This window comes from Lepisma saccharinum, chromosome 18 (genome assembly GCF_977018435.1).
Source record: "Lepisma saccharinum chromosome 18, izLepSacc3.1, whole genome shotgun sequence".
Taxonomy (NCBI): domain Eukaryota; kingdom Metazoa; phylum Arthropoda; class Insecta; order Zygentoma; family Lepismatidae; genus Lepisma; species Lepisma saccharinum.
This window is the reverse complement of record NC_139246.1, coordinates 49,520,351-49,664,529: the sequence shown is the minus strand read 5'-3', so window position 1 is coordinate 49,664,529 and position 144,179 is coordinate 49,520,351. Positions and strand designations below refer to the sequence as shown.

The following is a 144,179-nucleotide window of genomic DNA, read 5'->3' as shown; positions in this document are numbered from 1 at the left end:
CTGTGAATGTGTGTGTAACTTTTGTACAAAAAGCAATAGACACACTGGGTATGAACTTCGTCTATGTGGATATCTTTTAAACATCAAACTCGAAAAATCATGCTCTATATGGACGTTCAAGGTGCAGAAAAAGTTAATAAGGTGTAAAAAAAAAGTCTTTGTACAAAAAAAAAACAAATATGAATAAAATACAACTGTGGAGTCCATTGCAATAATTTTCGATGACCATCGACAATCTCTGTGGGTATTTATAGAATTCACAAAAAAACAGACTATTTATGGTTTTTAATTATCACATATTCATAAAAAAGTTTTTTTTAAATTACGAGGTGTACTGGCACAAAGAACATCCATGTCGTGGGTTCAAATCCCGCCTGGGCATGGATGTTCTTTCTGAGTGTCTCTTCATCAATTTCATCATTCATTTCATCTTCAAAAGTAAGATCTGTGATTTTGTGCAAGAAATGTTTCCGTTTCTCACACACACAAACACAGTGTAAATCCTCTCCCGTGTGTCTTAGATGCGGTCAAGCGGCACATGGAATCTGCAATGCCAGTCCTAAATGTACTAATTGCAAGGGAAACCACGTATCTACGGATAAATCTTGTGTAAGATGGAAGCAAGAGAGAGAAATACAAAGGATGATTGCTTATAACAACATCTCTATCAAGATGCAAGGAAACAAGTACCTTTTGGAATTGATCCACGAACTGAAGAGCCAACATATGCGACCTCTGCTAAAGACTTTCCTAAACTGTTGGAGATAAGAAAGGAATCAATAAACAAAGAAACCCCTTGCAGATCAGAATGTCCTAATATGAACAGATTTAATTCTGTTACAGATTGGGAAAATAGAAGAAATGACACATATCTAAGTAACCTCTGTTCATCCTCATCTTCGGGATTTGCCAAAAGTGGCAGAAAAGCGAAGTAAAATACACTACATCAATCAATCATGTATGTGTGGAAATCAGGATAATGTCCAGATCAGGTTCAATTTTAGTGCAGAATATATCCTTGCAAACAATGAAATAAAAACATCCAGGTAACGTCCCGATCACTGATATCCGAAACATGTCCAAAAGTCGTCCATAAAATGTCGATAAATGATCCATAGACTGTACGTACAAAAAATTTTCAAAGAATATCCAAAACAAGATCCACCAAATCTCAAAAACATATCCTTGCTGGATATCCTATGGATGTTCCAGGACATACACATGGATGTCCAATGGATGTCTATGGGACATTCCTGGATATCCAAAAGATATCCATTTCATGTCTCCTAAGGAAACGGCACTGCAATCTAAGAAACTTTTCTATAACCAGTGGGTTACTATTTGCCGAGTATCAAACAAATGTTTTTGACCAATAAATTAATCATAATTCTAACATAATCTCTGTAACAATTACAATGTGCATCTTCTTTTAGAGCAAATATGGTATGAGTTAGACTCTGAGACTCATATATTAGTGAACTACGACTTTCATATAACTTGACAAGTTTAAAAACAAGACGCTGCAATCCATTGTTTGCGCACCTCACATCACATTTCCCCACTCCATTGTCTGCGGCGACGTTCATTCGCAGTGTTGCAAACTGAAGGGAGCTGAATCCTGAGAATTTTCAACGAAATTTGAATGTGAAAGGCATGAATTAGTATCCCGTCACCTACGCTACCTATTGATTACGCTAAATTCTAAATACATTTTGATATTTTCCCTTTAAACCTTAAATGAATTAAGTTATATTAGGGATATTTCTTACCAGCATAAGAAATGTATGAAATAAAACGATAGAAAAATGAAAAATATATAAACGATAGAACTGAGCTCACCTTCTAAATGTTTTCCAGTTCTCCTTCTTCAGTTTCACTCTCCCACTCATCCGAGTCTGTGTCTAACGATGAATCTGTGTCCGTGTCTGAATCGGCTTCACCAAGTCTAATTCAGTTCATCTACACGCTCGTCCATAAGTCCATCTCTTTCAAAGTAAGAATCTTTGCAGCCAAGAGTAAAGAGCATGAACATTTCAATGCTTTAGAAAAGAACACAGGCAAGAGTGTTATCAGATTGCCTTCTCGTGGTGATTGTTGTACGATAAACAAACGAACCACCACCACCCCACTCGTTATTTTTTAAAACAAAAACAAAAAAAACTGGCCACTGTTCGATGTCGCATTCAGAAAATGAAGTCATTCGCCCTGTAGTTTCTCTTCGTTATAAACCTTAACGCACGTGCTTAATACTACAGTTTACGATCGGCGCACCGCACGCATTTTCAAAGGCCGGATTAAATAAAAATGAACCACTGATATAATAGGAGCCTGCATGCACCGTCACGCTAAACAGTGAAAATTGTTTGTCATATTTGTTTTAGCTTAATTTTGCTGAGTTGGCACCACTGGTACTCTCAACGCCAGACCAGTCAGTAGAAGAGTGGTGGGGAGGATGACGTACTACGAAGTGCTCCGCAGCGATCTGCGCATATCGGGACTTAACTTGTCAGGCTATAGTATCCATCACAGTGTAAGTCAAATGGAACCTTATTATTAACATTTTATTTATTTTTCTTGCATATCAATTATGCTGTTGAATTCTCATTAGATTTTCTCGCATATGTAAAAATCTAATGTACTGGAAACTACAGGGGGAAATCTGTGAAACTCAATTTATATAAGGTCTTTTTCAGTGGCGCAGGAACGTTTTTTATTTGGGGGGTACAAACATATGCGACCTCTGCTAAAGACTTTCCTAAACTGTTAGAGATAAGAAAGGAATCAATAAACAAAGAAACCCCTTGCACATCAGAATGTCCTATATAAACAGATTTAATCATGTTACAGATTGGGAAAATGGAAGAAATGACACATATCTAAGTAACCTCTGTTGGAAGAAAGTGTCACCAGAATCTGACCGATCTTACGAAAGTTTTTAAAAACGACACGGGGAAAATTTTAGACTGGATTCTGCTTCACAATTGAGGAAAACAATTGAACCTGTTTTGATGAAGGACAAAAATAAACACAAGGATCCACAAATTGCGTCAACATCATCAGCAGTGGCTAATTCAAGTGAAACTGTGAGCACGTGTTCCTCTAAGGATCAGGATAGAAAATCAGATTCAATTGGACGCCGAACAACAGCAGAGAGTCCTTCTCAGAAAGAATCACTAGTAAATATGGTACATATAATAGCTGAACTTACCACAACAATTTCAGTGAGTGATGATTTATTATATATTAGGAAAATAATCTTAAAATGTAACGAGATTTCTGTACAAATTTTAAAACTAATTCCAGACTTACAAGATTTCGGGGGCACCCCTTAATTTAAAACAACAATGTCTTACCAGCAAAGAAAAATCTTGCCATTAATAATACAATGGAATTTAAGGTCCTTTTCTGCAAGGAAACTTCGATTAATTAAAATAATAGATGAGTGTCACCCGTTAATTATTTACGTTAGTGAGGTATGGGGTTTAAAATCAGAAAATATTCATATTGCTCACTATCATAGTACATGATTATAATGTGGGAATTTTTGTTCATGAAAGTGTACCATTTCAACAAATCCAGTTTAATTCAACATATGATTTATTTTCCAAATATAAGGTAGAAGTGGTCGGTATAAAAATTCAGTTAAACAACTTACTTTATAATATTATTAGGTTGTATATTCCATCTCATTATACTTCGCAACAAATACAGAGCTCTCACCTAAATTCTCTCTTGTCCGGCTTTCAACATCCGTTTATCATGGAGATTTTAATTGTCATAATACATTGTGGGGTGATCATAGATCATGATACTTTGGGAAAGACAGTTGTAGATTGGATGGATTATAATAACTTGACAGTTATAATTGGGTCTCCAACACATGTACCACCAAATGGAAACAATATGTCCTCAATTGATCTAACTTTAATATATGATAATCAGTGTTTTGAATTTGTGTGGGAAATAGACTTTGATTTACGAACTAGTGATCCTTTTCAATTTTTCATCACGCTAACATCATCTGATATTAATAAAACAAAAAACAATTCGTAAGTGGAGCGTAAAGAGGGCAGATTGAATTAAATATAATTCAGTTTTAGACTTACAATTTTCAGCTAAAGAATATCAAAACCAATATACTGTACAATATGAAAAATTTGTGAGCATAATAACTCAAATTATGGATTATGCCTGTCCCCGACTGAAACCGCAATATGATCGAAATTTTCCTAAAATAGATTGGTGGAATGAAGAATGTTTTCAAGCAAAAAGGAAGCGATTACAAGCACTGAAAAAAATTGTAAGTGCTCCTTCACCTCCAACTTTGATAAATTTAAAACGAGCTACTGCAAAATCTAGAAAAATATATATAAAGGCTAAGAGATTTTCATGGCAAAAATATTGCGAAGAAATAAACCCTAACACAAAATTAGACATCATATGGCGCAAGTTCAGATCACTTAGAAAAGCACATGCAAGTCGGACTTTACCTTTGTCCACTGAATGGAAAATCAATTTTATTAATAAAGTAATTCCTACACCTTTTACATCAGCCTGCGAACCTCCTAATATATTCTACACGTTCTCATCTACATCAAAATACTCAAAGGAGTTCACATCCTCTGTCACTGTTAATGAAATTCTTCAAGGGTCTAAAGATTCTGCTCCTGGCATTGATGGAATTACGTATTCTATGGTACGAAATCTTCCACAGAATGCACTAAACATGTTATGTAAAATTTACAATCAAATATTCCTATCGGGTAAAATTTCCGTTGCATGGACCTCTCAAATTATTATGCCAATTCTAAAACCAGGAAAAAAACCTTTGTTGGATCAGTCATATAGCCCAATAGCTCTTACTTTCGCATTTGCAAAAATTTTTGAGAAGATTTTATTAAAAAGATTAGAGTGGTTTATGGAAGGTCAAAAGGTATTTTCTCCCAGGCAAATGGGATTTCGTAAAGGTTATGGAACCCAGGATGCATTAGTAACATTATCGTCTCATATTTATAGCGTTATTAAAAGAAACCAATCAGTACTTTCAGCCTTTATTGATATTCAAAGTGCATATGACAACGTAGATATTACTGTTCTATTGAAACAACTACAATTACTAAAAGTGCCACATTGTATACTCATATTGACATGGAAATTGTTATCAAAAAGACAACTTTATTTGAATTTTGGTTCAGAAATGGTAGGTCCAAAATATATTGGACAAGGACTACCACAGGGAAGTCCCCTGTGCCCATTATTATTTAATGTTTATTTATCAGATATTAAAACAATAATAGATTCCCCATTTCAGTTTCTACAATATGCTGATGAAGTATGTATACACACTCTAAAAAAATAGCATCACTTCATTATTTTTGGTCGTCAGCATTTCGCTCGTGAATTATCAGTTGTTTTATTGATTTAATTCCACTTGTCGATTTGTTTTTCTAACAATTATACAAAACACTATATCTGTACAATATATTTTTATTATTAAGTCATAGTTACGTACATAATGCACTTGACATATTAATAACAAAATTATTGCAAATATAGCTTGTGGAACGTTTTCGCACAAAGACAATTTTTACAAGTAAAAAGATTGAACAAAGGTTTCAAATGCATCATGATATGTAATGATAGTAAGTAAATACATTAACTAGTACTTAGTGTGGCCACCCCTGGCATTCCTAAGTGCTTCCAACCTTCGAGGCATGCCATGAATGAGATTTTTGACAATATTCGACCTCAATTTCATTCCAAGCATGTACAGTGTCTCTCAAAAGTTTTAGGACAACGACATTTTAAACTAGGCAACCCAATTTACACAAGGCGTTGGTGGGTTGCGTGTAGAGTTAGGCTCAATTTCAGGGTTGCCACATGCACAATAGATATTTATAAAATACGCGAAAGAAATAAAAACAAGTAATATTGTATAAAATTATTAAAAATATCACTATTATATCGCAAGTGACAAAATACTTTCTGAAAGAAAAAAATGGTTTTCTAGTATTTCATCGCTGATGAGTCTACAGAAAGGAAAAGAGGTGAGAGAAATCGAAAGGTGACAAAGGAGCGGAGAAAGAGAAAGCGAAAGGAGAAGAGGAAAAGTAGAGGAGAGAAGAAAGAGAGGATAGACGAAGAGAGGAGATGTAGTGAGGAGAATGGAAAAAGATTCTAGGAGAGATGAGGAAAATGGAGCAATGAAGAGAGAAGAGGGGAGTGGTGAGTAAAGTAAAGGAGAGAAAGAGAGAAGAACAAAAAGAAGAGGAGAAGAGTGCAGTGGAGTCGGAAATCTAAGACAGGAGAGGAGATACGAGGAGTGGAGATGAGTGGGATGGAGATAAGATGCGAGAAAAGTAGGGAAGGCGATATGAGATGTAACGTGTAGCAGTTCCACGTTACAAATATGTATATAAACTAAATATTTTTCTTTGTTTCGTACTTAAAATTTTTGTGTGTTAATGGTTAATTACCAAGAAAAGTGGAACACACCTCGTATATAGACTATACATCCTGATGTTAAATATAAGTTCAAAGAGTTTGTTTCTTTCTGCCAGCAAGCTGAGCTGGAATTTCATTATAGGTGACAACAATGCGAGAAAGCAATCGCTATTGTGTAGAAGCCAGGCAGACTCAACTTTATGTAAACGTTGAAACCGGGGAAAAGACGAAAGATTAGGCTGTCTTCCCCACGCTATATCTGTCGTGTCCTTTGGCGGACAATAATTTAACTAATATCATATTAATCCCTGATTCTTTTACTGCAAGACGGTGTAATCAGATTTTAGTTACGTTAAGGTAAACGAAAGTTATGCCTGCGCAAGACAAAATCTGTATTTAAAAAAAAAAAAATTGCTTAACATTTTAACGTTGTAAACTTTCTTTCTTTTCTTTGTTGTCTTTTCGCGTGGCCGTTGCAGGGAGAGAGGGGAGTTGGAAGAAGCCATACTCCCTAGTCAAATTAAATGCTGAGAGTAACAATTAAAATTATATTGCATATTTAATATTCACAAAAGGGTAAAAATAATAATTTCTGTATGTAGCTAATTATGTTCCTCTTTGATATTTTATTAATATGTATTTTATTGTAATGTAAAATTGAGGTAAAGATAAAAGTTAGTAAATCCTTCACGGCACCGAGAAATCCTATATAAGCAACAAAGCTCGGTGGCCCGTGGCCTTTTGTATTCGAACTCCAGATAAATACGGAACTCGTATTACCGTCTTTTCTTTTCACACCCGAATTTCTGCGCTTACTTCCACGTCGCTACTAGGAATTAGTTTATTCTGGATTACCTTAGGACAATTACTTAGCTCTTCTGGTCAGAAGGCTTATGTTCTCTCGGTTCTATGCTCCTGGTCAGGAGATATAATTGAGAGGGTTGTGATTGTTTTAAGATATACCGGAATTCGGGATCGGCCGATAGACTGTTGGTAGTCAACGTTTGTGACCCTGGTTATGGTACACCTTTTCTTATTCTGTGGTCACGGATTAATTTTCGGTTCTCTGGTCAGAGGCTGAAAAGAGAAAAGGAAGTTGGATACTTAACTGAATATCGACAGAACCTAGTGGGAAAAAGGATTGTTGATTGCTTATAGAATCTTGGTCAAGATCTATAAGTACATTGAGAACCTTTGACCTAGAATTACAAGGGACCTTACATCGAGGATTGAAGAAGCCGGAATAACCCGAACCTTGAGCCGAGGAGACTCAAGCCCCGAAGCGATACTGAGTGTGAAGCTGAGGCTCAATAGACCCATCGAACCAAGTACGATCCAGGGCGGACGTTACAAGTGGCGCTGCAACGTTTGGGGCTCGAAGTATATATCCGGTGGTTGTTCAGAAATTACGAAACATCGAGATGGCAACAAGAAAGTCTAAACGCAATTCATTGCCGACGATTGAAGAGGAACACGGAATTTTGCACTTTGATTGTTACTCCGATCAAGATGAAGATAAGGGGGCATTTAGGTGCATTTCCTGCAGCCAGTGGAAGCATTTCGTTTGCGAATTTGAGGCTGAAACCGTGGAAGGGCAAAGTTTAGATGTCGTCCGGTGTAAAGGTTGCCAGGGCAAAGAAGAAGAGAATAAGGAACCTGCTATTGAACTTCCTCCGTGGTTGACAGTTTGGTCCGAAATGGAAAAAAAGGAAAGAAAAAAAGAGAAAGCAGAAGAAGAAAGAAAACGACAAGAAGAAAAAGCAGAAGAAGAAAGAAAACGACAAGAAGAAAAAGCAGAAGAAGAAAGAAAGCGACAAGAAGAGAAAGCAGAAGAAGAAAGAAAACGTCAAATCGAGAAGACTGCAGAGGTGAAAGCTCGGAAGGCGGAAGAGAAAGCTAAAAAAATTGCTGAAGAGAACAGGTGGCAACAGTTCTGGAGTATATTAAGAGAAGAGAAAGCAGAAGAAGAAAGAAAACCTCAAGAAGAGAAAGCAGAAGAAGAAAGAAAGCGACAAGAAGAGAAAGCGGAAGCAGAAAGAAAGCGACATACGGATAGATCGGAAAATGAAGAACGGTGGAAACAGCTGCATGAAACTCTAAGCAAGGAACTGTCCCAAAATAATGAGAAGTGGAAGGTACTCCACACAACGCTTACAGTTGAGCGAGAGCGTGAAATGGAAGGAATTACCCGTTCCATGGACACTCTGGGAGTGAGTGTAACCGAGATTAAGGAACAGATGACTGCTTATCTAGGGAAAAATTAGGAAGTAAGTTCTAAGGTTGCTGAGTGCTTCGAGAGGTTAGAGAATTTTGGTGAAGAACTACGTCAAGGAGAGAGTAAGGTTTCCTCTTTTTGTGAAGAGATAAATACTAGTATTTCCAGCTTCCGTGAAGAAGTAACCCACAATATAACCAGCGTTCGTGAAGAAGTGAATAACATTGCAAAGAATAACACTTGTGTGGCCACCGAGTTCCGTCAGCTGAAATTAAACGTGGAACAAAACATAAACTCCCTGAGAGACAGGCTTCAAGGACTTCACATAGATGCATCTCAGCAGGAAACCGCTGTTAAGTCACCTTATGGCTTTGATAACCATCAGTCAGCTGGAGAGACGTCAGATTACGTTGAGTGTGAGGGTGCACGCGGATCTCCGAGTAAGAGAAAGATCTCGAGGAAGAATAATGTTAGGCCCACAGTGGAAGATCTAATTGTTCGAGGTATGGAAGAAAGAATTAATCACAGTAAAGTTGTGACCTCCATTGGAAACTCTGGTGCTGGTAGGTTTGGAAAAACCTCGAAGACAGGAAAAAATCGGAAGAGACCTTCTTGTGATTCCTCTTCCGAGGACGAAAGACCACCGGCAAGGATTCGTCGGAAGAGGCGGAAACCCGGAAAGAACTCAACTCCATCTTCAGATTCGGAATTGGACAAAAAAATCGGAGGACGATATGTCAAATTACCTCGAATATCTGACTTAAATCAACTCCCTAAGTTCAGTGGTATAACATTGAAGCTCAAAGTGCACAGAAGTATTTGAAGGAACTAAATGTTAACTTTGAGCTTATGCAAGTTCCAGAGAAATATCGTCTCCAGTTACTATCCAGATTGTTTGCCGGACAAGCCGAGCATTGGTTCCAGGCCCATTACGAAGAGTTTAGGGACTACAATGGATTTTGTAAAAAGTTTACTTCTACATTTGCTTCAGAGGAAGCAAAACAAAGACAATTGGACGTCTTGAGAAATAGAAAGTACACTAAAGGCTCCAATCAAACCATGGAAGAGTATGCGTGGGGAATCTATGCTGGGTTTAAGAATCTTTCTCCAGTACTCATAGAAAGTGAGGTCTTGAATTTGATAATTAAACAGATGTCTTATAAAGTCAGACAACTTTGCCTCGTTAACCCACCGAAGACAATGGAAGAGTTAGCGGCATTCCTGAAGAGGTATGAAGTGAATGAGGAGGCCGAAAGCTGGAGAGCAGATTGGTTCAAGAGAAATGAAGCTGGGAACAGTAATAATGGAAGATTTAGAAATCAGCAACCAATGCAGAGAAATACAGCAGTGAGACAAGTCATCCGAGAAAACCACGGACCTGCGGGAAGAAATATTAACAACAACGTCCGTAACCATGAGGACCCAAGGACGGGTAATAATGGTTACCGTCAAACTAGGGAGTTTAGAGGAAGGACGTGGTATAGAAGTCGTCCTAATAGACAAGAACCAAGATCTGATCCCGAGACGAGAACACCAGAAGGAGGTTACGTCGAGAGATGAAGAAACTCAGCATCTCCTCCTCGAAGAAGAGTCTATAATTCCCCTAACCGGCAATTCGTGACTTCAGGATCTCAGACATATGAATCAGAGTTACCGAGGACATTTGAACAACAACAAGCCGTTGATCAGACTCGTCAGTTCTATTGGAGCGCTCCAGTAGTTCCCACTAACCAAGGTTTAAATGGGAATCTTGCTTAAGTTCCGTTCCGCTTGGGCAAGGAAGTAGTAAGGAACGATTAGTATCCAATGGCGAAACTTTTAACAGGGCTTACGAAATCCATTACAGCTACTCCTTAACCAAAATAGAAGAGAAAGCTGTGGAAGAAGGGATTAAGAGGTCTGTTGAATTAACTACTTTCCATAGTATGCCCAAAGTTAAAGCTCAAGTTTCAGACATTCCTGTCGTTTGCTTACTCGACACTGGGAGCGAGGTTTCGTTGTTAAATTTCGACATTTGGATGGAACTACTTGAGAAGTACAGGGGAATGAAACTACAGAAGGACCCAGAAATTCGAATAGTTGGAGTAACCGGTTCGAATCGGATAAGGATTTGTGGGAGAAGGAATATTAGCATTAAATTTAGAGACCAGGAGTTGAACACTGAAGTATTTGTGATAAAGAAGTTAGGTGTTGATGTTTTACTGGGCATGCCGTTTCTTAAGCCCTATGGAGCCAATATCTGTTTGTTGGAGAACGAGTTGACACTGCAAAGTAGCTGCACCCCGCTCACTGTTAACATAGATTACGACGGAGGCAAGGAAGCCAGAGTAAACGTCGCTGTGTTGGATAAGTGGAGTGCCAGTGAAGATAAAATTAGGGAAAAGGTTGAAGAAAGTCCGTTCTCGTCCAAGAGTGAACAGGATAGTTTGTTCCATTTGCTTATGAAATATCACCATGTATTTTCAGAAAGACCTGGCTGTGCTAGAGACGTTCAGTGTGAGATATGGTTGAAGGATTTAGAGCCAGTGTTTAGGAAGCCTTATCCGATCCCTGTTGCCAAGCGTGAAGCTTTAGAAAAGGAACTAAATCTATGGAAGGAATGGGGAGTCATTCAACCTTCGAATTCTGCCTATTTGAATCCTTTAATTGTAGTGGATAAACCTCAAGGACAAATACGCCCGTGTATTGATTTTCGCCAGCTCAACAACAAAATGATAGTTACAAGAAGTTCCGTCGAACCCATCCACGAGTCTTTGCAACGTTTCAGAGGATCCAGGTTCTTTTCCAGCTTGGATCTCGCGTCTGGCTACCTTCAGGTAAAAATACACCCTAGCCACAGAAAATACACCGCTTTTTCTTATCGAGGTCGCTTATATGAATTTACTCGGATGCCTTTTGGACTTTCGAATGCGGTCAGCACTTTTGTCTCAGTCATGTACATATATTTTGGTCCAGAGAGTGAGGAGTATCTTACCGTGTATCTGGATGATTTACTTGTTCACTCCAAGACGCTTCTAGAGCATTTACAGCATTTACAATTGGTCATAGAACGATTGAGAGAATGTGGAATGACCATTAAATTAAGGAAATGTGAATTTGTCAAAAAGGAGATTCGCTTTTTAGGGCATATAGTATCAGGAGAAGAAGTAAAACCTGACCCCGCTGGTAATGAAGCCATTTTGAGATTTCCTCGGCCAGCCTGTAGGAAAGACCTCCGGAAGTTCTTAGGTCTTGCTAATTGGAGAAGAAAATTTTACCCTGGATTAGCACAGGATGTAGAACCCTTAAGTCAGCTCCTAAAGAAGGATGTTAAGTGGAGCTGGGGTGAAGAGGAAGAACAGGCGTTCCAGAAAATTAAGATTACGTTAGTTACTACTGGTGCCTTGTCTCAACCAGACTTTAATTTAAGCTTTTGTCTACAGTGCGACGCCTCTGCTAAAGGGTTAGGTTGCATATTGTTCCAAGAACCAGAGGGTGGCGAGAAAATTGTAAATGTTATCCAATATGCAAGTCGAAAACTGAGGAACGATGACAGACATTATTCCATCCATGAACTGGAGTGTCTGAGTATCATTTTTGGTGTGGAGAAATTTCAGTTTATCTAAAAGGCCAATCATTTAAAATATACTCAGACCACAAGGGACTCGTCTGGTTAAAAAACTCTCAGGATCTTAATAGCAGGTTAACTAGATGGGCTTTGAAACTACAGGCTTACCAATTCCAGATTATTTACGTCAGAGGAAAGGATATTGAGAGAGCTGACACTCTTTCCCGGTATCCTGTGTCCGATTCACCAGAAGGGATATTCCGAAGACACTTTTTAAGGTGAACTATATTTGGCAAGAACGGGAATAAACTGAGGAACTGGAGAAGTGGATTGAAGATCAGAGGGAGGACTTGTTTTGTCAAAGCATCTTGAAGATCTTGGAAGCTCCAGAAGAGACTGATACCATTAATCAAGGTAGAACTAGGAAGAATTATTGTGTACATGGAGGTTTATTGTTCAGAAGAGTTCAGGGTGAATCCATTATTTGGAAGCTTTGTGTGCCGGCAATATTTGTTTCCCAGATACTTAAGGAAAATCACGATAACTTAGGACACTTTGGCATTACAAAAACCAAATCTAAAATAAAATATAGATATTTTTGGCCCAAACTATCCGGAGATGTTACTCGGTATGTTAAGGATTGTGAGATGTGTGCCAAGACGAAAATGGATAAGATAGGAATCCTGAGAGAGAAGCTTTACATTTCACCCAAGGATCCCCATGAGATGCTGTCTATTGATATTATAGGTCAGCTACCAACTTCCCATGGGTTCTCCTACATTTTTACCGCTGTTGACATTGGCACGAAATTCGTTTCGGCCTATCCTCTGAGGAGAGCTACATCTCAGGAGATCGTGAACTTATTGGAGAAAACGTATTTTGCTCACTACCCTCGAGTAAAAGTCATCCTCTCAGACCGAGGTACACAGTTCACTTCGACAACCTGGAGCGAGTATATGAAAAGGAAGGGCATTACTCATGTCTGCACTACAGCCTATCATCCCAGCAGTAATGTGGTAGAGAGAATTAACCAAGAAGTCGTCCGTCTTTTGCGGCTGTTTTGCTACAGAGAGCATACTCGTTGGGCCACCTTCATCAATGATGTGGTTTGGTTACTGAACAATTCGGTCTCCTCTGTTACGGGATATGCCCCTTCTGAACTTTTCTTCAATAGAGCCATCCCGGAGGAACCTCATGAAAGGTTTTATTGGCCTGTACCACAGGATGAGAAGACGACTTGGGCCTTTAAATTATATCAAGCTCAAGGGAGAGAAAAGGCCCAACAGAAGAGGAGAAGAGTGAAGAATCAAGGACAAGCTCTGATCCTGAAGGAAGGAGATCTGGTCCTAGTGAAGAACCGTAAGCTGAGCTCCAGTCGTCTCCAAACCATCTCCAAACTCTTCGAGGTGTACGTCGGACCATACATCGCTACCCAGATGAGGGACAACTCCGCACTTCTCCTGCAGCCGTCTACAAAGGAGCCTGTAGATCGGGTTAACTACCAGAACCTAAAGAAGTTCACCTGTTCCCAGGAACGACGAAGAGAAATACTCGGAGAAAGCCAGATTTCTTGTGACTATACCGCGTTTGGTAGAACCTGTCCCGCTTCCCGCGCTAGGGAGCGCTCAACAGTTTCGGTGTCAATGAGAAACGAGGAAAAAATCGTCTGCTGGGCAGCGAGGAGCGAATGAAAGCCAGAAGAGAGGCGCTTACGTAGACGCTGTTGCGACGTTGCGTATTTTAATTGGCTGCCTGGCTTTGACTTTCCCCAGCACGGAAACTGTTGAGCGCTCCCTAGCGCGGGAAGCGGGACAGGTTCTACCAAACGCGGTATAGTGTGGAACCTCAAGAGTTGTCAGTGAATTGTTATGAACATTAAGTGAAGTTTTGAAAATTTTCACAATTTTTCTGTGAAAGAGAAAATTGTTCAAATTTTCTCGTAGGAAGCGGGGCAATTGTAACTTGTAGCAGTTCCACGTTACAAATATGTATATAAACTAAATATTTTTCTTTGTTTCGTACTTAAAATTTTTGTGTGTTAATGGTTAATTACCAAGAAAAGTGGAACACACCTCGTATATAGACTATACATCCTGATGTTAAATACAAGTTCAAAGAGTTTGTTTCTTTCTGCCAGCAAGCTGAGCTGGAATTTCATTATAGGTGACAACAATGCGAGAAAGCAATCGCTATTGTGTAGAAGCCAGGCAGACTCAACTTTATGTAAACGTTGAAACCGGGGAAAAGACGAAAGATTAGGCTGTCTTCCCCACGCTATATGTGCAATTCTCCATTAAATGTGTTCGCAGAGTCGTACTACCTTCGTTTTCTTTGTTACAAACAAGTATTCTTTGCACATTATATGTAGGAGGAGAGTTGCATCTACATTTTACATTGGTCAGCTCCTTCTACTTACTTTCAGGAGCGAAAGCTTGTAGGGTAGGGTTTACCGTTCAGGACTGTCAATCTGATGGTCGTAGGTTCAAACCCTTCCGGTGGTAGAAAATTTTCGTAAGTTTTAGACCTATCCCATTGTGTTCATTGTCCACGCCGTGTGAAACGGAATGATTCAGTTTTTTAATTAACGATGGGGGAGGGGAAATATTAAATTGCAAAATCTCCATTTCAACGAACCGAGAAGTGGACAAAAATTGGATAATTGTTATAATTATTCAAATTACGTTCATGATTTTAGTGGTATAATCGCAGGTAAAATCAAAGATCTTACATGGAAGATTTTACCTTGCTCTGAACTAAGCCGAAAGACATTTCGAACCGATCTAATACATTCTCTAATACATTTCAAAATGTTATTGAATGTTTCATGTCGACAATTTGACCAATGAATCAATTCTTGACGCTGAGACGATATTTTCTGCAAACTACCTATTCTCTTCAGTCCCTTCTGTTCTTCTCTTCTCCTTCTCCTTCTTCTCTTCCCTCCTTCTGCTCGCTCTGCTCTTATCTCATATCGCCTTCCCTACTTTTCTCGCATCTTATCTCCATCCCACTCATCTCCACTCCTCGTATCTCCTCTCCTGTTTTAGATTTCCGACTCCACTGCACTCTTCTCCTCTTCTTTTTGTTCTTCTTTCTTTCTCTCCTTTACTTTACTCTCCACTCCCCTCTTCTCTCTTCATTGCTCCATTTTCCTCATCTCTCCTAGAATCTTTTTCCATTCTCCTCACTACATCTCCTCTCTTCGTCTATCCTCTCTTTCTTCTCTCCTCTACTTTTCCTCTTCTCCTTTCGCTTTCTCTTTCTCCTCTCCTTTGTCACCTTTCGATTTCTCTCACCTCTTTTCCTTTCTGTAGACTCATCAGCGATGAAATACTAGAAAACCATATTTTTTCTTTCAGAAAGTATTTTGTCACTTGCGATATAATAGTGATAATATTTTTAATAATTTTATACAATATTATTTGTTTTTATTTCTTTCGCGTATTTTATAAATATCTATTGTGCATGTGGCAACCCTGAAATTGAGCCTAACTCTACACGCAACCCACCAACGCCTTGTGTAAATTGGGTTGCCTAGTTTAAAATGTCGTTGTCCTAAAACTTTTGAGAGATACTGTACAATTGCTGCCATAAGTTCCTCTTTTGACCTGTACGTCTAATTACCAAGTTTTTTGCACATCATAGCCCACAGGTTTTCTATAGGATTCATATCTGGAGATTTGGGCGGCCACCAAAGTCTTTCAATATTCATATCATGAAACCAGTTATTCACCACCTTGGCACGGTGACAGGTTGCATTATTGTCTTGAAAAATAAAGTAGTCCAAATTCTGTCCAGAAAAATGATCTGCAGTTTGTAGAACTTTCCGATTCAGGATTTCCAAATATTGATCAGCCTTAACGGTCCCTGTGCAAATATGCATCCTGCCAATCCCTTTTGCAGAGAAACATGCCCAAATCATAACACAGACATAAAATTTTGAGTTTCTAAAATACAAGATTTTGCAAGTTCTTCTCCCTTCCGCATCCACAGTTTAACTGAGCTGTCATTCCCCATCAATTTAAATCGTTTTTCTTCAGAAAATATCACGTGTTCCCAATCTGTATCATTCCATGCGCCACAACTTGTGACAAACTCACGTCTAGCTTTTGCATGTGCGTCAGTTAGTCTGGGTTTTTTACGTGGGACGTGTTTAGAAACACCCTGTTTCTTTAGTCGGGATACTACAGTAGCATGAGTAAGATTAACTCCCACCTCATTTTGAAGTTTATGTGCAATTTGGCGTGAAGTCATTCCTCTGTTCTTCTGTGCCATGTCCTTTATCATACGATCCAGTCGATGTGATGTCTTTTTCTTTCTGCCACAGTGACTTCTCACAGTCAGCGGCTAACTGTGGATTGATGCATTTGAAGTTGTCGACCAATTTCTCTCTGAGAATGACCATCCGTATGCAAAGCAAGAACCATTCCCTGGTTACGTGGTGAAATGTCACACTTTCTGACCATTTTTTTCGAGAAAACACACTCAAATACACTACACATCACCAGAACACTTCACAAATAAACTGCTCGCCATTAAAAATGCAACACCCAGAAGGAGTAATCGGAATCGGACGAAATGTGCACAGTGTGTAGAGGAGAGGTGCAGAAGGAAATGATTAGGTGTTCAAGGCCGTCATGCGTCATGTGCGCCTGCCACGCCATCTGGTAAGTGGTACCTGTAGCAGGTCAGATAGGTGCAGAAGAGCAGTGAAAGTGCATGGTCGTGAGTGTAGTGTGTTAAAATCGGTCAGCAATGCCACGTCGTCGAATACGGCAGATTCCAGCAGGTTTCCCAGTTCGATCGCGGCCGAATTGTTGCATACCGTGAATGCGGATTATCCTACCGTGAGATCGGTGCCCGTGTAGGACGGAATGCATTCACAGTGATCCGTGTATGGAACCAGTGGGTCCAGGAAGGCACTGTAGAGCGACGTAGAGGTTCACAACGTCCGCGTCGGACGACGGAACGAGAGGACAGACGTCTGGTACGCATAGCCCTTACAGACAGAACGGCCGCGTCAACGAGGATTGCGCATGAAGTACGGGATGTTTTACAACGTCCAGTGTCCCCACGAACCGTGCTTCGTCGTTTGGCGAACCGGGGAATTCTTTCCCGGCGCCCACTGTTGCGGATTCCTCTGACGCTAGAGCATAGGCGTTTGCGTCTGAGATGGTGCCAAGATCGTCGTGCATGGATGGCGGAGTGGAATGCTGTAGTGTTCTCTGACGAATCCCGCTTCTGTATACAACATCATGATGGACGTACACGCGTGTGGCGGCACCGTGGCACTTGGCTTCATGACGCCTGCATCATGCATCATCACACAGGTCCTTCATTGGGTAACATGGTATGGGGTGCCATCGCCATAGGTGTTCGTTCGCGTCTCGTACGCATTCAAGGGATATTGAACAGCCAACGGTACATCACACAGGTTCTCACCCCTGTTGCTGTCCCATTAATCCATGCACTGTATAATGTCACTTTTCAACAGGATAACGCGCGCCCCCATGTTGCAAGGAATGTCCTTGCATTTATGGAAGCTAACCACGTGCCCCTGCTTCCTTGGCCGGCACGTTCGCCGGATATGTCGCCAATTGAACATGTCTGGTCCATGGTGGGTCGCCGGCTGGCCCAACTCAGGTTTCCGGCACGTAATGTTGAAGACCTCTGGCACCGTGTGGAAGCCGCTTGGGACGCCATACCGCAAGCAGACATCGATAGACTCATTCTGTCCATGCCTCGCCGTGTTGCAGCAGTTATTGCCGCGCGTGGAGGCTGTACACGCTACTAGCTCCTTGGGATTATGCAACGATGTTCTACGTGTCACATGTCACACCACCGAGCTCTAACTGTAATCATTTTCTTATCTTATTATGAACTACATGTTTGCCAAGTTTCGTGTTTCTATCTCATTTCCTTCTGGGTGTTGCAATTTTAATGGCGAGCAGTATATGATACGTATCCAAACTGTCAATAATGAACTTGTAGTTTGCAAAATAAAACACGTCACAAGTTGCACTACTAACAATCGTTTTACAGATTCCTGACAATTGTTTACAAAGCCTTGCAGCAGTAACTGATTGCAACACCCTCTAGCAGACACTCCAAACACTAAATCAACAACAGAATAACACCACACTATGCAGTGATACCAGACCAATGCTTCAATCAATTGATTTCAAGTTGTGCAGGAAAGATGCATGCATGCGAAACTCAAAATTGTCAACATCCGTAATAAGAATACAGTGATGCTATTTTTTTCTTACAGAGTGTATTTAGTCTCAAACAATCACTTAAAAGATTTGTCAATGTTTGAATATAAATTAATAGAATTTAACGAATGGTTAAAGCAGAAAAAATTATCAATATCTTTAGAAAAGTCCAAAATAGTAGTATTTAAGCATAAGGGTCTTCAAAATAGTTTCAACATTATCCCTAGGAGATTACAAATTCCAATTGTTTCACAAGTAAAATATCTAGGTGTATTTGATGCTTCATTATCATGGCAGTATCAAATTAATATGATGAAAAATAGATCCGATAAAATATTTTATTTATTTAAAGCTATGGTGAATATCATGGGAAGGTCATGCTCTCAGTTTTCTGGGTTTATCGCGGGGCCGTATTCACAGACTACCTTGCGAAGGGTCAGACCATCACTGGCGACTTCTGGACAAGTTGCAAGGTGCTCTGAAAGAAAAACGGCGCGGCATGGTCACGAAAGGCATTCGTCTCCTGGCCGATAATGCACCCTCTCACTCTTCGCAAATTGCGATCGAGAAGGAAAGGCAATGTGGCTATGAAATCTTGCCGCATCCACCCTATTCTCCCGATCTCGCACCAAGTGACTTTTTCTTATTCTCTGAAATGAAAACCCGTTGCGGGCTCGGCGATTTGACACCACAGATGACGTCATTATGGAGGTTGAGCAATGGTTTTCGTCGCAATCCAGGGAGTTCTACAACGAGGGCCTTCGGAAGGTCAAGAAACGATGGGAGAAATGTGTGGCTATGGATGATTACTATGTAGAGAAGTCCTAAGTCCCTCAATATAAAACACCAATTCTAGCTCGTTTAGAACAGGGTGATTGTCAAAACTTTATGATACCCCCTCGTAATCGTCCAGTAACAAAACTTTCTCCACTAGAAGTCCAGCAACCAAAAATTTTAAAAAGATGTTTGGGATTAATGAACAGTACTCCTAGTTAGTGGTATACATGGAGTCAGTAGAATATTCGGTTTCTGTCAGGATAAAGCTAATCGCAATAAAAATGTTATTTAAAATTCAATATTCTCCATGGCATCTTTCAATGATGTTTTATTAAATCTTTTAGAGCTGTATGATTCAGGAATAACAAATGATAAATCAGCTACCCTTTGGGTACAACTATTTAGTAAATATCACCATGAATGTACTCAAGTACTCATAGCCAGTGTACTCGTTAGAATTTCCTACACAACCAATTCAAAATATATATTTCCCGAAATATAATTATTCTGCTGAGTTTAGAGAATCTTTGGAAGACATATGCATCATATCACATATATACAGAGGGGTCTAAAACTGAAAGTGGAGTAGGAGCAGCTCTTTATGATACTGAAAGAAATATATCAAAAATGTTTAGGTTACCAGTGGAGGCATCCATATTTGCAGCTGGAATATATGCGGTATATCAAGCTTTGATTTATATTGGTACAGTTCCTGAACAGAAATTTCTAATACTAGTTGATTCACTGTGATTCAAGTGTTTTACAAGCAATACAATCTAATTATAAAAATTTATTTAAAATATCACCATATGTTATCAATTGTATTCGTGCAACTAATAGCTTAATTAACAAAGGAAAAATTGTTCATTATGTGTGGGTAAAATCACACCTTAATATTTACGGAAATGAACAAGCAGACAGATATGCAAAACAAGCTGCTCAGATGAATAAAACAATCCAGTTACCATTACATTACACAGATTGGGCATTCCGAGGGTTAAGAAGAAAATTTTTTAAGAATGGAACTTATGGTGTAATAATTTATTAGAAAGTGTTGGTGAAACTTATCATCCTTATGTTGATTACACTAGGAAAAAAACCTTGGTTTTATAATTGTAAAGGTTCAAGAAAATTAATTGTTTTAATAAATAGACTAAGAAGTGGTCACGCAAGAACATATCATCATTTATTTAAAATACACATTTTAAAATCTCCAAATTGTGACTGTGATGATTTAAGGGGTGATGCTTAACATATTATTTTGGAATGCCCAATTCACTCAAGAGAAAATAAAGTCTTTATACAAAACATTATTAAAAATTAATGTTCCTTTTCCCATTAATATGACATCTATCTTGTATGATCCAGATGTTAGAATTGGATATGTTATACTTGTGTTTTTGAGAAAAGCTGATATACAATTATAATGTATTTCTGTTACTGAATGAGTTAATGTAGTTATATAAAATTGTATTTAAGAGCGTTTTTAAAATTTGTGTGTAAAATTTATATTAAAAAATGTATCTTATGGACTTATAATGTATGCTGGGCATAAACAGCCACCTGTAAAGCTGTAAGTCCAATAAAAATTTGTTGAGTTGTGTTTATATTTTCAACCTGCTTTTCCTTTCAATAAATGGACCTGCAGCACATTTCTTCGATGCAGAAAAAAATCCAAAACAAATTGGATCAAGTCTAAGCATCACAGTGCCCTTTACAAAGCAACTCGAACCTACAGCAGAGGTCCTGGGTTCGAATCCTGGCCTGGACATGGATGTTTGTGAATGTCCATTCATCAATTTCATCATATCATCTTTTTTCCCAATCTTCGGAAATTAGCCAAAAATGGCACAAAAAGCGAAGTAAAATAAAGCAAATCAAATCAAAACAAAATCAAACCTACAGGAATAGTCCAAGTCAGACGTCTATTCAGATGATTTATATAATTTTCTTATGGTTCGTTTTTACATTTTAACTTGGAAGAATGTTGATTTGTGTTCAATTCAATATCAAAATTAGATTTGTATCAATGAACGTTCAATTATAAACGTACTTACTATGTTTGTGCTTGTTCTCGTCTCTGTCTCTACTCAGAAGTTTGTCAAAAACTTGTTCTAAATTACCTTTATACCCAGATAGACTAATCAGGACTGGAACTACAGTTTAATAGAAATAGAAAAATCTGCAAGTAATATTTCTGATAAAATTGATAATTTGCAATGCATTGGGAAAAATATAAATTCTGCTTATAGTGACGGAATATGAAGTTATAATTTATATATATAATTTCATAGGTAGTAAAAATTTTCACAATTTATTTTGTGAGAATTGTGAAAGCAATTAGTCTAGCCAGGTCTGTAGCCAGAATTGATCTCCAAGGCGGGTTCACGGATTATCAGGGGGCTTTGTAAATCAAGTCCATTTTTCAAAAGTTTAAAAGTGTTAGATGAAGGTAAATTATGTGGTGGGGGAGGGGGCTCATTAAGTTACATAAAGTTTAAAAATATCACATAAATACTACATTTTCGATATCTTTTAAAATATCACTTGAAATGTTAATTGGCTGCTACTGAAATCATCCCTTACTACACACTCCATACTACGTTTGATGATACAGATATTTATTTTACACAAGAAAAATAGACAATATTCAATCATAGTGCCTAACGTACATTCCACTCCCTGGCAAACAATAAAAAAAAACCTTCGTTCCCAAAACTTGGGAGCTGTTAATTTTTGACGCAGATGCGGAGGGAATTTGCATAATGACATCAGTGTCACAGATTTATGTATAAATGGGAGGTCGCAACAGGGGCAACGAAGGTACAGATAAAGAAGCTCCCCTGTAAAGAAGTCTAGAGAAGAGAATCTCCTAAATACTTGCCGCTACTTAAAACTTCTTCTTATAAATAAAATGAATGAATGTAATAGCTGCTGTTCATGCTCCCTGAATTAAACACTCACCAAAGTTGTGAGCAAAATAATATCTGCTGTCCACATTTTCACTGCAAACAAATTACACAAAATAGCTTTACCTAATGTCAAGGGGGCTGACGGTAGTTCCGGGGGGGGGCTCAGCCCCTACTGGCCCCTGCCTGGCTACGAGCCTGAGTCTAGGAAAAAAACTATTTGAAAAATTTGAAAGGAAAGAAAGTCAGTCGTATACTCTTCTGAACCAGATATATATCTTATCAATCAGTAGACTACGTCTTTAGAAAAGTGTATCCCCCCTTTACAATAAGAGGCATTAACCTGCAGCATAATTTCCTGAAACTAAACTTTATCTTATTCCATCTCTCACACTCATTTTAAACAATTTTCATCTCCTCAAAATGATTTCCAAGAGCACAGATGGAGTGAATTATACCACAATATACAAGAATAGATTTACAGTGGTTTGAATTTTTTTTTAAAAGAAGGTAATGTGTGTAAACATTAAACAATATAAACTGTGTGTTGAGCTATTAGAAAATAGGTTCTTTTTACAGATGAATCTTGAGTCTTTCAAATTATTGTACCCCCTTCAAAAATGTAGAGGGTACAATGTACCCCTGTACCCCCCATTTTTAATCCGATCTGGGTTCAAAACTATTGTCACCACTGCTTTTCTGGTGGTGTATGGATTACATTATTGTCATGTAATCAACAGATCTCAGATTCTTTCAGTGGTGGGTTATTTCAATTTCAAATATATCCAGTATCGATTAGCTTATTTATGCTAAACTTTTTATTTATTTATATTCTTTCAAAGATTCTCTTTTATGTTGCTGAGGTTTGCAATATTTATATACGTATATTGTAATGTGACAAGGTTTCTAACGAGATATGACGGATGTCACTAAGGGATGTAGCAGTAAAACAATGTTCAACCGGGTTTTACAGATTGTGGATAGCCTTCCTTGACTCAGTGAAGAGGTAAGGAAGGCAGACGAGAAAAGCATACTCACCTAATCGGGCAGCGATCCCTCTGGCATCTCGGACTCTGGTGACGACCACAGCACCAGCGAGGCAGTCACCCCGGACATGTGTTGGCTGTCAGCACCTGAATGATGGCAAGCATCCCCCCTTCCCCCCCCCCCCCCACACACATATATATAATCAATTTTCATAATACTTAGTTTTAGCCTTTGGAGAGGCACATGCCCCTCCCTCCTAAATTTCCAATGGATGCCATCTGCCATCACTTTGAGCACTACATGAAATAAATATACAGTGACATCGACACTTGGGGTAGCAATCAGTGGCATTCTCAAGGAGGTTGGTTGGGGTCAAACCCCCCTTTAGCAGCAGCATTCCTAAAAGAAGAACGCCAAAGTCAGGAAAAAATTGCAAAATTAGGAGTGGCCATTTTAAAAAAAAGTACATGTAACCCCCACCCGATTTGACTACGAAGCCAGAGACCCTGGCTTGAATCTCGGCCTGGGCATGTGTGTTCTTTGTGTTTGTACAACCCTTCATCAATTTTACCTTATCATCTTCGCAATTAGCCAAAAGTGGCAGAGAAGTGAAGTAAAATAAGATAAATCAATGTTTTTTAAAAGATTTTGCATTGTTTGATTTCCCTAATTCCTACATCTCAGAATCACGTTAATGAAGGATCCGGGCTCGAGCCCTGGCCTGTGCATGAGTGTTTCTTTGTATCGACCCTTCACCTGTTTCATTTAATCAACATTCATCGTCATGGCAGAGATTAGGTAAAGAGATGACAGAGCAATGCTAAATAAAAATACAAATAATTTCTTCCAAGTGCATCTGCAGGGTGCTGTGCATTCAGGAGTCTAGAGTTCTCCGCTTATGATTGTCTCTCATCAATTCCATAAGCTCATTTACTACTTATTATCATAATTAAATCTATAGCTAGAAAAAGAAAAAGTGATGGGAGGTGGCAAAAATTCAATATGGTAAAACTGGTAGCAAGATACACTTTTTTGCACAAATCTTGAATAATATTTAATTGACTTCTCGAGTTCTGGGATATATATTTCATTCCAAATTATTTCAATAGTCACTACAGAGTACAACATATAGGAATAAGAATGCACGCTCATCACGGGTTCGAATCCGAGCCTGGGTGTTCTTTGCGAGCTCCCTTCATCAAATTTAATCCTACCATCACTCATTCTCATCTTCGCGATAACCAAATGTGGCAGAAAAGCAAAGTAAAATGAACCAAACCAACAACCAGACATCAAGAAACTGTGTCAGGCTAAGCATGCACATCCTTCTCAGAAACTCCGAGGGTTCACAATAAAAACTCCAAAATTGTGCTCTACAGATTGTTTACAAACTTATTTTTGTTCTTTACTTTTTTTCAATAACTCTTGAAAAATGTATGAAAATTATTTTTTTTCATATAGCCTACTTCTAAGCAAACATGTGTTCCACATTTTTATTTTTGTAACTAATCATAAAAATTGTAAAGGTAGGAAAACTCAACAAAATAATAAATGCAGGATTCTAATGTTTATTTGTTTACAATCTTTCCACATACAGCCCAAATGCAATTTTGCTCTATTGCAGATACACGCCTCCAACATATCAAAAACGCCCCACAAATCAGGCAGTCAAAAAATTCCTCAAAACGCACTATTCGGAGAAAACCTATGGTGGGGATACATTAGACGCTTAATTACGACTAAAGGGTACAATGAAAAAAGTTTTAAGACCGCTGTTGTACAGCATTCACGTGAATTTTCATGTGGTTTGCTTTTTTTGTTGTCTAGATATTCCAAATTGTTTCGTGATTACGCAAGTCTATTAAACTATTGATAGTATCTAGACTAGACAATAGCAAAAGCAAGCCACATGAAGATTCATGTGAATGCTTTAGAGGAATTTTAAACTGATGTAATTTTTCAGATTTTCGAATATCATGGCTGTTTTTCAAAAAGAGGATAATTCGAAAAAAGCTGCCCAGCCTTCTGTTCTTCTGTGAAGATGCACTCCCAAAAAAGTTAGCATACATTCATTCTGATTTACATCCTTCGTTTTCCATTTTTGAGTTCCCGCGCCTCTACATTTCAGGATACCAGTTGCTTCGTAGTATTCTCCAGTCTCTCTTGTTTTCACACTAAAGTAGAGCTGTAGCGAACGAGAGGATGAGATAGGATGGATTCATTACATAAAATTCTATTAATTTCTTTCCTTGCTACAAGAAAATATAAATCCCAAGACTAACATCTACAACATAGATATCATCTTCATCAACCGATACTTATGATCATCTTGTCAAACTACTTTAGTTATCAATCAGTATTGTTGGATTACAACTTTTGCTTTGATATTCTATCTAAAAACCTAGTATTAAAAATTGATAATTAAATATATTACCTACGAGTCTATGTATAACTGAAATTTGAAGGAACCATAATTTTGTATCAACTGAGAATCATAAGGATGAGAGGAACAAGTTTTTGAACTGAATGTTTAATGAGTATTAAAATCACAAGAACTGAATCCGGAAGTGGAGACGAACCACTTGTTCATTTTGCAACTTTTTCTCTTGCAGACTCCAAAATTGTGCATAAATTCCAAATGATATGAAATATTCCTTATTTTCCAGATGTGTAGCAATCCTGTTAATAATAAACCATGTTCCGCTTAGAGGGATCAAGAAATAATTGATAAGTTGAAGTGTAAATATTGGTATATTAACACAAATTTTTACATACCTTGATGTAGAAACTCCCAAAACCAAGAGTTGAGGAAAATGGTTAATGCAACTCTGTTTGTGTGCACCTTGAGTTGCCCTGCAGATATATGAATGGTTTTAAGGTTCCCGCCAAATGATGTATCTGCGGGGCGACTAGCACAGTTGCATTTTTATTCAATGCATTGTAATGCATGTGCATGCGCAAACACATGTATTCACTATTGGTGTATAAACTCTTTGAGAGTTTCTGTATCTTGTAAAATGAAAATCACATTTTCTTGTTTTTAAAACTACATTTATTTCTCGCCATGCTGTGTAGTGAATTTTGGGCCTGCATAAGAACTGTTATACCATAGAATGCATCTACGAGTACTGATAAACATTTGATTGTAGCTAAATTTGACATGTATGGTGGATGTTACCCTATCAGAATACAAAAACATTAACAGAATACAAGTTACTGTTTTTCAGCTTGTCCATGGTACAGTGTCTCTCAAAAGTTTTAGGACAACGACATTTTAAACTAGGCAACCCAATTTACGCAATCCGTTGGTGGGTTGCGTGCAGAGTTAGGCTCAATTTCAGGGTTGCCACATGCACAATAGATATTTATAAAATACGCGAAAGAAATATAAACAAGTATTATTGTATAAAATTATTAAAAATATCACTATTATATCGCAAATGACAAAATTCTTTCTGAAAGAAAAAAATATGTTTTCTAGTATTTCATCGCTAATGAGCCTACAGTAAGGAAAAGAGGTGAGAGGAAACGAAAGGTTACAATGGAGAGGAGAAAGAAAAAGCGGAAGGAGAAGAGGAAAAGTAGAGAAGAGAAGAAAGAGAGGATAGACGAAGAAAGGAGATGTAGTGAGGAGAATAGAAAAAGATTCGAGGAGAGATGAGGAAAAAAGAACAAAGAAGAGAAAAGAGGAGGAAAACGAGACGAGAGGAGAGGAGGAGACGAGAAGAGGGAAGTGGAGAGTAGAGTAAAGGAGAGAAAAAGAGAAGAACGAAAAAAGAGAGAAAAGTGCAGTGGAGTCGGAAATCTAAGACAGGAAAGGAGATAAGAGGAGTGGAGAAGAGTGGGATGGAGATAAGATGCGAGAAAAGTAGGGAAGGCGATATGAGATAAAAGCAGAACAGAAAGAGGGGAGAGAAGAAGGAGAAGGAACTGGAGAGAAGAGGTAGTTGCAGAAAATATCGTCTGAGCGTCAAGAATGGATGCATTGGTCAAATTATCGACATGAAACATTCAATAACATTTTGAAATGTATTGGAGAATATATTAGATCGGTGCGAAATGCCTTTTGGCTGAGTTCAGAGCAAGATAAAATCTTCCACTTAAGATCTTTGATTTTACCTACGATTACACCACTAAAAAAATGAACGTAATTTTTAATATTTATAAGAATTATTCAATTTTTCTCCACTTCTCGGTTCGTCGAAATGGAGATTTTGTAACTCAATATTTCCCCTCCCCCATAGTTAATTCCAAACTGAATCATTCCGTTTCGCACGGCGTGGACAATGAACACAATGGGATATGTCTAAAACTTACGAAAATTTTCTTCCACCGGAAGGGTTTGAACCTACGACCATCAGATTGACAATCCTGAACGGTAGCCACTACCCTACAAGCTTTCGCTCCTTAAGCCAAGTAGAAGGAGCTGACCAATGTGAAATGTAGATGTAACTCTCCTGCATGTAACGTGCAAACAAGTATTGTTTGTAACAAAGAAAACGAAAGTAGTACGACTCGGCGAAAACATTTAATGGAGAATTGCACGGTGAGAACTTTTCATTCGATATTTGCGGAGGTATCCTTGCATTGAACTCGAGTGGGAAAAGGGGTAAAATTAGCATGTCCTGAATTGCCACACATATAAATAGTTATTTCATTAATATTTGTCAATGTCTTTGAAGCAGTACACAATTATCGTTAGAGTATCATAATTCACGATCTTATATATAAAAATATCCCGTTGAACGTGTGTCAATTCATTTATTTGTTTATTTTTTTTTATAAATTCCATATGCAGAACAATGTAGCCACTATATACTGCTATTACAAATAATGTTACCATGCTTTTGTTTAATGGAAGGGAGTTTTTTTTAAGGAACATCTAGTATGGAGGATCGAACGTCTTGCAAGTCTTGTGTCCAGTACAGTCTTATGAAATATATTTGCTGTTGAGTAAGGTAACACGAAATAATTACACCGTGTGCGAACTACCAAATCTGCGCAACGTTATACGTAAACAGGCGGAAAATTTTATTCATAAAATCATCTCACATTTGACAGTATTAGTCAAGAGAGACTCGTGGGACACTGTGTTAAGGTGCTGGAGTAAATACTTCTTATTTTTCTTCCTCGAAGAACAACAATTTGTAAGGAAAAGCAACAGTTATGCTCTTTCTTATTTCTTTTAAATTCTTACACTTTCCTTTAATTGGGTTAAAAATAAATAAGAATATTGCTTGCATTTCTGTCATTGACGTAGACCAGGCCCGTACGCAGGATTTATTTGAGGGAGAGGCTAGACCCAATTATATTACAAAATAGTTCAAATAGTGCGAGCGCCATTAAAAAGTCATGATAATTCTATGTTTAGAAAATAATATATTTATAAATTAAATGTTGCGTACTAGGAATTATTCATACAATAAAGAACATGTCTAATTGTGAGTTAACAAAAAAACAATAATAAAGAGACATTTTCGCATCACGATTGCAGTTCGAAAAAGTCGGGACAGGGATTGAAAGTAACGCACTGTCCTGACTAAATCGGTGAATCCGACGTCTGGTAGCCTTGCATCAATGATTATAAAACTAAAACCACCGAATATATCAGCTTGAAGACTTTTGCGCAAGAAACAGATTCATTTATGCAAGAGCAAAATTAAAATTTTTACACATTTCAAAAATCGACGATGGTATTTTCGTATTTATTTATTTATTTATAGGTTCACATTTAAATATTTTAGGGTTCGAGGGGGGAGCATGGCCCACATAGCCCCTCCCCTGGGTACTGACCTTACGTAGACAGTGGAAGAGAAATTTTGGAGAACCTTTCTATTAAATTTAGTATTTACATTCACCTTATGCTCAGATAGGTTAAACCGTTTATTGACAATCGTGAACTTTTCGTTTAATAGATAATATTTGGTTTTAAACGACGGGAGAATATTGGTCGAATTTCCTTTCTTGCTCTTTTGAGAGAATATATACTTCTACAATAGCAATCGCGTTCGGAAACCGTGAAACAAATGACTTGGTTTTCAAAGGCAGACAAGCTTGGTAGTCTAGCTTGCTCGCGATCAAAGTGACTCACTCACGCTATTCAAGGCCGCTTCTTATCGCACCCAGCACGTTACAAGTGACCAGAGTCGAATTTTAAACAGAATCTGAAGAATGGTAGATTTCATTAGAGGCGGCTAGGTAGGCACCAGCTCAGCATGCAATAGTTTAAGTGATAATTCCTGACAAACAAAAAACCGTATTGAATAATTATTGGGATAGTAATACGTGTATCCGCTCCTTTTTAACAATGTAAGCTCGAAGACAATCTGTATTCCATTTATTTATATTGGTAACTTGGTCAACCGGAGGTTATTTTATCGCCTTCGATAATCGAATTGTCTGATCGATTATTTTTTGTTTACCCAGGAACATACCCCATAGAAGATTTCCGAGACCGGATTACGCTACACACTCGTAGCTCCCCAATTTCTTCACGATGGTGGGTTGCTACCGGTCCCATACACAGGCCGAGAACCTAGAGAGTGAGCATAGGCGGACTCGAATCCATGCCGTCCTGCAGTAGGAGTCCAAAGCAGAGCTCCTTAGACCGCACGGTCACGGAGGAGGACTTTTCTTATTTTATCTTTGGCTAATCGCGACGATGAGGATGAATAATGAATAGAAAAATAAAGAAGGTAACGCACAAAGTAGAGGACGATCTTCAACCTCTTAGGTGACGAGTTCAAGCCCTAAATATGAAGATTTCAACCTTAGACGATCTGAATTTCAAAATTATAAACAAAATGCCTACTTACACTAAACTTCTCATCAAGGCCAAAATAGTTTGTAACTGTGAAACTACCCCTGAATACAAATTGACATTTTTTTTCCATGTAAGTAAGAATTAAATGTGTGGCATACAGAGATAGATGATACCTTTTGAGAAACAATTAACTGTACCCTGTCCCAGCATCTCTGGAGCAAAGCCGCGCATAGCGGAAGAGAAGTGGAGAGAGGGGAGAGGGGATCGAGTGGACAGAGCGAATCAGTGCACGCTGCTGGGAAGGCTGGTAACCGAAGTGGCTTTCCTCCCTCCAAGCAATTCCGTTCCTCTCACGTGTTCATCGCTGCTCAGATACTTGTTTTCGTTCACCTGCTCCAGAGATAAGTAGGACAGAGTGTAGTTCGCATACATGTAGCAAGTAAAGAAACTTATCCCAGAATGAAAATTCCACATAGTTTTAAAACGTTTGTTTAAGCAATGAATGACTGGAAACGGATCACACATAATTCCCTTGCCAAAATCTAGTGGTCGAAAATTAATTTCAAGACATATCATATCTATTCACCAGATTCCAAGTTATAAGGAACTATTTCGTAGATGTTCATGAAACCGTTATAAAATTACAAATAAAATATTTTCACAAGCTTAGATATACTAATACGAAGAAAGAAATTCAGAGTTAAATTTCAAATGCATGCGTATAAAGTAATTCTAGAAGTACAGAGCTATATCTGAGTATTTAACTTCTTTTTTGCAGATAACGTTTACAATATTGAGGCGACAGAATAATTAGGAACTGTAGCTCCAAGAGAAACAAAGGGCGTAGTGTATTGGTTAGAGTTCATGAAAGCATTACGTTCCCACGTTCGATCCTCCATACTAGATGTTCCTTAAAAAAAACTCCCTTCCATTAAACAAAAGCATGGTAACATTATTTGTAATAGCAGTATATAGTGGCTACATTGTTCTGCATATGGAATTTATAAAAAAAAATAAACAAATAAATGAATTGACACACGTTCAACGGGATATTTTTATATATAAGATCGTGAATTATGATACTCTAACGATAATTGTGTACTGCTTCAAAGACATTGACAAATATTAATGAAATAACTATTTATATGTGTGGCAATTCAGGACATGCTAATTTTACCCCTTTTCCCACTCGAGTTCAATGCAAGGATACCTCCGCAAATATCGAATGAAAAGTTCTCACCGTGCAATTCTCCATTAAATGTTTTCGCCGAGTCGTACTACTTTCGTTTTCTTTGTTACAAACAATACTTGTTTGCACGTTACATGCAGGAGAGTTACATCTACATTTCACATTGGTCAGCTCCTGCGAAAGCTTGTAGGGTAGTGGCTACCGTTCAGGATTGTCAATCTGATGGTCGTAGGTTCAAACCCTTCCGGTGGAAGAAAATTTTCGTAAGTTTTAGACATATCCCATTGTGTTCATTGTCCACGCCGTGCGAAACGGAATGATTCAGTTTGGAATTAACTATGGGGGGAGGGGAAATATTGAGTTACAAAATCTCCATTTCGACGAACCGAGAAGTGGAGAAAAATTGAATAATTCTTATAAATATTAAAAATTACGTTCATTTTTTTAGTGGTGTAATCGTAGGTAAAATCAAAGATCTTAAGTGGAAGATTTTATCTTGCTCTGAACTCAGCCAAAAGGCATTTCGCACCGATCTAATATATTCTCCAATACATTTCAAAATGTTATTGGATGTTTCATGTCGATAATTTGACCAATGCATCCATTCTTGACGCTCAGACGATATTTTCTGCAACTACCTCTTCTCTCCAGTTCCTTCTCCTTCTTCTCTCCCCTCTTTCTGTTCTGCTTTTATCTCATATCGCCTTCCCTACTTTTCTCGCATCTTATCTCCATCCCACTCTTCTCCACTCCTCTTATCTCCTTTCCTGTCTTAGATTTCCGACTCCACTGCACTTTTCTCTCTTTTTTCGTTCTTCTCTTTTTCTCTCCTTTACTCTACTCTCCACTTCCCTCTTCTCGTCTCCTCCTCTCCTCTCGTCTCGTTTTCCTCCTCTTTTCTCTTCTTTGTTCTTTTTTCCTCATCTGTCCTCGAATCTTTTTCTATTCTCCTCACTACACCTCCTTTCTTCGTCTATCCTCTCTTTCTTCTCTCCTCTACTTTTCCTCTTCTCCTTCCGCTTTTTCTTTCTCCTCTCCATTGTAACCTTTCGTTTCCTCTCACCTCTTTTCCTTACTGTAGGCTCATTAGCGATGAAATACTAGAAAACATATTTTTTTCTTTCAGAAAGAATTTTGTCATTTGCGATATAATAGTGATATTTTTAATAATTTTATACAATAATACTTGTTTATATTTCTTTCGCGTATTTTATAAATATCTATTGTGCATGTGGCAACCCTGAAATTGAGCCTAACTCTGCACGCAACCCACCAACGGATTGCGTAAATTGGGTTGCCTATTTTAAAATGTCGTTGTCCTAAAACTTTTGAGAGACACTGTACATATTCCCATCTTAATATACTCACCTTGCCTCCCTCAGTCGTTTTCTATAACCACCACCACCACCAATAATGAACAGAACTGTTATAAATACAATTAAACATACAGCCTTGCGATTCTCATGATTTTTCAATTAATCTGGCATGAAACTTTCAGTGATTACAAAAATGCTTCAATTTCAAATTTTTACACTAACTAACTAACTAACTCCCTAGCCTTCTTAAACCCAAAGGTTCATGGCTGCAGCAACACAGGCCTTCCATGTTTCCCTATCTTGAGCAAGTTCTATATACTCTTTTCCATCCCTACCGATTTCCCTTAGGTCCATCTCAACGTTGTCCCTCCATCTTCGTCTTGGCCTTCCTACAGGTCTCTTACCATCAGGTTTCCCAACATAAACTCCTCTATCCTCTCCCATTCGTGCCACATGGTCTGCCCACCTAAGTCTTCTTGATTTAATTATTCTAATATCATCTCGACATGAATATAAATTATGTACTTCTAAATTATGTAACCTTCTCCACTCACCTGTATCCTCATCCCTTTTAGGTCCAAAGATTTTTCTAAGGATCTTATTTTCAAATACTCTCAATTTATGTTCCTCTTTCAATGTAAGGGACCAAGTTTCACATCCATATAATACTACAGGCAAAATTACTGTTTTGTATATTTTAACTTTCAGTTTCTTAGATATTAAACGAGAAGACAAAAGTTTATGAAGAGAGAAGTAACATGCATTTCCTGAATTAAGCCTACTTTTTATTTCCTCTTCAATATAATTTTCATTTGTTAATATTACTCCTAAGTAATTGAATTGGGAAACTGGTTCAAACGAGTTGTTATCAATAATTAGATTTTGATTATTACCTAACAATTGGTTTCGGCCTGTAAGCATATATTTAGTTTTCTCTTTGTTAACTTCCAAACCTATCTCTTTAGCAGTTTTGAAAAATATTTTAGCATTATTCTTAATTGTATTCACATCATCCCCCAGTAAGTCTACATCATCTGCATATCGTATCGTACCCAAGGTATTGGGTAGGATGTATAAGTCTTAGCATAGCAGGTATCAGAGAAAGGAATGCTGAATAAGTAATCAGGCAAAGGTCGGGTGATTGACTTGGAAGGCGCATGTGGCATGAGTGTTGGAATTGTCAGGAGGTGTGATCAGTTGGCGAGAATAGGAGAGAGAGTAAGGTCTGCGGATTGTGAGAGAGGAGCAAAATGGAGAACGATTATTGGACGATGGTGTGTGATAGATTCGATGTCTGACAGGGAGGTCAGACAAGTGATAGTTGAGAGGACAAGCTAGGAACAATCTCCATATATTTGTAAGGCAAGTAATATCCTTTCATTAACCAATCCATATCGATTCAGTCATGGAGAGTATGAAACCCATATCTAATCTAAGCTAATTTCTATCGCCATTCCTTTAAAAGGTAACCTCTTGCATTTGTCACATTTAGGCCAAGCGAGTGATAACCATCTGAGAGATGAATGAGGAATAGCTACATCACCCAATTAAATCTAGAGGTTCTTGGTTCGATCCCAAACGCAGCATGGGAGTTGCGTTACGTGGTGGAGGCTGCTTAGGGCTTCTCATCCATTTTTTTGCAAATGCGATGCGAAAACACTGCAGTACGTGAAATACTGCGATTTTCATCTATTTCATCCCGAAATATGATGGAAATAATAGAGCCTTCTAGCTTTTCAAATTACGTACGGGAGATATGGCGCCGGAATTTTCACTTGTTAGCGCTTCACGTTGTGTTAATTATCAATTGTTACCAAAGATCAAGAAAAGAAAGCAAAAGGTAGGCCTAGCAATATGCTACGCGGTAAGGCGCAAATAAATAAGAGTAGAGTTTTAACTAGGTTATTCGGCGATTGGCTTGTGAAAAGATGAGAATTAACATTAGGATGTTGCATAAAGGTTGGTTAAATATTTTAAAGATGTGTTCGGTACTGTCGTCACTCTGTTACGCGATTGTTGAACCTAACTTATCAAATTTCCGGGAGAGTAAACAATTGAATTGCTGATAATGTCCTGTCAAAGCCACGGGGGATGAGAAAAGAAAACAAGCAACTTAGTGCTAATTTTAAGCTAATCAAGCATTTTTCCTGCGCATAGGCTAATCATAGAATCATGGCGCAATCTAGATTTATCCACTCCGACATTCTCGAAACTATCCAGTTTCAAGGTAACATTCACGAGGATGTATTAAAATTCATTGACAAATTTGAAAGTTTAGCTATTCTTAATGAGTGGAATGACTTAAAGAAAAGGCAATTGCTACCGGCATTTTTGGCTGATTCAGCATTGGAATGGTTCAATACTTGGAGTCGAACTCAGGAAGCACAGGATATAGATTTTGTAACTTTAAAAACTAAAATTGTGGAAGAATTTACGGAACCGGGGGATACTTTTCAATTAGAAGAACAAATCAGATTACGCTTCCATCAGGAAAATGAACCTGTTTCAAAATATGTGAGAGAAAAACAGTTATTGTTATTAAAATTAGATCCTGCCATGGACATTAGTGAGCAAATTAAGCAAATAAGCGGTGGTTTACAACCTAACTTTATGAAAGAAGTTTATAACAGGGAATATGATTCAGTGCATGAAATGTTACGAGACCTGAAACATGTTGAACAATTCAAATATCTTGTGCAAAAACGTAAAATTCTAGAAACTGAATGTGAGACAATGAAAGCTCTGTCGTGTTCTGAATCGAGTCGAGCCTACATGCCGACTCAGCAAGCTATCACGTTGCAGCGCACGGTCAATGGTCATGTTGACATAAGTTATTCTCAGGCTAATCGGGAGATCGAGGAAAGATTAAATGCACTACAACAAGACCTTGATCAATTACAGTCGAACGCGGGACTCCAGTCTCATGAGTCAGACTTAGTTTTGCAATTTCAGAATCTTGAGGCTAAAGTAAATGCACTTACAGAACATCGGAAAAAACATTCATTCACTGAGTCATCATTCTCATATCCACTTAGAGAAAATGTTCCTAGAAATAGAAACAATAGGAGAACCTATTATCATAATAGTAATCATAGAGCTCAGAATAGAAATACTTGGCATAATAACCACAATAATAATCTCGACACACAGTCGCAAAGCTCGCATAGGGGGCGATGGCGCAATGGCGGTAACCCTCGATTTCAGCGTTCGCATTTTTCATCTTCATCGCCGCGAACATTTTTGGAGCAACAACAGGGGCGCGAAGATCCAAATAACCATACTAATCAGGTTGTAAATACAAATCATTCTACTTTTCGTAAGAACAGAAGCAATTTTAAACGAATAAGACCTGCATATGACGGGGACCTAGGTGTAGGACCTTCGGGAAAAACTCTAACGGTCTCTACTTTTCCTTCTGAAGATCTGATTTACATCAATGTGAAAGTAGATGGGGAAATTCGACAGTTCATCCTGGATAGTGGAAGTCAAATTTCGGTAACTGGAGATAAGAACATACCAGTCAATGCCAAGAGATTTAATATAAATACTGCGATTAGAGGGGTCACCAATAGTCAACTGACGGTTAAGGAAATTGTGTTACTACCATTTTCTATACATAACCAAACATTTGTTCATCCATTTAGAATTGTTAAGGATTTTAATCAAATTACTATAATAGGAAATGATTTCTTGAAGGGACAAAAGGCTAAGTTAGATTTTGAGGAAAATTAGCTTACATTGCATAGATTCGGCACACCTCCTAGAAACCAAATTAAAAATGAGAATAAGAAAGCTTTTGACGTGTCAATCAAAGTTTCCCATTTGTTACAGCATGTTTTGCAACCAGAATTTGTAGCTGCTAAAAAGATAAAAGTGAAACCCAGGACACATTTGTGCATTCCATTGAAATTGGCTAATTCATATGACAAAGATAGGACACTCTTGGAACCGGACCTACAGTTTCAAGAGAAAACGGGATTGATGGTTGCCAGAGCAATTATTAATCCGGATTCGAATCTCATTTGGATCACAAATCCTTTAAATTATAATGTTACAATTAAGAAAGGCACTATTATCGGGAAAGCTGAAACATGGGATAGGCCAATCATGAGTAACAATAATGATGAGAATAAGGATGAAATTGGTGAACAGGCACAGGTTTTCGCGACGGAAGAGTCAGGGAACGTCAGTGACGCACGGGCGGACTCTAGTCGGTTTGATGTGAATCCGAATTTAGAACCCCAGCAAAAGGAGCAACTTTTGGCTGTTTTAATGAAATATCCACATGTTTTTGCGTGGTCAAAGGATGATATAGGTAGAGCCACGAATTATAAACATAGAATTCAACTAAAAGATGACACAGAATTTCACTTAAAATCCTACCCGATTCCAGTTCACCTTCGTGATGAAATTAAAGATCAGATTGAGACTTTATTAAAGCAAGGTGTTATTTCTCCTACAAAATCACCCTTTAACTCTCCAGTTATCATTGTAAAGAAGGCAAAGGGGGGTTATAGATTATGCCAGGATTATCGCAGATTGAATGTTTCGTCTGTATTTGACGCTCTGGGTGTGAATAACATCAATGAAATATTATACAATATGGGGGGCAAGAAATATTACTGTACGGCGGACTTGAAGAGCGGATTCTTTAATATTCCTCTCACCGAGGACAGTAAGAAATATACAGCATTTACAATACCAGGAATGTCACAGTATCAAATGAACGTCGTGCCACAGGGCCACGTCAGTTCATCAAGTGTGATGACTCGTTGCATTCACCTTGCTTGCTCAAATTTGGATCCCAATCACTTTGCCCATTATGTGGACGATTTATTTTGCTTCGGAAATACCTTTGAAGAAATGCTCGTAACTCTGGAGAAAATGTTACAATGTTTACAGGCCGCGGGATTGAAACTTGCAATAGAAAAATGTCACTTCGGATACACTGAGATTATTGCTTTAGGACATAAAATTTCAAAATTTGGCTATCGGATCAATGACAAAATCATTGATTCTATCAAGAAATATAAGACACCGACAACTGTGAAACAAGTTCGCACATTTCTCGGATTAACATCTTATGTCAGGAAGTTTTTAAAATCATATTCCGAGATGGCACTTCCCTTGCAAAAATTGATAGGAAAAAAGAAGAAATTTCTCTGGGGGGAAGAACAGCAAACTGCGTTTGAGAGGTTGAAAGAAGCTTTACTTACAGCTCCTGTATTAATGGCATATGATCCATCCAAAGAAGTAAGGGTATATACGGATGCAAGCAGTAAGGCTATTGGCGCGGTGATTTTACAACCGAATGCGAACGGTGATTTTCATCCTATTTCTTACTGCAGTAGAGTTTTAAAAGACCATGAAACTCGACTTTCAAACATCGAGCAAGAATTGTTGGCAATCATATACGCATTTAAGTCATTCAGATTCTTTTTACTTGGGAGACATTTCGAATTATTTACCGACAACCAAGCAATCACATTCATTCGCTCCTCAACGCGACTTTCAAACAAATTATTTAGATGGTACACGTTGATGGCCGAGTTCGATTTTACGCCAATTCACTGCAAAACTACACAAAATATAGCGGATGCTATCAGCAGAGAAACAGAACATGATCCACAGGGAGAAGACGAGGAGCTTCCAGAACCACGTACATTGTTATTGTTAGATGAGACAATTGATGTTGCTATACACCAACGAGAGGATTCTTTTTTTGGACATATCATCAATATTTTGGAAGGAAAAGAAGACGAGGGGGGCAACAACCCACCCAACCCCTCCCTGCAGAGGCAAGCTTGCTATTATGTTATGGAAAATGGACTTCTTTATAGACAACATAAACTGGGAGCTACGACTAAAAAATTATTATGCATACCGAAGTCACTTCGCAACACTGTTATTGAGACATTACATAGTTTACCAGCTGGAGGAGTTCATTACGGCTTCACTAAAACATACAAAAATGCACTGGATAGGATTTACTTTCCATTTATGAAGAACCATATTTAGAAAATGGTCAAGGAGTGTGTAATTTGTCAGCAGAATAAGCGCATAAAAGGAGCGTCATATGGAGAACTTTTAACGTTCAACTCACAGAAACCATTCGATAGAATCGCTTTAGATTTTAGCGGACCGTATCCACCAAGTGGTTTGCTTCGCCATAAATATATACTAAGTGCAATCGATCATGGTACTCGATTTTTAATTGCTCAATCAGTAGCAGACACTTCAAGTGAGACAGCAGCTAACTTCCTTTTTGAAAATGTAATTTTACGCTACGGATGTCCGTCTCATTTAGATACAGACAGAGGTACTTCATTCACAGCTAGTTTATTTAAAGAACTATCGGAGAAATGTGGAATCCATCTGAAATTCGCTCCAGCAGTTAATCACAATTTAATTGGATTATTGGAACGATCACATGCTATTTTACAGGGACTTATGAAAAACTTCGTGAACTCAAAACACACAGACTGGCTTTTATACTTGCAATCGGCCGTGTGGTCATACAATGTTAATTACCAGGAGAATTTGAAGAACAGTCCATTTTTTCTTCTTCATGGATTTACGCCTAGATTAGTCTGGGAGAGCGGACTACATTTAACGCCCAGTGTGAATGTAAACAACGAGATAAGATTCAAGATTCTCGAAAAAGCACGAGAAGCAGCTTATGAGTCTCTACAGAAACGCCACCGACAAGCAAAAAAGTACTACGATAAACGTCATCAGTCCATTGAATTTACGCCAGGAGAATTGGTCACAGAATTGGTTCTAGTATACGATGGTATAGATCCACCAACTTATTTGAAACCCTGGCCAGAAACAAGTGGCGCTAGTGTCGAATGTTTAGGAGGGCAGCTCGGGAACTCTGGGGCAAGGGAAGGGATGGCAGAAACACGTGTTTTCCCCCTGTGTTGCCAAATCTAGAAGTGGGCGTGTGCCGTGAAAGGTTTGCAAGTAAACAAATATGCAGGTCGAATCTTAAGTTTTGTTTCTAGATGTGGTAATTCAAATAACATAGCATAAGAGAGAGAAGGGAGGGGGACACTAAAGTTAAAAACGCCAGCTGTCTCGCAGAAGGATATCAACAATTTAAACACATAAGATTAATATTCTAAATTATGTAAACTATATATTTAAAAAAAAAAGCAGATTATAAGGTGTCTATGCCGGAGAGGTCCGAATTCGAACTTTCGCTGTCACTGTCGCTATTTACATCGCTACTTTAGGAACCCGATTCCAAGTTTATAATCAACGTTTGAATTTCATCTTCGAGAATTCCATCATTCCTCTGATATTCTTTTTCGAAACGGATGGCATGTTGGCACATACATTCCCATTCCTGCACTGTGACACTGTCAATCGCACTTTCGGTAAGAGCCCTTATTTCCCTCAAATTTGAACTTACGTTTCGTGAGGCAACTCTACGCTTTATGGTGCTCCATATGTACGTACTCGATCGGGTTCAAGTCGCAGTGATATGGTGGAAGTCGAAGGACGTGGTGGCCGTGGGTTTTCAAAATGGTATCAGCTCGATATGCCGGATCAGGAAGATTATTTTTTACTTTCAGCAACAAATCTGGCTTTGTTTGTTCGATATCGAATGTGATGTTATTTTTTAATAGCCATTCTTGAATCTCTAGTTTCTTACTTTTTGTGTTTGGTGCTTTATTGGTTTGAATTGAGTGGTAGGAGGCATTATCCATAACAATGACAGATCTAGGTGGGAGATTCGGAATAAGTTTCTGTTCCAACCACTTCTCGAAGTTCTCGGAATTCATTTCGTTATGGTGATCGCCAGAAGTTGTTTTGGCCTGAAATATATTAAGTGCGTTTGGAACAAACCCCATGGAACCCCCGGCGTGACTTATGATAAGTCTCTGCCCCGGACTGTCGTTTGTGAAGACACCTGACACATCTTCACTCTGCCAACATTTTCTTACTTTGTAATTAGGATGAATCCAAGTTTCATCAGTGTAAACAACAGGCCTCCCTTCGTTGCAGAATCTGTTGATCGCACGAAGATATCTTGCTCTCCAAACCACAATGTTGCTTCGTTCAACCAGAGCTAAGCGAGAGTTTCTACATTTTTTAAATTTAAAGCCTATTTGTCTCATAATTTTCCGTAATGTTTCTTGCCTCCCTCCCCCTGATAATTAATTTCTTTCTTAGAAATAGCTAAAAGTTTCAAAATTGTAGGAACTCCTCTTTTCACTACGTACATTTCATGGATTTTCCTTCGCAGTATACACTTATCCCAGGCACGTATCCAGGAATTCCTTTCGGGGGGGGCTCAACACCATTTTTTTAAGGGGTATAGTAAGAACCTCACAATTGTATGTTTAAGACCAGTGGTGGCAATTGGGTTCCAAAACGATGGGGGGGGGGGGGTGCGGAAGGCGTTGCAAGGAAAGTTTACTTTCCCTTGGTAGCCAAGGCTTAACATTAAGAGGCCATAATGTTGAGTGAGACAAAAAAAATAAAAAATGGGGAGCAACTATCCCTTAAATCGTTGCCACTGTAAGGGTATCATTTTAATCAGAACGTGAAATCGGAACATTTTTTACCACTCGACTCCTCTGTTTCCATGCATTAACATTGTGTGCCGGAACCATCTCAGTATGTGTGTTTGTCCATTTCTTCTCATCAGGCATAAAAACATCTATGGTGTCTTTGACTGTTTTTACGAAGCTGTTACACATGCATGGGATGGACAATCCACTCGACAACGAGAGATTCAAACTGTGGGCTGCGAACTGGACGCAGACAGCTCTCGAATATTTCTCTCTAATTCGAGCCTGAACACCACTAACGTGTCTTGTCCTCCCATGTTTTCAGCTCTTATAAAAGCCGAAACCCACCAAATTGTGCAGATTCAGGAATTAGCACTCACAAGTGTTCAAAAATGCCTGTCACAGCTTCCGCTGTCTTGTCATATATCGGCACGAAACAAAGGAAGTCTTCTCGAATACAGGTGGATCACGAAACAATTAATGCACAGTGAAAACCCTTCCGTTCCCAACACATCTAATGTTTCGTCTCCCAGTATGATCAAATGCTTACTCATTTATCTTCAGTGACGTGCCCAAGGGAGGGTTGGTGAGGTAATAACCCCATTTGACCAAGTATTCCTTTTTTTTAAAAAAAAAGAAAAAGAAAAAAAGAGGAACGTCAAAGTCAGGAAAAAAAAATGGCAAAATCAGGACTGACCACCAAAAATAGTATGCGTAACCCCTCTTCCTTCCGAAAATCCTGGGCACGCTTCTCTTTATCTCCGACACATTTTTTAAAATCAACTCACCAGAAGTTTTTATCATCGTATTGGAGATTGGATATGATCCTTTAGAATGCTGTCGTCTCCATGCCTTCACACCTAACCTTAACAAGGCCCTAATTTTCCATCCTTGTGATTTGGATTTTCAAGACTTAAGGTTTCAAACCGAAGGGACACGTGATACATGTCGATTTGAATGGGCCAATCAACAGCAACGTTTCACACCGTAGCTACACAAAAGGCCGCACAAACCTAATCTTCAGGCGACACGGTGTGAAATCTCCCTTATTAGGCCACTGTCATGGTCACCTCGAAGTAGTAGCTCTTGTTGACCACAGAAAACAATTCTCCTCAACCGGTGATAATGCTCCTCAGTTTTCTTCTCTCTCCTATATTTTGTGTGCTTGTTCACTATACAGGCAACACCTTACGATTTGATATACATATGACATGTACTATGTAGACATTTTATCGAAAAATCTGTTGAAGTCAAGGATGGCTCAGTTGGTAGAGCCCTGATTTGGGTCCTGGTAGAGCCTGCAATTTCCACCTAAAATGTCTACATATGCAACATCTTCTTGCTTTCTCTTCTCGTCATTCATAAAATTTGCGGCAGTCTCTTTATGGTAGTTAAGTGTTTGAATGTGTTTCGAACCCAGTAGGCTTAAACAAAAGTATTTTTTATACCATGAAATTCTCGGACTGCATATACGAAATTTTGTTCTGACAAAACTAAATCATCACTCAAAACTTTGATTTTCAGTTGATATATGCAGTTTATTTCTGTTTTAATAAACCACTCCAATATCCGGTATTGCTGAAATAATCACTTTAGAGAGAGCATTACACTGAGGCCCCGGAAGTTCTGCTGTCGTCAATGTCTTCATTTTCGAATCACTATATCTTATAAACAACCAGAGGACGCTGACTGATCTGATCACCAATCGACTGTATGAATTGTCACACTTACCTCTAAAATCTCATTAACCGATTCTTTGTACAGATCAACCGAAAAATTGAATCCGCATATTTATATCCTCCATTATATTCTAGAACGTTCCGCAGATAAAACGATTCGTTAATATTGCCAGTAGTTGACTCCTTCTCTCATTCAAGAACGTACCCTCTCCCGCCTTCCAGAGATTAGAAATTGAATCGCCCTACATGTGGTGCTATCTTTCTTGTGTAGCTTCCAAATGCTGACAAGTCTCTACATAGTGCTCAAGTGCGCTGCGACAACACCGAAAGCGCAAGAAAAGTTTATGTGCAATATTATCAACAACAGGGTTATAGAACATTCTCCGTCTTGTCTCGATAATTATTTCTCCCAAGTTATCATCACATTATTCAAGAAGCCAAATCCTAATTTTATCTAGTGTAAACAGAAAAAAATCCTGAAGGGGGGGCTCGAGCCTCCTGATTCCCACCTTGGATACATGCTATTGACAATAACAGTGTTATAGAACCACTCTCCGTCTTGTCTCGATAATTATTTCTCTCAGATTTATAAATTTATTATCTTGACATTATTCAAGACGCCAAAAATCTAATTTTATCTAGTGTAAATTGAAAAATTTCCTGAGGGGGGGGCTCGAGGCACCTCATCCCCACCTTGGATACGTGGTATTAACAATAACAAGGGCATAAAACATGCTCCGTCTTGCCTCGATAATTATTTCTCTCTTTACATTATTTTCACATTATTTAAGAAGCCAAAAACCTAATTTTATCTAACGTAAACTGAAAAATTTCCTTGGGAGAGGGTCGAGCCCCCTGTGCCCCATCTTGGATACGTGCTATTATCAATAACAAGGTTACGGAACATTCTCCGTCTTGCCTCGATAATTATTTATCTCCTTAAATGATTGTAACATTATTTTATTTCACACCACAAGAAACCAAAAACCTCATTTTATCTAGTGTAAACCTAAAACTTTCGGGGGGGGGGGCTCGAGCCCCTTAAGCCCCCCCTCTGGATACGTGCCTGACTTATCCATGTCGTCAATGACAATTTTATTCTGTTGAGCACCTCTCCGTTTACCAGGAGTTGACAATTTCTGGTTAGGGGTTTGTAAATATTTTTTCTCTCTTTTCAGTTTTTTAAGCAATGACTCCGACCGTCCCGTTGATCGCGAGGATAATTACACCCGTCTCTCTTCTCTTCTTCACACTTCTCGATGATTCGTAGTAGCAAATTTCGCTCACTGCTGTGCACAACTTTCGACATTTTACACTTACTCAAAAACACGTCTACGCACATCAACAACACTCCTCGAATTCTTGAAGAGAGTAAAATTAGCAACACTGTGTCAGCGGAAGTGGGAAGGTCCTTGCCCGACCAGCGCCAGAGCAAACACCGGGGGTGAAAAAGGGGGTGGGGGAGGCCGGTTAGTTCGCATATTTTCCGAGGTTTCAGAAAGCTTGGTGGATCTATAGTCATTTCTAATCTGTGGTAGTCATCGTGTACACACCGCTAAATGCTTTTCGGGAGTATATAAAGGACCTTGTAAAATTATAGCAAAAGAAAATCCCAATGTTTACAAAGTGGAATATAAGACAAAACGGGGACAGACAGTCGTGGACTCAATTTCGGTCCAGAGATTGAAGAAGTACTACGCTTCGGAACACGGTAGCGGCGATGAGAATGTAAATGGTGATGATGAGACTGAAGAACAGGAACAGTCAGGAGTGAATGTGTGAGAACATACCTTTTACCCTGTACGTAACTTCCTTTTCAGTACTCTGATGCACTAAATAAATTTTACATCTTGCAAATAATTTTTTTAAACTAACAAACACTAAAATTATGTGAAATATTATTGTTTAACCCTTAATAATTGCACGAAAGTGTAAAACTAGTTATTACCACACTAAAATCATTAGTTATAACACGTAGACATCGAGGTTTCATAATAATGAACAACAAGTACAGTAACGCGCAAAAATAATAATAATTAATATTATTGTATTCACGGATAGTGAACAAAGGGAATGGTGATGAATATAAATTGCGCGCAAGGAATTTTCCTCAGATTTTTGTAGGCCTGCAGAGAACTGATGGAAATAATCTTTTGTGAACTACAAAAGATAAATAGTGTAAGTCAATAATAGACTTTAGTATTTTTTTATGAATAAAATGTGTTAAACACATTCGGTAAGGAAAATGAGAATTAAAATTCTCTATGATTTAGCGTGGTTAGTCAAAATAGGGTTTAAACAAGTACATATTTTAATATTTCAATTGTTAAATTTAAGTTAATTACATTTATAATTTTAATAACTAAATAAATGACAGAAATATGAGATTATCAGTTTTATAAGATTTAAATAACGTTAAATAAAGAGAACAGTTATAATAAGAGCTGACTAGGCATACAGCCAGTAAATTATTCAATTAAACAAGTTACAGATCAATAATAACTAAATAAGAATTGCGATAATAAGAATTATAATATAAATAATAATAATAACGAAGAGAATAGTAAACATATTGAGTTCTTTGATATTTACGACAGTTTTGAAGAAGTAAAGAGTCTTTCATTAAACACGTACCTTACATTGATCCATCTAATTTGGGATATTTCATTCCAAATATCACTCTACAATTATTGAATGTTATAATCAAGTTGCTTAGAGTACTTCCTAAGATATTTTCCCGTATTGTAAAATCCCACTACCATAAAATTTCCCTCACATGTATTTCACATTCTGAAAACGATATCGAAAATCAGCTTCGAACGTCTTCATGATAAATTATATGTCGTCAGCAAAAGGATAAAGTTCAACCAGGGTACAACGGAAATGTCCTTCCTCTTTAAGCAATGGGGAAACTTGAGTTACATTCAGAAAGACAGAACAACTGACGAAATATGCAAGTTAGGCATTCTATTCGTTTCTTGCAGCAACGATATATACCTACATCGGCAGGAGCAACATTCTCTCTTGACATGAAGTAACCAACACGTTGCAAATTAAACAGCAGATATCTCACATTCCACATTAGCCGGGGAACTGAATAAACTGCCGGCAGAGCATTCTTTCAACTCAGATTATCAGCTCGAAAGATACGAAAGAACATGCAACCTTATGTCCGTTCAGAACGATATTTCTTCATCTGGCAACATTTGGAATATAAATTGCAATTACGTTTTCATTTTTATGTCATTTAATTTTAGATGATTATATATCTAGTTAAACACCACCAGGGTTGGCAAAATTTGTGTTTTTTTTAAAAAGAACAAAACTGTTTTTTTTTGTTTAAAACATGTTTTTTTGTTTTAAACATAGTTTTGAACATGAGTTAAAAAAAAAACATGTTTTAAACAAAACAAATTCAACCTTTTCCCAGTAAATTATAGTTAAAGTCGTTAAAGAGAAAAAAATACTCATTTTTATGAGTACAGTGGCGACAAGGACAGTTTATTTACCTTTGGAGATAAGGTTTACCATACTCCAGGGTAGGGGTGTGCGGGACAGAATTTTTTGGGTCGGGACGGGAAATTCTTTAAATCCCGACATTCGGGACGGGAAAAATTCTCAATTTCCCGAAAAAGTCGGAAACTTTTCTGGACGGGATGTGTTCGAAATTTAGATGATTTATATTCATCTAAATTTCAAGAAACTAAATATTATAGAATTACTATCCTCGTCCTGTAAAAAATCACGGTGAAATATTTCATGCTGCCTGAACAGTTTATATAGCAGAAAACAACCTGCAGTGTCATAATAGATTCTCCAGATCAATTTATCTTTCAAAGTACAAAATTATGTTACCAAAAGTAAGCATCTGCGCTTCATTCAGTTATACAGACCAATGAATCGTATCGCAAAAGAAAAAAAAATCACGTCATGATCAAAATCAGGCATTGTGTATATAGATATTAGTTTCCATTTCCAGCTTCCACCAGTCTCAAACTTGCAGGACGATACGAAACAAGAAACTGAGAGGTTCCGATTTCTACAGTAAAGCACGGGTCTTTCTTGTCGCACAACAAGTTTGCTACCTTGTGCATACATAGCTAGCCTGCCTAACCTAACAACATAGGCATTTAGCCTAAAATTAAAAAGCTTTCTCCCGTGACGTCAGAACATAAGGTTGCTCAAGTGTTGTGCGATAAGTGAGACCTGTAAAGCCCGGATTAATTGACACAGATTCAATGAAAAATAGGGTTGCCAAACAAAAAATTATCACAGACTACGAAATATATACAACCAAAATGTGTTTTAAACACTTCTAAAAAAAACATGTTTAAAACACATTGTTTTAAACGTTTAAAACATTTGTAAAAAAAACAAAGTCGTGTGTTTTAAACGTTTAAAACAAAGTGTTTTAAACACTTTTGTTTTAAACATGCCAACCCTGAACACCACCAATTGTCAACTTTCATTTTTTTTTCTCTCCATATTTTTTTTGTATACACAATTGTATATTATTTTCCTTGAATATTCTTAGGCTGATTGCAATATCATTAAGGGAGAAAGAGTCTATAATGGACAACGAAATTTCGGATTCTTAGAATATTATCTGATGTATTTCAATTTATATGGACAATATTAGCAAGTGCAAAGGAAATTTTACAATTACTCTTTATTAATGACGATATTTTATCAATATTGATCAACACATTATTTTTTAGTAATATTTAAAGTACTTCATTCAATTCAATTGTTATTTATAAATATTTTCAGACATCAATTATAATTTAAATTTTGCAGTAGTATACAGTACACACTCTCAAGAGTATTTACAGCATTACATTACATTCATATGTAAAGTTCAATTTGCTTTTAGTAATTATTAGTAGTTATATTTATTTATTTTCTCTTCTCCAGATTCTAATTATATTTGGTGTGTAAAGGATGGCATTAATTAGAATTTGGGTAATTTATAGTAAGAGTAAATGTTATGACTGAATCGGTACTCCTTTTCAAATTCCATTTCCTAAAATGTAACAACCCTCAACTACAAGATTTTTCATACTTGTAATATTTACAAGTACTACTTTCTTAAAATAAGGGTGACTTAGAGGCGCCCTTGTCTCAACAAAACCTCTACACATACCGACATATTAAATTCTCTCACAAACAACATTACACTAACGATCAGGAGGAAATGCCTGTTCGGTATATGAAGCAAATTTCCTTTCCAAAACCTACCTGAATTGCCTCACAGATAATTCAAATTTTAACGGTGAAATGAACGTTTTAACAATATTATGAAACCATATTAACAGTCCTCAGTTCAGCGTTTTCACAGATGTCAACGTCTAGAGATGGTCACCAGCTAAAACCTTGGAGAAATAAGAAGTCAATTTACACCTGAAGGATGCAGAGGAATTATTTGTCCTACGATTTTTTTGAGAATTTCTCAAGAGTTTTATTTCTGAGATTTTTCTTTTAATTTTTCGACACGTGGAAACATGAATTACAATTAGACCTTTCATCAATTTTAATTAAGCAGTTCAGCAAAATCAGTTGATAAGCACCAAATCGTTTAACACGGATCTCCTTCATTCTATTCTAATAAACTCCTACTGAAGTCAAGTAGTAGTGAGACCTGACATTCAACGCTGATAATACATACATCGATTTGAAGGAATATTTACATACAACTCAATACTTCACATTCACAATTCGACGATATGCAGTTCTCTACTGTACGTTTTTCATCAATGACAATATTTGTAGCTGCAAAGTTAATGCATCAAAGTGGAAAACATTTTTCACGGCCACAAGGAACTAATATATACATATATACGTGGTTTAGTTCAAGAAGAAACTTCATTGCTATGCGCAAAGACTATTAAGTGATGATAACAAGAGTAAAATTATGGTATTTTACTTGAACTCTTTGTGAGAATCAGAATCACTCAAGCATTATTTTATGGACAAATGTTAGTGCTGTGATTTTATCTATCGAACATTATTATATTCTTATTTTCAAATACATAAATTCATGTACATATATTATTATTCAAGGACAGTTATTGATACAGTGTATATATTTTGATTAACTTCAAATTTTCTAATTAAATATTTATTGTGATAGTTGACATATATTATAAATAAAAACGACAGCGATATTTAAATGATACAATAAAGTAAGAGACGGTGAAATTTACATCGATAATGACATATGTGTCCAAGTGTAACTCGGATGAGTATCACAAACGTTGCTGATTTTGTAAATATTAACTTCCAAATACATAACAGTGTTGTACAGTGTCAGTGCTTGCAGGATCGATTACACTACTTCGCTAGTGTGTCATTGAGACATAAATTTTGACAAGATCCATTCTTGTGGAACAATGCTTTTATAATTTTCTCACGTGGTGTCAGAGTGTTGCATGCTTATGCACGGACTTCGCTACGTCATCATGTAGTATTGGAACTCAGATGTGTAGCGTAAGCCTCTCAATGAATACGCGCACGAGCAGATTGTCAAGTTAGCATAACAAACTCACGTGCCAGTGTTTACCTTTTATATGCTTTACGCAGACATGTATTTTTTTTTCTCTTTTTTTTCTATCGAGACTTGTGATATATCTATATTTTCAGGACCTATATTATTCCATTTACATATATTCTGGGTAATGGTATGTTATTACAATATTTTTAGTACACTATATTTTATAATAAAAAAAAAATCTCTCCATAGAATGGATCGATATGGAATACAACTTTAAATCTTTCATCTTTAGGTGAAAATCAAAAGATTTTCTTTAGGGGGTAGAGGAGCGTATCGTACCCAAGGTATTGGGTAGGATGTATAAGTCTTTGCATAGCAGGTATCAGAGAAAGGAATGCTGAATAAGTAATCAGGCAAAGGTCGGGTGATTGACTTGGAAGGCGCATGTGGCATGAGTGTTGGAATTGTCAGGAGGTGTGATCAGTTGGCGAGAATAGGAGAGAGAGTAAGGTCTGCGGATTGCGAGAGAGGAGCAAAATGGAGAACGATTATTGGACGATGGTGTGTGATAGATTCGATGTCTAACAGGGAGGTCAGACAAGTGATAGTTGAGAGGACAAGCTAGGAACAATCTCCATATATTTGTAAGGCAAGTAATATCCTTTCATTAACCAATCCATATCGATTCAGTCATGGAGAGTATGAAACCCATATCTAATCTAAGCTAATTTCTATCGCCATTCCTTTAAAAGGTAACCTCTTGCATTTGTCACATTTAGGCCAAGCGAGTGATAACCATCTGAGAGATGAATGAGGAATAGCTACATCACCCAATTAAATCTAGAGGTTCTTGGTTCGATCCCAAACGCAGCATGGGAGTTGCGTTACGATATGCTAACAACTGAGTCACACCATTTAATTTTAGTCCTCCTTTAGTTTCTTTTACCTTCCTTACAGCATATTCTAAGGCAAAATTAAAGAGCAATGGAGATAATGCATCTCCTTGTTTTAACTCATCATGAATTGTAAATTTGTCAGACATATTAATACCCACACGAATTTTACTTTGTTTCACTGGTGCATATTTTTATCATACTAACAAGCTTCTTAGGTATTCCAAACTCTACTAATATATTATATAATTTATCTCTTTTGACCGAATCATATGCTTTTTTTAAATCAATGAATAGCTGATGGATATTTTTACACCAAGTACTGAATAGAAATTTATTTACTTAGATTCTATTTTCTTTTGCCTCCCAATGAAGATATAGTTTGAAGGATATGTTAATGGTACAAATATTCTGTAAATGGTGTCAGTCAAGATTGTGTCTTTCAAAATGCAAGATTTCAGTGCTACTTGAAAATAATAATAATAATATTTAGTGATTTCTGCGACACATTCAGCTTTTTATAATAATAGTGGTAATGTTATCGCCTTGTAATCAAGGGGTCCCAGGTTCGATATCCGATGGAGGCACATAGTGGTTCGGATCCCACTTTAAACTGTAGGTCCAGTACCAATTAGCCTTACTGTGCATAAAGTGGACATCAAACCCAAAATCAATCAATCAACATTCAGCTTTTTATTTCTATGTAGGGTGTACATCTGTTGCCACATCATAGCCCCAAATAAAGATCTGATTGTGAACAGAAACGATGCATTATGGAAATCAGTACGCAAACACAATGAGGTCTTATTTCTATTCTCGACACTCAAACTGAGGGTAAAAACTTACTATCTTCCATTAAAATAAACACATTCAAATGCTTACGAAACATGGCATCTCTTTATTTTTTTTGTGCTACACACATTCATCAATAAACTTGCGGATTACTACACAAAAAAAAAAAAAAAACTCTCAGTTCACCATTATTTGGTTTCCAATTTAAATTGTGAATAAATGCACACAGGAGACTATCAAACAGTGAACACATGCTGATTGTATTCAAATTAGGAATGATTATATTAAAAAGAAAAAAAAAGTGAAATAAAAGCTTTGCATCAATGTAAGTGCAACAGTACACACACACACCTGTGCATGCAAAAAAAAAAAAATTATCACATTACATGATTATATATTTAAAGGCACAGTGTTTTGTACATAAAAATTATCACAATCTTTACATTTCTGGATATCTTTTAACAAGAACGTTTGTAACTTAAAAAGGAGTAATTTTCACTCTTAATTTTAAAATTAATGAAATCAAAAACATAATGAATGGAAACTTATTTAACCGTCCTTTTGCTAAATATAAATTATATCATTAAAACATAAAATATTATTATTGAAATCTTGTCAAAAGTTATCCACAAATTTTCAAGGCAATGTAAATGACTGTTTCTCACATCATATTTAACAGATATTGACAATATTGTTACATATAGTTGAGAGTAGGATTATCAGAAATACATTTATGAGAAGTAATTCTCATAGTATTTATCTTTCTTAATGTTTCTACAATTCTTTTAACATGTGAAAAGCCCAATTTTTTTCTTATCTGATTTTAGGAGAAAGGCACTTTTAACTTCTTCAAAAATAAATTTAAAATGTATCATACTCAATACACACCTGAAACATTGATTACACTTGTAGAGAACTGGAAAACTGTAAAGTTACAAGAAACAATTAAACAAGCAATGTCCATGAACAGTGGACATGTGAGCAGGCGATAATTTGCACATTAATGTTCAGAATTGACAGTTAAAAATAACAAGTTTTAGGAAATGCAATTAATGAAGTTCAATACATGGGAAAGAAAAGGAGAAAATATATAATACTCTAAAATATTTTTACAACAGATTAGGTTACATTAGTTATGAACACGGGTTTATTTGAATTTCGGCACATACTTCACAATATTTCAAACTGTATCACACCATATTGGATGATTAAACTATGACATATTTGCACAGGTTTTAATTTTGACATTAGGATTCATTATGTGAATTAAATTTTGACACATCATAAATCATTGACAGTAAACTACTTTTAAATCACCTATTGACAACTGTTTGGTAAGAATTCACTCTGATAAACTTATGATTCATTTCTCCATGTAGTTTTTGTGTGCGATCATTTGCTGTGTGTCTAGTAGGTTTGTGCATAACTGCCAGATATCTTTGGATACAAAGTTTGATAAGAGTTGAAAATTTGTCTAAAATAAAGAAAATATGTGCCAGAATAAAACACATAATAATATAATTATTATGGCACAAAACGTTACCTAGTCATTACATGCATTATTAATATCTGTAAGTGAGAAAGAATCATACAAGGATTAACAAATACCATGAACTAGACATCACAAAGCGTAAGATTAATAGTTTCTTAAAATGTACCTATTCTATAAACTACCTCAAAACAGTGCTGTGAAACACAATATGTGATTAAGTATACTTTTTTTTTCTTGTAGCTGCGCAAGAATTCTACCACTACAAGCACTACAAAATTAACCATACAAAAATCAAATAATGCTTCATTTTAACTTCTAGTCCTATAAAAGTATGCAGTATCTATGAAATACTAAACTCATAAAAGTGTGAACACACATATATGTAAAAAACCTGTACAAAGCAAACATAACATTTCATGGAATAATTTCCTACTATAAACAACACATATTCATTAGGAGAATTCTGCTCAACTTCCTTGAAAAATGTTATTTCTGAAATTAACTGTGCTTTGGTTGATTTCTTTACAATCAATATATGACTTAAAAGTAAGGTATTCTGGTAACTTTAAAATGCACTATTCATTTTTCTTCACTATGCCATACATAATTCAATGTATTCCTAGCTTCGAGTGACAATAAGAGAAGCCATGCAAGTGAATACTGTAAATAATAAATTCATAAGGAGGGGAGGGGGAACCATTCAAAGCTTATTTGAAAATAACAAAGTATATTATTGAATGGGAAAGTACTGAATGCCAGTGCAAATTGAATCACTTGACTAGTCTACAATTCATGTAGAAAAAATAGTGGTGAATTATTCAATGAGATCTATACATTATTATGATAACTCATCGGATAAAGTGATAAAGCATGAAACATCACTATGTTATAGCGTACATTGAATATAATGACTTAAAAAATTTCTTACCAGTTTTAACATAGAATTAAAGATTAAATTAACTCGTGTACCTACATACATATATATATTTTCAGAAAACATTATTTTCTTTCTACCAAATCAGATGATTGGATAAAAAAAAGTATAATTTGAAAAACAAAGCTAATTTTCACTTCATGGTAAATGTTATAGTAGTAACATTTTGAGTTTGTAATTTTCAGTGAGTTAAGCTGCACAAATAAGTGCATAAAAATTAGAAAATGCTGAAAGATAAACATGCTTTCTAGTATGTATTGCAAATTATTCAATGACAATTTTCACTTTCATTTTAATGTACAGCATGAAGAATAAAAATCAGTACCAACATAATTATATATTCCCAACAGTTCTATTTCTAAATAGATATTTCAGGAATATGTTAAAATATTACATGCAATAATTGTAATTGTATGCACTCATTCAATACAGCATGAGCATATTTCAAACATGAAGCAAAGTATATTATATATAGTTTATGAGAGCTATACGTGACATCAACCTCTTTCTAATGTCATGTAAAATATGCAATATAAACACACAGCACAAAAGTGACCTATATTATACACTGTTTCAATTTCAACACACCTTAATAATAATAGTAATAAAATCTGTTTCATCATTTTAACCCACTTCAGGTTTCCTTTGATTCAAGAAGTATAAACACAATATCAATATACTTACTTCTCAAAGAATTACCAAGGCAACAAAATATATCTTACACGCATACATTTATGACAGACAAAAATATAGGCATTTGAAACTTCCTTAATCATTACACAATTAATTCATAATCAATTATTATAATGCATAATGGAACATATAACTAATACTTTCAAATACACAGTGCATGTATATTTTTCATTAAACAAATCAACAGATATCACAAGCACAAAAAGTTTACTGCAATTAGTACAGTAATTATAGAGAAGCAATATCATTTCTGCATGAATTGATCTGATACCCTGTTTACTTTGCTTTCCAACATCACAGGTTTCAAGTTGAATTTCTGCAATGTACTGCAAAATCAACCTACTTCATTTGTGAAAACAAATGAATGTACATGTGTGTTTCTTGGAAAGCATACAATTTCTGTTCAGTTATGACATTTTAGCTTCCACAAAATCCAGCAAATTTTCTGGCCAGCAGACATACAATTCCATATACTCAGATCGGAAATGATGTTTTATTACAGTTACAATTTTATGAGTCAAGTATGGATCATTTTCTGTACCAATTGCTTCAAACCCCATGTATTCATACTTCTTCTTCTTAAGGACAGGTTTCAATTTCTTAAGGCACATGTCTAGATTACGAAATGAAAATTCATCACTTGCATTTTTCTTTACAATGAGAACAAATATTTGTTCTTTTCCCCTTTTGATCTCTACAAATTCTCCAACAGATTTCCTAACCTTCGTATATTCCTCTGCAAATGAGGTTTTAAATTTAGTCATGGCAGAATCTGGTGTTCCATCTTCGCTGCCAAAGAATATGATAGCAGTGTCATAATTAAGCAAATTGTCTGATGTTGAGCCTTGTGTAACAGTTTTAACGAACAATTTATCCTTTCTTGGTGCAGACTCTGCATTATCACCCTCTTCCTCCTGTGAAATATACAAAATGTTCATTACAGTTTATCACAAAAGATGAAAAGAAACTGTCATGTGTCAACAATATTTTAATTAATTAAAAATGTTTATCTTGGTTAATTAAATATAAAGGCTACATCTTTATGTAAATGCAAAATGTTAAGCAGCTCACAAAGCAAATGGGATATTTAAATAATAGGAGTCTCCAGTGACAGTGCGGTCCAAGGTATTATACTTCTGGCTCCGGCAACAAGTCACATAAAAGTTCGAGTATCCTGTGGAAAGAATAACAACTTTGGTCTTGAGATTTCGGTCTGTGTATGGGACCGTTCGCTACCCACCATCGTGAGGAAATCAGGGAGCTATCAATGAGTGGTGTAACCCAGTCATGGAAATCTGCAACAACTGGGGGTTTGTCATGCTGACCACACGTCACCCTGTAACCGGTTGGATGATCTCCCTCCCACCCCTGCAGGGGGTCAAGGCCAACAGTCGGTAGTTAGGCCCTGGCCCTAATGGGTTGTTGCACCATGGGTTATTACGAGGGTCGTTCAAGGATAATTTTTTTTATTATTTTTAGGAAGTATGAGCCCGATAAATGAAATCAAACTAGCAATGTGTTCTTTCGTCTTTCCTCTATATTTACACACAATGCAATGTTCGTGCGGGCTAAAGTGCATGCGCAGCACGTGATTAGCGTGAGTCATGCAATGAGAAACGTGCCCTGGCCATAAGGAGAAGTGAGTCATGGTGGAACAACGTGTTTTGGCAGTGTTGAGTATTGTTCACAGAGTTTTTGAAGAAAGGAGAAACAGTTAATGCTGCATGTTATTGCCAAACACTGGAGAAAATGAAAAAAGCAATTTGCAGCAAACTTCCCGAACTCCTTTCTGCTGGTGTCATTCTTTTGGATGACAATGCTCGTCCCCATTCGGCAGCAATAACACAGGATAAACTTCGAGAAATTACATGGGAAAGGTTAAAACCCCCCCCCCCCAACCTCCTACAGCCCTGACTTGGCCCCAAGTGACTTGTTTCCTTAACTTAAGTCCTAGCTGCAGGGTAAACGTTTTCACATTGATTTGGAGGTTCAGACAGCCGTGAAAAGTGTTCTTTGTTCCCTGGACCCTGAATTTCTTGCAGATGGCTTTCAAAAACTTGTGCAACGATGGGACAAATGCTTGTGCCGCCTTAGAAATTATGTTGAAAAGTGAGAAAGGACCATGCTACTTGGTGCAACTTGATTATTTGCAATATAGGGAAACTTTTTCCTTGAACAACCCTCGTATATATAAAAAATGGGTGTTTTACAGCAGCACCAGTATAGTTCTGTCATTAGACACAGTGCTCGAAGTGATGAGAGAAGGTATCTCCTCAGCTAACATCTGATCAAAATGAGAGAAATATATTGCAGAAAAGCTTAAGATTTTTACTGAAAAATTGATGAAAAAGGCTCGAAATCAGATCAAAAAGAGTGCAAAATTATCATTTAATTACCCCTGTCTATTTTATCGTCATCATGTTTAAACCATATTACAAGGGTTCTCAAACTTCTTCGTTTCACGGCACCGTTAGTGTTTCAAGAATTTTCCATGTCAACTGAACATATGTAATCTCGGGGCTGCACAGTCTACTTCCTTTCATTGTTTATCTGCCACTCAATGAGTTAGGCAGAATACCAAACTGCCACTTATGTTGCAAACATTAGGCAGACATTGACTAACTAACTAACTAACTCCCTAGCCTTCTTAAACCCGAAGGTTCATGGCTGCAGCAACACAGGCCTTCCATCTTTCCCTATCTTGAGCAAGTTCTATATACTCTTTTCCATCCCTACCGATTTCCCTTAGGTCCATCTCAACGTTGTCCCTCCATCTTCGTCTTGGCCTTCCTACAGGTCTCTTACCATCAGGTTTCCCAACAAGAATCCTGTAAACTCCTCTTTCCTCTACCATTCGTGCCACATGGTCTGCCCACCTAAGTCTTCTTGATTTAATTATTCTAATAATATCTGGACATGAATACAAATTATGTAGTTCTAAATTATGTAACCTTCTCCACTCACCTGTATCCTCATCCCTTTTAGATCCAAAGATTTTCCTAAGGATCTTATTTTCAAATACTCTCAATTTATATTCCTCTTTCAATGTAAGGGACCAAGTTTCACATCCATATAATACTACATACAAAATTACTGTTTTGTATATTTTAACTTTCAGTTTCTTAGATATTAAACGAGAAGACAAAAGTTTATGAAGAGAGAAGTAACATGCATTTCCTGAATTAAGCCTACTTTTTATTTCCTCTTTAATATAATTTTTTATTTGTTAATATTACTCCTAAGTATTTGAATTTGGAAACTGGTTCAAACGAGTTGTTATCAATAATTAGATTTTGATTATTACCTAACACTTGGTTTCGGCCTGTAAGCATATATTTAGTTGTCTCTTTGTTAACTTCCAAACCTATCTCTTTAGCAGTTTTGAAAAATATTTTAGCATTATTCTTAATTGTATTCACATCATTCCCCAGTAAGTCTACATCATCTGCATATGCTAACAACTGAGTCACACCATTTAATTTTAGTCCTTCTTTAGTTTCTTTTACCTTCCTTACAGCATATTCTAAGGCAAAATTAAAGAGCAATGGAGATAATGCATCTCCTTGTTTTAACCCATCATGAATTGTAAATTTGTCAGACATATTAATACCCACACAAATTTTACTTTCTGTTTCACTGGTGCATATTTTTATCATATTAACAAGCTTCTTAGGTATTCCAAACTCTACTAATATATTATATAATTTATCTCTTTTCACCGAATCATATGCTTTTTTGAAATCAATGAATAGAAGTGGACATTTTGATTATATTCCCACTTTTTTTCAAGTGTCTGTCTGTGCTGTTTGTTTCAATTTCGTTAATTTTGCTTTTCAAGTAATCTCTTTTTTTACTTCTAAATGTGCGGTTAACTTCTCGCTTTATTCTATTATAATTGTTTAGATTTGTATCATCCGAGGTATTTAACCACCTAAGTCTAGCCTGATTTCTTATTTCTATTAGATTATGACATTCATTATCAAACCATGGCTTATTTTTTCTTGGTTTATGGTATCCTATACTTTCTTTAGCTGCTGATTCTATTGCATTACGTATGTGCTCCCAATTCTTATTTACGTCTGTTTCATTTATATTTTCATCATCATTTAAATCCTGCAAAACATCAAATCTATTTGACAGTTTAATTTGGTAATCTTTCTTAATTCTTTCATCAGTAAACTTTCCTGTATCAAATTTTAGAACTTTTAGATTTTGTTGCTTATGATTTATCACTGAGAGTCTTTCTCTTAATTTAGCAATTACTAAATAATGGTCACTGGCACAGTCAGCACCTCTATGTGTACGAACGTCAATTATACTAGTATGCCTTCTCTTATCAATGAGAATATGATCTATCTGATTATGAGTTTTACCATCTGGAGATGACCAGGTATATTTATGGATATCTTTATGTTTAAAAGTGGTACTTTTCACAATTAAATTCTTTGAGGTTGCAAAAGTAATCAATCTTATACCATTATCATTACTTAATTCATGAAGACTTTCTTTACCAATCGTGGGTTTAAATGTCTCTTCTTTGCCAATCTGTGCATTACAGTCACCTAACAGAATTTTCATATCATACTGAGAAAATTTATCAAAGACCTGTTCTAACTCTGTATAAAAATCATCTTTAGTATTATCATCTTTATCTTCCGTTGGTGCATGTATGTTTATTAAAATAATTTTACACCACCTACCCTGTAAAACTGCATATGATATCCTATCATTAATAAATTCTACTGTTTTAAGAGCCGAGATAATTCTATTATTTATGAAAAATCCTGTTCCAAAATTATGATTTTCAGTACCACCATAGAAAAAAGTATAATTTTTAGTTTTACAATTCCCTTCTCCTGGCCACCTAACTTCCTGGCCAGCTACTACATCTAATTTATACTTAACTATCTCATTAATTGTACACTGAAATGCCCCAGGCCGGTAAAGGCTCAGAACATTCCAGGTGCCTAATTTAATATCTTTATTCCTAACGTAGATCTTATCCTTAGTCCAGGGACCTCCCAAAGGCAGACATTGAACAACTGCAAAATGGTGTTACGTAGGACTCGAGATGTTAAGGCTCGACTGGACGTTTGGCAGGCGAAAGGGCGAATTTCTTTAAATTTTCTTCTCCATTTAAAAAACCTCTTCCATATGAAAAATTACATATGCTTAAAATTCCCTCTAGAGAATTGACGTGAATTTTCATGAAGTTTGCTTTCACTGTTATCTAAATATTATCAATAGTGTAATAGACTTAAGTAATCGCAAAACTTTTGAGAATATCTAGATAACAGCGAAAGAAAACTATTCGAAAACTCACGCCAAGGCTCTAGAAGGAATTCTAAGCGTATGTAATTTTTCATATTTTGGAATATCACAACGGTTTCTCAAATGACGAGGAAAAATTCAAAAAAATCGCCCTTTCGGCTGCCAAAGGTCCCGTCGAGCCTCAAGTGGAGATGGTGCAACCGGCCCTAAATGGGACACGAAACCGCCAGACAAATTTCTCTCTAAATCAATTATTTATTATTGTTTTTGGAATGCAAAATGAGCTTTTGTGAAAATAGAAAATTCATACAAAATTTTGTACTTATTTTAAAGACTTGTTGTAGCAATTATTATTATTATTATTATTTTTGCCGGACACTATAATTGTGCTAGGTAGACTCACAACTTCCCACTAATGCAATGCAGAGAAAAAGATCATTCATTTGAATTTACATAGAATATGTTTTTATTTTTGACTTGAAGACACAAAAGTTATATTAGGTTAGCACAGCTTTCACCATTATTTCCAGATTTCTAGAGCAAATGATACTTTAAAGTATTGTAAAACTGGCATGGGAGAAAAGTTTAGGTAATTTTTGCTACTTTTGGCAATTTAGCTTGTTTGTGAATGCATGCTCTGCTGTTAATGTGGTCAACTTGCCGCTCTGTACCAGACATGAACATGTGTGTGGATGCAACATCCGCACACATGTTCATATTTGGGAGTTCTCTGATTTCTCTATCAGCGGTTGCTCATTACATATATCATGTGTAGTAATTTATCAGTGATTTATCCGAAAATCTCCAGCACCACCTAGCAACCCAAGAAAATTTTATCAACCCTCCCTAAAATAATTTTTTTAACAAAGACCCTACAAAATATTAAATTACACCCCTCCCCTGGTGTAATAAGTTTGAATTTTTGATATGTGAATAATTAACCCAGCAGGATGCTAACTCTCCACTAGGATAAAAGGATGAATTGGGTAAATATTACCCAGAAGAAAAATTAATTCGAAAGTTCCAGAAGAAAAATTAATTCGAAAGTTCCAATTATAATTATTTTAAAGCATTTGAATAACAATACATTTATTGATTAAACTAATTTTAGGCCTATTAATTTTAAATATCTTTATTCTCTTACAAAATTGATAAAATTGAGGAAAAAAAGTACACGTTTAAATACCAAACTGAAAATTATGCGTGTCCGTGTGGGCAAAATTTACACAGGTAGTGTTTCTACCTCCCTGTGAGTGGAACTAACAAGTCTCACAGCTGACTTAGAAGGGTGGCCTCAGGCACTCATTGGAAGAGATTAAAAAATTATGTATTTTAAAATTGTTGTGCGGTTGGCAATACTATGGATTTTCTCAGTGTCTACGATGTAAGCAGCTCGGCGGTTGAGGTAAGACTTGCACGGAAGATTCTGAGCTCGGTTCTCGCGTGGATTTATACATAAAACCTGCTGCAAACTTAGCTTGATGCTTGGCTTAGTGGGCTTTCATGTCTCGGCTTAGTAGGCAGTTTGTATCTGTGAGAGACAGAGTGGCAGGTTTTGTTCGGGTTAATGGTAGCACGGTCTGCTTATAAAATGGACTGTTAGGATCCAGAAAATCGCTGAATTCATTTGTTCTATGCTCTGTAGCAGTGATGGTGAATGCAATGAATATGATACCATCAGTAAAAAGTCTGTCAACGATTGTGATAATGCAGAGGTAAGAGGAGGAAATTCGGAGAAACAACTGCAATGTGATGGTGATTGCAATGAACAGCAGTGTGATGCATATAAATAAATGTTTGTAAGGTGACAATAAATACCATATGTAGTACTAAATACAAGGGTTGAATGCAAAGTAGTGGCAACACTGCTGTCACGTGCAAAGGGTGAGTCACAGCACCACAAGCATTTCGTGGCTGATAAGGGAATGTCAGACAAGGAAGTGTAGTGAGTGGGAACAGCTGTATGTTATTCAGTCAAAAACAGCAGTGCTCTGAAGCAGAGGACGAGAGTGCAAGCACCCTAACAATATGTTTAGGCAAGAAGAACAACGTGCGTGTATCAAAATTGAAGTGGCACGTCGTCGGAGTGCAAAGGAATGTTGGCAGGGACCGCATGAAGAGTGTGGTGATGCAGCATTATCGTATCGTACAGTATCGCGATGGGTGAAAGTGTTTCGGGAAGGCAAGGATTCCGTGCACGACCACCCCCTTTCTGGAAGACCCCCAACTGACACCACCACCATTGAGCTCCTGGCTACCCTGCTGCATGTGGATCGCTGATGGACTGCACGAGAATTAGCCACGGAGATAGGTGTATGTCACAAAACGGTGCTGCACATTCTGCACGACATTCTTGGGTTCCACAAAATCGCATCACGTTGGATACCGCATGAAATCACAGAGGTGCAACAATTGCATCGCTACGCACTTGCACAGGACTTGATGAACCGCTACCAGAGGGAGGGTGAGGACTTCCTGGGAAGGATCTTCACTATGGATGAAACCTGGGCTCGGTCGTACACACCATGCTTGAAGTGGCAGTCCAATGAATGGACACACCCTGGTTCTCCTTACCCAACGAACGTGCCCCCTGAACAAGGTGGTGTGAAAGTGATGTTTATTGTTGCTTACGACAGCCAGGGGGTAATCCTGCACCATTCTGTACCTCCCAGGCAGACGGTCAACGCAGCACCATTCTGTACCTCCCAGGCAGACGGTCAACGCAGCCTACTACTGCACCTTCTTCCACCACCACCTTCGTTCAGCATTAAGGAGGAAGCGACGGCATGTTCTCCCACCATTCTGCATGACAATGCAAAGTGTCACACTGCGAACACTGTGATGGCGCTCCTGCATAACTGGAAGTGCGAGGTAGTGGAACATCTGCCGTATTCACCCAATATGAGTCAATGTGATGATGACCTTTTTGCCGAAATGAAGGAACCACTGCATGGGAAGCACTACAACATGCACGAAGCCATCATACGTGCTATATGGCGGTCACTGCAGGACATCGACAGAGATGGACGCGCTGACGGTGTATGACGCCTTCCATACGTGTCGTAGAGATGGGGGGCGATTACATTGAAGGAATGTAAGATGTGCTCCTCTGCCAATACAGTCAAGAACCAATTATACCAGTGTTGCCATTACTTTTTATCCAACTCTTGTAGATGTTTTTAAGGTGCTAAAAAATCTTATATGTGGGATTAAAATAAGGTGAAAAATCAACATGTTAACTGCCACGTCAGTCATAATAACCGAAACTGGTACATACCAATCACACCATTCATACTATGGGAATGAGAGACACTGTAATAGATAATTCAGGTACTCATGTTTTCCGCGAAGAAAATAACTTAAAACAGCTTCGCAATCATGCAATATTGGTAATTATGAACGAAACATGTGACTTGACTTGTTAGGGTGTCATTGGTCATGAGTATAACAATGATGCGCATAAGCCGTGATAGACAAGGCACGGGAGTCGAATGCACATTAAAAGTTTTTTGACTGTTATATTTTTTACTGGAAAAAAAGATAAATTTTCAAATTTGCGAAATAAAGTCCAATAACACTTGGGCACAGACTGACGAAGGTGAAGTTATTTTCCTTGTATTAAAAAAGTCAATCACTATGCATTTGACTCTCATGCATACAAAACAGTGTACAGGTCTGAGCAACCTTTTAAAGGAGTTTTCAAAACAAGTCATATTTTCCTCATACCAGTATAGAATTGGCTCAAGTAAATAGCAAATTGCAAATGACAAGGGCATTGAAACTGACATCTGTTTAAATTATTTTCGCCACCAAAAAATATTTTTTCACATAAATGCACATAAATAATATACTATGCTTTCAACTATATGCACAATAGATGAATGTCTTATTAATGCATAATTTTCTCAAGAACGTAGAATTCTATTTTTGAAATAATCATTCATATAAAACATGAAATTAAGCTAAATGCCCTTACCACTTGACTATTTCCTAGATTTCTTATGTTTTTTCCTATCATGACTCTTCTTTTTATGAGTCTTCTTTCCATTCTCTCCATGTTTTGTTTCATTTTTTTTTTGTCTTCTTCTTACGTTTGAACAGGACTGTTCACTATAGTGATCCCATTCCTCAACAAATTTATCTTTCTTCTTGAACAAACTTGGTTCGAAATAATAATCTGCATAATCTGCTTTCCTAGGCTTTTTGAAACTAACATATTTTCGGTCAGCAGGGTGATTGGTGTCTCCCTGAAAATGTATTATATTTATTTTAAAAACTGCAACTGCAATGGGTGGAATATTTATATCACTTACTTAATAGAGGATATGAATTAGCAGCATATTATGGAACACAGATGACGGTATAAGCTTTAGCATTTAAATCATTTCCAAGAAGACAGAAGTAGATACCAATTTTAAGTGATGAAATGTATCGATGAGGTTGCACAAGAAGGCAAGTAGCAAAGTCCTTGATCCTAAAATTCACATTTTAGGGGCCTCACGAAGTTTTACGAGAGTCATTCTGAAAGTAACTTCTGTTTGGATATAAATGAAATACCAGGACATTGTGAGAGTTTTTATTATATACAACTGAAAGAGACAACTCTAGGCTATTTTTCTACATAAGCACCGTTTCTGTTGAGACACTTATCATATTGGCGAACAAGGTTTACAATAACAATGTCAAAGAAATCTGCCGCCTGTGCATTCAGCCCTGCAGTAACACTGTCCTTGAGCTCCTGGTCTTTTTGAAGTGCTGTGCCCCTAGCCACCCACACCTTCATTTGTGAAAAGAGGTCATAATCGCTAGGGACCAAATCCCAAATTCCCATTGAAAATGTTAGGGAAGGTCCTTGGTTCGAGCAGCAGTATGCGGGATGAGCGTTCATGCACGAGAACAATGCCAGAACTCAACATGCCACGTTGCATGTTTTGAATTGCTCGTTGCAATTTCTTCAAGCTTTCACAATACACTTGGACATTGATTGTTGTGCCTCCTTCCAGGAACTCCACCAACCCCAGTCAACACACTAACGTTGCCACGTTGTATGAATGTTGTATTTATGATGAATGTTGAATTTATGATGAATGTTGCATGTAGGGGAACAATGTTATGATAACGTTGTCACAACGTTGTATGCTTGTATTTATGATGAATGTTGTATGTAGGGGAACAACGTTGTGATAACATTGCATCAACGTTACAAAAAACATTCCACTGAATACGCTTTAGTTTGGATGATCACCACCATGAGCGCCACAAGCGTCAGATCGGAGTGTTTTGTTTAATCTGAATTTGTGTGTGCACTGACCACCAAACCTTATATTTCCTACAGCATACACTAGATGGCAGTGCGACTCAAATGAAAAACAAACATAACGTTTAGTAACACAAATAAGGATACTTTCGATTGTAATTAGTGAAAAAAAATGTGTTTTATTATCCTTCGAAAGATGTGTGAATATTGAAGTTGTAAGGAAGATCAGAAAATGAAATGTGTTGAATACAAGTGAAACTCCCATGATAAATATTTTTATTCCAGACTATATAATCAGGAGCTAAGTACTGCATAAAGAAACTGATTACCAAGTGTAGTTAGAGATTGGTTAATTCATCAAAATCTCCAGACTAACAATTGCCTATTTTGGTGGAGCAGGAAAAGTTTTTATAATATGTAAAGAGAAACTGTGACGTTACAAACATGAGTTTTTCCTGTTACGCATATGTATTAGCCTATATACAAAAATGGCTTGGCAAGATTGCTAATAGCTTACCATGCGAAATAACCCTATTTTAAATATGCATTGTTATACTCGTAAATTACACAGGCAGCAAGAAAATGTTGCAAAAAAGTTGTGGCAACGTTAACCCCTGACATACCTAACGTTGCTACATAATGTTCAGTATATGTTGTGATAAAGTTGTCAACCAACGTTGCAACGTTGAAAAAAATGACCCTTAAACGTTGACACAACGTTTTCACATATGTTGTTTCACATGTTGTATCAACATACATTCAACGTTGTAACAACGTTAGGTATGTTAGGGGCTAACGTTGGCACAACGTTGTGGTAACATTACCTTGTTGACTGGGACAGTATTCCTTTTCTGCCCCAAAAAACAGGACTCCAGGACATTGTAATTGCATGGCTGAATGCACAGGCAGCAGATTTCTTTGACATGGGTATTGTAAACCTTGTTCGCCGATATGACCAGTGTCTCAACAGAAACGGTGCTTATGTAGAAAAATAGCTTAGAGTTCTCTCTTTCAGTTGTATATAATAAAGACTCTCACAACGTCCTGGTGTTTTTTTATACCCAAATGGAAGTTACTTCTGAATGACCCTCATATAAGGAGAATATAATAAGGAGAGAATAATCTTGATGATTAGATGAAAAATTGGTATTTTTAATTTTTTGCCCGGTGTTATAGTTAATTATTACTAGAGCCCGGAAGTTTGGCAAAATGCCTCTTTGTATCTACTGCATATATTGATAAAATTTTTGCGGATATACATTTTTTATGTTGTTTCGAATGTTTTAGAAGCCTTTTCATTTTGCCTATTTTGCCTATTTGGGACCCCACTGCCTATTTTTAATTATAATGCCCTTCCTTGCCTTTTTCAATGAAATTTGAACATTTTTTTAAAAAAATGTGTAAATAAATTATTTTTCTCCCAAAAAACGTTGTTGGCATTTATTTTTCTTCCGTTTATTATGTGAATAATTTTCGCCTTATTTAAGTAATATTGAACTCACGTATGTTTCAACATTGCTGAAGGAGAAAAGTATGTTAAAAAAAAATAGTATTTCATGCTGAGTTAAGATATTGCCTTTCCGTTAACATGTCTTTGTGAATGATTGACTGCTGAAAACCTGTTGCAGAACACCTGCACAATTACCTCATCACGTCCAGCTTCCGTGTCAGGAGGTTATTGACAAGAAACAGCACTAATGCCCAAGGGCGTTTGCATGGATTCCAAAATCAAGTTCTCTATCTTTAGTTTAGTTCTGCACTTTGGAAGGAAAGGATTGTGTAGTTGTCATCATGCCAAAATTTAGTGTGCTATCAAGTGGTAAGTTACATGGTTACGTGCATGAATTTGGTGAAAGCACATTTTGGACAGATGGTACTATTCTTCTCTGCAAGATATGTGAAAAAACATTCAACCATGAGAAAAAATACTTTATATCTCAGCATGTGTCAACAGCAAAACATAAATCTGCAGTTGCCAAAAAGGTTGGACAGAAGAAGATATCCCTAATTTCAATAGTGGGCACTTCATGCAACAGGCAATCTCAGTTTACTCTTGAACTGTGCAAAGCTTTCATGGAAGCAGGGATACCATTCTGGAAAGTGGAAAACAAGTCACTGAGGAAATTCCTGGAGAAATACACTAAAGAAACGGTGCCATCGGAATCTACGCTGCGGAAAACATATTTAAGCATCTGCTACGAAGAAGCTCTGCAAAGAATTCGTGCTGAAGTTGGTGGAAAGAAGGTTTGGATTTAAACAGATGAAAGTACTGACGCTATGGGACGCTGAATAGCCAACGTCATCATATGAACTATCGAACCAACATGCGGAGAATCCTCGTCATTTCTTCTCACGTCAGAACAACTAGAGAGCCAATGGTTCGTCAATAGCTCAGTTATTCTCAAATTCCCTACTTCTGCTCTGGCCAGATGGTGTACATCATGATGACATGTTACTTTCTATCCGTGATGCAGCTCCCTATATAAAGAAGGCTACCATAGCATTGAAAATTCTCTTCCCGAACATGCTTCATATCACATGTGTAGCCCACGCAATGCACAGAATCGTCGAAAAAGTTAGTGTGTTGCACCCAGAAGTGGACAGGTTGATTTCGAACACAAAGAAGATATTTCTGAAATCTCCCTCTCGAACCCGAACATTTCAGGAAGTTGCACCTGAGCTTAGTTTACCTCCGCAACCTGGATATCAGCAGCTATATGTTATGCTAACAACCTTCAAAAAATCAGTGAGGTGATCGATGCTCTTCCAGAAAATGAAGCGGCTTCAATTCGTGAAGTGAAAAAACTCCTGTGCTATTCAGAACTGAAGAATGAACTGTCGTTCATTTTTGCACATTATGGTGAATTGCCAGAGACAATTACAAAGCTAGAAAAAAGAGGTGAGACTCTTGTAGCATCCATGAAAATCTTCGAGGAATCTATGCAGCAGATGATGGAAGTGTCAGGAGAAAAGGGGTCAGCTGTTGTGGAAAAATGCAAATGGGTAGTGAGTGCAAATGATGACTTGAAACAATTGAAAACAATTTGTGATATTCTAAAAGGTGAAAATGCTGTTATCGAAATGAGTCCAGCTACATTTGCTTCTTTTATGTATGCTTCATTAACATTTTGCCAGAAATTATAGATAAAAGTAAGTGACTTTCAAATGTGCCTTTTTCCCCATTTTTAGTGCCTATTTTCCACATTATAAATGCCTTTTTGCCTGCCTATTTTAACGAAAATAAATGCCTGAATTTCCGGGCTCTAATTATTACGCTGCACGCTACGTGAGTTACATTTGGCTTACAGCATATTTATTGTTTTTTTTTTTTCAAACATTGTTATTGTTTTTTTCTGAGCTGAGTATTTTGTTATTTGTAACATGACTCTGCTGTATTGTATTGTAAAATATCATTCGAGGAGGTAGTCAGCAATAATTCAAGGCCAAATGCACAATCAGAAAACTTTTCTTTTTTTTACTTGTCAGATTTAAGTGAAATTTAAAGGCAAAAACAAATATAAAAGAAGTTAACGTATCATGTTTTTTTTAAAAATTGTTTGTATTAATTGTAGCAATAACAGCATCAGTAAATAAGATTTTCACGAACCATGTGCAAAATTTTGGTGGCACCCTTACAGGAGCTCTCCAAGAAGAACCAGTGAAATGTGTCGTGAGATTTTTGTTAAGTGAAGGCGTGAAACTGATAGAAATTCATCACCGCATGATAGTTCAGTGACAACTGTAGGAGTTAATCACAACTGTACGAGTGGGCTGAGAAATTCAAACAGGGCATAACCAGTGTTCAAGCTTCTCCACAGCCAGGTCGCTCTGTCACTGCATGCTCAATGGAGTGCCACAAAGGTAATGTCAACTTTGTTTTGGCACCACTACCAAAAGGGGCCAATTCTTGAACATTACATGCCCAGAGGTCATAATGAAAACAGTACCACCAACTCCAAACTTTGGCGCGAAACCAGCCATTCTGCAGAGACGACGTGGTCTGGTGTCCACTGGTGTGCTTTTGCTCCATGACAATGCGAAACCACACCCTGCCAATGTCACATTGTCTACCATCGGGAACCTAAAGTTTGAGTGCTTACCACACCCTCTATCCTGACATATTCCACCAATCTCGCACATTCAGATTTCCACACCTTTGGACCACTGAAAGATGAACTACATGGATTGAGGTTTCAGAATGCCAATGAAGTCCAGTCAGCGGTGCATGATTTTCCTGTGGAATCAGTGCCCTTATCAAGCGCTACCATAGGTGCATTGAACTTGAGGTGGGGAGGGGGGGAATATGTTGAAACATAGTACTGTAGTTCTTTCGGTAATTGTAATAAATATTTGTTACAACATATTTCCGGTTATATATTAAATGAGCTTTGTACGTAGCAGTGATACATTCCTATCCCAAAAGTTGCACAAAGTTGCATTGAAAATAGGTTGATAGATATTGGGGGAAATTAATAGCAATGTATAAGAGTGGCAGCGTTGCCAGCTGCTGGAAAAAATTCTGGCCAATCTATCCTGAAACCACTGGATGAACTAATTTGCAGGGAAGCATGACACAAAGAAGACCAATGCCCATGGCACAATTTTGGAGGGGGAAAAAAATTGAAAAACATGCAGATTTTAGGAAATTGTAATTTTCAGTAAATTTTGAAAATTGGACTTTTGTTGCTGGAGTCCTAATTGTAGCACGGTGTGAACACATGTTTTGTTCTCATTATTACATGTAAAATATATATCAGCAAAATGTGGTGGTTATAATAATATTCATAATACTCAGAGGGGAAACAAAATTATATATATATTTGTGATTCGAGTGTGTTATACCTTAATATGTATACAGGGTGTCATATTAATGTTGCCCACAGACCACAGATTCGTATAGAGGACATCAAAATAAACCACTTTTTTCAATAACATTTTTCTTATTGGTGTGTCGTTTCTTCGCTACAGCCGTTCAAAAACCAAATACAACATTTGATCGTATCTGTGACACATGGCAATCTACCAACAACATTATAATCTGTAAAATGAATGGAGGAACACATCCAATAGACCAACCCGGAAATGAACCAACGATAGGAAAAATTTAAAAAAACAATGCATTCAAAAGAAAGTGGTTATATCAGGTTTTGTCTCTCAGCCTACATGTCAAATATTTGCAAATATCATTGTAAGGTTGATATTTACAGGTTACATGTGTACATTTGTCCTGATACACGCATTGTGGTATTGTGGTGCTGATAACGGAAGCTTCCAAGGTTCACGTTGTTACATTACGTCTGAAACACGTACAGTGGGATCCACGAGTATTACTGTGCAAATTGTCCATGACTATTTTCATTAATTTATCTCTTCCATCCTGTGTGTTTAAGTGATGGATTTTTATGTATGCTGCTGCAGAAGTTGTCAACAGCTTGTTTTGAGATTTCTTTTAATCCTTGAAGCTCTTATTGGGTTAAATAAAGTGCACGAACATGGCGATGGACAATTTGCACGGTAATACTGATGGATCCCACTGTACACCCACAGTAACAACGTAATGATGAATCAGAAGCGATTATACTGCCATGTTCATCGGAGAGCTAGTTTTATTACTTCTAACACTGTATTTTGAACCAATTTTGTTGCTTGCCGCATAATGCCCTGAATATTACCTTCGGAATTTTCAGTTCTTTCATTTTAAAATTTTGTCAACTGTTCAGTGTGTCACAGAAAACCAGTATCAGAAGGATAAGTGGTTCAACTAACCTATAGATTTGCAAATAATCAATTTTAAAATCTCCAAATTGTGATTGTTGTAATTCAAGAGCGATGTTCATCACTTAGAGCCCGGAAGTTTGGCAAAATGCCTCTTTTTATCTACTGCATATATTGATAAAATTTTTCCGGATATACATTTTTTATGTTGTTTCGAATGTTTTAGAAGCCTTTTCATTTTGCCTATTTTGCCTATTTGGGACCCCACTGCCTATTTTTAATTATAATGCCTTTTCTTGCCTTTTTCAATGAAATTTGAACATTTTTTTTTTAAAAAAATGTGTAAATAAATTATTTTTCTCCCAAAAAACGTTGTTGGCATTTATTTTTCTTCCGTTTATTATGTGAATAATTTTCGCCTTATTATGTGAATAATTTTCGCCTTATTTAAGTAATATTGAACTCGCGTATGTTTCAACATTGCTGAAGGAGAAAAGTGTGTTTAAAAAAAAAAATAGTATTTCATGCTGAGTTAAGATATTGCCTTTCCGTTAACATGTCTTTGTGAATGATTGACTGCTGAAAACCTGTTGCAGAACACCTGCACAATTACCTCATCACGTCCAGCTTCCGTGTCAGGAGGTTATTGACAAGAAACAGCACTAATGCCCAAAGGCGTTTGCATGGATTCCAAAATCAAGTTCTCTATCTTTAGTTTAGTTCTGCACTTTGGAAGGAAAGGATTGTGTAGTTGTCATCATGCCGAAATTTAGTGTGCTATCAAGTGGTAAGTTACATGGTTACGTGCATGAATTTGGTGAAAGCACATTTTGGACAGATGGTACTATTCTTCTCTGCAAGATATGTGAAAAAACATTCAACCATGAGAAAAAATACTTTATATCTCAGCATGTGTCAACAGCAAAACATAAATCTGCAGTTGCCAAAAAGGTTGGACAGAAGAAGATATCCCTAATTTCAACAGTGGGCACTTCATGCAACAGGCAATCTCAGTTTACTCTTGAACTGTGCAAAGCTTTCATGGAAGCAGGGATACCATTCTGGAAAGTGGAAAACAAGTCACTGAGGAAATTCCTGGAGAAATACACTAAAGAAACGGTGCCATCGGAATCTACGCTGCGGAAAACATATTTAAGCATCTGCTACGAAGAAGCTCTGCAAAGAATTCGTGCTGAAGTTGGTGGAAAGAAGGTTTGGATTTAAACAGATGATAGTACTGACGCTATGGGACGCTACATAGCCAACGTCATCATATGAACTATCGAACCAACATGCGGAGAATCCTTGTCATTTCTTCTCACGTCAGAACAACTAGAGAGAGCCAATGGTTCGTCAATAGCTCAGTTATTCTCAAATTCCCTACTTCTGCTCTGGCCAGATGGTGTACATCATGATGACATGTTACTTTTTATCGTGATGCAGCTCCCTATATAAAGAAGGCTGCCATAGCATTGAAAATTCTCTTCCCGAACATGCATCATATCACATGTGTAGCCCACGCAATGCACAGAATCGCTGAAAAAGTTAGAGTGTTGCACCCAGAAGTGGACAGGTTGATTTCGAACACAAAGAAGATATTTCTGAAATCTCCCTCTCGAACCCGAACATTTCAGGAAGTTGCACCTGAGCTTAGTTTACCTCCGCAACCTGGATATCAGCAGCTATATGTTATGCTAACAACCTTCAAAAAATCAGTGAGGTGATCGATGCTCTTCCAGAAAATGAAGCGGCTTCAATTCGTGAAGTGAAAAAACTCCTGTGCTATTCAGAACTGAAGAATGAACTGTCGTTTATTTTTGCACATTATGGTGCATTGCCAGAGACAATTACAAAGCTAGAAAAAAGAGGTGAGACTCTTGTAGCATCCATGAAAATCTTCGAGGAATCTATGCAGCAGATGATGGAAATGTCAGGAGAAAAGGGGTCAGCTGTTGTGGAAAAGTGCAAATGGGTAGTGAGTGCAAATGATGACTTGAAACAACTGAAAACAATTTGTGATATTCTAAAAGGTGAAAATGCTGTTATCGAAATGAGTCCAGCTACATTTGCTTGTTTTATGTATGCTTCATTAACATTTTGCCAGAAATTATAGATAAAAGTAAGTGACTTTCAAATGTGCCTTTTTTAACATTTTTAGTGCCTATTTTCCACATTATAAATGCCTTTTTGCCTGCCTATTTTAACGAAAATAAATGCCTGAACTTCCGGGCTCTATTCATCACATTATTTTGAAATGTCGTATTCATACAGAAAAGAAAGATTTTATTCAAAGTATTATCAAAAATAAAAGTGTTCTTTCCCATACATTTGATTACATTGTTGAACGCAGTAGATATTGGATACATTGTGATTGAGACAAGCTAATATAAAATTGTATTTTTTAGGAAATGAACGAGCGAATGGTGTTATATGTAAATAAGATATTAATACTTAAGAATGTATTTCAACTTTTCGCAGAAATTTATACCTAAAGTGTTTCTATATGTATTCAAAATGAAAATGTATGCTGGACATAAATAGCCAAGTTAAAGCTGTAAGTCATGCTGGACATAAATAGCCAAGTTAAAGCTGTAAGTCAAATAAAACATTGCTGATGATAAGGGTCAACAATCTGGTAAATATCTATGGCAACGGGTCAACAGTGCTAGTAGTTGAAAAAAATACCGACACGGACTTTTGAAGCTAGGTGATTTGCACAGTGCCAATAGAATGGCATTGAAGAATATTGCGATACGTACATGTTAAATCGCATGGACGTGCGAAAGTTGCTGCCTGGGCATATGCTGAACATTACCCAGCAAGGCATCATCCTGATGCTAAAGTGATACACCGACTGGATCTTCGGGTGAGGGATACTGGAAATGTCGCACCTTCTCAGGTTAAAAGAGGTCGTCCGTGGTACGTGAGAACACCATATGTTGAAGAAGAGGTACTCTCTGCAATTCAGCAAGATCCAACGCAAAGTACCCGTGACATCGGTTTCGTTTCTCCAGACAAATGGTACATTTGATTCTGACAGACAAAGAACTGTATCCGTACCACTACACAAGCACACAACATCTGATGACTGGAGATTTCAATCGTCGTAATGGGTACTGCAAATGGTTGGTACATCAATTAGACCAAGATGCTCAGTTCTCGCAGCAAATTTTGTGGACAGATGAAGCACTGTTCATTCAGGACGGTGTTCTCAACATTCCTAACAACCACTGGTGGACACATGACAATCCATATTTTCCAAGCCACCAGGTTCGATGGGGAATACATGTTTGGTGTGGAATAGTCGGCACTACACTGATAGGGTCTGCTCCGCTTCCAAATTGGAAGATGTGCCACTAGATTCACGTGTCAGAATGTATTTCCAGAATCATGGAGCACAATCACATTCTGCTTGGTTCATAAAACAGCACTTCGACAGAATTTTTCCGAATGAATGGATAGGAAGGAACGGAGCTGTACGTTGGCCACCTCGTTCGCCCAATCTCAGTACACTAGATCACTTCTTTTGGAGCCATTTGAAAGAAACGATCTACAGAGTACCACCAACAAGTCCTGAAGAGGTAATAGCCCAATTGCACGAAGCAGTGGCTACAATTCATGTTGACATGTTGCTACAGGTACAAATTTGTATTCGAAGACTCGCTGAAGCATGTCTTGCCACATTTTGAACACTTGCTCTTTTAGTTTGTTTCTTTTTTTGTTGGTTTTTTAGTAGTATTAGTCAGGGTTGGCTCGGGTGGGCCCAGCCCAGTTTTCCCCACAAGTTTTTTTTTCTTTCAGAAAAACCCACTCAAAATGTTTTTTTGTTTTTTTTTTTCAGAAAATGATGTAAATTATTGCTTTAATTAATAGTGAGGTTCTAGAATAGTCAACAGTTTGAGAAAACTTGTAAAATAAAGGCTTAGCCAAGCCTATGATACTCAAGATAATTAATGTGGTACAAGCCACAGTGGTTGTTTTTTTTTTTCAGGATATTTTTCTCAAATCATGATAGAAATACTTTTAACAGAAATAATACCAACATATATCCAAGAAGCAAAAGATCAAAAGGGTCTGGAATATTTAGATAAAACATTGAACGAACAAACCTTATAATTAGGGCTCGGAAGTTGAGGAAAAATCCTTTTTTTAGTGTTCGAAGACAAAGCACAACATAATATATGTTCATTTTGGGCCATTGTAGGCCAGAAAAAGGTGGGTTTTATTTGTCCTTTTTTGCCTTTTTCAGCATTTTTTGGCTTGTTGGTCCTTTTTTAGCCTATTTTTAGGTATTAACTGCTTTTTTTTTCTTCTCAATTTCACCTTCTTTCGACATTTTTACTGCCCATTCTCAATTCGAATCATCATCAGTTCATCACCTATTTAAACATCCTTTCTGTATAAAATAAATAAATGTATTTGAACCAACCCTGAAACGGGAAAAAAAACATTTTTGGACGACTGAAGCAGGTACGGTACAGTGGGATCCATTTGTATTATCGTGCAAATTGTCCATGACTATTTTCATTATTTTTCTGACATCCTGTGTGTTTTTAAGCAATGGATTTTTATGTATGCTGGTGCAGAAGTTGTCAACAGCATGTTTTGAGTTTTCTTTTAATTCTTGAAGGTCTTATTGGGTCAAATAAAGTGCACGAACAATAGTGATGGACAATTTGCACAGCAATACTCATGGATCCCACTGTACAAGGTCCTTTAACCGTAACTTGTCTGGAAAGTCGCACTGTAAGTAGCAACTTTCTCTTGTTTCGTACTTTCAGTTTTTTCGCACCAGAATTTTGTGAAAACTAAAGATATTAATTAATTTGGATCACATTTATGCATCCTTTTTTCCGCTTTTAGGTCCTTTTTTATATTTGTAGGTCTTTTTTTTGGCAATTTATAGGTCTTCAACTTCCGAGCCTTGCTTATAATTTTGAAATGTGATAGCACTTTAGATATCAGTCACTTCCTTATGTGGGCACGCCACATAGTGTCACCTGTGACGATCAACTTTTACAATACATTTTTCCATGTATGAAACATTACAATGGAGAATTGAGTACATTTTATTGAAATGTCGTGAAAGTAGAATAAAGTTAACTGTGGTATAATTAAACCAAACACTTTTCAAATGATTCATTTCATTTCTCAAAATCTAGTTCGTGTGTAAATGTTCTGTTTTCTTTCCAAAGCCTTGAACTGAGACAGTGATCCCTCTCTCCCTTTAGTTCAGTGCATTCATTGAATGGTTGCTTGGCCATGTAGGATTAATGTTATTTGTGGTTAGGAGCTCTATACCCAAGAAGTCTAGCACTCTCATAATCTACGAAAATTTCTTCTAGTTTTTCTTAAAAAATCAAAACATAATGCACGATTTAGGTTAATGGGTAGGGTGGATGGGCAAAGAAAGACAAGTTATCTATTTAGTGACCATGATAACATGTTTCTGCAGCTGGAAAACTTGACACACTGCAATGGTATTACATGTGAGTGAAATTGGACAATGTGTTTCAAGATGGTGAATGAAAAACTGATTTTCCTCATGTTGCATGCACACTCTATACCATGCTCTCTTTTCCCCCCAAAACTGTCTACAATACATTTTCGGAGTATAAGGAACTAAACTCGGTCATTGTAGATAACTCGCAATTTTGTAGTAAAACTTTTCAAATTATATTTCATAGTTTAGGAGAGTAGTGGTGATAAAATCACAAACATACATTTTGCCATAAATGTAAAGCTTCTGAGTTGCAATTTTTAGAGTTACAAGATAACTTAAAGGATTGGTATCATATTGTATTTGGGAAAAATTTGTCACCATGCTTTTGTCACCATGCTTGGGAAAAATTTGTCACAAATGTTTAAAGATGGTAGACGACATACTGATTTAACATGTCTTGCAAGAGCTTTAAGCTATGCAAATATTTGAGGTTAGATTTTCGTAGATTAAGAAAACCCAAGTCTCAGCTAAGTTAGGACATTACTTGAAGTTTTTAATAAAAGCTCTAATATAGTGTGTTGTTTAGGGAGGGTGGGGGAAAGTCACCAATCTTGAGACAATGATCAGTGCCGGATCTACAAATCTTGCCCCTCCTCCCCCCACAAAATATTACCAAAGGCCCCCTATACCTACCTACTTTTACACCCTCAGACACAAACATTTATATATATACACACACACACATACATAATGTATGTGTGTGTGTGTGTGTAATTCTTGATCTCATATTTCCAAAGTCACATACAAGGGACTACAGGTTGATTCAAAACTCCCTTAACACCCGCTATAAAAAGTAGAGGAGTTAGGCTGGGTACAATTGGTCATGATTAGAGCCCGGAAGTTTGGCAAAATGCCTCTTTTTATCTACTGCATATATTGATAAAAAATTTCCGGATATACATTTCTTATGTTGTTTCGAATGTTTTAGAAGCCTTTTCATTTTGCCTATTTTGCCAATTTGGGACCCCACTGCCTATTTTTAATTATAATGCCTTTTTTTGCCTTTTTCAATGAAATTGGACATTTTTTTAAAAAAAAAATGTGTATATAAATTATTTTTCTCCCAAAAAACGTTGTTGGCATTTATTTTTCTTCCGTTTATTATGTGAATAATTTTCGCCTTATTTAAGTAATATTGAACTCACGCATGTTTCAACATTGCTGAAGGAGAAAAGTGTGAGAAAAAAGTATTTCATGCCGAGTCAGGATATTGCCTTTCGGTTAACATTTCATGTGCATGATTGACTGCTGAAGTGGACAGGTTGATTTCGAACACAAAGAAAATATTTCTGAAATCTCCCTCTCGAACCCGAAAATTTCAGGAAGTTGCGATTGAGCTTAGTTTACCTCAGCAACCAGTCTTGACGAGATAGGGAACCTGGATATCAGCAGCTATATATTATGCTAACAACCTTCAAAAAATCAGTGAGGTGATCGATGCTCTTCCAGAAAATGAAGCGGCTTCAATTCGTGAAGTGAAAAAACTCCTGTGCTATTCAAGTTTACTTTTGCATATTATGGTGCATTGCCAGAGACAATTACAATTATAGCATCCATGAAAATCTTCGAGGAATCTATGCAGCAGATGATGGAAGTGCCAGGAGAAAAGGGGTGAGCTGTTGCGGAAAAGTGCTAACGGGTAGTGAGTGCAAATGAGGACTTGAAACAATTGAAAACAATTTGTGATATTCTAAAAGGTGAAAATGCTGTTACCAAAATGAGTCCAGCTACATTAGCTTGTTATATGTATGCTCCAATAACTTCTGTCGAAGTAGAAAGATCATTTTCTATTATGAAAAACATTCTCTCTGACAGACGACTATCAATGAATGTTTAGAACTTAAAAAGCACCTTGTAGTTATGTGCAATAAAGACGGAGAAAATTGAAATGCTCTTCCCAATTTAGATTTTAACATTTTGCCAGAAATTATAGATAAAAGTAAGCGACTTCTAAATGTGCCTTTTTTCGGTTTATTTTGCCTTTTTTCATTTTTAGTGCCTATTTACCACATTATAAATGCCTTTTTGCCTGCCTATTTTAACGAAAATAAATGCCTGAACTTCCAGGCTCTAGTCATGATAGAAACAGGTTAGGCTTAGGGGAAACCACATTGGTGTGTTCCAAGCGAACGTCCGCCATATTGAATTCAACTCAATTTTTTTAAATGGGAAGGAGGTGATGTGTTATGTATATGACACTGTTTTCTACCTGAAAAATGATACATTTGTAACAATCATGCAGTCATAACTTTTTCATGATTAAAGATACGTTGAAGAAACCCTCACCACTGCATTTCTCGTGAAATTCTAACCTGATTTGATTATAGTCTGACTGCCACATGGGAAACCCGGGGTGGGTTATATTATAAGGTCGGAATTTTTCCGATTTTGTTCCGGATAAAACAGCTCTAGGACCCACCCCGTCTAAAATAAAATGATACCCGGTGGGTCGTAAAGGTGTAAACCTGATCACATCACCTCCAAGCTGGCCAGCAGAGAAAATATGTGGGGGCACAAATAGCCTAAATATGCCTTCATGGCACGGTGCTTTAAGCACAGGGAACTTTAACTTTACCTTTAGCTGTATATATTGTATTCGTTTCTGTACCCCTGAGTAACTACATTTATTTTTACATCCGCATATACGAACCCTCTACTATGCCAATGGCTGAGGGACCCCCAAAGGCTTCTTTGTCTCCACTCCCGGCTGCCTTTACCCCCCAGGACCCATTGATGAGGCTAGGTGAGTTCCAGAGCTGCTTTATGCAGGGACAAGACCAAAAAAATTCCAACCTTAGATCCCACAAGATTCGAACCCGGGTCATCTGCATAACAAGTCAGCCAGCTTGTCTACTTTTCTTTTTACATTTGTAATAAAAAGTAATATCCCTAAGCAGTAGTATCCCCTTTCTTCTCTCTATTTTCTCAATTTTCACACATCAATTTTATCTATTTTCTCTTTATTATCGATTGACTGACTGATTGATCAATTAATTTGCTTTATTTTACTTCACTTCTTGTGCCACTTTAGGCTAATTTGCGAAGATGAAGATGAGTGATTATATGATGAAATTGATGAATGAATACTCACAAACATCCATGCCCAGGCCAGAATCCAAACCCGGGACCCTGCAGTCGAAGCACGACATACTAATCACTTTGCCACGGGGGGCGGCTCTCTGTATTATCATTGGGACAAACCCAAACCTCCATGTTCGAACCAAGATTTGAACCCGGGACCCTTGGAACTGCAGCGTGCTGTAGTAACCACTCTGACACGGAGGTTGACTAAACCACCACAGCTATCACGTATTAGTATAGTATAGTATTGCAACCCTGGGAACTGATCATCATAGATATATTAATTGTTACGCCATCCAGCAAGAGTACACTGTAGCTGTGCAGTCATGCTTTGGGCTCCGGCTATGGGATGTGTGCAGGTTTGAGTCTCCTTGGGGAAACGTAACAGCTTTTCTCCTGAGATTTTTGCCTGTGTATGAGACTGGTGAACACTCACCATCATCATTAAATTGGGGAGCTACGAATGAGTAGCATAACCCAGTTATGAAAACCTACAACGACGACTGGGGATTCGTTGTGCTGACCACACGTCACCCCGTAAGAGTAAGATCAGGTGGGAGTGTGGCCGGCAGTTGGTATGTAGGCCCACCTCAATGGTCTGTTGCATCATGGATTATGTATGATTTTCTTGATTGTCAATTCTTATAAACATAACCTTTAAAAAAAAAAAACAGTTTTGCCTGGGTCTTATCGGGTTTTATCTGAAAAAAAAAAAAAAAAGTTGGGTATTTCGAAAGAAAAAAAAACTGGGCAAAATGCCAACCCTGGTATTAGTAGAGTTTTTGTTTGTCATGTATGGATTTCATTTTGAGTATGAGCTTTGTTTTAAGTCCACTTTTATGCACAGATAGGTTAATTGGGACTATAACTATAGTTTAATGTGGATTCGAGCCATTATGTGCCCTCACCGGGTATCGAACCTGAAGCCCTTGATTACCAGCCAGCGGCATTACTACGTCGTCATTGAGAAGGCGAATTTAGTTTTATATTGCAATAAAATGTTACCAAGCCATTACTTTTCCATGTCTACCTGCATTTCAATTGCGGATAAGGAGGGTGTCCTCCGCCACCCCCCCCCCCAAAAAAAACGAGGGAAATAAGTTTACACCATGGGCGATACACGTTGATAAATCTTGAATAATAGAAATAACAAAATTATTATTATTGTGACTAGGATTATCATCGTACAATAATCATTATACTAATATTATAATAAACAAATCGACTCAAAAGTTGATGTTTTTGTTATTATTATTATTAATAATAATATTGTAATATATTTAGGGAGATAGACAGAGTATAACAAACACGGGGAAAGAAGCAGTTCACATGTGTTTATCATAACATGTCCAAACAAAGGTATTAGACTATATGTTTCAGATGGTCCGTGAATTCTGATTTTTTTTTACAACTTCTTGGGCCGAGTAATTAATATGTTAAGAATATTTGTATCTCGTTCCCGAACTAGCTCATTATTTCAGTGGCGTATTTAGAACACCCTAGTAGGTGGGGTTACTCTGGACGTGTTACAGGTTGCACTTCTCGTCTGAACATGGCACTGAACATGCCAGAGAATGTAATCTCTGAACTGCCCAGTCTCTTGACTCTATAGTTGGTTTACTTTATAGTTGGTCAATAGTTGCATAGTCATACTATTTTCTTATTAATTTTAATATAACTTTTTTTAAAAAAAAAGTTTCTAGAAAAATAAGGAATCCTAAAGTTTGGGTGATCTCTTACATAAAAATCTATTTTTTCTTTTTTATTTTGAAAAGTGGAACCATTTATTCCTTGGTTTGGATGGTCGAATATTAAAACACAACTTTGTTCCTGTATTTTATAATCAGTGTTTCCATCTAATGCAATTCTTACTTTGGTTTTTGTGTTTGAACAATATTTCTCCTTTTTTGTGAATTGAAATTAACATTGATCTGCTTTTTTTTATGAATTGACAATTTACAAGAGTGGGGGTGAATGAACCATTCGAACTCCTCTCCCATGGTTTACACTAAATAAAATGTAGTATCTACGTATTTCAGAATAACAGGAAAAACTTGAATAAGAATGAAATTTAAATTTGCAAATAAATTACATGTAGGGAAAGCAGCAAAATTCGATATAACCACTTCCCTTTCATTACTGTTCTTCATAACCTGCCCTTACCTTTCAAATTAAGAAGAAAAAAAACTTTCAAATTATGAAGAAAAAAGAAAGCTTATAAACACACACTAATTGTGTGTGAAACTAACTCATGTTCCAGAGTTCCATATGAAAGATAACTTTCTAAAGTTTTACGTACATGAAGATGAGGAAAGAGTATGCAAGAATCAAATTTAGTATTAAATAAACTTTCAAACTTTGCAAACGCTAAGTGTACTTTGCACAAATATTTAATTTCCGAAATATAATGTAGATATTTCATTATACAAGTTTCCGTAGTCATGAGTTACACATTCTTCCATTAAAAATTCTGCATACACACACGAGCAGGCGAGGAGTGAGTGTTAAATACTAATGCTACAAACAAACTAGCCTAACCTACCACCTGGATGCTCAGAACACCAAACTTAATTCGCCTAACTCACTAATTCAAACCTATGGGAAGGGATTTACGTTAACAAGGAAAATAAAAACTCGGTGACAATAATAATGAAAGCAGCTTACATTAATTAATGAATGCTAAGCAAAATGCAAGAAAATCTAGTAGGCTTAATGCAGAATCAGGACAATGCTGCTATTATTATAAAACCCTTATAATTTATATTCCTTTTCGGTAGACAAGCCAGGTAATAGGAAATCTTAAGAGGTAATACATAATGCAAGTTTTTTCTCAGGATATGTCATACATTTCATGAATGTCAACATGTGCTTCACCAGTTTCTAACGACATTATACTGATAACTGTACATGGATATGTGTCGAAATCGTGCATGTAAAATAGGTGTGTGTATATGAAGACATAATCAACCTGCAATCTGAACTTGGGCCAGATTACGAATTCCAGAAAAGTACTTCATCGTTGAAATGATGTAGTTGAATTGATACAACAGTAATTACACTGACATGCAAGTTTGAAATTATATTTTCCCTTGCACTTGTGGCATTAATATCCAGGGTGGCTACTCAAGGACCATGATAAAATTCAAGTATAATTCCCGGTTTTCAAGGCGAACTTTCCAAAAATTCATTCACTATTACCACCTCTCAACATCCACACACAAATATCTTCATAATATTTGGTCTAGGAATTAATTCGTGCGGTTGTTACACACACATTGAAGCTGTAGTTCAAACAAAAAATACATAAATACCTTAAGAAAAATATTGTCCATCACGAGCCACCACTTTCGCCCATCTGTCAGGCAAGTTACGGATTCCGTGGCGAAAGAAGTCCTCATCCTTTGAAGCGATCCAGTCAGAGACCAATTTTTCGATATCTTCTGAAGAAGTGAACCGCTGTCCAATCAAATCGTTGTTCATGCAATCGAACAAGTAGTAGTCCGAAGGAGCAACGTCTGGTGAATACGGCGGGTGGGTAAAACTTTCCATCCGACATTTTCTCCAATAGATTTTGACCAGTTTTGCGACATGTGGGCGAGCGTTATCATGTTGAAAAATAAGTTTATCATGTCTGTTCTCCCATTCTGGTCGTTTCCTGGCCAGAGCTTGCTTCAAACGCATTAATTGTCGTCGATAACGTTCTCCATTAATAGTTTCACCCGGTTGCAGCAGCTCATAGTACACCATACCTTTCATATCCCACCATATGCACAGCATAACCTTTGCACAGTGAATATCTCGTTTCGGTTGTGATGGACCTGGTTCACCTGGCTTCACCCAGGCCTTTTTTCTTTCTATGTCGAGTTCTCGTAATGGATCCACTTCTCATCGGCAGTAACAATGCGATGCAAAAACCCCTTTCTTTTCTGTCTTTGAAGCAGCAATTTGCAAATGGTTTTTCGTCTTTCAACGTCTCTTTCAATTCATGTGGAACACAGTGTGACATCTTTTGAATCATTCCCATTACTTTGAGGCATTTGGAAACTGTTGTTTGATCAACGCCTAATGCTTCTGCAAGTTCTTCCTGCGTTTTGACACGAATCCTGATCGAGCAATGCTCTCAATTCTTTGTCTTCAAATTTTTTTGGCTGTCCTGGTCACTCTTGGTCTTCTAGGCCAAAATCACCACTTCTAAACCGTGCAAACCACTTCTGACACATTCGCTCAACTAGCGCATGTTCACCATACACGGAACTGTGGGACGATACGCTCGTTACACCATCTCTTGTCCAGGCGCACAAATTAATTCCTAGACCAAATATAGAGGGTCTATGTGATTCCAACATCCAAAAATTATACTTCAATTAAACGGTATACGTAATATAATTAAAATATTTAATTTAAGGTGCTGAGTTTCTATTTACAATCAGAGGTGCAACCATGAATTTTTGTCTGAGCGGGCGGGGAGAAAGTGCCAGGATAAACGTATTTTACTTCGCATCTTGTGTTATGTTTTGGCTAATTTGCGCAGTTGGGGATGAGTGATATGATGAAATTGATGAATGGACAGTCACAAACATCCACTCCCAAGCTGGGATTCGAACCTATCGGAACCAACATTGTTGTTATTATTACTATTAGTAGTAGTAGTAGTATCAAAGACGTTATTATCCTCTTAAATTATGCAAAAAGGGGGTAGAAGTTGGCGCTAAAGCATTCGTGTTCGAAGAAACAATTTCAATTATTTTTTCTCCACATGGCACAGTAGTTCGGATCCCACTTCAAACTGTAGGTCCAGTCCCGATTAGCCTTTCTGTGCATAAAGTGGACATAAAACCACAAATAAGTCAATCATTTTTACAACATTTTTCATTTAGATAGTTCGGTGGCCAGGGTCGACTCCCGCCGCCTCCTAGCTATGGTTATAAACTTGATAAGACTAAGAAAAGCAGGAATTGCAAGCAAGAAAATTTTTTTGAAAATAATTTTTATTTGTATAAAATGTGAATAGGATTTGGATTAGAAAAAGTTGTAATTTTTCACGTCTACGGAGAAAAATTCAAGTAGAATTCATGCATAATTCCCGAGCCAATAATTCACGCATAATTCTCAGAATTCAAGGAATTTCCGGTGAGTAGTCACCCTGATATCTATCTCTCCTACTCGTCAATACGAAGCATAAATTTAAAAAGAATGCAAATAGGTTGCAGGAAATCACACTGACTGACTGTACAAGGGTAAGGAATTGTTATTCGTTAAAGAGCAAATTTTAATTTTAGGAACTTGGGTGCAGATTTTAATTTTACATATCTTAAATCCTGGTGTGTACATTACTTATATTGTTCATTAACTACATTGCAATATCAATAAACATCTTGGTCTCCTTGAGAAGGAGAATATAAAATGCACTGTTTGCATCAGGTACAAAGGTACAAAAGTTAACCACAAAATTAAAATTGAACGAAGTCATAAACATTCATTGATGGATATTATATTTATTTCACATCATATTTATCATCGTGTGCATAGTGCTTTGAACTGAATATAATATATTATTTGAGGACCTAACTGAATATCCTGCTATTATGTCTAGATAATGAATACGTGACCTTTACACTTCAAAGTGCACAATTTGAGACAACTTATTTAGTTACAAATTAGTCATTTGTCCTTCAACTAGGTTCACAAATTCTGAAATTTTGTACTTTGCACTGGTTGAACACAAACATTGTTTTCACTATAATAAGTATTATTCTTACTCTGAAATAAATACATTGGCCGGAACTGTTTTTCGAACAACTCGCTCATTCAAAATACACTATTTCTCCAAAACACATGACTAATCTTTCGACGTCATCAGTCATTTTAGCACAAATTGAGGTTGGTAGTGTTACATGTGGTTGGTTGTAGCTATATCATTTTTCACGAATATGTGTTACTGGCAACCCTGGAATGCATTGCTTCGTGACAGGAAATGATGTCACAGATAAGATCAAATGTTGTGTGTGGTTGCCATCCTTGAGGCAGCAAAATGGGCTTTTTTGAACGACTGTAGCGCCAAAATGACGCACCAATGATTAAAATGAAACTGAGAAAAGTTGTTTGTTTTGATGTCCTCTATAGGAATATGTGGTCTGTGGGCGCCATTAACATGACACCCTGTATAAATTAACAAAAAAGACAACTAAAATGTGTAGTTTTGAAGAAATGGCACGTTAATTGCTGCCATGAAGTGCTGTGAAGACAGATTCCAGCCATCTGAAGCAAATTATACAGCAAGGGAAGACCTATCCTAGCCATGTGCTAAAGATTGATGCATTAAACTTGCAAGTCTTTTGGAACATGTCGTCCTAATTTGGAAAATCTCAACCATCAACGCATTTCAAAGGTCTCTGAATTTTTAGTAATTATCTGAATCTTATTCACAGCTATTTCAGGAGAGTTTTCGGTTACGATTACCTACTACAAGCAACTCTTGAAGAACACTATGGAAACATTTCTGAAACATAAAAGGAGTTAGATCTTGTATTCGACTTATTTCATTTCCAAAAAATGGATGTGGAACACAACCTTCCTGTTGCAATGTCACGAACAGTAGAACATACCTGTTACCAGCATTATTAAAACCTAAACCTTTATCGGCCGGAGCTTCATGAACATGTATTTTCATTGAAGGTAGAACGTTTTCAAACGCATGCTCTTAAAACTTGCCGCGAAGCACAAAAAAAATTGTAACTCTCAGACTAATTGTCTAAATTTTCAACATGTTTTTGTTAAAAATAGAAACAATAAATATATTCATGATGGAATCGGTAAACACGGTTTAAGTATTACCTATGTCAAGATTCATGTTTCCGCGTTGCACAATTTGATATATTTTTTTTTTCCGATTAAGCACACCGGCACCACTAAACGGGAGAAAATGCAACTACCGCCACCCAGGAACTAACAAAGAAGTGATGCGCTACCATCTTTGTTGCAGATGCGGTACCCTTAGAAAATGAAGGTAGTGAGCCTTTGAAATTAATTGGGAAAAACTATCGAATTGTGCAACGCAGAAACACAAAACTTCACGTAGGTAATAAATATATTGTTTTGTCGTTCCAGTATGTCATACCTTCATACGTATATATATGATGAGAGAACTGAGCTTTCATCAAGAAACGAAATGTTATTTGCTGCTAGGTGGTTGAGGTTTCACTTGAAACCAGCTGTCCACTGCAGGTGAAATACTATAAAAGTGGTCTGTCAAAAATGTATTTGTCATTTACACTTCATCATCAGGGAATCCTGAGATACTGATATCAGATATTGAAAAGATAACACATATTCATACATTTTTTTCATGTCATCAGAAGTACCGTAACACTACTAAAAAAAAGGAGCAGCAAGTTCCAACAGCTCCAATGTCTACCAAGTTTGTTTTGGCCCCTTGGTGATACAAAGTAGGTACATAAAATTAAACAGCTTCTTTTATAAGGCATTCAAAATCACAGTCCTCCATTACAATGGTGAAAAAAAAAAAAAAAAAAAAAAAAGTGTTTCCACTGAGAATTGTGCCCAGGAGTTAGAAGGCTATCCATCAAAGTACAGATAAAATATGTAAATAACTTACGTGAGTGAGTAGAAATGGTTCAGAACAACATTTCGGAAGTCTGTACTACTTCCTTCATCAGGTAATAAATAAAACAAAACTTTAGGTGTCAAACATGGTACCCCGTTGTCAAATAGTAAGTTGAGGATTCAGGTTGAGGATGGAAAAGGTAAAAAACTTATGGTAACAGCATAAAAACTAGCATGAAAATCTTCGCTGGTGAAAAAAATTCCCTACGTTAAAAACAAAAACTACACAACTAAAACAAATAAAAATCGACGACCTATTACAGTCCCTTAGTGACTTCCGTCAGTGTTGGGGAGAACACATGGACTGTGAGCAATCCTAAGCTGCGTTGAAGGTGAAATTTCCCCTCCACGATCGTATACGTCACCATAATGTCGGTATTTACCGCTTTATCCCACTTTTTAAGAAAAGCAATCCCCCCTTCCTCCAGATTACCATCATCTCTGTTAAGCTTGTTCTTTTTCCTGTGAATATAAATGCAGCTTCATAGACGTTCCTGTTTAATTTATTCTCCTCTATCCTAATTACTTCCCGTGTTTAATTTATTCTCCTCTATCCTAATTACTTCCCTTTTTTATAATCCTATGTCCGCTCATTACGATATGTTCGGATAGGCCTGTTTTGGGTAGCCCTTCCTTAATATCTTTATCATGTTCGTCCCATCCAAGTACATGAGAATCAAATAATAATTATATAAAAAACTAACTATTTAACAAAAGTAAATTATATTAGATGCTTATAGGAAGGTGAAGACAAAGATGGATGTTGCTGCAGTAAGAGATCTTCAGGTTTGGGAATGGCTGAGATATTTAGTAAATTATTTCAATCTCAACCATGAGAAGTTCCTGTCTCGTACCTCTATGTGCAGGTATCACATTGCAACCGTATTGCAAAATTGTCAGGTTTGGAATAACATCGTTTTTGCGTTTGGCATCCTTGTTCTGATGGTCACATAGAATGCTCACTCAAATTTGTGTCTGCAGGCACAGTTATAATTTAAGCTGCAGCTATGGTGCATGCAGGTGCACGAATGACAACACATGGAGTAAACAATGACAAAAATAATGATTTTCATTTAGAGAATGCTTGGCAAGGCAACACCTTGTAAAGCAATTGTGCTCAATTGGGAGAGATGTGCATTTGATCAGGCAGTGGACAAAAGAATAAAAGAAAATAAACATGTGCCGCCACCATTGAGTTTGTCGTTTGTATATATGTACTGTAATGTAATAAAGTTCGCAAGTATGTTAAAATGTAAATAAATACATGTGTTATAATATAAATGTCAAATATATCTAAACACATGGCCATGAAATTATGCAGGTGGCAGAAGTTCACGTCGGAGCACAACCCTGTATGTTCAGAGGTTTAAGAGAGAAGTCCAACATGTAGACATGGGACTCAATTTCTGGGCCTGTAATGAACTTTCAATTCACACGATCAACAGCTCTGTAACGAATGAAACTCGAAAGTGCCCCAGAGAGAGGTCGCTCTGAAGCTGGAACTAGGCAATGCAGCTCAGTTGACGTTGCCACACAGTGCGTGGGAACCAGCAACTTCTACCCAGCTGCCAGTTTTCATGACTGTGCGTTTAGGGGTAATATGTAATCCAATCTAGGGATACATGGATTCTCGGAATCCCTGTATATACAGATATAGATAGATAGATACGAAACGGCACTTACCTTAAAATTGTAGACTGTTATATGAACTCCAGTTCCATCAAATATATCAAACAATTCTCTTCTCACATCAAACCATTTTAATCTATCTAGGCCACAACCAATTTTAGGCATTGCTATCTTCTTGACTTTATTCTCCAGGCAATGATCTCTCATTGCTCTCAATGACAACACCAGTGTTTCAAGTGTGGGTTTCCCAGTGCTCAAATATTTGGTTACAAGGTAGTAAATATATCGATCGTTGACTTTCAGGACAGCAACTTCACCAACACCTTTCTTCTGGTCAAGCAATTCCATCACTCCACCAAACTTTGAGCGGAAAGTTATCGCAATCCCTGCTCCCATTCTCATGTCTGTCGCAACACAATGGGCAAGAGACATATCATCTGGCGCTGTAAAAAGATCCCCATCAATTTCTTCTATCAGTTTACTATAAGGACGCTTGGTATCCATTCTGTCATGCCTACCACGTTCCGATGGTTTCTGCCAACTCGAACGGGACTCTGAGTAAAGTTTTTGCTCATCTTTTTCATGTTCTGGTTTGTTTGTCTCTCTCGTGTTGTGTTTTCTCTTTTCTATCACACTCGAAGTTTTTGATCCACCAATAGACTTTCCAGCTTCTTTAGAACGTTCTACATTCTCTGGTACATAACCTTCTAAATCTTTATCATGTTCTTCTTTAAGAACTTGTTCATCATCCCATGCATTATACTCCACTACCTATAAAAGACAAAAATGGTTAATAAAAAATTATTAAAGTATCTATTTCAAACATAATCAGTCTAATCAGTAGGTCTGGGAAGTTGATGACCTAATAAATCTCAAAAAATTACTACAAAACACTACATTTTTATCTGCCTACTGATTGCAATTCATTGCTAAACTTGAAATAATAGTAACTAAAAATACAAAAGATAATTGCAATCTAATGGTTAGATCTAGGGGTAAATTAATTATTGATGCCAATAATTACAGGCAAAGTAAACAAGTCAAAATCATGAATATGTGATGCACATACCCCTTCCTTCCCCACACCACAAGAAAAGGCTAACAGACACAAATGAGAATCAGGCTAAAATACATACTTCACATTTTGCGTGTCACACATTTACATTTTTTACTTGTTTACTTTGCAAGTAATTGACCTAATCTATTCTTAATTTACTCAGTACACAGCAGTATTAGAATGGCATACAGTATTCTGGGACGAGCATGTGGAATTTTTTGTTACTAATGAGGCTCGTACCGGTGTACAGCCTCAACACTGCATGCTACATTGAAAATTCAAGCATTTTAGATTGAAACTTGCCTATTTCCCACAACTTTCAACTATTTCCATTTTTCGCTTTGTGCTTATGGGACTGAACTCTTGAATCACCCTGCATTTCTAATAACTGGGAATTTAAACATCAGCTTCATGCACATTAATTTACACAATATTGTATTTCATGTTACTTTTACTTTTGAATTATAGGAATTTGTGTCAAAATGTTATAATGGATTACCTAACCTATTCTACCCTACTCTAGACTAACCTAAATCTAACATAACTCCGGATCCCATTTTTAAATTTTGTACAGTTATGAGGCTTGTCCGGAAAGTAAAGATACAAACACATTTGCACGTTAGGGGAAAAATGTGTACCAAGGTTGGCAACACTGGTAGTAACAGTGATCCATACGACGAGGATTGGGAGTGAGTCGTCAGTGCTGCGCTGAGTCTTGAGTGAGGAACACGCATTGGAAATGGCAGTGGCGATACCAAATCCCGCCAAGTGCGAAGTGTGGGCCGTGATCAGGTTTTTGCAGGCACAAGGAAAGCATCCATCAGAGATCAACCGAGAAATTGTCACTGTGCATGGGAACGTAATGAATTGTCAAAATGTGGCGAAATGGTGCTGTGCCTTCACAGAAGGTCGACGTGATGTTCATGATGAAGAGAGAAGTGGGAGGCCGTCAGTGATCACTGACGACCTTTGCAATCGTATTGAAGCAGAGGTGCGTGCGAATAGGCGGGTGACAATTCGAGAATTGTGTGTGATGTTTCCTGACAGTTCGAAAACCACTATTCATGAAGTTGCGAGTGGGTTAGGGTACAGAAAGTTGTGTGCACGCTGGGTCCAAAAACATTTGACTGACGAACACAAAACCAAATGACTGGGATATACACTGGACTTTCTTACTCGCTATGCAGAAGAGGGAGATGCATTCCTGGACTCCATTGTGACAGGCGATGGACTTTCTTACTCGCTATGCAGAAGAGGGAGATGCATTCCTGGACTCCATTGTGACAGGCGATGAAACATGGATGCTCCACCATACGCTTGAATCCAACCAGCAGTCACCCATTCTCCAAAAGCCAAAAAATTCAAAACATCAATTTCAACCCACAAGCTGATGGCAACCGTTTTCTGGGATCGCCACAGCATCCTGCTGGTGGAATTCATGCTGCCTAGAAGAACAATTAATGCTGAAACCTACTGCCAGACTTTCAAACATCTTCGACATGCAATTCAAAACAGAGAGGCAGGTTGTCAAGTGGAATCCGCTTTATTCATGACAATGCCCGCCCCCATGCAGCGAATGTCACCAAGGATCTGCTTGCACAGTTTCAATGGGAGGTCCTTCACCATCCGCCATACAGCCCCAACCTTGCACCCAGCGACTACCACCTGTTCCTGTACCTCAAGAAAAATCTTGGTGGAAAACACTTTGCCGACGACGATGAAGTCAGGGAAGAAGTCACAACTTGGTTCCAGATGCAGGCGGCGGAGTTCTATGATTCAGGGATACAAAAACTTGTTCCGCGTCTGAACAAATGTTTGGACAATGGTGGCACTTATGTGGAGAAATAGCCTCTGTATCAGTGTATCAAGTGTAACTTTAGTTGCGAGCAATACATTTATTTTATATCTTATCTTTGGTTTGTATCTTTGCTTCCCGGACAAGCCTCGTATTTAGTATGTATGACACAATTTTTTGAAAAATTTAAGACCCGTTTTTGAGAAAATGGGAAATAACACATTGTAGTGTTAATTTTTCATGTTCTTGAAAAGTGTGAGGTACATTTTGTTACCATGTTTTGTCACGAAATGATGCAAAAAAACTGCAAAATGCGAAATAAACTTTTCAACATGAAATTTAGGGTTTATTTACAGACACACCTTCAGAGGTCTGAATTGTCCTGCGAGTTATGGAAACCATGAAAAATTGATTAATTCTGCTGTAAATACTTTAGAAACAAAATGGACTCCTTTACACAGGAAAAAACTTCACACTATGGTAACTATCTAAGTATGTTATTAGAAATGAAGTGCTGATTTTGTGTAATAATTATAGATTTTAAATCAAATTTAGGGGGCCTCCCCAACGGTGCAACGGTAGCGTCGTCGCCTTGTAATCAAGGGGTCCTAGGTTTGATACCCGGTGGAGGCACAAGTGGTTCGGATCCCACTTTAAACTGTAGGTCCAGTCCCGATTAGCCTTACTGTGCATAAAGTGGACTTAAAACAACAAATCAATCAATCAAATTTAGGTTTTTATTCACCATTTTAATACTGAAATGCCATTTTATATACAGCTTTTGATCCCAAAATATGCCCATTTTTTGTACTGAAATCTTGATCTTTTATTCATCATAAATATGTGGTTCTAGTCATTAGTGATGGAAAAGTTTATTCAACTGTAACATCTCTTTGAAACACAACAATCCCCAGTAGTTGAAAAATATAGCTCCCTTTCTTGAACTAACTGCATGAAATTATGTGCAGACTTTCTACATGCATGGTAAATGAAGTGAAATTTTTCACCAACAGCTTGAAATGTGGCTCTGAAATCTGGTGCATACTGAGCAACATCCTGGGAAATACTTTGTGTGTCCAATGTCCTTATGCTTCCAAAGCAAGGTCGACATTGGACACTGCTGTACTGACAAACTTAAATTACTGGTTGTTGTTACATCACATTTCATCAGCATTAGTTCCCAGTGGTCTCCATAACCTCTATATCAAGTTTCACTGCACTCCGTTTCTTCAACTGGTCTCCTGAGAGCTCCGAGTAGTGAACATGTAATTTTAAGTGCCAGATTTGCACCTGGTGGAGAAAATTTAAACTTTTCCCCCACTACTTTTCCTTCCCCATGGTTTCCATAGCCTGTATATCAAGTTTCAGCGCAATCTGTTACTTCGGATGGTCTCCAGAGGACTCTTGAGCAGGGTAACGTTTAATTGCGCCAGGCAGTATAACTGGCACTGATATTTTGTTGTAAATCAAGCTGTCTATTTAAAACACCAAATTGGATTGCTAGCCAACACTCAAATAGAGCTGGCAAGCCATCAGTCTGTATTCTACCACATGAGACAAGTGATGGGAAACATACTGTTCACACAATTCTGTGATTGAAGTGTTTCAGTACTTTTGAGTACAGAAATCTTTCATAGGTTCACAAGCCCAATAGGTCTTTGTTCATGTGGATTTGTCTAACTATGTAAAATTTAACAGCAGAGTGTTTTGTGTGCTTGCATTGCAAACACAACCACGCTGACTTTCTGATGATAGTGAGTCCGTAAGCATATTTCATGTGTTCAGTGTATTATACAACCTACAGTGATATCTGTACCAAAAATCTGGATAGTGTAATAAATTCAGTACTACTTGTGCATAGAAAAGGTATTCAGTACTAACAAATATATTACGGTATTCCACACAAACAAATTAAAAGGCGCTGTACCATGTATGCTTTTACAAAGAACATGAGTTCAGCCAATATGCAGCCAGTGCTATTGCGCTGTTGCCAAACTAACTGCTAGCGGAAGGAAAAGACAGAATTCACTATGTATCGAATATTCAACTATATATATATATATATATATATATATATATATATATAATCCTCTCACAACTGTTCTTTCTGGCGCACGAGTAAATGATAAGTAAGTGAATAATTTTACAAGACCCTTGGTATGAAAACACTGAACTTAAACTCACTCAGACTCGCAATGCTTGAGAACACTCATGGCAATGGAAGGTCAGTGTGTGTGTATACTAAGATGAATATAACACCCACTGTTTTCCCCAAGACATAATAACTCAGCTGTGTCAACATGGTTGGCAACAAGGGGGGAGGGGGGGGGGGCAGACACAATGAAATGAAAGGGTCATTGTGTATGTGTTGAAGCCTGTTGTTTCCCAGTGTTTCTTCAAGAAATAATAACTCCGGCTGTAGGCGACAGAAATTAATGGGACTTGGACAATCAGGTTTAAAATGCCTTGGGCCATCTTATGATAAACCTTAAAGCGGCAAATTTTATGAAAACTTCTTGGGCGCAAGAAAAATACAGAGCATCGTGTTTAACTTGCATGCCGCAGTTCCCTAACTGCACAACGTTGCACTCCTGACATTGGCTCTGCGTCGTCCCACCCAATATAGTTTCTAAAACCGTATAGTTCTTTTATAATACTTTTTCATGTAAGTGGCTCTAACACACTGATAAGAAAATCTCATTCATATTGAGTAAAGTCAACACTGTAATTACTACAATTAATATAGTTATACCTAGAAATACTAAAAGATACCTGTTTTTTTGAGTGGGGTTCACCATTCTGGAACTGGCAACTTGGGTTAGGTTGCTTTTTGCCTCCACCAGCACCCACCATAATACTATCTTCCTCATTGCGGGACTCCAGAGAACCACTGTAGCCCTGATGACTATCATTCCTGTTCTGTTGAGCACTACAATGATACTCGTATAGTTTCTGCATTCTCTGTGTTACATGCTGGAGCAAATCACACATGTGTTGTAAGTCTTCTTGCTTACAACACTGAAGCATGTTCATATCACAGTTCAGATCCTCAGAAAAACTTTCTATTGTAGGTTTGAACTTAACAATGCTACACAAACAACACCTAACTTCGCTTGAAGGTAACTGAGCTTGGGAAGCATAAGAATCACTAACGTATGCCATTTGTGGTTCTGGAGAGGTATCCATGTTGACACACTGGTCGGTAATACTCTGCATTCCAACACTGGTTGCTTCATAGGTGTCGGATGCACTTTCACCAACATTTGGCGGGCAAACAGCCACATCATCTACTATATTAGATTGCTGCAGTGCAGGATATTCAGCATTCTCAACTGCATGCTCATTAGCTTCACCCCCCTGATATGAATGGTCTAACACACTAACAGTTGGTATTGCTCGCACATCAGGCATTCTGTGTTTCCCATCATTGCTGCTTTTATTAACAGCAGCAGCAGCATATGATATATGGCCTTGACTCACTGTGGGTCTGTCCTGTACATTAGTTTTTGATGGAATAAATGGTGGAACGTCAGCATTGAGTGAACTCCCACTTGGATTTCTATCTTTGTCATGTCTAGGAGGATAGCGATAACGATTATCACTGTATCCGGATCTATCTCCATGCTGTTTCCAATTCTTATTACCCCGCGGTCCACCGTAACCAAAACCTCGCTGATTCCTATTCTTTTCGGTCCAGTTATCTTGCCTGTTTCTGTCACCTCTAAATCCTCCTCCTCTTCCTTTTTCTCTATATTCTCCCTGTTCATATTGGTCACGTTGTCCTCTTCCTGCCATTATATCTTCTTTGAGACAATACCTAAAATATATATGCAAAAAGGAAATTTAGTAGAAATGTACATAAGAAACAACCAACTATATTTCAAACTAAGTATATCTAGGCATACTGTATGAATTCTATTCACCGACACATGTAAATGGCATGAACAAATAAACAATTGATAAAAATTTAGTTGGAAGTGGTCAGAAAAAACACATAGATGTTCTATGTGAACAAAGGTGGAGTAATAAGCACGCACCCAAGTTCAGTCTGTGAGTGACAGCGTTCGAAAATGGAGGTCATGAAGCAGGAGCAACTTTCGTACATTAAAACAGCAGTTCTCCTTGGCAGAAATGCATGGGAATGCCATACAGAGGTACGGAAAGCACTGGGTGTGCATGCCATGCCCTATCGAACAGTGGATAAAATGGGTGAATACTCTGAAGGTTGTTAAACAGTGTAGTCTTGTGTACTTGTTGTTCATGCAATAATAAAACACTGTTGTCCAATGTCCAGTGTTCTGCCTCTTCCCTACGAGAGACTCCTGCATCCAGACTTCATTCGAAGGTTCATTCCATACACTTTCAAACGTATATCTTAGATTTTTCGTGTTGTCCCGAGAAAAATAATAGTTTATCATGACATATGACTTAACCCTCGTATATATATTTTCAAAGCTTATTGAAAAAAGGGGGACCCAAGGCACCTCATATATATAGGCTATATAACAATTCTCAAACTTAATTAAACATAAGAAATATAGTAAAGGTGGTTTGCACCCTTCATGGTTACTTTGTGCACAAAGATGAGAAATTGTGAAAAAAAAAAATCTATGGGATTTATAGTAGTATAACATGGGAACTACTAATCTGGGATCAAAAATAGTAGTAAAACCCGTCAAAATGGTTTTGGAATCATTACATTTGGAAGTACAGAACATAAGTTATAGTGATTTTCATAAAAGTCTGAAAAATCACCACTCACAAATAATTAAAAATCGCTGCCAAATGTAAAGCCTTAAAAAATTTCAATGTCAATTTTGAACACTTGAAGGATGTAGAAGTAAGTGATTAAATTATTAATATTTTTAAATATGGTGATGCAACAAATTAATTCAAAATTGGTCGAAATGGTATGGAATAACCCAGATGCATGTGCTATAGTGAAGTAACGAATGTTTTTATGTGGTACTATTTATCCCATGATTTCATCCCTTCCTACTTCCTTTCATATGAGCTATATGTTGGAATTTAAGTATTATGAATTGTTATTTAAAGTGCTGTTTGCAAAACATAATTGGTTTTGTACATCAAGATTTGTGGTGCCCTACCGTAGTTCATCGTAAAATTGTCATACCTTGTGTTTTCAGTCCAAAATTTGGTTTATAACCTTTCGTCTCATAATCGTTGCATCAGCACGTGAAATAACAAAACAAATTATAGCAGTGCAGAATCCTCAAGGACAAAATATCATATTTATTAAGTCGATACTTTGCAACACTGTAGTAAATTTTCTAACGTGTAATATGTTGACTATAATGCACGAATCAACAACTAATATGTTAACTTCTTCTTTCAGACTAGAAAAATGTTTATTAAACTTCCATGAACAAAGTATTTGTTTTCATATGGACTTTTCAATTTCGACGTATTCACAAATATTCTGTGTATTCTAATTTTGCAAAAGACAGTTTGCATAGTAACAAATGAGTTTTTAACTACCAGAAATGAAGACACATTTTTTTTAAAAAAGGAAAAATCTTCACATAATGCTCTCCCCCCTTTGCAAAAAAAAAAAAGAAAGTGGTATAAAATCTGGCATGAATATATGGTGAAATACGGTACCTCCACACCCTCCCTGATGTGGTGCAGTACACAGGAAACCTGTGCTGGCTCCTGACATGGGTTACAGAAGAATAAGAAAAGCATTGGAAAGTCCTTACATTATGTTTGTGATTTGTGTTTAAAATAATGGTGCTTTTGATAGATTTGGGTGTTGACAGGTGGCAAATGCTGCTAATTTGATATCAGTGAAGTTTGGATGGGAGATATAGAGCACACTTCTTGTAGTGCAAATCACATGATACATGCTTGTGCTTCATGCACACTATACCGCACTAGCATTGTTCTACCATGATACGGAGATCTGTATTTTTGTGGTGTGCTTCTTAATCTGTGGTAAAAAATAAACTATCCTAATACAGTAGAGCATCGATTATCCGAAGCAATTGGGGGACATGGGTGTTCGGAAAACTGGTTTGTTCGGATAATCGAACTGTACATGTTTATTTGCCAAAAAGAAGTACTGTACAGTAAATTTATTCATAAAAACAGGCATCTGTTTAAGTATTACAAAGTAACGTACAAAGGCAACTTTAGTAGGAATATATAGTATGTGGTACAGTTTATTAAACAAAAATACGTATGTACATATTACATACGCATTTTGCATGAACAATACATACACCGACAGAAGTGTGCTGATTGTTGAAACACAGCGACTGGCAGCTTGGCCGGTCAGCAGCACCTTATGAAGGCCCCATTAGAAGCAATGTTCCGCCAGCGGTGGCTCAGTGCGGCGACTACTGTGGGAAACTTGGTTTGGGAGTGAGGGGGATGATGGACGGTAGGGTGGGAGAGTAACAGGTGCGAGCGAGTACACAGTTCGGTTAAGCGGTCGTTCGGTTGACCGACGTTCAGATAATCGACGCTCTACTGTATATGCAAATTTCAGATGCACGATTTTTTTCAAGTAATAGCCCTGAGTACATGTTCTGGAGTTGTGGGAGAAAGGATACTGCTGACCGAGTGCATCGCTTTGAAAATTTTTTTTTTTTTTCATTCATAGATTTCAATATAATAATAATAATAATCCGTTGCGCAACAGCCCATGAAGGGCCAAGGCATACCTACCGACTGCCAGTCTCCCTCCCACGCTTGACGTGCGTCACCTCTAAGCGTGGAGATCTTCAACCAGTATTGGAATAGTCGGGGGGTCAGCCCGACGTATCCCCAGCCGTTATAGTAGGTCAAAATTGTTTCCAGAGGAGGAAACACTGATCTACGTATTAACAGCATGCTATTGCAGCAGGGGTTCCACAGTTTGAATCCAAGCCTTGGTATGTGTGCTCGTGTTGACTGCCCCTTCATCAATTCATCATATCATCACTGATTCTCATCTTCGCAATAAGCCAAAAGTGGCAATAAAAGCAAAGTAAAATAAACCACGATGAGGAAACCACAAATAACAGAAATATGTGGCCTTGAAATGTGGCCCTGGTAAGGAAAATTCCTGCTCCATTGTTTCAGGAGAAAACCAGGGATGGCAGAATTTTCAAGTTCAAAAATTTTCCTTTAATACTTCAAGTTCGCTTATGGAAATTTCCATTTCAGTTTTCAAAATACCAATTCTAGTGTGTGTTTTTTAATGTTTGTGTGTTTTCTGTACCACATGTATAATTAAATTAGAATAATAAACATGCCATCATAATTTTTTTTCACTGTTGCTAGCTGAATTTTGAAATCTGCAGTGATATGGTAGAGTTGACCACATATTAGAATGTATTGAATAGTTATTCATGCTGTACCCCATTGAGATTTATGTTGACTTTTTTTTTAATAGACAGATTTTGATGTTTTACATACTATAAAATTGGTTACAGCATGCGGAAAACCAAAAATGGAGATATTTGATTCCAAAGTATGGCCTGTGTAAGTAAAAACCTGCAATCTCTGAGTACCTCTGCCACTTTTTATTAGTAAAATCCATTACACTAAATAGTGATGCTGGAAATTGCTAGCAACTCCAAACCTAACGAGAAAAAATTAAAACTGCTGTTGTGGAATGTCGTGTTGGGTGCTATATTCACTTGAATGAAGCCTTAAGGCTGTCATGTTGGGTGTTATATTCACTTGCATGAAGCCTTCAGGCTGTCATGTTGGGTGTTATATTCACTTGCATGAAGCCTTCAGGCTGTTCTGCTTCACATTAAGGTAACATGCCAAGGTAGCAGACATACTTTGGTAAATGTCTGTTATATCGGAGACACATTTCTATCGGATATTTTCAGTTTTAAATGGTTCGTACTTACCAATTGTGTATTGCGGAACATAGTTGAAGGTGCCATTATGCTTTTTACATGAAAATAACTTCAATTTTTCACATTACGAGTAATACTTTTGGGTCCTTTCTTCCGTTACGGAACATACAATATGGCGCGCACAGATGTAGATCATGGCACGTCGTGCTTGTGTTTTGCAGTGTCTGCAGTGTTTCAACTTTCTTAACGGAAAAATACCTACTTTTGACGAATCCACAAACCATTGACAGATAGATAGCCCCAAAGAACATTCATGATAGCCCCAAAAACCATTCACGATAGCCCCAAAAACCATTTCCGGCAAGGTTAGGTTAGGTTGGGTTAGGTTAGGGTCATTCCACGCCATTTCAACGAGGTCAGGACACCCACCAACTCCGATTTCAATGAAATTTGGCATACAGCAGTGACGTGCGGTGACGTCGATACTTGGGGTAGCAGTCAGTGGCGTGCTCAGGGGGGGGTTGGTGTGGGTCACACCCCTCCTCCCTTTAGGGCCAGTATTCCTACAAAAAAGAAGAATGTCAATAACAGGAAAAGATTGCAAAATTATGAATGAGTACCAGAAAAAAGTACACGTAACTCCCCCTCCACCCACATTCGAAAGTAAAAAACTATTTGATTTGACTCTAAGCCAGAGATCCTGGGTTCGAATCTCGGATTGGCCATTTGTGTTCTTTGTGTGTGTTCCTTCGTCTATTTTGTTGTACCGAAGGTGGCGGAAAAGCGAAGTAAAATGAACCAAATTGAGCAATCAATCAATGATTTATTTCATTTTTGTTACTTAGCGTCGCTTTTTTGTCACATTTGGTTAATTGCAAAGATGATACGATGAAATTGATGAAGGGACGAGCACAGGGAACGCCCATGCCCGGGTCGGGGTTCAAACCCGGAACTCCTGGTGTCGTAGCGCGCTGTGATAACCACTCCCCCACGCTTGGTTGATTTGGTGACAGGTAACAAAACACAACACACTTTTTTTGTAGTTTCTTCAATGATATTCATTTGACTTTTTGAGTTCTGAGATTCATTTTTTATTCCAAATTATTTCATTATTCACTGCAACACATAGGACAAGAATGCGCACTCATCACGGGTTCGAATCCTGGCCTGGGTTGTTCATATGAGGTCCCTTAACCAATTTCATCATATTATCACTCAATCCTCATTTTCGCGATAACCAAATGTGGCAGAAACGCGAAGTAAAATAAACCAAACCAACAACAATATGAACACGCGTTCTCTTGCCCAAATAAATACATCCGTATTTATGACTGTTAGAGACCAAGAGTAGTATATTTAAATAAAACACTACTAAAACGAGAGTCAGATAGAGCCTGAGCATATATTTGTAATTTAATCATTATATATTCCATATTTGTAAAAGAAAAAAAGAAAGAAAGCATAACATCATTGTCTGCACATAACACGTTCCCATTTCATAAATAATAAAACTACATCCCATATTATACATACGCACATATTGTACAACGTGTAAAAGGTTGTGAAAATACAGAGAACATAAGTACTGCAGAAAATTTTACCCTGAGTTCTTTACAGGATTTACAAAAAATCTATGAGAAACCAATCCCCTATCTGTCCTATAGGAGATAGACTGGGGGACCTGAAAGCCTGGGCTTTCAACCATTGCAGCGGGGAGCGAGGGGACAAGAGAGGTAGAGGTAGAAATCTTCCTTTTCCTTGGGCCGGCCGTTTCTACCTGGAAACTGGTCTGGCGGAAGAAGAGCGAGCTAGGGTATCCAGCCAGCTTTGCCCGCGGAGAACACCGATGGACGAGAAGCGCGTGGAAAAGAAAGTGTTGCGTATGAGCTGTGGTGGCTTTAACAAGACAATAAATATTGTGATTTGAATATAATTCGAGATGTGAGATTGATTGATCTATCTCTGCTAGACTAGCTACTCCTCAGTGCACGTCACTGGCATACAGCTTTTCTTTATGGTTGAAAGAAACACCCTAACTTTTTTTCACTCTATCTCAAACGGTTTTCATTTTACAGCACTTTGAAATGTCATCAAATCATTGTTGTCTGTCACTCTTGAGACCATCGACACAAGATACCCTTGCTTACATTTATTTCTTTTCTCCTTAACCAATCTTCAGATTTCTTTGAAATTTTACACAAAGTTCAATGAAATAATGAGGATTTCAGAAAAAATACATCAGCACTCTACAAAGTTTACAAAAGCCTATAAAAAGACATAATGGATTTGTAGCCTAATTTTTCTGGTGGGAAAAAGTAAGTTACGAAAATCTGAATTTTCATCATGTGGGTATAATAGAACCAAAAACTTTTGATGTTGAAAATCATTGCAAAGACATGCTCTTTCTCTACAAGAAATATTTTTTTAGTTTTTTTTATTCCTTCTAACGAAACTTTTACGTTTTTTTGGAAATTGCCTAAAATTTCAGGGTCAATCCATACCAAATGGTCCAGCACTGGTCGCTCGACCATTTTCAAAATATTTCATTTGTTTGTCATTGTAACCCCTGTACAAGGGTAGTTCAAAACAGGCATTATTTTTCTAAAACTAGACTTAGTTTGAAAATGGCGGCCATTTTTGTTTCATGAGTTTCAACATTTTTGGCCTATGTAGACAGTTGCGATAATTATGATAACTCAGCTAAGAAAAATTATAGAAATATGGGGTAAAAAACATTGTTTTCAGTACATTTCAGGCTACATTTTATGTTCCGTATATTTTTTTACCACATCTAATGCAAATGGCTGAAATTTAGGGTCAAAACTGACTGATATTCAATTTGGAAGGAAAATCAATGTATAGGATATATTTTTAGTAGGGAAGGAATGAAACACCAGAACTATATTTTTAGAGGAAACATACACATCCAAAGTTTCAGCAGAAAATATTTGAGCTCTGTTACTGGTTTCCGCACTGAGTTAAAGCTCTTTTAAAATGCTCATTTTTCTCAAAATTTGCGCCCCAAATATATGTCTGGTTGGAAAGGTACTCCCGATGGCATAGTGGTTACGTCGACGTTTTGTAATCAAGGGGTCCCTGTTTCGATACCCAGTGGAGGCACATACTGATTCGGATCTCACTTTAATAAACTGTAGGTCCAGTCTTGATTAGTCTTCAGTGCATAAAGTTGACTTAAAACTGAAATCAAACCAATATCTTGTTGAGAACCTAATAAATATTTTTATTTACTGCATAAATAAAAAAAATAAAAAATTTCGAGATTTCGATTTCGAGATTAATATTACATGAAAACAAAGTTACAACAGGCGGAAGTTTGGCAAAAATAGACAAATTTACGTTATTAGTTATAATTATTTCCTTTTAATGAACTATCATGCAATTACAATTATTGTACGTATTAATTAATTGCAACATACGAATGGCATAGTAAGCCCGTTAGTAGCTATTATCAAAGAAAAGGTGTATACGGCTGTGTGTCAAGTATTTTCTGCGGAAACTTTAGATGTGCATGTTTCCTCTAAAAAAAAATATAGCTCAGATGTTCCATTGCTTACCTACTAAAAAATATACCCTATACATTGATTTCCCTTCCAAATTGAATATCAGTCAGTTTTGACCCTAAATTTCAGCCATTTGCATTAGATGTGATAAAAAAAGATACGGAACATAAAATGTAGCCTGAAATGTACTGAAACAATGTTTTTTACCCCAGATTTCTATAATTTTTCTTAGCTGAGTTATCATAATTATCGCAACTGTCTGAATGTTGAAAGTCATGAAACAAAAATGGCCGCCACTTTCAAACTAAGTCTAGTTTTAGAAAAATAATGCCTGCTTTGAACTACCCTTGTACAGGGGTTATGACGACAAACAAATGAAATATTTTAAAAATGGTCGAGCGACCAGTGCTGGACCATTTGGTACGGATTGACCCTGAAATTTTAGGCAATTTCCAAAAAACGTAAAATTTTCGTTAAAAGAACTAAAAAAACAAAAAAAAATATTTCTTGTGGAAAAAGAGCATGTCTTTGCAATGATTTTCAACATCAAAAGTTTTTGGTTCCATTATACCCACATGGTGAAAATTCAGATTTTCATAACTTACTTTTTCCACCAGAAAAATTAGGCTACAAATCCATTATTAGTCTTTTTATAGGCTTTTGTAAACTTTGTTGAGTGCTGATGTATTTTTTTTCTGAAATCCTCATTATTTCATTGAACTTTGTGTAAAATTTCAATGAAATCTGAAGATTGGTTAAGGAGAAAAGGAATAAAATGTAAGCAAGGGTATCTTGTGTCAAGGGTCTCAAGAGTGACAGACAACACTGATTTGATGACATTTCAAAGTGCTGTAAAATTAAAACCGTTTGAGATAGATTGAAAAAAAATTAGGGTGTTTCTTTCAACCATAGAGGAAAGGTGTATACCAAATTTCATTGAAATCGGAGTTGGTGGGTGTCAAAATCCTAGTTTTTTGCATTGATTTCATGTGGAATGACCCATTAGGTAAGCATAGTTAAAAAAATAAAATTCTCGTAAGAAAAAGGCACGTTTCGAAACACTGGCGAGACCGCTTGACTTTCGACACTCACGCCATCTGCAGGTACATAATGGAAACAACGGCATAATGTTGTCGCTTTGCACAAAATGCAAGTTTATTATATCAAAAGTGCTTATTTCTTGTTGTCCAGCATTCTATGGTGAGAAAATACCTCCACGAACTTTCAAAATACTACAGAAACTCATTTCCGTAATTAGTTTCTTCTATAAAAATGAAGAAATGTGTCTCCGATATAACAGACATTTACCCATACTTTATTTCATAATAAAACATATCCGTGGGCTAAAAACAAGGAGGAAAACATTCATAAACAACATAATCTTCACAAGCCATGCAAAATATTTGACTTTCTCGGGTGGGGGGGACAGAGAGACAAGGGTATTGTTAATTCTTCCATGCCACTCAGGTGTATGAATTAAATACTTTTAATCCAATATTCATTAATAAATAACTATTTTAAGTTCAATTTCAAAATGCGTAGATTTATCTTGGATTCATGGCTTTGTTAGTCCAAATTAGGGAGGGGAAAAAAAAGGGTGGCTTCTGAGAAAATTGACTGGTACCTCAATTATTTTTAATGATGTCAAGTGGCACACAAAGCATAAACACAGCAAGATACAGGGCTATCGAGTATCTTCCAGTGACATGCTGAAGGATATTAGTAAACATTTCAGTATCATGTCCATCTAATTTGTTGTACCCTAATGAACTTTCACTATTTTTTTTGAACAGACAATTTACCTGATGGTTTCACTGTGGGTTTCAAACAAAACCATCCAAATTAAGCACTTCGAGATGGCTGGTTTCGTGACAGCAATTAACACGTCATTTAGTGAAAACTACAGAAGATAGAAGATAATTCAGTTCAGTTTTTTTTTTGTTCATTTATATTCATGTGAAGCTATGACATGCTGGAATAACAAAACTATTTACTGTTACTACTTTTAACAAACATATTTAGAAAATGTTGATCCCACACCCCTCAATTATGCAATGTAACATATGAATGGACTATTACTCTTCCACCACCCTTCAGTGCTGGTATGTTTTACTTTTTGATATGATATGTTTGGTAACAGTTCGTTATATCGGAGGGAGACACATTTCTTCATTTTCACAGAAGAAACTACTTACGGAAAAGAGTTTCTCCAAGCATTCCAACGTTCGTGGAGGTATTTTCTTTCATTGTGGAATCTATTTGACCGGCAAATCATATATTTTTCAAGAGAAATATCCCACTGTCGCACAATTGCCATGCTTCCCATACGTGAACTGCATGCTCCGCATGTTCGATGACATAACCCACTGTCAGTGTTTCAAACTCTTCTTTTTTTACTATGCTTGCCTAACCAAACCACACCTAACCTTATGGAAATGGTTCGTGGGGCTATTCGTCAGGTACCCGTGCATAATGTATAACTTTCACCGGTGACTAACACGATAGTAGGTATTTTTCGGTGAAAAAGGTTGAAACACTGCATACCCACAACATGAGTCAAGATGTGCCTGCCATATTGTGTGTTCCGGAAGCGAAGAAAGGAATAAAAAAAAAATTAAAAAATCATTCTGTATGTGAAAAATTGTGTTTGTTTTCGTGTAAAAAGCATAATGGCACCTTGAACTATGTTCCGCAATACACAATTTGTAAGCACAAACCATGCGAAACACAAAATATCCGATTTAAATGTGTGTCCGATATAACAAACTGTTACCATATGTTTTTTGCCAAGAAATATCAATCACATGTACTTGTTCAAATCTCCACCCTCGAGTATATACAATGGAATATAATTTTCATGTAACAATATTAGTAAACACTAGAGTGCTGCATCGAGGCCTGTTTGTTCGATCGTCTGATAGTTCGCACGGATGATGCTAGAGGGCTTACAGAAAGGAAAGTTTCTTCGCTCGAGCAAATAATGCTGAAACATTCAAACAATCGGTATATGCTCGAAGCCCAGTAGGTCACGTGCAAATGTGATTTTTCTGTAGTAGTGGGCCTTCAAATATGGATCGTGAAGTGAAAGACATATTAAAAATTAAACTGAAGTGAACCTATTCATCAACTCTACGTTAAAATGTGATTTAGACTATCATACCAATACCTAGCAATTAGAGTGCTGCAATGAGCGTTTTTCGCTCTAGCGGCAAATAGTTTGCACGGGCAACACTAGGATGGCATGCAGAATTGATAAGTCTTACGCTCGAACACTACTAGTACACATATTTCCCTAATTTGTCTATGATAATGGGTTCTCAAATATGGATAGTGAAGAAAAAGAAGTGAAATTGAAAAATAAGTGAGCATAGTCATCATCTTCACGTTAAAATGCAGTTTTGTACATCTTACAGAGTTATGTGAAAATGAAATAGTTGATTATGGGTTGAAACTACCTACCTAGGTAGACTGACACTATGTTTCTACAATTATTTTCACATTGAAATGCTGTCTGATTGAATGTTCTAACTGCATTTTATTATTTCGCAGAATAAGATTATCCTTTACGGTAAGTGAACAATGATGTACACGTAGAAAATGCTTGTTGCACTGTGACACAATATTTGTAATTTGCATAGGCAGGTCTGTCAGCATGTGTATCCATTTTATGTTTTGGTCTGTAGATATTGCATACTTTCATATGTGTTGCATTTGAGTCTTACATAATAATACATGAATTATGGTTTACAATTTAATTGCATAGAGTGGTTTCCTTCCATGTATAGGTTTTAGGTTGACAGTGCTGCTATTAGGCTCTGAAATACGGGACGTTACGCTCGAGCGTGGGAGATTCGATCCAGTATTTTCGAGGCAAAGTGGTCCAATGCAGTACTGTAATAGCAATATATGAAAATGAATAGATGATTATGGGCTGAAACTACCAGAATGAATTTTTACACATATATATTTGCACGATTATTGTCCCATTGAAATGATACTTGATATTACATATATTCAAGGTTATTAGAAGTATAGAGCTTGGGTCAATCCGTTGTTTACTCTGATGACGAAACGATGGTGAGAGGTGAATTTATCCATGAAATGAATTCCAAATCTATGCGGTAGTGTTGCACTATGCAGATAGGAAACCATGCCAGAAACTGAACACACAAAATGGAGTACAGAATGAGCATTTCCTGATGTAAAATGCTTTCTTCTTTATAAGCAATAAACGGGCCTTCAAAATACTATAGGGTAAATTTCTCGTATCGGACAAACGGCTGAAATTTGCTAGTTCATTTAATTTGAATATTCGTACTTACGTATTCTGCATTGAGAAACATTGCTGAAGGTGGCATTTCGCTTATTTCACTGGAAATAAGCTCTATTTGCGACATATCAAGTAAGTTTTCTTCGTTTCTTTTTGCCTTCGGTAACACGCAAAATGGCGGTCACAGTTTCATTACCGTACTCGGCATGCAGTGTTTCCACCCCACTGCACTGAAAAATACCTACTTAGCCCACAAACCATTGACGCATAGCCCCACGAACCATTTCCCGTAAGGTTAGGTTAGGTAGGGTCACGTTTAGGTTACAATAGTTAAAAATTGGGTTCGGAAAGAATATGCGTAGCCCTACACACCATTCTTGCATAGCCCCACAAACCATTGACACATAGCCACACGAACCATTGACACATAGCCACACGAACCATTGAAACATAGCTCCACAAACCATTTGCGGAAACGTGCATTCTTCAGTTACAAAATCACGTGTTTGGAAACACTGACCGGGATTACGTCATCACACACAGGCTACATTCACCTAGAAATAAATGGATGCAAGAACTTTCGTGCATCGGTCACACATTTATATCGAAAAATAGATGATTTACCGGCAAAATTCAATGAACGATGCGAGAAAACAATTCCCTGAACTTCCACAAGTATAAAGAAACTTCATTCGGTAAGTAATTTCTCTTGTAAATTTGAAGAAATTCATTTGTCCGATACGAGACATTTACCTACTATAGACCTGAATATGCGATGCTAAAAAGGCTGGTGAGGTCAAGAGTGATGCTATGTTTTAAGGAAATACATATATTTGAATGAGCAAGTAATTCGAAAAACAGGTCGTGTAAATGTATTTATTTCATAGTAAGATCAATAATTATAATCACAAATTAAAAATTATTATATCCTGATCAATTACAAGTAAATTTGGGCATTGTATGTAATACAAATCTCAGTTTCATGTTAGTGCAAAAATGTTCGAGTTCAACCAGTGCGAAATACGAACCTAGCTGATTGAACGTGTTGATTACATGGATGTCGACCATATTACTATTAATATTCCTTTATTTAACACAAAAGAAAAATATTGGGATTTTTATGTCCATATTTTTGTGCACAAGTTGTCGGAAATTGTGTAGTTATATATGTATAGGACACATATTTGTTTTCTAGCCATAAAGGATATTCAGTTCCTTCTTCAATAACATAGGCCTACTATGTTCCAGTTGTTTAGCATTTTGGTAAACGTTACGTCAAATAAATATAATGTCCAACAATGAAGTTTTAAGACTTCAATAAATTTGAATAGCCTATTTCACAAATACATTGTGGATAATTTTGAACCTTTTTACTCAATATAAACAATAGATATTATTTTATACCTTTGTAGAATATCTTTATCAAAAACAGCTAAATATTTTTCAATATTGTGATGATGTTAATAAACTATTTTTTTTTTTTTACCTCAAAGTAGCATTTAAGGTGTATGGAAATTTAAGAAGGAAAATCTGTAGACAAGGTATTAAAGTGAAAATTTGCTGTTTAAAGTAAAATGATTCATACCTCTGCACAATCAATCATTGCATTTCGTGTAAGCTATTTGCTTTTTTCATTAATGCTCTGCATGGAAGAGTGACAAAGCGAGACATTTTATCCTAACCTTTTGAAAATGTAACAAGTGGTTCGGATCCCACTTTAAATTCTATATCAGCTCATATGTGCGTAAAGTGGACTTGAAACAACAAAATATATAAAAATCCTCAATGGATTAATTACTACTCTCGAATTCGAAATTTTGTCCAAGTTTAGATTATACATACATCTATTTTACCTGACATAATTTCGGCACACATCTATGTCAGTTGGAAGTATGTTATCGGTTAAGACTTAATGAAACACTGGTTGATTTACTTAAAACTTGTGTGTTGTACTGAAAAACAACTTGCATCAAGATTTGTCTATTAATTTTTAGCATTATGTGGTTTGCCTACCGATAAGAAATATTAAAGGGATATTAAAACAAAAAAATTCCTTAACAATCACAATCATCTCCTGGTTGTACAGTATGTACATGAAACCTCCGACGTTCTTTTGCTTTTGCATTGGATTTATTGAAATAAGTTGCTTTAATTAATATTCTCAACCAGTTTCATTTTCCGTGTGATCGTAAATCCCTCCATAGGCTCGAATTAGTAGGTTAGGTCATTTGAGTTTGGTATTCTTAGCATCGAGATGTTTCAAGTAGGTTAGAGTAGACTAGTTAAGTTCAATGCATATTTGTACACTCTCATTCTTTGCCTGAACGTGTGTGTGAACGCAAAATCTTTGATGAGAAAAATGCTTTTAAAAAACTCCGACCTATAACCACGGTAACTCGTGCAGCCAAATATTTACCATATTTATGGAAAATTTTAAAAATTCTGCCCATTACAAACGTGAATTGAGTTTTCAAAGTTTGCAAGCTTCTTTAAAACTAATTTCAATCATTCTCTTTCCCAATCCTCCTGCACGTTAAATTTTCAAAAATTATCTTAAATACGGAACTCGAACATGCAAGTGTTTATTACATAGCAATTAACTATATATGTACGCTGAGAATTTTTCAAGGATTTAGAGAAAGATTCAAATGTTTGATACAGTTTTAACTAATTTGAAAAATAAAGGTAGATTATGCAGAACTGTAAAGTTTGGATTTAATGTTAATCAATGTTATTTACGTATTTTCAAATGTTCTTGGAGGTGAAGTCAACATTCTGAGTTAATAAGAAAAAGGACGATTAGGTCAGAAAACTAAATATTACGCTTCTACAAAGCACTGTGTTACGTTAAATGTTGATTCTACTGGACTAGTCCTGTGACGTCAGAGAAGCTGATGTGAAGCTCGTAATATTTCGAAAACTCATTTACAGTTTTTGGCTTCAGATAAATTGAATACACCGACGGGTATATACAGGGTGGCTCAATAAGTCACTTAACACCCTCAGTACAAGGCCACTGCGGCATGGAAGGTGAAAATGGCGATGACCAATCATTGCCTGGCCAAGGGGGAACCACATTGACGCCACAATTTTAAATGGGAAGGGGGTCGTGCGACATATCAAAATGGGCTAGAATTTCACGAGAAATGCAATGGTGAAGGTTTTTTCAACGTATCTTTAACCAGTAAAAAGTTATGACTGAATTCTTGTACCAATTAGCTCCTTTTCGAGGTGTTAGAAAAATGCCTTACAATTTGTTTAGCGCATCGGTAATGCGTCGAGATCAAAGTGACGTCTAGGGAGAGAAGTTCACATGCCATTGCACACGATTTTAATCGGATACATCCATGAAGAGCTGCGCATTATGAATGGTTGTCGCGAACAATTTACAGTGTGACGCTTCCATTGAATTAAAAGTCCTTCACAGTGACAAGGCTAATGTTTATGTTCAGAAGGAAGTTTATAAACAGAATATTCGATGCTTTTTATCTGATAACCCATTTTCGACAGATCAAAGCTGAATGGTTAGTGTTGGTAAGTTAATGGTGTCTCATGCAGTGTGGAACACGATTGGTTAGTCAATTTTCCATCAACGGAACCTTAAATGCTTAGGGCTAATTGGATTTGTTAAATAAACAGTTTTTTTCATCCTTGCTTATGGAAGAAGGTACTTTTTACAGTTTTTTTCAATAGGGAAGAACACCAGAACACTTATGAACCAGTTTTTGTCTAAAGTTAGTTATCAGATGACAAGGGTCACATATTCTGTTTATGAACTTCCTTCTGAACATAAACATTAGCCTTGTCACTGTGAAGGACTTTTAATTCAATGGAAGCGTCACACTGTAAATTGTTCGCGACAACCATTTATAATGCGCAGCTCTTCATGGATGTATCCGATTAAAATCGTGTGCAATGGCATGCGAACTTCTCTCCCTAGACGTCACTTTGATCTCGATGCTTTACCGATGCGCTAAACAAATTTTAAGGCATTTTTCTAACACCTCGAAAAGGAGCTAATTGGTACAAGAATTCAGTCATAACGTTTTACTGGTTAAAGATACGTCGAAAAAACCTTCACCATTGCATTTCTCGTGAAATTCTAGCCCATTTTGATATGTCGCACGACCTCCTTCCCATTTAAAATTCTGAAGTTGAATTCAAGATGGCGGACATCAAGATGGCCGCCGACCGTGTAGGTGGCGTCAATGTGGTTCCCCCTTGGCCAGGCAATGATTGGTCATCGCCATTTTCACATTCCATGCCGCAGTGGCCTTGTACTGAGGGTGTTAAGTGACTTATTGAGCCACCCTGTATTATACATAACATGAAATAAATACTAATTTCCCAATGTTAAAAATGAGCAATAAGATTTTTTGTTTCCATTACCCCCCTTTGAATTGTGGACAAACCTGAAAAATGTTATTTTAACAGCATGCGTAAGATGAGAGGATGGTATACCATTAAATCATACCAATGACCACTATTTACTCCAGAGGATCTGTGTGCACATCGCCATTTTCATGGCACACTGTTATTTGCCTCCAGGTGCGATGTGAAATCCTCCGTAACATAAGATGTCAGATCTGGATTTCGGGGTGGCCATTTTAAGAGAATACCTCAATGATGTGTTCAGAGACAAACGGATTGGATGAGGACCGTCAAATTTACCAGCACCTTTAAAATTGCCACCCTGAAGTCGAAATTTGACATCTTGTGATAATGCGCTATGGGGGCACATCAAACAGAAAGTCGCCCATAATCGTTATCAGACAAGTGAGGAACTTCAAGAAGCTGTTCGCAGTGCGTTTGCTTCCATCACGCCAGCCAAGTTACGAAGGATTTCACATCGCACCCGGAGGCAAATAATACTGTGCCATGAAAATGGCGGTGTGCACACAGAGTAAATGGTGGCCATTGGTCTCATTTAATGGTATACCATCCTCTCATCATACGCATGCTGTTAAAATAACATTTTGCAGGTTTGTCTACAATTCAAAAAAAAAAGGGGGGTAATGGGACTTTTGGTACACCCTGTAAAGGAAACCTTCGTCACTTCATTTTTCATGAAATTCTAGCCTGATTTGATATATCACATCACCCCCTTTCATTTGAAATTTTTGCATTGAATTCAATATGGCGGTCAACAATATGCCGGACCAGCACTTGACACACACGGCTAGGGATCTCCCTGTGCCTAACCTATTTCTTTCATGACCAATTATACCCAGGATAACTCCTTCACATTTTGTACTGGGTGTTAAGGGACATTTGACTCGTCATAGTTCATATAATGGGGCTTTTATCAGTCACATAGTTACACATATTATTTTTTATCTTCTGATCCCATTGCAGTCCCAGAATGATTTTTTGATATGTTTTAGAGTATGGTATTAGGGACCAAATATATTTTTTTTTTCACGATTTTTGGTGATAACATGCTTTGAGATATTCAAGGTCAAAGTCACGTGACAAAATTATATTTTTATCGAAAGGTAGGCTTGTTATATATCACTGGAAAGCTCGTTCAATTCCCTGTACAATAAGCTTTTTTTGAGCTTCCTATGCAAAATAGGGGCGGAGTTACAGCAGATTTAGTATAGCTAAGCGGGCTCAAAAAGTGCAATTTAGGCTAACTTTGACCTTGAATAATTTAACAATTACAAGACACAAGAAACTCAAAATTTTCATAGTTACTAAGTTCTATTCATAGTTTCAACTCCCCAAATTTCATGAAAATTGGAGATGGTCAGGTTGGAAAGTGCACATATCTGTGTTGATTTGGTATGGAATGACTCGTACATGCATATCAATCGGAATGCATTTTTGCTTCTTTTTGTCTCCTGAACCATACAATTTTAACCTTTTGCCGAACAAGGCCTTTTTCACATGTAAGCCTGTATTGCCCGAGCCGATTTTGAGCAAAATGCAGAGTTTCAATTAAATGAGTGTAGATCGGAGGCTAACTAGGAGCAGTTCGTAACCAAGACAATAGTAAACAAATGGCAGTTGGCAAGTACAGAATTATATGGGAGTATATGGAAGTGAAAAACCAGAGTCGAGGAAACACACAGTAAGCAATCGCTAAAAGTTAACAGTAAGATTTAACAGACGTAAATCAAAATCGAACCATGTAAAAATTGCAGTCCAAGTTCCATTTGTTTTATTTCAATTTCATCATGATACGAATGCAATATTTACATGGTTCGATTTTGATTTACATCTGTTAACACATACTGCGAAGTTTTAGCAATTACATAAGATTTTGTTCAATATATGCTTTCGTGGTTAGGTTAGGCAGGCCAGGTTTGGTTTTCTTAGCATTAAAATAAGGTCCCTCAATGCATTCTACTAAGCATATAAATTAATACCCACTAGTCTACGATATTTATAGTCGCTTGTAAATGGAAAATACACTGTCCATGGGAAGTGTGCATGCTTGTGTAAGGTAATTTTAAGTTTTCCACATAAATAACTTTTTTTTCGAAATCCAAATGGTGCTCATTACTTTTAAATCCTAAGGAATCGCTCCCGGTCTTTTCAACCGTACCTGTTTAATTTTCTTTGCATCTCCTGACTCTAGAAACCAAATGCCCCTTCCCCCGTAGTACCTTCCTATTGACTTCTTCACTGCCTCGCCAGGTGGTTGTCGTGCCCCTCACCCATTCTCAGTTGATGATCAGCAAATAGTTTTCCGTTCAACCCAGTCCATTCCTCTGTGTGTCATTTTTTCCATTACACTTTACACTTCGGTGTTGTATTCTGTTAGTTGGAATGACCATATGTAGTAAATTAAACTTGTTTCCTTGTAGAAAATGAATCACAAAGAAGAAGAAAGACTTTTAAGACTGTTACATAGTGTTGATAAAGAGGAAATTCGAGAAGAAGAAAGAAGAGGAAATCCCGGTGCAATTAGAAGGCAATTATCTATTGGCCAACCTACCTTCGAGCCTATTGATGAATTGATTTCCGAAGATGAGGATAAAGATAGTGTGGAATTACAGGAAGATGATACAGCATTGAAACTTTCTGGAGATGAAGAAGAGAGAAATGTTATAGCTGGGCCCGAGTATTACGGTCAAGGATAAATAAACTACACTGAGCATTCACTACCCTCCCCATATAAGGCAAAACGATAAACACAATTTCGTTAGGCACATCCCAGACGTGAGGCAACAAACGGACGTTTAAAGTCATTTGTATTTCAATATTTGTGTTCATACATAGATTTTCACTCAAATGTATTTTTTCGTGTTTTAAAGGAGATTAGAACTTTCGATTTTGGAAGAAAAACTCAAGTCATATTTTGTTTCATGATAATTCATCACAATGAGAAAACCTATTATGTGATTTTATTCACTAACAAGTAATATTATACACTAAACTTGTGATTAGATTAAGTATTCTTTAATAAAAATCTCACGTTGCTCTTATTTGTTATATATTTTTACACCCGGTCTGAACAGCATTGCACGACCCCTCACGTTACTTTTTCCTGTCCGATCTCTCATGGATTAAGGAAGGTTCAAATTTCGTGTGACAATGGTTGCCAAAATTCTCTTCCTGCTAGGAGAATTTGGGGGGAAGAAATCAGAACAGTTACCAAAATTGCAAGCGAGAAAACGCCTTCACATTCCTCACACAGGAAGTAAATGGCAGAGACAGTTTATATCACATACATGAAGAAATGAATGACTCGGACACATATGGAAGGGAAAAATCAGGTAGCAGTCTGTTATAGCCAAAACACATTTTAACCGTCCATTAAGTCATTTTTTACATTCGTACTTAATTTTTATGCATTGCGAAACATTGTTTAAGGTGAGATTTTGCTTTTTCACTGAAATAACCAATTTTTTACATTAGGAGCATTTATTGTTCGTTGCTCTTTCGCTTTCTTTACACACAATATGGCGGGCAAATCTTGACTAGCGTTGTCTATCATCTGTGTTTATGCAGTGTTTCAACCATCTTAACCGAAAAATTCCTACTTTCGTATTACAGATTTTGTATTTTTTTCCTGGTTCCAAAACTCCATAATTCATGCACGCATAGCCCCACACACCATTCGATTAGCCACACGAACCATGCACGGGAAGGTTAGGTTAGGTTCTGTTAGGTTAGGCAAACATAGTTAAAATTGTCATGTTCTGGGAGAGAAATGGCGTCGTTGGAAACACTGACTGGGGGTTATGTCATCGAATGCACGGAACATTTGGTTCACGTAGTCAAAGGTAATGGAGGCAAGAGCTTTTGTGCATCACAGAGACATTAATGTCGAAAAATACGTTTTACCAGCCAAATAAATTGAACGAAGGGAGAAAACACTTCCACGACCTTTCAAAAGTCTACAGAAACTCAGCTCCAGAAGTACTTTCTCCTGTAAAATTGAAGAAATGTGTTTTGGCTATAACAGACTGTTACCAAAAATCATTCTACAGAAAACATGCAGTAAGTTATCACTAAATCTATGAAGTATGTGTTAACAAACATGAATGAAAATCAAAACATGTAAAAAAAAATCAATGCGCCACGAGTTGTTTAGAATTAAACAACCGGAACTTGAGCCGATGCAGATAGTAATTTGACGTTTCCCTTATGTTTGGTGTTAGTTGTGTGTGAACTTTCGTATTTTTGGAGTGAATGCAGAATATAGAGAATATCTCCAATTTCGTTAATATTTGGTATACTAACTAAATTTGGCCTTCTAATCACGAATCTGTTGTTAAAATGCGGGGGTCACGTCTGGAAATAATGAAAAAAGGTGAAATAATGAAAAAAGGTGATGTAATTTGAGATTTTTTTTAAAGCTGTATCGAATTGTTTTACGAAAAAAATTAACTAAGCTTGCCTAACCTAACCTTACCGGAAATGGTTCGTGGGGCTATCCGTCAATGTTTTGTGGGGCTATCCGTGCATGGTTTGTGCAGCTTCCCATTCATAATGTACTGATCAGAAGGCCAAAAATTAGTTAATCTACCAAATATTAACGAAATTCAAGATACTTTCTTCCCTTAAGCTTACCACAAAAAGTTTCGTGCGGATATCAGTTAAATATTTTCCCAATGAGCACATATTGTAAGAAAATATAAGTTTTGTAACAATGTAGTATGGGCACAACATATTTCTTCGTTTTTACAGAAGAAACTACTTACGGAAATGAGTTTCTGTAGCATTTTGAAAGTTCGTGGAGGTGTTTTGTTTCGTCATGGAATCTATTTGACCAGGAATTCATGTGTTTTCCAATAAACACACGCACAAAATACGTTGCTTTTATTTGCTTCCTATAAGTATACCGGATATTGCGTGCGTTTCATGACATAACCACCTGCCATTGTTTCCAACCATGGCGTAACCTTACCGGAAATGGTTTGTGGGGCTAGCTGTGCATTTAACTATGCTTGCCTAACATAGCCCAACCTAACCTTACCAGAAATGGTTCGTGGGGCTATCCGTTAATGGTTTTGTGAGCTACCTGTGCAAACATAGTTATATGCATAGCACCACAAATCATTCATGGAGAGCCCCAAAAACCATTCACACATAGCCCCTAACGTTAGGTTAGGCAAGAATAGTTAAAAGGTAGTGTCTGCTGCCACGTTCCTTTTCTGCTGGAACCTCAAAAAAGATGCACGTGGCAGCAGACTCGGTCTTTGTCTTATCGCGATTTAATCATGCTATGTATGCAATTATGTCTGTAACACATACTTTGAGGTTGTAGTGATTACTTTCACAGAAATGTTTTAAGATTATGTCATTTAGCATTCATCTAATAATAAACCTAAATGCTCTCGTAGTTAGGTTAGGTTCTGTTAGCATTAAAATAATATCGCTAAATGCTTTCTAAAGAAAAAAGTTCTAAATTACCTGTACATTCATTCCCACTAATCATAAACTTGCATTTCTCTCGTCTCAATCTGTTCAATACACAATTCGTAAGTACGAACCATGCGAAACACAAAATATACAATTTAAATGTGTCTCCCATATAACGAACTGTTACCCCACATATTCTTCTACCTCTTCGTTCTCACTGACCAAGCAACAACTAATGCTCTGCAAGTAATGAAGGAACAGTGTGGCAATGCTGTAGACAGCCCAACGAATGCGGAACGTCACTTGTTCATATCATCAAACATGGTTGTCATGCTTATGTATGGAGAATAATTGTGGTAATGAAGAACATAATTTTGCAACATATATAGATGTGACTGTACAATTTTTACACGTGACCACCAAATCTTAACTCCATATACGTTACCAGGACTGCATATTTAGTGAGTATAAGAAGTAGGAAAGGAATTGGCGACATTCTCTATGTTGTGCATTCATACCGGTAAATGTTTACTGTCCTTTGGACACCTAAAACTTCTGAGTTTCGTCAATTTTTGACATTTGTACTAACCTATCTGTTTCCCGGAACATTCTTTAACGTGTATTCACTTTTTTTTGATCAAAGTAATTGCAATTTTATTTAAAAAAAGTGATTTTGTAACTGGAGAACGTAGGTTTCTGCAAATGGTTTGTGGGGCTATGTGCCAATGGTTCGTGGGGCTATGCGAGAATGGTGTGTGGGGCTATGCATAGTTTTTCGAAACCAATTTTTAACTATTGTAACCTATACATGACCCTACCTAACCTAACCTTACCGGAAATGGTTCGTGGGGCAATGTATGAATGGTTCATGGGGCTATGCGTCAATGGTTGAATATCCACTATAAAACATTCCCACAACACACAAAAAAAACCTTCCAGATGTTAGACAATGCTACACGAACTTCTTACGGTAAGTAGTTTCTTCTGTAAAAATTTACGAAATCTGTCCGAAGGATAGTAAGCAACTACCTTCATACCTATTTTGGTCCAAAAAATATCGCAATATTATCAATTCCAAGAAATTTAAATTATCAATTCCAAGAAATTTAACGTAATTTTAGAATTGTAATACAATCATTGTAGGTAATGGATGTTGTCGAAAATAATACCTTGTACAGTCACGGACACAGCCGGCTTGTAATGAATACATTGACTGTATATACTATACTGGTTACCTAGTTGCAAAATGAATTAAATTACAAATTTCAACAAATTGGTAACAGTTAGATATAGCAAAAACACATTTCTTCAAATTCACAGGAGAAAAGACGGGAAAGTACTTACGGAATTTAGTTCTTGTGAACTTTCTGAAGCTGGGAATAGTGTTTTTTCGAATCGTACAACTTATTCAGCCTGTAAATAAGGTATTTTCGACATTCATGTATCTACGTTGCATGATAGCTTGTGACACCATTACCCTGGACTACGTGAATCAAATGTTCCGTGCGTTCGGTTATGTAACCCCGTCAGTGTAGCAACAACCCGGTACTTTGAAAAGATGACGTGCGAGGGTTTTTTTGTTGTTTTTTTTTTTTCAATTTAATTTTCTGTTTGCCTAACCTAACCTTCCGTGAATGTTTTTTTGTGGAACAATTTTCGATTGAAAACCTTTTGTGAATAGCTTGTGCGGCATTTATCGGTTCATAAGTTTGGAAACACTGCATATCAGCTGACGATAGACAAGGTAAGTCGAGATTTGCCCGCCGAATTAGCAACGACCAATAAATACTCATAATGTTAAAAATTACGTTTTTTTCATTGAAGAAAAAAGTAATCCCAAGTTGAAAAATGTTCCGCTATGCATATGAGGTAAGTACATATAAAATTAATTTGAAAATAAACGAGTTAAATGTGTTTTCGTTATATCTAACTAGTACCATCAAATTAACCAAGGTATATCTTGTCCAGGTCTCTCAAAAATCATGTGAATGTAGATGTATTTTTTACATAAAAATACATTTAAAAAACAAAAGTTTACCACACATGTGACTTTGTACACGAAGCATTTACCAATGAATTTCATATTCCTTCATGCATTCTAATTTTGGTACATGCGTCTCATTTAAATGACTTCTTAGAGTAACAATCGTAATGAACTTAAAATGTTATTTTCATCACTTGATACAGAACTTATACGTACCGTAAAGACAAAAAAAAGAAAACAGCACGAGGGGGGAAAACGCCACGTTTTTATTTTCACACTGCCTTCATATTGTCATTTGTCTACAGTAATAGTCATGTGATTTATATTGCATGTTTGTTAGTAAATACAGATATGATTTTCCTAATCAATATTAACCTACCGCTTTATCGACAATGTGCGGATTAATTCAATTACTGCTATAATAAACGCGGTTTGTTACTTCCCGTTCTAATCCGAAGCGTAGTAGGCGAGGAAGCGGGAATCCCCTAAAGTTGAGGAACAAAAGTGGAATTTTGTTAGCTGGCGAAGCTGCATGTCATTACGAATGCCAAATATTCATAGATTATTCTTACGTCAGTTATATTTACCGTTTACAAATATATTTACATTATCTAATTTTCTCTTATTCGTTAATGCGATTTTAAACTAAAAATATATACTTACTAAAACGCATACTTCGTTCAAGAGCACTATGCTTTGTGTGACATCTAGAAATCGTCCGAATGCTATGTGATGTAATGATCATGTTCACATTCACATCAAAGATGCATCACAGATCACATGTACGCTCACCTCACTTAGTACTCCGTTCGATTGTTTCTTTATACAGCATATTTGCAGAAGATGCAATTCACAACCTATAGGTGTAGTACAGGCACGTATCCAGGAATTCCTTTCGGGGAGGGGGCTCAACACCATTTTATTAAGGGGTATAGACCGTGTTAAAAATGTAAATATAAACATTGGTGAGGTCTTGCCCGGTCCCCCCGAAACTTCCGGTTTGGGCCAGTCCCCGTTGTTGCCAGTGCAGATTGACCGGCATACGAAGTAAGAAATGAGCGCTTGTTTTCATCAGTTGTGCGACGATAGTCAAGAAAGGTATTTGTTAAAGTTCTACTCATGGGCGTCCGGTAGAGGGACAAGGGGGGCGTGCCCCCCCCCCCTGGAAAATGAAATTCAACCAAAAATTATATATTTGTCACATATAATTTCATTTCAGCCACAATTATATGTCTTAATGGACATTTCCACTTTGACATGAAAAACTTTTTAAATCCATTCATTTTACAGATAATGACACAAACATGAGATGTGCAAAATATCTCGGCGATATTTGTTTTGGTTCTCGAGATACACGCCTTCAGACACTGCTGAAATTCACCTCCTACGTCACAGATTTGAAAACGTCCTCTGCACCGACTAGACAGGCCTGACGTCATCCTTTTGAAATGCGTGCAGGCAGGGCTTCTGCTCGTCTCGTTAACTAGCATGGGCCGTGCAAGCGACAGTCATTTCTTACTGCGTAAAACAAGTATCTTGTTATAACTTCCAGTGCAAAATTAATGTGTGCTCCATTTGTTGGATATGAGTTATATCCTAACAGTATAGCAGTATTTACAAGTAGTATTGTAGCAGAATTGTATAGTGGAACCACAAGGAAAGAAACCTGCGCAGACCACATCGCGCTGGCGGGTGGGGGAAAAAGACAGGAAGAAGGAGGCTTCAGAGCGGCCAACGTCAGTGTTGCCAGACCTATTGATTTCTCGGTAGGATTCCATAATAAACTATTGCTATGGCACCTCCGACGGCCTGCTCAAAAACAAGTTTCCTGGTCACCTTACTTGAACATGGAGGGGAGAGTGGAACTCCACTCAGCCATGAAAAGTGCTGTTTGAACTGTGAAATTATGCCAAATGATGTGCTAGGACATTATTATTATTTTATTACTATTACTACATTACCATGGGCGTCCGGAAGGGGGGGCGTGGCCCCCCTGGAAAATGAAAGTCAACCAAAAATTATATATTTTTCACATATAATTTCATTTCAGCTGCAATAATGTGTGTTAATTATTGCATGAATATGATACATTGAAATTTAAGCAATGTTTTTTGAGGGAACAACACTATTATTGGAGAAAATGTGCCTTCCTTGCCCCTGCCTGGAAAATATCCTCCGGACGTCCATGTACATTACTATTTTTAGATGGTTGTATTTTATCCCACCGGAAAATCTATTTGTATTTTAGTTATTTTACGTCGCTTTTGTGCCTCTACGGGTAAGTACGACAACAAGGATGAATGAAAAACTGATGAAATGAATGAAGTGACACAAACACAGTGAAACGTCCTTACCTTACTAAGTAGAAATACTGACTTCGTAGCGTGGGCAAATTATTTTATATATGTATGTGTGTGTCTATTATATATTAAATGCAGCAACATAGAGGCAGCATAACAGACGAATAAAGCATGTGTTAATAACAAGAAATTTGCTAGAGAACGAAGCGGCATAGTTCAATTACAAAGGAAATAATGCACCCCCTCCCCCGTAGTTGCTTGGAACTTTCATCGGCTTGAAAATACTTAATTTTATATCCTTAATATACTATTCTATACTTAAATACTTAATTTTCTACAAAATTATAAAGCGGCATGGACATCCAGAAGGAAGTGCAAGGATGGTCGCCACCCCGTCCCCTTCTGGAAAATGAATGTTGACATAAAAGTACTTATTATTTCAGACGTATGAGTTGATTTCAGTTACAGTAATTTACATCCATTATTATAATAGGGATGTAGGAACGTGATAATTTCAAACTCAAGTGGTGTTTTCTGAGAGGGCAACATTATTACGGGGTAATATGCCTCGTTTACCCGCCTGATAAAAATACATTGTTTCCCCCTCGCTGGAAAAAAATCTGCAGACATCCTCTTGCCCCCCAGTGCGCACGCCTATGCCGCCCCCGAGAAGGTCGTTCATCCGCTACTATTAGATCATCGGATTTTGTAGCAGATCTTCTGGTTTCCCAAGGAACAATCTCCCGATTTTTTCACGTCTGACCTGGCAACACTGCCCCGAGGACCGATAACGGCAGGGAAAATGCGCGAACGCTTTTGAGGGAAGGTTTTTTTCCTTGTGGTCGAGCTATACTATAATTCAGCCACTCGGTAGAGGGTTTTCATTAGGCTGACAAAGCAATACTGGTAAGGTAACGGTCAATGGCTGAACACGTGAACAGCCTTGTTCATTGCCAATACATAGGTTCTGACTGGCAAGAAATTATTGTTACAAAAATGTATTTTCTGGAATTACAATTATTTTCGTCATACTTTCTTCGCAATCTTTAAAATAACAATACGTTTAGACAGGGTGATAAATCACTGCAGATTGGTGGGTGGAACAGCAGACAGTCACACACACACGCGTGCGTATATATGATGTCATTAAAAAAGTGTCAATTATTAAATAAAGAAATTAAATTATACAGTATATTATATCGACAGTCCTTCATTCAAAATGTAATTGCAAATTGAAGATTTTAATGTAGCTACTACTCATGCTATGAACAATGACTTGCCTGAGGGAGGGACAAAAGTTAAGAGACATTAAGAGAAGATAATAGTTTCCTGTATAAAATCCACATATAAATGCTAATATGTGTTTTATTAATATATTTATTTTATTTATTTTAACGAAAGCCGATGAGAAATGGAGAATAAATAACAAGTCGTCTTATTTCTGTGTTCTGGGGATATATTTAAGCCTTTGCATAACTTGTCCTTAGAGATGAGGCTCTTTGATGTCCGTTCCTTTTGTACGTTTGTCACGGTATCTAGTGACATGTGAAACGCAGTTCGATATAAATTATTTTTGTTTATTGATTCATTTTATGTTCAAATATAAAAGTGTGAGGTTCTTTATTTTGTGGATAAATTTGTATCCGAGCCAGACGTCGGGAGTTGGGAGACGGGTTTTTCCTGAGTGACAGCCGCCGCTTAGAAAATTACATATTTGCACCAACACGGAGAAAAGGAAAGATTATTTTCGTCGAGACCGGGCTTGAGTCGCAGCGGGTGAGCAAACCCATTCTTCACGGATGACCAGAAAAATCAGCTGGAGCCCAAGCCTGCAAGGATCGAGGACGCACTTCCGACCGCGTTTCAAGACAATGGACACAGGTCATTCGCATGTCCTCCAAAACCGAAGCCAAGCCACCTTGAGCGAGCTTTTCAACGGACGAATTTGAATCTCTTATAAATATGTGGTACTACCATTCCAGACACAGTTTTTACCCGGATTTCATAGAGAGAGCATCTCCGCGCTACACTCTCGCGTGATTATTGTTTGTGTCCGTGGACTTCGTTTTCTTACGTACCGTGAGCGAATTGCAGATAGAGAGTTACCAGTGTGCGCCTTATTTTGGTGAAGATTACGCGGTGATTTGTTTTTGCCAAGCGTGGACTACATAATAATGGAGGGCTAAAGAAGATAGAGAAGGGAGGCCGTCGCCTCCCCGGCACCCGCAACGACGCAGAAGCGAGCCAGACGACGCCAAAACCAACCACTGCTTAAAGCCCGAAGGATGTTTCCAGATCGACGTTCCAACGGAAGCCCGTTACCAGAGAGAGAGAGAGAAGGACGACTCCAAAACGACGGCCAATCGAAGCCCGTTACCAGACAGAGATGATTGCAGATCGACGCCCAATTGATGCCCGACGCTAGAGAGATTCCGGACCGGCGCGTGACCACGTACACCCGACGCTAGGGACAAGAGGAACGCCCGAAGTACTGAGGAGGTGCAAGTACACCATATCGTCGCAATTATTCTTCGTCGCGATCGACCTCGGAGAACAATTTCGCCACAAAGGAACCGTGTGCAAGTCCCGCGTCCAGGAGAGATGAATGACCACGCAATGTAGCAGAGACCGGTAGAGTATACTTCAGAGGGTCTATGTTCATGTAAACGTGCATCGTTAGTATCAACACAGTACTGTTAACGCCGAAGTCTCACTTATTTGCAAAGTGACTCAGGAACCCCAAACCTAACTTCCGTGTCTGATAATTTTTTGGTATTGTTATAAAAAAGGGTCATTTCATGTTCAGATGTTCTAATTTAATTGTCTGCATTCAGGGTTAGAAGCTCCATTTCATTTCTTTAATATTTAGTGTAAATTGTCAAAGTGTGCTCCATTTTTTTTTGTGTAACCGACCGCCCCGTCGCGCCATTTAATTTGTCAATACTTGACTGATGAGTCCTTTTTATTGTAGAAAGCGTAATTTTGTATTGCAAGGTCGTGCGCATGAAGTAGTATTATTTGTTGCATAGTGGTTTTTGATGTAATTTTTGCTCGCGCCGACGATTGATTTGTGTATTTCCGGCAGCTGGAGCCAATTAAGTTTTTGCATCCCTATGTAATTGTGTAGTTGTTCTCATTGGACGAGAGAGGCTTATGTGTATTACACCCGTCCGAGAAACTTGTATAATGTCGTGCTTACGACTGGATGCATACGTTCATTCGAACGAAAGATTTAACCACGCCGACCAAATGGACATTTCCCCTGAATTTTTTTACAACAATTTTAAAAACTACACCCTGGAAAAATTACCCCTGCAAGTTCTCGCGTTTCTGTGCGTCCAGTTTAAGGCAGAAACGAGACTTCCAAAGTTGTGAGGTTAGCGTTGCGCTGAAAACACGCCGCCGCCATGTTACTACGTCACTCCTTAGGGAGAGCTCGTTTGTCTGTTTCGAGCGTCCAGTTCCGGATGAGTACCCCGCGGTGAGCGAACACGTGCAGCAGTTTAACAAATCTGTATCGATTTAAATAATGGATGAAGGAGCGATAGGAGAAAGGAAAGCTATGCTTTGTAATCATCATTCTTCTATGAAATATCCGTGCTGCTCACGTGCAAGATAAATGAAAGGGTTCAGCTGCGTGTTTGTTCTCAGGCCATGCGAAAAATATTGCTTATAAAATTGGTTGCTGACCAGACACTCAAAAATATTTTTTAAATTTATATTTATTGATATTTACCGTAACCTATGTAGTGCAAAATAGGAATTTTCACATTCTTCACTTTATTTATAAAGCCTATTTAACTCTCTTTTCCATAAAGCAATTTCAGTTTGTGTTCCATTTCTGTTGCGCAAATTATGATCAAATATTTTTGTGCAAATAAGAGAAAATACACTGAGAAGATTACATTAGTTGCACAGTACATATCTATACTTAGTTTATGTATAATTATTACAAGGAAATAATGTGTATAACCATGGGCGTATTTAAGGGGGATTCAACGGGTTCAACCCTCCTCTTTTTTTGGTCCACTAAAATTACCAGTTTCCTTGTTCTATCCGCTTGTTCATAAAAAATTCCTTCGTACTTATTTCATTCTCTTAAATTAGAGACGTATAGCACAGGATACGGATGGGAAGGAAATTTCGTAATTCCACACACCAGATGGGACTACAGACCAATATCTGCAATTTCCTGATAGTTTCGGAATTTCTGCGATAAGAAACTGCATTGATACTATAAAATCAGTTATTTCCCCCCCCCCTCGAATCATATTAAAGAAATTTGATTCTTAAAAAAGTAGTGACACAAGATGAACAGAAAAGTATCAATACTTCGTGATTACAAATACACAACTTTGTCGGGTTCAACATCCCCTCCCCCCCATGCTCCCCAACAAGCTTCCGGCCAGCAGTGTCCTGGATTTTCACTTACGAAATAAAGCAACCCTAATCATACCAAAAGTTGATCCATCCCTCCCCCCCGTGAACTATATATACGCCCATGTGTATATCTATATCCCATACTGAAATGCTACGATATAATTATTTTGAATTTTGATCTGCGAAAAAAGCCGCCTAATCTCGTTACCCCAAACGCATTAATTGGTTGGTTCACAACTTCACCACTAAGGATCCTATCGAGACGAGACATGGCAGCCTTGGTCTCGTTCTCGTTGAGAGTTATAAATGTCTGTCTCGTGTTTATTTGTAAATGTCTCATTGACAATCTCGTCTCAATTTATAAACATCCGTCTCGGTTTGGGAGGGCAATTCTCGTTCTCGTCTCAAGTCTAGAAAAATATAGAATTAACAACGTATGCAAAGGCTTATCATTATAAATACAAAGAAAAACCTTTCTTAATATTTTTTATTATTATTATTATTATTATTTTATTTTGACTCCTCGTTTCGACGGTACAGCCCTCTAAAACTAAATATTATCCTGCTTATATATGCAAACCAAACTGCAGATTCAGAATTACCAGCAATGAACTGGCGTTGTAATTATTATACACAAAATTCATGATTTATCTGAGGAAGTCGCATGTCCCAGGTTTGACTATCGACCTGGGCATGACTGTTTCCTTGTGAGTGACATTTCATTGAACTGGAAATTGTTACATGGGAGGATGTTTGCTCGAGACTTTGGGGACGCTAGGGGGATGCTTCTATTGTTAATGTAAGTGTTGCTCACGAGACGAGGCATGTTCCGTCTCGTCTCATAAAAGGAGATGGGACAAGTGAATGTTTTCGAAATGAGATGGGACAGAAGAAAAAGTTCGTCTCTTATCATGGCAGGTTGGGTGATACTTAGATTGTGCAGTTGGTGGTAGTGTGTGTGTTGGGGGGGGGGGGGTGTACTCCTGCACCGCGACTTCGAATACAGCTTGTAGTTATTCATCTTCATTGTAGCGATTAACCAAAAGTGGGAAGAAATGTGATGTTAGAGATGATACATAATAAATTAACCATGCGTTCTCATCGTTGCGGTTAAACAAAGTGAACGGAAAAGCGACGTAAAAGTAGGCTAAATACAAAAATTTGAAATATATATATTAACTGAAGAAAACTGGCATTTACTGCAGGAAATTTAAAAACTCACCGTACCTTTTTATACCGTATCACCTCTTATATTGCAGAAATTGGCGTGTAAACCAGTGTGTTCTAAAAGTATTATCTTAAAATTTGTGAAGCAAATATTATGACGAAAATAACTGTAATTCCAGAAAAGGCATTCCTATAACATTAAGTTCTTGCCAGTCAGAACTAACCTATGTATTTGCAATGAACAAGCTATTCACGTGTTCAGCCATTGACTGTTACAAGGTTTGCTTTGTCACCCTAATGAGAAAACCCTCTACCGAGTGGCTGAATTATAGTAAATACTACTATACTGCTAGGGCATAATTCATCTCCAAGAAGCATAGATTTTTGCACTGGAAGTTGTAAGATACTTGTTTTACTCAGTAACAAGTGAATTTTCTTTCGCTTCCGCGGCTCATGCTGAGTTGACGGGACGAGCAGAAGCCCCGCCTGCACGCATTTCTAAGTGATGACGTCAAAGGACCTCCTGTCTGTGGAGAGGACGTTTTCAAATCCGTGACGTAGTAGGTGAATTTCAGCTGTGTTTGAAGGCGTGTTTCTCGAGAACCGAAACAAATATCGCCGAGATATTTTGCACATCTCATGTTTGTGTCATTATCTGTAAAATGAATGGATTTAAAACGTTTTTCATGTCAAAGTGGAAATGTCCATTGTCTTAGTTAACCGCTTTCCGAGGGCTGGCACTTAAGTTAATTTAAAAGAGCACAGGAGCTGGCAGACAAATGCCCTAAATTCACATTAAGGTTTAAAACTAAAAAGGAATGATATGTTAATGAGATCCATGATTTGTATTTATACGTCACATGTAAATATACCTCAGAGGTGTGAAAGAGAGAAAGAGTGAATGAGTGAGCGTTTGAGGAGGCTTTGTAAACAGTTGTTGATTGCAATATTTTTTTTGTTGTTACAATATATATTCACTTTTTACCGTTCGTCAGTGTTGTTATTTGACGTTTTTCAGGTACCAAATATTATGCTATTAGTGTGTTATGATTGTTCGAATCTACATATCAAAGGTAAACAAACGGTGTAACATTTCAAGGTATTTATCTCCGCCTCGCAATAGCACGGCAATAAACGACCGTCTCAGTACCGAACTTGAAAACTGGACCGTAAGAGTCACGACCGGTTTCCCGTACACATAACGACGTTTGGCCCCGTGCCGGGGTATGATTGACACGTCATTTCGGGGACCGTGAGTGCACTCGTTACACGTTTTCGATATTATTCCAGTCAAATATATTCGAATTCCAAATTAATTGTTTATGTTTCTTGGTGGGGGAAATTTCAGGACAAGACCATTGCTGGGGGGAAATTCCCCCCTCGATTTCGCACCCTATGTTTAGAACATTCGGGTTTACACGCCAATTTCTTCAATATAAGAGGTGATATGGTGTATATATATATATATATATTAAAAAAAGGTAAAAGTATGCGGAGTTTTTAAATTTCCTGCAGTAAACAACAGTTTTCTCCAGTTAATATATATATACAGAGTGTCCGAAAAGTCACGCAACCCGGTGTTTACGACCGTATAACGGAATAGCGAAACGGAATGAGAAGAAACGCTTTCTGCCAAGAGAATGCCCTGTATATTGGGAAAATTTAGAGAGACAAACATATGTAAGAACATACATGTTTTAATAACAAATAAGCAAAGTGTTGCCAAAGGCGGAAAAAAAAAAATTGCAAATCGTGTATATTGATGCACAGAACTCACTCAGGTAAATTATTGCAACATTTCACAATACCAACGAACAATTTGGATGGCCATCTAATGAATTTGACAGAAAAAGAACTTTGACGAAGTTTAAAAAACATTGCAGCAGGGAATAAATGGGCTGTTCCAAAAATCGATGTTTTCACAATATTACGAGGGACACTGGCAACACTGTTGGTGTCACGTGTCACTAACAGACGTGTTTCACCTCAGGCTATCACACTAAGGCACTTTAAACGACAAAGGAGAACGTTGGTTATTCTCGAACATATGCAATAAATTACATACACCTTGCAACCCTGAAATGTGGTTTCAATTGGATAGGTATGGCAACAGCCAAAATTCCAGGCATTGGTCGACAGAAAACCCATATCAGTTGCATGAACTACCCTTGCACTCTCCGAAAATCGGTGTATGGTGTGGAATATCGCGACGTCGTATTGTGGGGCCGTTATTCTTTGAGACAACAGTGGATTCTGCTGTGTACGGGGATCTCATAATGCAATTCGTTGCTCTCCTGGAAGAAGACGGACGTGATGTTTGGCTACAACAAGATGGAGCAACTTGCCATACATCTGATGAATCTCTTCGTATGCTGAGAGAATTTTTGGTGATCGTCTAATATCCAAGGATTTATGCCCCATTCGCTCGCCCGATTTTTTTTCTGTGGGGTTACTTAAAGGGGAAAGTATACCAAACGGGACCCAGAACATTGGAGCTGAAACGAAACATTACACAGGAAATTAATAATATCGGTGCTGCAACCCTCAGGAAGGTATCTGAGAACATGATCAAGCGAACCAACTTATGTATCCAAGAAAATGGTGGACACTTCGAACATTTTCTTTAATTTGTAGTGATACCCACATTTCAGGGTTGCAAGGTGTATGTAATTTATTGCATATGTTCGAAAATAACCAACTTTCTCCTTTGTCGTTAAAAGTGCCTTAGTGTGATAGCCTGAGGTGAAACACGTCTGTTAGTGACACGTGACACCAACAGTGTTGCCAGTGTCCCTCGTAATATTGTGAAAACATCGATTTTTGGAACAGCCCATTTATTCCCTGCTGCAATGTTTTTTAAACTTCGTCAAAGTTCTTTTTCTGTCAAATTCATTAGATGGCCATCCAAATTGTTCGTTGGTATTGTGAAATGTTGCAATAATTTACCTGAGTGAGTTCTGTGCATCAATATACACGATTTGCAAATTTTTTTTTTCCGCCTTTGGCAACACTTTGCTTATTTGTTATTAAAACATGTATGTTCTTACATATGTTTGTCTCTCTAAATTTTCCCAATATACAGGGCATTCTCTTGGCAGAAAACGTTTCTTCTCATTCCGTTTCGCTATTCCGTTATACGGTCGTAAACACCGGGTTGCGTGACTTTTCGGACACTCTGTATATGGCAAATTTATGTATTTATCCTACTTTTACGTCGCTTTTCCGTTATATTGTTTAATTGTTAGTATGTATCTTCTCTAATGTCACCTTTCTTCCCACTTTTGGGTAATCGCGACAATGACTACGAGCAGTATTCGAAATCGGGGTGCAGGAGAACTCCCCCACCCCCACTGCCACCAACACCAGCCAGCACAATCTAAGTATCACCCAACCTGCCCACAAGCCGAGACGAAACTTTGGTCTGTCCCCTCTTTTTTCCAGTCTCCTTTTATGAGATGAGACGTGAAATGTCTCGTCTCGTGAGCAACACTAACGTTAACAATAGAAGTATCCCCTTAGGCCTACTGTCCCCAAAGTCTCGAGCAACCCTCCCCCCCCCCCACCTCTCGTCCTCCAAACAACTTCCACTTCAATGAAAGGACATTCACAAAGGAACAGTCATGCCCAGCTCGAGTCATGCCCAAACAAAAAACTAATTAAGAAAAGTTGTATTGTCTTTATGATCACTATGCACTGTGAAAGTTTGTACGATAATCCTTTGCATAAGTTGTCAATTCTATCTTTTTCGAGACTTGAGACAAGAACGAGAGTTGCCCTCCGAAACAGAGACGAGACTGTCAACGAGGGATTTACAAATAAACACGAGACAGACATTTACAACTCTCAACGAGAACGAAACCAAGACTGCCATCTCTCGTCTCGATAGGGTCTCTAGTGATGAGGTTGTGAACCAATTAATTAATGCGTACGGGGAAAGAGATGAGGCAGTACAAAATTCAAAATATATTTCAGTATGTGATATAATGTTATAGGCTATACATTATTTCCTTGTAATAATTACACATAAACTTAGCTTTGAAATGTACTGTGCAACAGATGTAATCTTCTCAGTGTATTTTCTCTTATCTGCACAAAAATATTTTATCATCATTTGCGTAACAGAAATGAAACGCAGACTGAAATTGCTTTATGGAAAAGAAAGTAAAAATAGGCGTTATAAGTGAAGTGAAGAATGTGAAAATTCTTATTTTGCACTACATGGTTTATGGTAAATTTCGATAAATATAACTTTAAAATATATTTTTGAAAACTTGGTCAGTATCCAATTTTACAAGCAATAGTTTTCTCGTGACTTGATGAAAACACGCACGCAGCAGAACTCTTTCGTTTATCTTTCACGTGAGCAGCAGGGATATTTAATAGAAGAATGGCCATTATAAAGCATAGCTTTCCCTTCCATTATTTAATTCTACGTAGATTTGCAAAACTGCTGTACAAGTTGGTTCTCCGTGGGCAACCCCCAGTAAACTGGACGCTCGAAGCAGACGACAAATCAACTCAAAGCAGACGACAAACCAGATCTCCCTGAGTAGAACATGGCGGGGCGTGTTTTTCAGCGCAACGCTAGCCTCGCAACCTTGGAAGAAACGCGAAAAATTGCAGAGGTCATTTTCTCAGTGTGTAGTTTTTAAAATTGCTTTTAAAAAAATTGAGTGGAAATGTCCATTATTGCATGAATATGATAAATTCAAATTTAAGCAATGTTTTTTGAGGGAACAACACTATTATTTATTTATTTATTTATTTATTTCACCTATAACAGAGCTTTCGCTCCAATTACAATAGGCTTACATATACAGGGTGATTCTAAAGGTATAGTACAAACGAAAACCACAGATACCTCCCATGAAATAGAGACGAAAGTTCCCCTTCCACTTTGCCGAGAGATGCTCCGTGAGGAGCTAGACAACGCCGAAAACGTGTGAAAATGAACTTCACACCTCTGTACAGCCAGTACCAGTGAAGATAGAAAGGCGGAACAAACGAAGTCAAAAGGAACACCAAAGTCGCCCATCCGAAAAACATTAGGCGGCAGCTGCGAAACGCATGCGCATGGGGTTCCACAAAGGAAATAGGAGTGTCCCGCAAGACAAGTGAAGGGAAAGGGTAGCGATCGACAACGGTAGGGAGAAAAGAAGCAAGGAAGCATGAAGTAACAATTGCACAGCGAGAAACAAACACATGCAGCGCGTGGGGAGTCCCCAAACACAGTGGGGAGACACCGCAGCAAGAACAAAGCACGGTTCAACAAAAGAGAAAGAGGACCGGACGGGGAATGGTACCTGTCAAGGAGACAACAAATGCGGGACGAGGGATGCCCCGTAGCAGCACCGAGGGGATGTCACACAGAGGTCGTGCGCCAGCAGGACAAACACAGCAACTACGGGCACAGGAGGTTTATTGCCACGCAAAGGTGCACTTACAGATAGGAATAGTACGTAGTCGTACCCCGGACTGACGTTGTTACAAAAGTTGCTCAAATTGACGACCACCACATTCAATGCAGGCATTGCAGCGTCGCAGGAAATTCTGGCGAACCCTATCAAAAATCCCTGGCATGGTACACACCTCGGCCGATGCTGTAAGTATCCGCGCTACCAATGTTTCCTTGTCAGGCACCGGGGTCTCGTAGACGAGTGTTTTCACATGGCCCCACAAGAAGAAATCCATTGGTGTGAGGTCAGGCGAACGGACGGGCCAGGGGACGGGGCCCTCTCTGCCGATCCAGCGCTGTGGGTAGGTACGGTGCAAAAGGGTTCGCACTGTGCCATCAAAATGTGCAGGCGCTCCATCCAATTGAAACCACATACGATGTCGGACGTTGAGGGGTACATCTTCTAGCAGCTCTGGAAGGACTGATGCAAGAAAGGTGCGATAGAGGTGGCCATTTAAACGTGGTGGCAGCAGGTATGGACCGATAATCTGTTCATCGATGATACCTGGCCAGATATTCACTGCAAACTGGGTCTGATGGTGCACCTCGACTGCTGCATGTGGATTTTCATAATCCCACACATGGCTGTTTCGGCAATTGAAGATGCCCTCACGGGTGAATGTTGCCTCGTCCGTGAAAAGCACATGGCGCAAAAAACGGGGATCGTCGGTACAAAACTGCAACAGTCGTTGACAGAATTCCACACGTCGTGGGTAATCCCCAGCCTGCAACGCGTGGACTCGCTGTGGATGATAGGGATACAGCAGATCATCATGAAGGACACGCCACACTGTCGACTGTGATACTCCCACTGCACGTGCAATGCTACGGGTGCTAGTGGACGGTGTGTCGTCCACGCGAGCAAGTACGTCCTCCTCGACCGCCGCGGTGCGCACATGTCTTGGGTGACCGACATGGTGGCCTGCACGTAACACACCCGATTCACCAAGGGTACGGTGCACGTTCGAAAACAACCTGCTGTCGGGTTGTCGCCTCTCCGGATACCGTCCGCGATAAAGGCGTGCAGCTGCTCGGCCATTGCCATCTGCAAGGCCGTAGACAAAATGCATGTCCCTCAGTTCTACAAATGTGTAGCGTTCCATGGTACGGTGAGGATAGTGCCAATTATGGAATACTGTACTGCAGTGCACAGGTGGCACACACACACACACTGGTCACAATGGCTTTGAAACAACGTACTCAATTGTCGTACGTCAAGCACACCACCACCGCACCGGCTCTTTCACTGACACGCTCCCTGACGCTACACTTCCAATCAGCCCACACGTCCGCACGGCGCTGTGGTACAATCAGCTGACGTTCCTGAGCCACCCGTGCCTGTGCTCTTCACTACCTGACCACTGCCGTCAGGTGGGGCCATGTACTTTGGGGCCTTGTCATCGTGGAACACATGTAGCGTCCTTCATTCTTGCCCCATTCACCCACAACACGTACTTCGTCCGTCTTGCTCGAGCCGACGGGGAGCACTACGTACGATCGTGTGGTGTTTGTGTACACCAATGTGGGGTAACCTAGCAGTTGAACAGACGTGCATACCCCCACGTAGCTTCATTACACGATTGTCCCACGCAGTTTATCTGTCCAGCCTTGCTCGGCCCGGTCTCACACCCACGCGGCAGTGTGCGGCTGCGGTGGTGTGAGGCCACGCTTGGTTTCGGAGCGGAAGGCTGCGGCCGAGGAGGGACTCGAGTTGTTCGGCTGGGGTTGCGCTCGGAAGCAAGTAGCCGCGTCAGGTCTGGGAACGATGGACCTGGTGATCGGGATGGAAACATTCCGACCTCGTCCATTAGTGTCGTCCACCGTACGGAGTGGTGGGGTCCGTACGACACTCCAGCAGCCTTTCGCCCGCTCCCACCCAGCGATGTGCCTCCGGCTTCATTTCTAAGAGGCTGATTGGGCCCCATCACGACGTTTGTTACAACGTCAGTACGGGGTACGTGGTCCTATCTGTACGTGCACCTTTAATTAGCAATAACCTCCTGTGCCCGTAGTTGCTGTGTTTGTCCTGCTGGTGCACGACCTCTGTGTGACATCCCCTCGGTGCTGCTACGGGGAATCCCTCGTCCCGCATTTGTTGTCTCCTTGGCAGGTACCATTCCCCGTCCGGTCCTCTTTCTCTTTTGTTGCACCGTGCTTTGTTCTTGCTGCGGTGTCTCCCCGCTGTGTTTTGGGGACTCCCCTTGCGCTGCACCGCCAGCGCCGCCATTTCTGCCCCGAACCATGTACACGTCTGTTGCCTGTCGAGTGTCACGGACCACTTTGCTTGCATTCTCGGTGTGTTTTTACATCCTACGTCGTTCTCCCGTGGTTCTGCAACCCCACACTACTTTTCTCGACTGCACTGCTTCAGTCATGGTGTTTGTTTCCCGCTGTGCAATTGTTACTTCATGCTTCATTGCTTCTTTTCTCCCTACCGTTTTCGATCGCTACCCTTTCCCTTCACTTGTCTTGCGGGACACTCCTATTTCCTTTGTGGAACCCCATGCGCATGCGTTGCGCAGCTGTCGCCTAGTGTTTTTCGGATGGGCGACTTTGGTGTTCCTTTTGACTTCGTTTGTTCCGCCTTTCTATCTTCACTGGTACTGGCTGTGAAGTTCATTTTCACACGTTTTCGGCGTTGTCTAGCTCCTCACGGAGGCATCTCTCGGCAAAGTGGAAGGGGAACTTTCGTCTCTATTTCATGGGAGGTATCTGTGGTTTTCGTTTGTACTATACCTTTAGAATCACCCTGTATATATACACACACACCCGAACCCTGAGTGTATAAGAACATCATATCTCCGGCTAGAAAAGAACTAAAATCATGGGTAAAACTGAATAATGTTCCCCGTCACAACGTCGAACCCGGTACGTTGCAGTCAAGTACTATTCTGAGATACCGCAACTGCAACGTTGTGCCGTGAGGGCGTATGTGTGGTCGAACCCGGGGCGTTTCAACAGGGAGGTTTTACGAAACATTGCTGCTTTTTGTGCCTGTGGGACAGTCGCGACACAAGTCGTCATTTTGTAGTTAAGGATTGGGGAATGAGGGATGAATACCAAATTGGAGAAAAAATGTGAAATATGTGGCGCTTGTTGATCCAAAGAAGATTCTTCTCCCACCACTACATATTAAATTAGGATTGATGAAGAACTTCTTGAAAGCCTTGAATAAAGATGGCAGTGGATTTCGTTACCTCCAAGACCTTTTCTCGAACTAGACAACAAGCAAAATTGAAGGAAAGTATTTTTGTGGGACCACAAATTAGAAAACTCCTGAGAGACAAAATTTTTAAATCAAAGCTCCAAGACGTCGAGCTGGCAGCGTGGCATTTCTTCAAAGCTGTGGTGAATGGATTCCTGGGAAACAAAAAAGAAGAGAACTATGAATTTCTACTTTCAGAGCTACTGAGGTGTTACAAAGAAATGGGTTGCCGGATGTCTTTAAAAATTCCATCTTCTACATTCGCATCTTGAATATCTTGAATATTTTCAACAGAATTTAGGTGATGTAAGTGATGAACAGGGGGAAAGGTTCCATCAGGATATTTCTGACATGGAACGTCGTTACCAAGGACGATGGGACCCAGTCATGTTAGGGGATTACTGTTGGAATACAAAACGAGAAAGTAGAACTGAATATAAGAGAGGTTCATTGAAAGGTAGACATTTTTTACCTATTCTCAAGTAAACGTATGCTTTGTATTGTTCAAATGTCCTTATCTGTAGCAAGTTAATTACTTTTGACTAGTGGTTGATTAATAATTTCCTTATAAAATGATACTTTATATTATTTACATGTACTTACATGATATGCAATTCATGGCTCTGTACATTTGTTACGCATGTTTCCATGTATACTGAAATCTACCTGTAAAAATAAAATCTTGCGTGTTAGAGCATTTTTTTTGTTATTTTTGAATTCAGCACACTTGTTTCCATAAGAGGCAACTTATTTCGCTCTGGAGGCAAAAAAAAATATTTCATTTGTTCCCTAGTGTAATTTATGTAAATCTGAATTGCAACGTTAAGATGCGTTGTTGCTTATGATTGCAAAATAATTTGTTTCAAGATTTAGTCAACGTTTAAAATAATACGGTCATGTCTACCAAAGCAGTTTGTTAGTGTAACTCAGAGGGGGCCACTCCGCGACTTGAACGTTATTGGCTAGAGCTTGTGACGTCACCAAGCGGACACGAACGGAAGAAAGCTATGCGTAGAATGTAGCAGATGGCCCATGAAAGGCTGTGTTTTCTTGCATCTTTTGATATTATACATCAAAGCTGTTAATTTAATTTGACACAACAGATCAAATACGTGATAGAAGAATACACTAATTCCGAAACAATGCATAGTTTATTTTTCAGACATTATTATGCGTGATATCTTGTCCCTGTAGGCTGTAGTCCACTGCCGGCTTTTCTTTCCAGCTAACCCATTGAATTTATTTTAATTTTTAATTAGAACTGACCCCGAACTCCAACTTCCAGTCATTCAACCATCGTTTTCCAATCAGGAAATATTCAGAAACATCACAGGAATGCAGTGTCAGACAGCACTGAAGCTCTTCCTGGTCATCAGCGGTATAAACATGTAAACGGAAGAAATCCAGGAAGAGGCTACAGTCCTGACTGTGCATTTGTTTAGTAAATTGAATTGCAATAAATGTCTGGGAGGCAGAGAGTTCGGGGTCAGTTCTAATTCAGTTATTGAGGAGCAAGTTACGATTGAATAGAGGGAGAGGAGGAGGTTCTAGGGAGAGAGTGTTAACGCTAGTCGCAAGTCAGACTCTACGTACAGTCACAGGCATAACCTCTCACGGCAGATCTTCAGTTGCAGTACAGAGACAGGTATATCCTTACATTACCCATGCTGATCCAATCTTTAGGGGTGTGAAACTCAAGTGTTATGTGTTGCCATTCAAGTGTGTAAATTTAGTACCTCTAGCGCCTTACCATCAAGCTCACCACGAGCAGAGAGTGCTTTACCATCAAGGATGAATGATGATTAGTGAGCTACATTCCCAAAAGATCCCACATACCTAAGGGTATGAGACGATCCTAAGGAAAGTTCTTGTCCGGGAATATTCTGATATGATTTTTTACTGAATGTCCTGGAATTTCCCTTTAATATTTTTACGCTACATTTCAGATTCTCCAGTTGATCGCCACGATGAGGATAAATTTGTTTTTGTTATTTAGTGTCTTCTTCCACTTTTGGATAATCGCGACGAAGAGGATGAGTGATGATTAGTTTAAATTGATGAAGGGATGCTCGCAGCAGCCACGTATCCAAGGGGGAGCTTAAGGGGCTCGAGCCCCCCGAAAGTTTGCGGTTTACAATAGATAAAATGAGGTTTTTGGTTTCTTGTGGTGTGAAATAAAATAATGTGACGATAATTTAAGGAGAGAAATAATTATCGAGTCAAGCACGTATCCAAGGTGGGAATCAGTGGGCTCCAGCACCCCCTTCAGGATTTTTTCAGTTTACGCTACATAAAATTAGGTTCATGGCTTCTTGAATAATGTGATGATAATTTGAGAGAAATAATTATCGAGGCAAGACACAGAATGTTCTATAACCGTGTTATTGTTAATAGCGCGTATCCAAAGTGGGATCAAGGGGCTGGAGTCCCCCTTAATTTTTTTCAGTTTAAACTACATAAAATTAGGTTTTTGTTTTCTTGAATAGTGTGCCGACAATATAAGGAGAGAAATACTTACCAAGGCAACACGGAGAATGTTCTATAACCCTGTTGTTGATAATATTGCATTGAAACTTTTCTTGTGCTTTCGGTGTTCTCGCAGCACTACGCAAAGACTTGTCAGCATTTGGAAGCTGCAAACGTAGCACCACACGTAGGGCGATTCATGGTAATTTTTTAATCTCTGGAAAGCGCGAGAGGGAAAGTTCTTGAATAAGAGAAGGAGTCGAACTACTGGCAATATTAAGAGGGCGGTGGAGTTTGGCGAAGGTCGCTGTCAAAAGCGCTTAAATTTAAAGTGTTTTTTTGTGTTTTTTTAATATAACATTTTAGGACAAAAATTTGCCGGAAAACACGAAGTAGATGTAAACTTCCTTTATAAAATTTTGAGTACATGACACATTTATGCAATTTCAATTTGATAAATGTGCACAAATCGCATTATTTTTTTCCAATTTCCCATAAGAAAATACGTAAATAAGCACAGAATAGTTTTGCGATTTGCGGGTAGCACAAACGAAAATGGCCATTATGATGCATACTAACGTAATGCTCAATTTTTTATGACCAATCTAGAATGGGCTTTTCTTTCAAAAGACACTTGCACAGCCAAAAATGATTGTTTAAAAACTCATATATTATCAACGGCGAAAGGTATGGCGGCCAGCATGTTCTGAAATCGCAAGCGGTTCGCCACTTGGCCACTAGATGCCTCTGTTGCAAAATTGCCCCAGGCTGACGGGGAGGGCTAGTTTCGCGCGGGTGTTTGAATCCTCTGCACAGCTGGGTTCCGTCCCCTCGTCGGCAAAGGTCTCTTAGCTGTCACTGGTTGAATTATTGCCTCTTTCCCAGGCAAGAAACCAAGAAAGCATCCGTTTGTGTATGTTTAGGTGTATAGTGGTTCGGATACCACTTTAAACTGTAGGACCAGTCCCAATTAGCCTTTCTGTGCAAAAAGCGGACTTAAAACACCAATTCAATGAAGCAACACAAATATGAAATATTAAATCTAGTTTCTTTTAAAATTTCGTTTATTTTACTTCACTTTTCTGCAACTTTTGGCTAATTGCGAAGATAGGGATGAGTCATGATGATGAAATTGATGAATGGACACTCACAAACATCCATACCCAGGCCGGGATTCGAACCTGGGACCCTTGGTGTCTTAGCGCGATGTGCTAACCACTCTGCCATGCATGCCGGCTATTAAATCTACATGGAAAGAGTTTCTGCAGCATGTTTGAGTTAAGTCAAACAAATTTCGTAACGTGTCAGTATTATCGCGACATGTATTCAAATATGTACTAATACAGAGCTAAGGCCTACCTACTGACTGCCGGCCTCACTTCCACCTGCAGAGGCGGGAGATCATCCAACCTGTTACGAGGTGACGTGTGGTCAGCACGACGACCCCCCAGTCATTTTTGTAAGTTTCCAAGACCGGATTACGCTACTCATTCGTAGCTCTCCAATTTCCTCACAATGGTGGGTGGTCACCGGTCCCATACACAGTCCGAAAACTCAGAAGGAAAGTTGTTACGCTTCCCCTAGGAGACTCGAACCTGCGCGTTCCGTAGCCAGAGCCCAAAGCATGACATCTTAGACCAAAGGGCACGGTGTGCGACAAAATATGCACTAAGTTTTAAAAGCAAAAGTACCTTCTGCGCGTTGTAACATGCCATGAATGAATATATGGATTATGATTCACAATCCCGGCCATTTATGAAGTTGGTGTTATCATCACGTTCCAGCCCCCAAAATACTATTTTTTTAGACCCCTGGTGAACCTCAAAGCAGTTTTCAGGCAAGGACGTTGCTGAGAAAAACCCCCTCGAGACCAACCACCCAGGGAACAGAATTATTGTCTTCAGCGTGACAGTCAGATAATTTACCGACTGAACCAACGAGGCTTTTTAAAGCACATATAAAATAAATTTTAGCCAGCAAAATAGTATTATATTTGTACGATATCTTTAAATTATAATATAATAGACGTATAATATAATAGACAACATATTATATTGATAATACAAAAATTATTGATAAAATTTTCCTTGCTTTGATAAGTATGCTTTACATTGAATAGCTTCTTTGGGCATTATTTACATGACAGCTGTTCTCATTGATTGACGAGAAGATTGAAAGGATGTGCAGGGGAGAAACGTCTGTCCTGTAAGTCGCACATTATATTTTCAGCACAATTTCTCAACAAACGCACATAAAGTAAAGTAACACAGTGCAATTGTTAATTTGTGTTGGCTACTTACGAGAAGTTCAAAGTATTATTTTCGCGGGCGATGTTTCAACTTCAAATCTAATAAATCTTATCTTGCTCTCAATATTCAATGAAGCAATACTTAGAAACAGAGTTCCGATTGTGTAAAGGTTTTTGAAAGTTGCATACGTGATGATACGGATGGCGAGTGTGAAAGTAAGGCGCAACCACGAATTCTTGTCTGGAGGGGGCAAGTACCAGGATAAAAGTACCAATAATAAAAATAGTAATAATAATAACATTAATAATGATATTATTATTACTAGTGGTAGTAGTAGTAGTATCAAAGACGTTATTATTCTCATAAATTACGCAAAAGGGAAGTAGCTACATATAACATGTGTAACTTTCATATGTTTTACACATATGCAACATGGAGCGACATAAAATAAGAAAATACATATGCAAGATGCTAACACTAAATTATGTACGTATTCAAAGTTTATTCATTACATATATACAAAACATATTATTTAAATACATCACATTACAGAAAACAATTATATTGCGAGCGAAGCGAGAAAGAAAATTTTTAGATCCAATTTTTGCAATTTAAAACAATATTGAATTAATAGGGAACAAATAATATCACATGGCGCCAAGGCATTCTCTCTTTCACAACTTTTTTTTTTTTAATTTAGATTATTTGGCGTCCATGGCCGACTCCCGCCGCCCCTTAGCTACGGCTCTGAACTTGACGAGACTGAGAAAAGCAGGCACTGCAAGCGAAGCGAGCAAGAAAATTTTTACGAAATGTATTTTTATTTGTATAAAATTTGAAATAGAAGGGGGAAATTGCTCCTCTGTGCCCCCTGGAGGTGCCTTTGGCCATCAATGTTTGCCTCTCCTAGAATTGACTTCCGTCGAAGGTTGGGGAGCAATGCCCCCTGCGCACTCCCCCCCTGTGGTTGCACAACTGAATAAGTCCGAAATTTGGAGGAACAAATTGAATCAATCCTGCTGCGGCAACCTGTTTTTTTTGGAAGGTATTATCACTTTATTCCAGGCGATTTTCTTCTATTATTATTGCACGTGGCAAGAACACAAACAGGATAATTTGTTCTCATTCTACCGGCATTCAAGAAAAGGTGGGTATAAGTAAATAATCGACCCATTTATCTCAAGCTTCCGTATACGCTAACGAAGTAAGTTCCATTCTGTCCTCTTAATGACGTCACAGTGCGCACAGAATCATGGGAAAAAATCTCGAAACCTCGGGAATGGCATACCTAATAAAGGTACCTTGAGTGTAACTGTTATGCAAGCATTCAATAAAATATTAATATAATTTACACAAATTTTCAGTTTCAAAGTATGCTTAATGAAAGAAAGCTATACAACTGGCCCAAATTGATACATGTGTACATTTACATTCTTCTTATTTTACTCCGCTTTTATGCTTCTTTAGGCTAATCGAAGGCTAATGGAAGATACGAATATGTTATGAATTCAAATACAAGGGTAAGATGTGTAACAAGAACTTTGATGAAATATTCGTGTGTAAAATTATCCAAGAATATATTACTTATGTTTCAAACATAAACGTTTTTACACAGAAAGCATTTTATTACCTGGCTATGTTAATAATTATGAACTACAAGTGTAATACATTTTATAACATTGTTTCATGTGAACTGTTCTTCTATTTTTTGTCTTTGTGAAGCTTCGATGTTCGTAATTTTGATTATTAAATCAGTGTTAATGTTTCATAATTCACTAACATTCTTCACGATTTTATTAACAGAGTGTAAACACAGTGTAAGAAGATATTCCAAATGTTTATTTTTCCAAATGAACGCTAATATCGAAATATTAATGTAAGTCAAAAGGGTCGAAATTACAATGTGACAAGTGATTTAGGTTGTCTTTATTCTTTATTCACATACCTAAATGTAACATTGCCCTTGTACCAATTTCTTTCACATTTGCTGAGAGGTTATAGAAATAAGTTTTTGTATTGAGATTGTATAGCTACACAGAATATCTGCATTATCTGGTTGATTAATTTTGGGCAAAGTTAAAGAACATTTAATTGATTAGGTATCTTGGCAAGTTTACGGTCGACCTAACATGCGGGATTTTGATTTAATCTATTGATTTTTACATACAAAAGCTGTAACGAGTTTTACTGTAGCTGACAAATATTCCGGATAATATTTTTCAAAGAAATACCTTGATTAATTTTTTTCGCCATGAAGTTTCTAACGGTTTTCAACTCTTTCTTTGTGCTATGGTAGGAATTTTTGTTATGGCCATAGTGACTTCCTGAATGAAAATTTTGTGTAAATATTCAATATTCTACTATTTTCGTCAGGAGGTTAAATGTCAAAATTTAACATCATGAAAGAAATAAATATGCGTTAATTCTCTACAGTAAAAAAAACGACAGTGGGTTTACACGACCGTTAAGACGATCTCCTACAGATGATGACGTGTTAACTGAGAGCTGCGGCCTGAACCTCAAGATGGTCTTGGTTCACTGCCGAACGAGAGCGTCATAACTGGAATATTCAATCAGAGGCTGTTGTGTTTTCGTGACGTATAACATCAATTTGGCACAACTTCTAAGGCCAATTTCTCGCAAACTATTTCGAATGAACACAAACTATTTTGCACAACGTTAATATAAAATGGATGGCATGCAGTGATACAGTTAAAATCATATTTTAGATTAGCGTGGAAATGTCAGAAGCACCAAGGACGGATCTAGAAGGGGCAGGGTCCGGAAACAGCCGATAATTCAATAATACTAGCAGAGGCGGAACTACGAATTTTTGTGTGGAGGAACAGGGAGGGGACAAGGCGCAGACTGCGCCATCGATATTTTTGGGGGGATTTTTGTTCCCTTTCAAATAACATAAAAATCAACATTTATATATTTTTCTAAAATATATCTAAAAATTTTACACCTTAAGGCGAGGAGGGACAATTACGCACTAGTTGTGCATTTACTTCAATATCGTCGGATTGGGCACTGCTATTTAAAAAAGGGTTTAGTATGCGAGAGAGTATGAATTTATCTCCATGTTGCAAGTGGAAACTGTTTTTCAAGTTGATTAGTAAGCTAGACACGATATTTGAAAAATATGATTAATAAATATTTACAGAATCCCATGTATTCCTTATGGGAAATCAACTCAAACTTCAATTTATGGCTAATCAAATGAAAGTTTCAACTTTTCCTACTACTATGACATAGTTCAACGTGTTCTTTTCCGTCCATGTACTTTTCTACGACATTGGATGTTTAATATTCCTATGAAAACGAATAAAATAATGGTCCCATAAACCTAACTCGCACGCTACGAAGAACAGTTGTGAGAGGATTCAATACAGCCCTTATTTATTGATTGATTTTATTTATTTTACTTCACTTTTCTGCCACTTTTGGCTAATCGCGAAGATGAGGATGGGTGATGATATGATGGAATTGACGAAAGGACACTTACAAACACCTATGCCCGGGCCGGGATTCGAACCCGAGAACCATGGCGTCGTAGCGCGCTGTGCAATACAGCTGTTATGTTCGATAATTGTGCAATAGTGTGTGTTCCGTGAGTGTTATTAAATAATGTCGCGACGAACACCATGGTGCATTGGTTAGCATATCGCGCTACGACGCCAGGGGTCCCGGGTTCGAGTCAGTGACGATTTCTCTGGGTGTGTAAGTCGTGTGTCAACGGCCAAAGGAAAATGAAATAAAGAAGAAAGTATCTGTACTTTTATAAATTACGATTTTGAGCGTTTTTCTTTAATTGTCAGTTTCGAGCGCCCGGTAGTTTACGAACGCGGCGCGGAGCGCAGTGGTTGTCAGGCAGGCAGATCGGTCCCAGACTGCCAGGACGTTGGAGAGGAAATACAACGTCTTACCACTGCCGAAACATAGGATGACCGCGCATGCGCATCCTGCCACCCACCACCATGGTTAGCTTCTCAAGGCGTTGTATTTGTTCCCAACGGTTTGGCTTTCATTCACCCCGCGTTCCGCGTTGTTTTGCTCGTGATTGTTGTGCATTATTTTCTAAACGTGTGGTGTGAAGTGATGTGATTATTTTAAGATGGAGAATAGTTAAAGTGTTGTGCAAAACTATTTAAATGATTCCTTTTCTTCGCTTTCGTATTCAGAGAAGAAACAAGTGATTGACAATGGTCGACCATGTCCGAATCTCACGATGTCAACATATGTTAAAGGAAAATGTGGTGCTGGATAAGGTTTTGAGAGATATTTTCGAAAAGAACTCTATGAAATTTCAGACTGGCTTTGCGGGTGTGATGTGGTGAATAAATTTTACTGTTGAACATGTTTATTATTCTTAGGGGAGTGCGGGATCCCGAAAAGTCGGCACCGGGATAGGGAAAAAAAATTCCTGTCCCGATCCCGACTTCGGGAAATGACTTCCCGACTTTTTCGGGATCCCGAGCAGTCGGGAAATACCGAATGGTCATTGTAAAAAGTTGTTAATTCTCGATGTTTTCGGCATTGCAAATGTCTGGAACTTATCGGAAATTCTTAGTTTTTGTATCAGAAATGCAAAAACAATCACTTAAGGTGAAAATGACGTGTAAAATTCGATTTTTCAAGAGCTTCGGAAAATTTCGAACATTTCCCGTCCCGAATGTCGGGATTTAAAAAATATCCCGTCCCGACTTTCGACTAAAAAAGGTGTTTGGAATTATCAAGGGTATGCGGATTTGAATCATC

The 144,179-nt window shown here is 37.8% G+C and overlaps 1 protein-coding gene across 4 annotated transcripts; it reads right to left on the bottom strand.

The window, feature by feature from the left end:
• Positions 1-50,821: 50,821 nt before the first annotated feature.
• LOC146002566 (uncharacterized) lies at positions 50,822-118,985 on the bottom strand. Of its 4 annotated transcripts, XM_083140502.1 has the most exons (5): positions 118,860-118,985; positions 93,561-94,605; positions 87,991-88,707; positions 63,105-63,375; positions 54,645-54,771 (listed from the first exon to the last, which is right to left on the bottom strand). In XM_083140502.1, exons 2-4 carry the CDS (start codon positions 94,581-94,583, stop codon positions 63,112-63,114), a joined length of 2,004 nt encoding a protein of 667 aa, XP_082996628.1. In that variant the 5' UTR covers positions 94,584-94,605; positions 118,860-118,985; the 3' UTR covers positions 54,645-54,771; positions 63,105-63,111. The 4 variants fall into 4 exon arrangements, with proteins under 4 accessions (XP_082996625.1, XP_082996626.1, XP_082996627.1 ...); XM_083140499.1 differs by lacking the exon at positions 63,105-63,375 and having other exon boundaries at positions 50,822-54,771; positions 118,860-118,983; XM_083140500.1 differs by lacking the exons at positions 63,105-63,375; positions 118,860-118,985 and adding an exon at positions 118,576-118,659 and having other exon boundaries at positions 50,822-54,771.
• Positions 118,986-144,179: the final 25,194 nt, after the last annotated feature.

Excerpts from the sequence above, each read along its gene's own strand:
- LOC146002566 (XM_083140499.1), bottom strand. The coding sequence starts at position 94,583 with ATGGCAGGAAGAGGACAACGTGACCAATATGAACAGGGAGAATATAGA. Across the intron at positions 88,708-93,560 it reads AACCCCACTCAAAAAAACAG|GTAGTGGAGTATAATGCATG; the intron begins GTATCTTTTAGT and ends TGTCTTTTATAG. Across the intron at positions 54,772-87,990 it reads TAACAGTCTACAATTTTAAG|GAGGAAGAGGGTGATAATGC; the intron begins GTAAGTGCCGTT and ends TATATTTCACAG.